The sequence below is a fragment of the Nicotiana tabacum genome, chromosome 1, assembly GCF_000715075.1.
Source record: "Nicotiana tabacum cultivar K326 chromosome 1, ASM71507v2, whole genome shotgun sequence".
NCBI classification, from domain to species: Eukaryota; Viridiplantae; Streptophyta; class Magnoliopsida; order Solanales; family Solanaceae; genus Nicotiana; species Nicotiana tabacum.
Genome location: NC_134080.1, coordinates 6992535 through 7136713, shown reverse-complemented (window position 1 = coordinate 7136713; position 144179 = coordinate 6992535). Strand labels below are relative to the sequence as shown.

At 39.3% G+C, this 144179-nt stretch overlaps 1 protein-coding gene across 1 annotated transcript; it reads right to left on the bottom strand.

Moving 5' to 3' along the window:
• Nucleotides 1–71086: 71086 nt before the first annotated feature.
• On the bottom strand, nucleotides 71087–104196 carry LOC107825442 (uncharacterized). Its single transcript, XM_075231858.1, is given in 14 exon segments — nucleotides 71087–71616; nucleotides 72508–72622; nucleotides 82343–82432; nucleotides 95221–95339; nucleotides 95457–95520; nucleotides 96647–96822; nucleotides 97991–98100; nucleotides 98192–98345; nucleotides 98425–98613; nucleotides 100153–100223; nucleotides 100372–100521; nucleotides 102531–102637; nucleotides 102639–102654; nucleotides 103719–104196. Coding segments are annotated over 14 exon segments (1884 nt in total). The 5' UTR covers nucleotides 104059–104196; the 3' UTR covers nucleotides 71087–71433.
• Between the last annotated feature and the right edge of the window lie 39983 nt (nucleotides 104197–144179).

The window sequence follows — 144179 nt, the reverse complement described above, 5'->3', positions numbered from 1 at the left end:
TGTGCATTTTTTTATTTTTTGTTTAATTAATGAAAAATACAAAATATGCTGCATTTGCATTTAGAATCTGATTGTGCATTCTTAAATTAATTAGTAATTTAGTATTTTATAAAAATGGAAAAATCACAAAAACATAACTTATTTTTGCATTTTTATTTTTTAGTTTCGAATTTTGGTGATTTTTTTTTAATTTGGTATTTAATTAGTTGTGGGAATTATTATTTTGGGTTAATTAATTTAATTTGGTAGCATAATTTGATTTAGAGAGGAATTTAGGTGTTATTTTAATTTTTCTTGAAAAAAAAAGAAGGGAAAAGAATTTTGGAAAATAAAAAGAAAAAGAGAAAATTTGATTTAAAGAGGATCAGATTTTTTTGGGCCAAAATTAATTCATTTTCCCCCAGCCCAATTAAAATTCCCGAATACCCGACCCATCTGAGCCCAAAAACCCACCCAATACCCGGTCTGGTCCACCCCTTTTAAAACCAAACGACGTCGTTTGGGGTTGATAGATCTGAACCGTTGATCTCCTTTCATCCAACGGACCGGAACTCCTCACCCTACCCATATATATATGTCCGAACAAGACCACCCCCCTTAGGACCCCCCCTATATCATCGTCTCGCATACCCTCAAAGACCCCAACCAAACGCCACCTCGAACCACCGTCCGCCGCCCGCCGAAAATCGCCCACGGCGGCGGCCAGCGGCCAATCACCCCCATTTTTACACCACTGCTACTCCCCCACCTCCTCATCCCAAATCCACACTCTTTCCTCTCGAATCCCACTAGAAAGCCTCAAATTTTAGAACCTTATCCCGCCGCCCTAATTCCCACCGCCATTAATGGCGGCGCCACCTCCGTTCGCCACCAAAATTACACCCCATGACCACCAAGTCTCCCTCATTCCAAATCCCTAACCATTCGCCTTCGAATCATCCTGGAGTCTCTCGAATTTCAGATCGAAGTTTAACCTGAAATCCCGGAATGAATTGATTGGCGAGGTTATTAAAGATTTGAGGTTGAGATCGACTTTAGTCGTATGCTTTCAGGTGAGAACACACGATTAAGGTTTATCTCGGCCAAAAATCAAGGTTTCTTTGAAGATTAATTCAAAACTGTGTTCGTCTGGCTTGACAGGTATTTCTAATATTTTTTCTATTCCATTTTTCTTATCTTCTTCTACTTTTCTTCTTTTTATTCCGTGTTCTCAAAGTCATCACTACATGTGTTTCTTTTTAAGTTAGGATTAATGGTTAGTTATTAGGTTCTTCAATTTTGTTTGAATTCGTTAGGTTAGTTTGTTTGATTGTTCCCTTTAGTCTTGGGTTGATTGAAGGCATTTGGTTCGAAAGGCTGATTGAAATCCTAATTACCTTTCATTTTTCTTCCTTCTTGTTTCTCCTTAATTTCTGACTTGGACCTGGCCCCAAAAGAAGGGGACTCGCCCGGGTTGTCGAAGGCCCATATCTGGTTCGTCTTGGGTCAGCATTGACCCATACCCATTGGGTTTAAAAGGAAATAACAGGGGCATGGGGGTTAGTTTGGGTATTTGGTTGAGGGAATCTCTCTGATAACAGAAATATAAAGTATCTAGTAGGGGTTTTAATTTGAAGTTCAGATTGTTAGTAGGATAGCTTGGTTAACAAGTCAAAATTTAGGGATCTCTAAGCTAAAAGCAAATTTGAAAAGGGTTAAAGGGTAAAAACTAAAATCTGAAAGGTTGCCCTATTTACTTGCCTATAAAAGCATGCTTTCTTGCATTGAAAGAGAGGAGATAAAAATTCTGAAAAATGACAAACGGCTGAAAACTCTGAAATTGCACTGATTTCCAGCCTTTTTCTTGATGAAAAACTAATCAAAATTCTGTTTCAGCTGGGATTTTTAATTTTTTCCCATTAGTTAGAATCTTTGAAAAACTTCACATCTTGCATCTGGTTTGGAGATGGCTTGATTTTGGGGTTTCAAAAGTTGGTTTTGAGCTGTGGTGGGGCTTATTGGTTTATTGATATTGCTGGGGGTTTTGCTTTTGCTGCTGCCTACTGTTTCCTCACCTCTTTTTCCCTTTCAAATTCCAGGTACATGTTCTTGGGACTCATACAATGTGATACTCAAATTGAAGATTGAAATGGAAATGGAATGTTGAAGTCTTTAAGTTACTGACTCATAACTTAGCTTTATTTCTTTTATATATGAATCTCTTCTGCTTCATGCTTCTCCTAGTTAAGTTCTCTCATGTATAGTCGACCATTCTATTAAATGTTACATGTTTACTTTAGGATTTAAATATGGTCCTATTTGAATATAGTTGATGCAGAATATTTTGGACCCTATGTAGTGTGTGCTTAATGAGTCAGAAGTTGGATCCTACATCCCCTTATGTATTTAAGTAAAAGGACTGTATTAGAGCTATATTTTTACTGTATGATTCATTTAAAATGTCGTGGCATATGTGTCATGTTTAAACAACATTCAGATTCACGAAATAGCTAATTGAATGGATTCTAGGTTGTGGTCAGTTTATTTTCCTTTACAAGTTACTTCTGGACATGTACTGTTAGCAATATTCAAAGCTTCTGGGTATACTAGTTATTGGTTAGTGATGAGACTTATCAATTCGTGTTTTACTTGTAATTGTGATTGTTTTGCTTTAGCACAGACTCGATATTGAGTCTAGGATCTTCAGCCTTGTTCTTTAAAGGTTTTGAACTCATTGAGCCTTGGATACTGAGGTCCTTGCAAAGAAAAGGCCTGTTGCTGCTACTTGGGCTTGCTTCTTGAGCCCAGTAGCTTGCTCGTTTGGTTCACTGGATGTTTCCCTTTATAAGCGGATTTGTTTAATACATGCAAAAAATTGAAATAGACATTTAGTTAGTCAATTTGTGTTGATGAGTTAAGGTTCAGAAATAATTGTTAGTCCGATCTTGCTCTGCTTATAATTTTGGGCGATTTGTAGCCAGCCGATTTGGGATTAAACGTCGACTTTGAGATTTAGGGCCTAATACTGGACTAGTTGACGAAAGTCAAGGCCAGCTGAGTTCGCCTGAGGTATGGCCTTGGACAGTCATCTCACTCAGGAAATTGGGCTCACGTTTGGGCCCAAATCTGAAGGCACCTGTGAATAGGATTTCGACTCAAAGTTTTTTTTTGTTAGAATTCTCAAGTTCATTTATCGCTTAAACTGATTAGTATTTAATTATGAGGTGAGCCATATTAAATAAAATGACAATTGTGTGGCCTTCGTTTTAATTAATGTTGTTTTGATCCTTAGAATTCGGGGCGCGCCATTTAGCAAATTTCACGGCCCCCGCAAAGTTGCAAACGCGTAGTTGCTTTAGGCGCGTCATTTAATAATATTACCTTCCTAAATTTGGGTGCACATTTATGTGCCCAAATCCAAATCTCAAGGATGTTAAAATATGTCAAAGACCACGGGTGCATTTATGTGACGTGGTTCAAGACGTGTTTTAATAACGTTGCAATCTTCTTAAAAATGAATAAAAGCAGTTAAGGTTGAAAATGCACATAGGTTTGAACATTTACTAAAATCAGATAATTAAGCCGAATATAACAATTGAGTGACCGTGCTAGAACCACGGAACTCGGGAATGCCTAACACCTTCTCCCGGGTTAACAAAATTCCTTACCCGGATTTCTGATTCGTGGACTGTGATACACAGTCAAATTTTTCCTCGATTCAGGATTTGGACCGGTGACTTGGGACACCATAAATCTCCCAAGTGGCGACTCTGAATCTTTAATAAAAATAATCCCGTTTCTATTGTCACTTTAAGTTGGAAAAAACTCCTTATATACACCTTTCTGGGGGTGTAAGTAAAAAAGGAGCTGTGACAGCTCTGGCGACTCTGCTGGGGATCGAACCCAGAATCTCTGGTTTAGGGTTCAGAATTCGAGCTTAGATGCATTGTTATATTTGGCTTTTTTTATTATCTGATTTTATTACATGTTTGAGCCTAATGTGCTAAATGTTGCTTTTTACCGCTTATATTATCTGAACTGTATATATAAACTGCTACGAAACCCCTCTCTTCTCTCTCCTAAGGAGTGCACACTGGTCGTGACTTCTTTCTATTAGTATCATATCCTAAATAGAACGTGGTTCAGATAAGTTGCAAAGCCGGATGATCTTTTGGTTACCGGTACTCAGCCCCCCTCGGCTCAAGTTGTCCGCTCGGGTAAGCCAGGTCTAGAACAGTATACCCAGGTTTTGAACCTAGAATAACTCAGCCTCATGCCGGATCCCTAGTAGGAACACTTGTTTGCATCATATGCATTTAACTTTGGGGACTCAACACAGGGGTTGGGTCCGTCTAGGACAGGTGTACCCAAAAAATAAAAGACCATCCTGATGCATCCTAATGTGCTACGTGTTGCAATCTTCAAGGGTAAAAGGGTCATTCAGTGGACCAATGATAGTTGAGGGCAGATGAAAAAAAAGAGAAAAAAAAGAGAGGGCGAAGTGTGAAAATAAAGCAAGCAGGGCCTAGTTATGTTTTGTTACACTTTTATTAAGAAAAAAAATGAAAAATCAAAAAGATTTTGCACTTTTTCATTGCTTTTCGAAAATCAAATCAGAAAAAAAAAGGAAAAATAAAATCCAAAAAAAAAGATGTTGTATGTTTCATCATTTTCAAGGAAAAGACAAAAAATATTTTTTCTCTAAAATTAGTTATTTTTGTTTTAATTCTCGCCCGTATCTAATCTGCCCGAACTACGCATACCTGATTCTCGTCTTTCGGGGCGTGATACGTAGGTAACCCACATAGGGTCCGGTCTTCCTAGTGAGTTTAGGTTATTGGCTTCGCGGGGTCTTAGCCAAATCTTGCATTGCTAGCCACTTTTAGCCACATAGGTTAATTTTAGAAAAATGGTCACAACCATGTCTTGCATGTGTCTAACAGGAAGGGTTACTGTCTCACATAACGTTCTAGGTCTTTAACTTATTTGGTTTTAACTTTCTCAGACAGGTGTGAATTTACTTACCGGAGTTTGAGCATGACAGAGCCCCAGGACCATCTAGCCAGGATCGCTCATTCAGGATTAGATTAAAAGAAGATTTTCTATTTTTTTTTATGTTTTGAGTCTGTTTTTCTTTTTATGTTGTCTTTTTACCTTCTAGTTTGTATAGTAATGTCAAGGTTTTTATTATTATTGTACTTTCTATTTTGCATCTGGAAAAAGTGTGTATAAATCAAAAATCCAAAAAACAAATTTGCGTTTTTATATTGCCGTTAGAAGTCTTATTTAGAATACTAATGCTAGGAATTGAAAAATAAAATTCATTTGAGGTGATTTTTCCTTTAGGCAATTAATATCTAGAACTTAAAATAAAAATTGTTTTTATATTTTCTTTACTATATTAGGACCAAAATTCAAAAAAAAAAGAATTTTCTTTTAGGACCTCTTTAAAAGTTTTCTTTAAGGTATTAATTCCAAAATCCAAAAAGATTTTTTTTTGAGGTTCTTCTTTGGGAAATTGATGAAAATGACTTGAAAAAAAAAATCTTTTTTTTACTAGAACTTTATGACAGTGTACATAGAAGGAAAAAAAATAACATACTTTTTCTTTGGTTTATTTTCAGAGTTTCTCCCTTAGGTAATTAAAAAAAAATTTGAAATCCAAAAATATTTTTTTATCTTGTTCATTTCCTGTTTCGAAATCTTTCCTCTATTTTTCTCTTTTAGGATTTTTCCTTAATAGAGTATTTGTTTCCAGAAAAAAGAATTCCATTAAGCTTGAGTTTAGAATAGGTTATAGAACATTAAGTCTAGAAAACTCAAAAAAGAAGAAGATTTGTTTCTTTTATTTCCCCTTTCTCAAAGTAGTCATTAAGGTAAAGAAAAAAAGAAAAAGAAAAGAAAAGAAAAAAGAGAATGTTAGTTTGTTTGCTTTATTATCAATCTTCCAGAACTACGCAAAGATCTGATTCATGCGGCGTCATGATACGTAGGCAACCTACATAGGGTTCGATCGAATTATTTTTTTATTATTAAAAGAAAAAAAAGAAAAAAGAAAAAGAAAAAAAAGAAGAGAAAGAAAGAAAAAGAAAAAAGGGTGAAATTATGGGACGTGAGAAATGAGAGGAAAGAAAAGAGTGATAATTAGAAAAAAAGAGGAAGGAAAATGGTCAAGAAGTGCTAGAAAGGAAAGAAAAGAGAAGATTGAAATGAACAAATTGGGATGATGCCAACTGACCGTTGTACCCTCGAAGTCATTTTAGAACCGATAACTGTGGCTAGGTACATTGCACATAAAGTGAGATTATCTTATGTTAAATGCCCTAACGCTAACGTGATGGCTTCGTTTTGCTAAGTCATAGCAGGAAGGTGGTTAGTTTGTGGCATTCGGGCGAGTCATCCATGCACGCTAGGTCAAACAACAAGACATCCATGACTAGTAAGAGAACGGACATAAGTGTTGTCGAATCGGAATTTGAGATGAAAGAAGAGGCCCGAAGGTTGAAACGCCAGATAATAGGGATGTACCAGGCTTGGATTAGTAGGCACCCTCTACCTTCATTCCCCACTAACTACCCTACCATCACTATCACAGATTCCCAATGCTGTTGATCTCTCCCCACAACATGTCCCAGGTTTTACCCCTTGCCACAACTACCCTGGCATCTTGTCCCAGCCTTTTCATGCTCCACCCGCCAATACAAGTGCTTCATTCACTACCCCCATTTTTGCAGCTCCTCCCCATGCCAACATCCCTCTATCTTCTAGTAAAACCTTGTTCCAAGTTCTTGATGCCCAAAACTACGGTGCAAAACCAACTTTCAAGACCTCGGATCCATATTGTCGCACTCCTCACTTCGGGCCTCCCATTGAAATTGAAAAACCCGCTAAGATTGTGGAGCAAGATGAAGTATCTAGAAAACGTGTGATATTTGCAAAAGGGTCTTCGAATGGTGTCAGGGCAAGTCGGAAAAAGCCAAAGCTGGTGGTACTAGGGATGCCAAGCAAGCCTGTTGTAGTTGTGAAAAGGTCTCCCATTACCCCTGTTGCTATTAAATTAGTGACTCAGTTGCCAGCGGTTGAGGCAAAGGATGTCCCGTGGAACTACAAACGAGCGACAATGACCCACAATGGAAAAGAAGTGGAGGAAGAATTTGTTGAGATCGGAGGACCGACGCATTCCGGAGGATGTCTTACCTCCAAAGAATTAAGGAAGGCCAAGCTCTTCAAGGATATCCAAATGCCATTGAAGGAACCAGTTACCGAGGAAGAGGCCGAAAAGTTCATGAGGAAGATGAAAGTGCAAGACTATTCCATTGTTGAACAATTAAGGAAAACTCCAGCTAATATTTCTCTGTTATCTTTGTTGACACGTTCGGATGAACACCACGGGGCCATAATGAAAATTCTGAATGAGGCACATGTTCCTAATAATATCATAGTAAATCAATTAGAAAAGATTTCTAGCAGGATCTTCGAAGCAAATAGGACCACTTTTGCAGACAATGAGCTTCCTATAGAGGGTACAGAACACAATCGAGCTCTTTGTATCACGGTAAAATGCGAAAACTATTTTGTCACCAGGGTGTTGGTTGATAATGGATTTAGTGCAAATATTTGCCCTCTGTCCATTCTGCAAAAGTTGAAGATTGGCACCGAAAGAATCCACATGAATAGTGTAGGTGTTCGAGGTTTTGATGGGAAAGGGAAAGGTTCTGCTGGAAATATAACGCTTGAATTGGTGATAGGGCCAGTTGGTTTCAGTATGGAATTTCAAGTGCTAGACGTGGTTTCCCCGTATAATTTGTTATTGGGTAGGCCTTGGATACATACGGCTAAGGCAGTGCCATCGTCGCTACATCAAGTGGTGAAATTTGAGTGGGACAAACAAGAAATAGTTGTGCGTGGAAAGGAGGATTTATCCCTTTATGAAGATTCATTTGTCCCATTTATTGAGGCCGGAGATGATAAAGGACCTTTAGCTTATCAAACTTCCGAAACGATGTCTGTCGAAAGGATTCCTGAAGGAAAATGCATTCCAAGGCCGAGGCTATCACCTTCGATCTACATGGTAGATAATGAGATGTTGAAGTATGGTTTTGTGCCGGGTAAAGGTCTGGGCGCATCTTTGCGAGGTATCATGCAGCCAGTATCTCTGCGTAAAAATCTGGGTACATTTGAATCTGGGGTTCAAGCCTACACGGGGTGATGTGAAGAAGGATACAAAGTTGGAAAAGAAAGCATGGCCGCTCTTTAGGCCTATCCCACACCTCTTCAGAACTTTTATCGAGCCAGGGGCAGTGAGGCGTCTGGTGTCAGCAATTCCAAAGCATGTGGTTGTCTTGGATGAGGAGTTGATTTGAGAGGGTCCGAAGGCTATTTGATGAAGTGAACACGGAAGAAATTGGGGAAGGTTTTGCTGATGAAGAAGTGCATTTCGTCGGGCCAAATGTGAAGCTTAGCAATTGGGAAGTCGCTCCTCTCCCTACTCGGAGAGAGTTTTGGTAGTTTTCTTTGTTTTCCTTTCTATTTGGGTCATTCCAGGGTTGTGACCCAGATTTTTACTTTTTTGCTTGTTTGATGAACAAACCTTGTTATCCTTTATATTCAATGAAATGCAATTTCCCTTTTTCATCACTCCTGATAGTTTTTATTTTCTTTTTGTACAACTCTTTTATGCTGGTCTCAGTGATATGACATGCATGCAAAATTCTCAGCCTGGTCTTAAGAAAGTTAGTTTAGTCATGAGGCAATGAAACAATTTTGAAGATGTAGGGACATTTGAGGGAAATAAGTGAAGGCATTCCATCATGCCGCATCGGGTTGAAGCTAAAGGCAAGTTTGCCCAATTCGACAGGGGTCGTTCGTGGTAATGAGAATGAGAGTGTTGTCCAATGGTGCTTTGTAGTTAACAGGTGTAGAAGGCAAATGTGTGGATATGATTATCAGGTCTGGTACAATCAATGATGTTACCAATATATTCCTTGGTTTGTTTAATTGTGTTGTTCGTATTTGGCATGTTTTGGAGATTGGAATGACGAAGGCATTTTGTTCTGCTATCTAAACACCTTACCCTTTGGTACCCCCTTTGAGCCTTATTTATTTTTTTTCATACCCCTCTTTTGGAATCGGTAGCAGAGATCAGAAACACAAGCATGAAAGATAAGTAAAGGAAAAAGAGAAGAGAAAATAATGAAAAGAGGAAGAAGAAAAGAAGAAAAAAAAGAAGAAGAAAAATGAAGAAAAGGAGAGAAAAAAGGCAACAAAAACAACAAAAAGAGAGGAAAAAGGTAAAGAAAAGAAAAGAGAAAAAAAAGAGAAAGAAAAGAATGAAAAGAGAAAGAAAAAAAAGAGAAGAAAAACAACAAAAAGAGAAAAAGAAAGCAAAAAGGAAAAAGAAAAGAAAGAGAAAAGAGAAAATCACAACAACAAAGTAATTTCTATGACATGAACTACGTTCGACCTGATTCCTTTTAAGGATACGTAGGTAGCCTCACGGTTCGATCTCATCAAAACAAAAATCCAAAAGTCCCTGAGCAAGAAACTGGGGCAGAAGTTATGGTTGTTGTGAGAAATCTGATTCCGAAAGTTGTAATTTTTAACCCATTTGAATTGTTTTGAGCCTTTTATACCCTTTCTTTCTAACCCTGTCCAAAAGCCCACGCTACGGTCCAAAGAAAGACCTTTTTATCAGTCTTCGAGAAATGCCAAGTCAAGCAGACAGAGGTGATTCATATTAGGGGCAACTCTCTGGGCCAAGCAGGAAAAATTAAAAAGGAGAGAGTCTTATTGGTGAAAACCCTCACAGGCATCGTAAGGCGATGAGAGCTGAGAAAAATAAAAAATGAGAGAGTCTTATTGGTGAAAACCTCACGGGCACCGTAAGCGACGAGAGCTGATAGAAATAAAAAATGAGAGAGTCTTATTTGTGAAAACCGTCACGGGCACCTTGAGGCGAAAGTAAGTTGAGAGATGAAAAATGAGGAAGGTCTGTTGGTGGAAAACCTTTCAAGGCACCGCAGGATGAACAAGGTCAAGGTTTGGGTGAAGAAGTCAAGTTATGGATACTCCGGGCAGCAAAGTATGGCAATTGAAAGTCGATTGGTTGGACAGACTGGCCTGATTAATCCGAAATGTATGTCATGATCATTGGTACCAGCTATTCCACTCAGATAAGTTTCTTCTCTTTCTCCCTTTTAGCAGTCATCTGGTTTTGGATTCTTCTTATCCTTAACTCGCAAAGTCATTGCATTTCATTTTTCTTTTGGGTTTTATTTCTCTAAGATGTTTCAATGTCGATTTTGTTTGAGCAAGAAAGAAAGGGTTTCAAAGCTCACTACCAACTTCCAAAATTGCGAAGCACAGTTTGGCCAGAACATACCAAAGACAACATGATGTAAAGCGGGATAAAAGAAGTCACCAGAAGTTTCATCGGTGAAATAATTTGGCAATTTCAGGGGAGATGCAAAGGTTCAAATAAAGGGGTTAGAGGTGTGAAACAACAGTATGGGTATAGAACACTCGGGTCATCAAAGGTCATGGGGTTTGAAAGTCAGACAGAAAGTCAAGCGGTGTCACACCTCCTTTTTACCTACACCCCGGAAAGGGTATAAGGGAGTTTTTTCCAACTTAAAGTGACAATTGAAACGGGATTCATTTATTATTAAAAATTCAGAGTCGCCACTTGGGATAATTTATGGTGTCCCAAGTCACCGGTTCAAATCCCGAATCGAGGAAAATATTGACTCTGTTTTACAGTCTGCGAACACAGAAATTCGGATAAGGAATTCTGTTAACCCGGGAGAAGGTGTTAGGCACTCCCGAGTTCCGTGGTTCTAGCACGGTCGCTTTGATCATACTTGGCTTGACTAAATTGTCTAATTACTGATTTTAGAACCTATGTGGATTTACTTTTTACCGCTTTTTAATTAAGATAATTATCTTGAAACGGGTCACGCGTACGTGTACCCATTTGTTTGGCGCGTCAAAAATCATGTCACGCGAACGTGTCCACAATTAATAATATTTTTTTATTATTAAGAGAATTTGGCTGAAGTTGCACGTACGCATAGTCCGGTTTTATTTTTAGAATCGTGATCACGTCACGCGAACGTGTACGCAATCACGATGGTTTATTAAGCGGGCCTAAAGCAACTGCGACCATTTATCATTTTTTATAACTAGGTCATAAGATTAACACGAGGGCCATGTATGATTAAGTTGTAGATGGCACATCTCAAAACTCTATAAACTAAAATTGATTAGTGGCTTATTTAAACAACTTTATAAAAAAAATTGATCAAAGTTGCGAGAACGCATACTCCGAATTGGTTTTTAGAATCGTAATTATGTCACGCGAACGTGTACACAATTACAATTGTATACTAATCTATATTAAGATAAGAACTCGAATTTAATCCCAATTCTACGTTACCTTATCTAAAATCTAAGTCCAATCCCTAAAATATATAAATAATTTCAATCACCAATGATAAGGTTTTTCCCAGTTCTCACGCCCAACCTCGTTCATGTAGCATGGGAGAGGGGCAAATCACACAAATGATATAGCAATTGGAATATGGTATTACAAAGGAATAAAGTGACAGAACAAACTATCAACATATTCTGGAAAATGCCAGACATAGAATTCAGTGTATGCTCATATGCAATTTCTACTATGGTGTTACAAGCAGAAGAAAGTTGAATCACATTCTTGGGGAGGTCAAATATGAGATCTTAGAGCTGTTACTCAAATTCCATTACATCACCTCAATTGGGATTTTTAGGAATAATAAATCATAGAAATGAGCAACAGGTTGGGAACATACACTAATCAAATCACAGTTTTGCCTTCTGATTTCAAAATTAAACCTTCATTGAAGCTTCCATCACATTCTCACATTCACTTTCATTCATGGGCTATTCAACTCAGATACACCCATTATCGGACCATGTTATTGTCCCGGCAAATGTTCACAGTATCGATCCTAAGCTGTACACGAGAAACTTAAACTTTAACGAGCTTCAATCGCTAGGAAGGGATTTAACATGGATTAAGTTCAGACCATAGGATTAAGCTTACAATCAAAGAGCATAAGACATGGATTTAGCTAATTATCATTTCAAATGAGGAACATCTCCCTTAATCAAACACTAGGTTGTCGCACAAATGCACATTTTAGGTTAAAAGAAACAAACAAGCGGACCTGGACAGCTGCACTTCCTCCTCAATTATATAACTTGAAACTTAAACTTTCTGGTCTAATAGAATTATCAACAAGCACACAGGATCAAGTAGAATTAGAAAAGATATTCAGACGACCAACGGATTAAAGCACAACACCTACTGCTGGAATATCACATGATCAGGAAGATACACAGTGCCTTAACAGCAACAATATGGCCTTAACATGGCTAAATGAAGGCTGACAAACTACTACAAACTGGAGCTCAGCTACAAATGAAAAGAAACAGCAACAAATAGCAGAAATCCAATTGAATCCACTTAGTAACCTAGGAATGCAGCAGACTTTGTTCTGAATCAATAAAACAGTTATGCTCCTTTTTGTTAGATTGTTCTGAATTGGAAATCAGTCCAGAACTCTACTATTTTTGTTTGTTTTAGAGTTTTTTTTGCTTTTTCACATCTGGTGTTGATTCTCAATCTAAGAATGAAGCAGAATCCCTGTTAATCAAGCCATCAGTAGCTAGAGCATAATGCACCTTATCAGCTGTCGGCATGCAACAAACAAAACACGAAATAGACAAATGAAATTAAGACCCACACTCATACAACTCAAAATAGAAGCTACTGGGCTATTCCTTTATACCAAAAGAGAAGCTGTTTAACTATACTAATGAGCTCATTTGAACAGAGACAAAACGAACCCTTGGTTTACTGGAAATCCATGTCAAAAACCAAAGAAGACTTCATGGAAGAAAACTGGCGAACCAAGTCAAGCACTAAAAGACAATACTACATTCATCACCATCATCACATAGGCAGAACAGAAGTACAAGAAGTAGAGAAATTGACGTTCATTTCAGATTCAAACCTCAACAACAAAGGACTCGCCAAACCCATTTCCGAACATGTAAAGTAAGGATCAACTTGACTCTACTTCATGCTTGAAGACAAAGCTTAATGCTAGTTCATATAAGAATAAGCAAAGCATTCAAGAGATGATTTTCGATCTTGTTTTTTAGGACTGTGATTCAACAAAAAAGATGTTCATGAGAAAATTGGACGAGCAATTACTGAACCTTCATACAATAAACTTTAACTAGAAATATGCTTTGTTTGAGCAATTATAAATTCTGAAAAGGACATCAAGAGCATTCTGAGAGCAATATGGAACCAAGAATCACGCTGGGACTCAGAACAAATTCACAATAAGCAAATCTAAACTAGAGACTGCTTTAAGGGCAAAGATGAACCAGGGCTCGATCAACATACAAATAGCCATTACATTATGCGATACCGAAAGCACATACCTTAATAGCAGTAAAACAACTAGAGAAACCCAGCAGGAGCTGAAATCAGTAAGCTGGAGCAAACAGCTATGCAAAGAACAGTGAATCAACCAGCAACGAAACCTCGAATCTGGAATTCGAGTGAGAAAACAGGAAAGACTTCGAACAAGGACACACAACCAAAATTCATGAATGGACCTCGAATCAGAACCAAAATTCCAAATCCAAACACCGACTCAAACTTAAACTTCAATCAAACTCCATTCTTGAGAACCAAAAATCAAAACAAATGTTGAAATCTTTTGGTGATTTTCTGATTTCTTCTGAAACAAAACTTGAGTAAAAATCAAACACAAGCTATTTTTTGTATTTTTTGTTTTTTTGAAATGCAATACCAATGTAAAAAATGCAAAGAAACCTAGAACTTTTCCTCCAAAAAATTCCCTTTCTCAGAAGAGAAAAGCTCACCTTATATAGACCCTCTTGATTTTTCTCGAACCTTCGACACCCCCCGAAAATCTCTACAAATCTCCTTCTATGAATAATTTTCGGGACAGATGGAGGACGGGGATTGATTTTCATCCATCCACGACCCCCATATATCTAGCCAATCGATCAGGAGCTAAACGATGCGCAAAAAATATCTAAAAGGAATCTTTTATTCGTCAGAAACCATTACATTGGTGACGAGGACAGAGGGGGAATGCGTGAGGTGAGATTTGGGATTCACTTGCCCGAATATGGACTGAATTTGGGGCTTGGTTCGAGTGAGAGCGATGGAGAAGAAGCACAGTATGCGTCGATTTGGGACTTAGGGCTCATCCGTTTCTTTTAGGTTTAATAGATTATTTGGGGAACGAGTCGGGTTGCAGGCGGGTTTGGGGCGTGGGTATGGCGTAATTGGGCTGGGGTGAGGGAGTTCATTTTGGGCTTGGACAAGTTAAAACAAGACAACCCACTTTCTAACTTTTCAATTCCCTTTTCTTATTTCAAAATAATTCTTTTCTTCTTCTTTTTTTTTTAAAAAAAATTAAATTAAAATCTAAATTAAATCCTAGAACCTAATTAACCTGAAAACCCCTAATTAGACCTAAATAAAGATTATCACAATTAATTAAAATAAAATTACTCAAAATCAAAATTCAAATTAAAGCGTGCAAATTAAACTATTTTTGTGATTTTTCAATTATTATAAAATAACTAATTTACTACTTAATTCAAAAATGCAAAGTTAAATCCTAAATGCAAATGCGATATATTTTGTATTTTTCGTTAATTAAACAAAAATAAAAATGCACAGACAAATGTAAACAATTAACAGAAAATGCCACAAAGTCCACAAAAATTGCAAATAATGAAACGAAAATATTTTGTTTTGAATTTATGGGAGTAATTCATGTAGGGTAAAAATCACGTGCTCACAGCTGCCCCTCTTTGCTCGGAAACACGAAGAGTTTTCGTGCAAAGATAAAGTGAGCGGATACGAGCGATTTTTGCCCGTTTGAATACTCCGTGGGAAGCATTTTTGAAAGATTTGACTGCACCTGCTTCCGAGGTTGCCTACATATCCTTGGCTAAAAAGGAATCAGGTCAGTGTAGTTCGGGAATTTTTGGTAGCTGGGACTACCATGAAGCTGTGATTTCACTGTTGCTGATGTTGTTGCTGCTGCTTACTGAACCCCCTTACTACACCATGTCAAAATAAAACAAGAAGTTAGACTAGACTATGATCTATGGATTACAAAAGTCCTATCTATATCTTCAAACTTGATCTTGTAGTTCTTGTTGCCTTGTTGTCCTCTATTCTCTCGGTGACATCCATTTGTTACCACCTTGAATTGTAAGTTGAGATGTTTTTCCCTTCTTCAGGCGGGTGCCTGACTGCTGAACTGATATGTCTTCCCATGCTCTCCAGGCGGGCTCCTGATCGCTGAACTTGAATGTATTCCCATGCTATCCAGGCGGGCTCCTGACTTCAAAACGTGAATGTATCCCCATGCTATCCAGGTGGGCTCCTGACTTCAAAACGTGAATGTATTCCCATGCTATCCAGGCGGGCTCCTGACTTCAAAATGTGAATGTATTCCCATGCTATTCAGGCGGACTCCTGACTTCAGCAAAATAGACAAAACAAGGAAAATTTTCTGCCCCAGTTTGGGTATGTGGGCCCATGTGTAAGTTTAAAACAAATCACATTACTGAATATCAATAAGAATTTTGAAAACCAAAACTTGAATTGTACTCCCTTGTTCTCCAGGCGGGCTCCTGATTGCTAAACTTGAAAGTATTCCCTGCTTTCCAGGCGGGCTCCTCACTTCAACTTGAAAGTACTCCCTGCTCTCCAGGCGGGCTCCTGACTTCAAAATAGACAAAACAAAGAATTTGAAAGCTAAAACTTAAATTTTACTCCCTTGTTCCCCAGGCGGGCTCCTGACTGCTACGCTTGAAAGTATTCCCTGCTCTCCAGGCGGGCTCCTGACTGCTGTATTTGAAAGTATTCCCTGCTCCCCAGGCGGGCTCCTGACTTCAACTTGAAATGTATTCCCTGCTCTCCAGGCGGGCTCCTGACTTTAGCAAAACAGATAAAACAAAGAAAATTTCCTGCCCCAGTTTGGTAGCAGGGCACATGGGTGAGTGTTAAACTAAATCATTCTACCAACTGTTACTAAGGATTTGAAAGCTAAGTCCTATTATCTAGGGAGGTCCTGACGATTAACAATTATAGATCTAAGCTGTATCTTCTAAAGGCATTACTTCCGCTAAGTCCTGTTATCTAAGAGGGTTTCAAACTACATCCTATTATCCAGGAAGGTCCTGAAAAACTCCTAATTGAATCCTATTTTAAACATGCAAACATTGAAACCAACTTATATTCCTTTGGGCTACATTTATGCTAAATTATGCTACTCATGATTGTTTTGAATTTTAACTAAGCCACATTTTCCAGGAGGGTCCTGAAAGTTTACGGTCAAACCTGATTAGTGCTTGCTTTTCCCTTATAGAGAGTTCCTCCGGAACAAACGAATTTTCCGCCACTGTTTTAATCAAAAAAAATTTGGTCAGTTTAAAATGGTGGTTAGCTAATGGCATTCTTGCTGAAGATCTTTCCGCTGCATTGTTTTGTTCTGAGTGGCTTCCCCGAACTGGCCCTGAACCGCTTTGACTTTCTGACTGACTTTCAAACCCCATGACCTTTGACGAGCCGAGTGTTCTATACCCATGCTGTTGTTTTACCTCTGACCTCTTTATCTGAACCTTTGCATCTCCCATGACATCACCAAACCATTCCACCGATAAAATTTCCGGTGATTCCTTGTACCCCCCTTTGCATCATGTTATCCTTAGTATGCTCTGACCATGCTATGCTTTGCAATTTGGAAGTGGTAGTGAGCTTTGAAATCCTTTTTCACTTGCTTTGGACAGGACTGACATTGAAACATCTTAGATAAATAAACCCAAAAGAAAATGAAATGCAATGACTTTGCGGGTTAAGGATAAGAAGAATCCAAAACCAGATGACTGCTACAAGGGAAAAAAGAAAAAGAAACTTTTCTGAGTGGAACAGCTGGTACCAATGATCATGACATGCATTTCAGATTAATCAGCCCAATCTGTCCAACCAATCAACTTTCAGTTGTCGTACTTTGTTGCCCCAGAATTTCCATAACCTGAGTTCTTCACCCAAATCCTGAACGTGTTCATGCTGCAGTGCCTTGAAAGGTTTTCACTAGCAGACCTCCTTCATTCGTTCATCTCTCAACTCACCTTCGCCTTACGGTTCCCGTGATGGTTTTCACCAATAAGACTCTCTCATTTTTATTTCTCTCAGTTCTCGTCGCCTTACGGTGCCCGCGAGGATTTTTACCAATAAGACTCTCTCATTTTTATTTCTTTTCCTTGCTTGAACTAGAGTGTTGCCCCTGACATGAATTACCTTTACCTGCATGACTTGGCATTTCTTGAAAACTGATCAGAAGGTCTTTATTTGGACCGTAATGTGGGCTTTTAGATGGGGTTAGAAAGAAAAGGTATAAAAGACTCAAAACAATTCAAATGGGTTAGAGTTACAACTTTCGGAATCAGGTTTCTCACAACAACCACAACTTCTGCCCCAGTTTCTTGCATGAGGATTTTTGGATTTTTGTTTTGACGAGACCGAACCGTGAGTCTGCCTACGTATCCTTAAAAGGAATCAGGTCGAACGTAGTTCATGTCGTAGAAATTACTTTGTTGTTGTAATTTTTCTTTTTCTCTTTCTTCTTTTTTTTCTCTTTTGCTTTTCTCTTTTTTTTCTTTTATCTCTTTTCTTCTTCTTTTTTTTCATTCTTTTCTTTCTCTTTCCTTTTCTTTCTCTTTTTCTTTTCTTCCTTTTCTTATCTTTCACGCTTGTGTTCCTGATATTCGCTACTGATTCCGAAGAGGGATATGAAAGAAAATAAATAAGACTCAAAAGGGGTGACGAGGGATAAAGTGTTTAGATAGTAGATCAAAACGCCTTCGTCATTTCAATCTTCAAAATATGTCAAATACAAACAAGTACAATCAATCACAATCATACATAGTATCTTTGACTGCATCAGAATTGATAGCCATTTCTACACATTTCCCTTCTACATCTGTCAAATATAACGCGTCATTGGACATCACTCTAGTTACAACAAATGGCCCCTGCCAGTTTGGGGCAATCTTTCCTTTTGCTTCAGCCTGATGAGCAAGATACGTCTCAACACTAACTGACCCACTTCGAACTTCCGCGGATGTACCTTCTTGTTATATGCTCTCGCCATTCTCTGTTGGTACAATTGGCTGTGACATACTGCTGCCAATCTCTTTTCATCAATCAGACTTAATTGCTCCAAGTGGGTTTTAACCAATTTCTACCTCATCAATTTCTGCCTTAGCGACAATCCGAAGGGATGGGATTTCAATTTCTACGGGTATTGCTGCCTCCGTGCCATACACCAACAAATAAGGAGTGGCCCTTACTAAAGTACGGACAGTAGTGCGATAACCCAGCAATGTAAACGCAGCTTTTCATGCCACTGCCTAGAACCTTCCACCATTTTTCGAAGTATCTTATTTATATTCTTGTTGGCCGCCTCGACTGCTCCATTTGCCTTAGGGCGGTAAGGGGTAGAATTGCGATGTGTAATCTTGAACTGCTGACATACCTCTTTCATCAGATGACTATTGAGACTAGCCCCATTGTCTGTAATGATCACCTTCGGTATCCCGAACCAGCAAATGATATTTGAGTGCACAAAATCAACCACCGCCTTCTTGGTTACCGACTTGAATGTTTTAGCCTCTACCCACTTGGTGAAATAATCGATGGCCACCAGAATAAACCTGTGCCTGTTGGACGCTGCTGGCTCGATTGGTCCAATGACATCCATTCCCCAAGCAACAAAGGGCCACGGTGCAGACATCATGTGTAATTCAGATGGTGGAGAATGAATCAAATCTCCGTGCACTTGGCATTGATGACATTTACGCACGAAACTGATACAATCTCGCTCAATAGTGAGCTAATAATAACCTGCTCGGAGAATCTTCTTTTCCAACACATACCCATTCATGTGCGGTCCACAGACTCCATAATGCACTTCAGTCATAATAGTTGTGGCCTGCCTAGCATCTATATATCTCAGCAATCCAAGGTCATGAGTCCTTTTGTATAGAACCCCTCCGCTGAAGAAAAATCCGCTTGCCAAACGACGAATCGTTCTCTTCTGATCACCTGTAGCTTGTACTGGATATACCCTCATCCGAATGTATTCCTTGATATCGTGGAACCACAGTTCTCTATCGAGTTCTTCTTCCACCATGTTACAATAGGCATGCTGATCACGGACCTGAATATGCAACGGGTCTACATAAGCCTTATCTGGATGATGTAGCATTGATGTCAGAGTAGCCAAAGCATCAACGACCTCATTATGAATCCTCGGAATATGCCTAAACTCTATTGATTGGAACCGTTGGCAAAGATCATGCAAACATAGTCTGTACGGTATGAGTTTCAAATCCCGTGTTTCTCATTCTCCCTGAATCTGGTGCACCAGAAGGTCCGAGTCACCCAAGACCAAGACTTCCTGGACACCCATATCCACATCTAACCTCAAACTCAGAATGCATGCCTCGTACTCAGCCATGTTGTTGGTACAGTAAAAACGAACCTGAGCCGTGATAGGGTAGTGTTGCCCTATTTTAGAAATAAGTACCGCTCCTATCCCCACGCCCTTCATGTTTGCAGCCCCATCAAAGAAAAGTTTTCATCCCGGCTTCTCAACTTGTTCCAACTCATCAATGTGCATCACTTCTTCATCGGGAAAATAAGTTTTCAAAGGTTCATAATCTTCACCAACCGGATTCTCGGCCAAATGGTCCGCCAAGGCCTGTGCTTTCATTGCAGCTCGAGTCACGTAGACAATGTCAAACTCTGTGAGCAGGATCTGCCACTTTGCAAGCCTCTCTGTGGGCATAGGCTTCTGAAAGATATACTTCAATGGATCCAAACGAGATATGAGGTAAGTAGTATAGGATGACAAATAATGTTTCAACTTCTGTGCCACCCAATTTAGGGCACAACACGGCCTTTCAAGGTAAGTATACTTAACCTCGTAATATGTAAATTTCTTGCTGAGGTAATAGATGGCCTGCTCCTTCCTGCCAGTGATATCATGTTGCCCCAATACACAACCGAATGAATTGTCCAAAACCGTCAAATATAGAATCAAAGGTTGCCCTGGTTCTGGCGGGACCAACACGGGTGGATTTGACAAATACCCCTTTATCTTATCAAACGCCTCCTGACATTCATCTGTCCACTTGACTGCAACGTCCTTTTTAACAGTTTGAAGATTGGCTCACAAGTTGTCGTGAGCTGAGCGATGAACCTACTGATATAATTCAATCTCCCCAACAAACTCATCACCTCGGTCTTGTTCCTCGGAGGTGGCAATTCTTGGATGGCCTTGATTTTCGATGGGTCCAGTTCAATACCCCGGCGGCTGACTACGAACCCAACAACTTTACCGACGGCACCCCAAAAGCGCACTTTGCAGGGTTGAGCTTAAGATTGCACCTGCAAAGCCTTTAGAAGAACTTCCTCAGATCCCTGACATGGTCAGACTGCTTTCTAGACTTTACGATCACATCATCCACGTACACCTCGATTTCCCGATGTATCATATCATGGAATATCATTGTCATTGCCATCATGTAGGTTGCCCCAGCATTTTTCAAGCCAAATGGCATGACCAGATAGCAGTACGTACCCTACGGTGTGATGAATGCCGTCTTTTCTGCATCTTCCTCGTCCATTAAGATCTGATGATAACCCGCATAACAATCCATAAAAGAACCAATCTCATGTTTGGCAGAATTGTCAATCAATATATGGATGTTTGGCAGGGGAAATTGTCTTTTGGACTCGCCTTGTTGAGATCCCGATAGTCAACACACACCCTGGTCTTGCCATCCTTCTTTGGCACCGGCACGACGTTGGCTAACCAGGTGGGATACCGCATGACCCGAATGACTTTCGCATCGAACTGCTTGGTGACCTCTTCTTTGATCTTTACACTCATATCCGTTTTGAACTTTCTCAACTTCTGTTTGACAGGAGGGAATGCTGGGTCAGTGGGCAATTTCTGAACCACTAAATCAGTGCTTAGGCCCGGCATATCATCATACGACCATGCAAAAATATCTTTGTATTCGAACAGTGCTTTGATTATCTCCTTCCTGAGTTGCGGTTCCAGATGGACACTTATTTTAGTTTCACGGACATTATCTTGGTCCCCTAGATTAACTGCTTCTGTATCGTTCAAGTTAGGTTTGGGCTTTTCCTCAAAATGACTTAATTCCTTACTAATTTCTTCATAGGCCTCATCATCATCAAATTCCAACTTGTCATCACACTCAATTTCTTGTATTATTATTTCAGAGTTAGATTGGCTTTTAAAACTGGGCTGAAGATTCCTCGTGCATGTCATGTCATCGATATCAGCATAAAAAGAACTGTACAAAAGAAGAAAACAAAATATTATTAGAAATGAAGGAAAAGGAACAATTGCATTTCATTGAATTTAAAGATAACAGGGTTTTAACACATCCAACTAGACAGAACATAACATCTGAATTACAGACCCTAGAATAATCCAGACAACTAAAAGAAAATCAAAACCCACTACCAAGACTCCCTCCGGATAGGAAGAGGAGTAGCTTCCCAGTTAACGTCCAATTCTTCCATTTCTTTCGATGGGTCGACAGTACTTGTCTCCGGTTCCTGGTTGGCCATATTCAGCCTGTCTTTCGAACGGGTGTTGTATGAGTGAGTTGCCAGAATGCCAATCAACTAACCACCTGCCTGTACTCAATGCATCAACAACAACCTTGTTAGTGGTTAGGTCTTTAACAAATTGGTAACCGCACATTTGGGGAATGAATGCACCTAAGCAGTTAACCGTTTCTATTATGCATTTGATCGGCTGATTGCGTCATCCCGGCTTTTCCATTTACAACTTTCTTTCTTTTTCTCTTCTTTTTCATTCTGGCCTTTGCTTTTCTTTGTTTTTATCCTCTCATTTCCCTCTTGTTTTGTCATTGCTTCTTTCTCTTATTTTCCCTCTTTTCTTTTCTTTTCTTTCTCTCTCTTGTTTTCCTCTCTCTTTTTCTTCTCTTCTTCTTCTCTTTTTTTTCTTTTGGTTATGGTCGAATCCTATGGAGATTGCCTACGAATCTTAACCCCACATGAATCAAACCGAGCGTAGTTCTGGCAGATCGAGAATAGAGCAAACAAACTAATGTTCTCTTTTTCATTTTCTTTTTACCTTAGTGACTACTCTAATGAGAAAAGAAAAAATAAAAGAAGCAAATCCCTCTTTTTTTCTAGACTTAATGTTCTATAACCTATTCTAAACTCAAGCTTAACAGATTTTTTTCCCTTTTTTTTTCTTTTTGAAACAAATACTCTATTAAGGAAAAATCCTAGAAGAAAGAAAGATATTTTTTTGACTCTTTTTTTTTGAAATTTCATTTAATATCCCTGAAGAAAAACTTCGTAATGAGAAATGAAAAAGACAAAAATTGTTTTCGGATTTTAATTTTTAATTACCTAAAGGAGAAATTTTAAAAATAAACAGAAGATAAGGTATCTTATTTCTTCTATGTGCAATGTCCTAAATCTAGTAAGAATAAAAGAAATTTTTTTCTATGACCTCAAAATAAAATCTTTTTTTTTTTGGATTTTTGGAATTAGTATCTTAGAGAAAACCTTTAAAGAGGTACTAAAAACAAAAATTCTCTTTTTTTAGTCCTAATATACTAAGGGAATATAAAAATAAATTTTTATTTTAAGTTATAGATATTAATTGCCCAAAGGAAAAACCACATCAAACAATTTTTCAATTTCTAGGAGTAGTATTCCTAAAGAAAATTCTAACGGAAATATAAAAATGCAAAATATCCCTTTTTTTTGGATTTTTGATTTATAACACATCTTTTTCCAATACAAAATAAGAAATACCAAAAACAAAAGACCCAACATTACTGTACAAAACTAGAAGGTAAAAGACGACATAAAAAACCACAGACTCAAAACATAATAACTATAAAAAATCTCCTTAAGCAAACTCCTGATTGGATGGTCCTAAGACGTCTGTCATGCCCAAATTCCGGTAAGTAGATCCACACCTGTATGAGAAAACTGAAACCAACACTACGTGAGACAATATCATTCCTTACTAGACACATGTCAGACATGATTGAAGCTATTTCTGCAAAATTAACTTATGCGACTAAAAGTGGATAAAATGCAAGATTTGGCTAAGACCCCGCGAAGCCAAGAACCTAAGACTTACTAGGAAGACTGGACCCTACGTGGGTTGCCTACGTATCACGCCCCGAAAGACGAGAATCAGGTATGCGTAGTTCGAGCAGATTGGATACGGGCAAGAAATAAAAAACAACTAATTTAGAGAAAATATTTTTTTTCTTTTTTTTTTTGAAAAGTGATGAAACATGTAAACTCATTTTGGATTTTCTTTTCCCTTTTTTTTTGATTTTAGAACAATGATGAAAAAGTGCAAAATCCTTTTTTTTTTGAATTTTCAAGCTCTTTTTTTTTCTTAACAAAAATGTGACAGAAAATATAATTGGGCCCTACTCGCTTTATCCTCACACTTTAGCCTCTCTCTTTTTTTCTCTTTTTTTTTATTTTTTTTGTCAATTCGCCCTCAATTATCATTGGTCCGCCAAATGACCCTTTTACCCTTATTTTGGGTACACCTGTCCTAGACGGACCCAACCCCTGTGTTGAGTCCCCAAAGTCGAATGCACGTGATGCAAGCAAACATTCCTGTTAGGGATCCAACATGAAGCTATGTTTTTCTAGGTTTAAATCCTGGGGTTTTGTTCTAGACTTGGGTACCCGAGCGGACAATTGGGGCCGAAGAGGGGGCGACGTACCGGGAGCACTGAAGTCTACCCGGCCTTGTCGCTTGCCCAAACTCGTTCTATTTGCTATAATTTCTACAGAAAAAGCAGGTCACGCGAACGTGTGCACCATTTTCAGAAGACTCAGAGGGGTAGCGTAAGAAGACAGTTATATACAATTCAAATAATATCAAAGCAGTAAATAGGCAGCAATTAGCACAAAAGGTTCACAAAATACAGTAATATCAACAATAAATAAAGCCAAGCAAAATCATATTAACAAGCTCGAATTCTTGAACCCTGAACCAGAGATTCTGGGTTCTTGTCCCCAGTAGAGTCGCCAGAGCTGTCACACCTCCTTTTTACCTACCCCGGGAAGGGATATAAGGGAGTTTTTCCAACTAAAGGACAATCGAAACGGGATTTATTTATTTAAAGATTCAGAGTCGCCACCTGGGATAATTATGGTGTCCCAAGTCACCGGTTGAATCCCGAATCGAGGAAAACTTGACTCTGTATACAGTCTGCGAACATAAAAATCCGGGTAAGGAATTCTGTTAACCCGGGAGAAGATGTTAGGCATTTCCGAGTTCCGTAGTTCTAGCACGGTCGCTTTGATCATACTTGGCTTGACTAAATTATCTAATTACTGATTTTAGAACCTATGTGCATTTACTTTTCACCGCTTTTTAATTAAGAAAATTATCTTGAAACGGGCCATGCGTACGTGTACCCATTTTTTTGGCGCGTCAAAAATCATGTCATGCGAACGTGTCCACAATTAATAACGTTTTTTATTATTAAGAGAATTTGGTTGAAGTTGCGCGAACGCATAGTCCGGTTTTATTTTTAGAATCGTGATCACATCACGCGAACGTGTATGCAATCACGATGGTATATTAAACGGGCCTAAAGCAACTGCGAGCATTTGTCATTTTTTATAACTAGGTCATAAGATTAACACGAAGGCCATGTATGATTAAGTTGTAAATGGCACACCTCAAAACTCTATAAACTAAAATTGATTAGTGGCTTATTTAAACAACTTTATAAAAAAAAATTGATCAAAGTTGCGCGAACGCATACTCCGAATTGGTTTTTAGAATCGTAATTATGTCACGCGAACGTGTACACAATTACAATTGTATAATAATCTATATTAAGATAAGAACTAGAATTTAACCCCAATTCTACTTTACCTAATCCAAAATCCAAGTCCAATCCCTAAAATATATAAATAATTTCAATCACCAATGATAAGGTTTTTCCCAGTTCTCACGCCCAACCTCGTTCATGCAGCATGGGAGAGGGGCAAATCACACAAATGATATAGCAATTAGAATATGGTATTACAAAGGAATAAAGTGACAGAACAAACTATCAACATATTCTGGAAAATGCCAGACATAGAATTCAGTGTATGCTCAAATGCAATTTCTACTATGGTGTTACAAGCAGAAGAAAGTTGAATCACATTCTTAGGGAGGTCAAATATGAGATCTTAGAGCTGTTACTCAAATTCCATAACATCACCTCAATTGGGATTTTTAGGAATAATAAATCATAGAAATGAGCAACAGGTTGGGCACATACACTAATCAAATCACAGTTTTGCCTTCTGATTTCAAAATTACACCTTCATTGAAGCTTCCATCACATTCTCACATTCACTTTCATTCATGGGTTATTCAACTCAGATACACCCATTATCGGACTATGTTATTGTCCAGGCAAATGTTCACAGTATTGATCCTAAGTTGTACGCGAGGAACTTAAACTTTAACGAGCTTCAATCGCTAGGAAGGGATTTAACATAGATTAAGTTCAGACCGCAGGATTAAGCTTACAATCAAAAAGCATAAGACATGGATTTAGCTAATTATCATTTCAAATGAGGAACATCTCCCTTAATCAAACACTAGGTTGTCACACAAATGCACAATTTAGGTTAAAAGAAACAAACAAGCGGACCTGGACAGTTGGACTTCCTCTTCAATTATATAACTTGAAACTTAAACTTTCAGGTCTAATAGAATTATCAACAGGCACATAGGATCAAGCAAAATCAGAAAGGATATTCAGACGACCAATGGATTAAAGCACAACACCTACTGCTGGAATATCACATGATCAGGAAGATACACAGTGCCTTAATAGCAACAATATGGCCTTAACATGGCCAAATAAAGGCTGACAAACTGCTACAAACTGGAGCTCAGCTACAAATGAAAAGAAAAAGCAACAAATAGCAGAAATCCAATTGAATCCACTTAGTAACCCAGGAATGCAACAGACTTTGTTTTGAATCAATAAAACAGTTATGCTCCTTTTTGTTAGATTGTTCTGAATTGGAAATCAGTCCAGAACTCTACTGTTTTTGTTTGTTTTAGAGTTTTGTTTTGCTTTTTCACATCTGGTGTCGATTCTCAGTCTAAGAATGAACTAGAATCCCTATTAATCAAGCCATCAGTAGCTAGAGCATAATGCACCTTATCAACTATCGGCACGCAACAAACAAAACACGAAACATACAAATGAACTTAAGACCCACACTCATACAACTCAAAACAGAAGCTACTGGGCTATTCCTTTATACCAAAAGAGAAGTTGTTTAACTATACTAATGAGCTCGTTTGAACAGAGACAAAATGAACCCTTGGTTTACTGGAAATCCATGTCAAAAACCAAAGAAGACTTCATGGAAGGAAACTGGCGAACCAAGTCAAGCACCAAAAGCCAATACCACATTCATCACCATCATCACATAGGCATAACAGAAGTACAAGAAGTAGAGAAATTGACGTTCATTTCAGATTCAAACCTCAAAAACAAAGGACTCGCCAAACCCATTTCCGAACATGTAAAGTAAGGATCAACTTGACTCTACTTCATGTTTGAAGACAAAGCTTAATGCTAGTTCATATAAGAATAAGCAAAGCATTCAAGAGATAATTTTCGATCTTGTTTTTTAGGACTGTGATTTAACAAAAACGAAGTTCGTGAGAAAATTGGACGAGCAGTTACTGAACCTTCATACAATAAACTTTAACTAGAAATATGCTTTGTTTGAGCAATTATAAATTCTGAAAAGGACATAAAGAGCATTCTGAGAGCAATATGGAACCAAGAATCACGCTGGGACTCAATTGAACAAATTCACAATAAGCAAATTTAAACTAGAGACTGCTTTAAGGGCAAAGATAAAGCAGGGCTCGATCAACATCCAAATAGCCATTACATTATGCGAGACCGAAAGAACATACCTTAATAGCAGTAAAACAACTAGAGAAACCCAACAGGAGCTGAAATCAGTAAGCTGGAGCAAACAGCTATGCAAAGAACAGTGAATCAACCAGCAACGAAACCTCGAATCTGGAATCCGAGTGAGAAAACAGGAAAGACTTCGAACAAGGACACACAACCAAAATTCATGAATGGACCTCGAATCAGAACCGAAATTCCAAATCCAAACACCGACTCAAACTTAAACTTCAATCAAACTCCATTCTTGAGAACCAAAAATCAAAACAAATGTTAAAATCTTTTGGTGATTTTCTAATTTCTTTTGAAACAAAACTTGAGTAAAAATCAAACACAAGCTATTTTTTGTATTTTTTGTTTATCTGAAATGCAATTCCAATGTAAAAAATGCAAAGAAACCTAGAACTTTTCCTCCAAAAAATTTTCTTTCTCAGAAGAGAAAAGCTCACCTTATATAGACCCTCTTGATTTTTCTCAAACCTTCGACACCCTCCTAAAATCACTGCAAATCACTTTCTATGAACGATTTTTAGGATAGATGGAGGGAGGGGATTGATTTTCATCCATCCACGACTCCCATATATCCAGCCAATCGACCAGGAGCTAAACGACGCGCAAAAAATATCTGAAAGGAATATTCTATTCGTCAGAAACCATTACATTGGTTACGAGGAGAGAGGGGGAACGCGTGAGGTGAGATTTGAGATTCACTCGCCCGAATTTGGACTGAATTTGGAGCTTGGTTCGAGCGAGAGCGCTGGATAAGAAGCACAATACGCGTCGATTTGGGACTTTGGGCTCATCCATTTCTTTTAGGTTTAATAGATTATTTGGGGAACGGGTCGGGTTGCAGGCGGGTTGGCAGGCGGGTTTGGGGCGTGGGTCTGGCGTAATTGGGCTGGGGTGAGGGAGTTCATTTTGGGCTTGGACAAGTTAAAACAAGACAGCCCACTTTCTAACTTTTCAATTCCCTTTTCTTTTTTCAAAATAATTCTTTTCTTCTTTTTTTTTTTTTAAAAATTAAATTAAAATCTAAATTAAATTCTAGAACCTAATTAACCTAAAAACCCTAATTAGACCTAAATAAAGATTATCACAATTAATTAAAAGTAAATTAAAAGAAAATTACTCAAAATCAAAGTACAAATTAAAGCGTGCAAATTAAACTATTTTTGTGATTTTTCAATTCTTATAAAATAACTAATTTACTACTTAATTCAAAAATGCAAAGTTAAATCCTAAATGCAAATGCGACATATTTTTGTATTTCCGGTTAATTAAACAAAAATAAAAATGCACAGACAAATGCAAATAATTAACAGAAAATGCCACAAACTCCACAAAAATTGCAAGTAATGAAACAAAATTATTTTGTTTTGAATTTATGGGAGTGATTCATGTAGGGCAAAAGTCACGTGCTCACAAGCGGTTCAGGGCCAGTTCGGGAAAGCAGGTCAAAACGAAACATGGCCGCGGAGAGACCTTCAGCAAGAATGCCATCAACTAACCACCATTTTAAACTGACAAGATTTTCCTTTGATTGAAACAGGGGCAGAAAATTTCGTTTGTTTCGGAGGAACTCTCCGTAAGGGAAGAGCAAGCACTAATCAGGTTTGACCGTAAATTCTCAGGACTTTCCTGGAAAATGTGGCTTAGTTAAAATTCAAAACAATCATGAATAGCATAGAGGAAGGTAAGTTGGTTTCAAGGTTTGCATGTTTAAGATAGGATTCAATTAGGAGTTTTCAGGACCCCCCTGAATAATGGGACCTAGTTTTAAGATTTCCATTAGATCACAAGATGTATCGTAAATTCTGTCGTATGGTAGTATAATTCAATCGTAAAAGTGTCATTTTTTAGGACAAGACTTTATTTTGAGTTTCAGGACCTTCCAGGATAATAGGATGTAGTTTAAGACCCTTTTAGATAACAGGACTTAGCGGAAGTAATACTTTTAGAAGACACAGCTTAGATCTATAATTGTCGTTTAATTAAGAATTGTCAGGACCTCTCTGGATATAGGACTTAGCTTTCAGATTCTTAATAATAGTTGGTAGACTGATTCAATTTAACACTCACCTATGTGCCCAGCTACCAAACTGGGGCAGAAAATTTCCTTTGTTTTGTCTATTTTGTAGCAATCAGGAGCCCGCCTGGAGAACAATGGAATACATTTCAAGTCAGCAGTCAGGAGCCCGCCTGGAGAGTAGGGAATACATTTCAAGTCAGCAGTCAGGAGCCCGCCTGAAGAGCAGGGAATACATTTCAAGTCAGCAATCAGGAGCCCGCCTGGAGAACAATGGAGTATAACTCAAATTTTAACTTTCAAGTTCTTATTGATATTTGGTAATGTGGTCCGTTTTACACTTACATATGTGCCCAGATACCCAAACTGGGGCAGGAAAATTTTTTTTTGACTATTTTGTTGAAGTTAGGAGCCCGCCTGGAGAGCAGAGAATACATTTCAAGTTTAGCAGTTAGGAGCCCGTCTGGAGAGCAGGGAATACATTTCAAGTCAGCAGTCAGGAGCCCGCATGAAGAGCAGGGAATACATTCAAGCTTAGTAGTCAGGAGCCCACCTGGAGAGCAGGAAATACATTCAAGTTTACCAGTCAGGAGCCCACCTGAAGAGAAGGGAATACATTTCAAGTCAGCAGTCAGGAGCCCACCTGAAGAACAGGGAATACATTCAAGTTTAGCAGTCAGGAGCCCGTCTGGAGAGCAGGGAATACATTTCAAGTCAGCAATCAGGAGCCCGCCTGGAGAGTAGGGAATACATTTCAAGTCAGCAGTCAGGAGCCGCCTGGAGAGCAAGGAATACATTTCAAGTCAGCAGTCAGGAGCCCGTCTAAAGAGCAGGGAATACATTTCAAGTCGGCAATCAGGAGCCCGCCTGGAGAACAAGGGAATATAACTCAAGTTTTAGCTTTCAAGTTCTTATTGATATTTGGTAATGTGGTCCGTTTTACACTTACATATGTGCCCAGATATCCAAACTGGGGCAGGAAAATTTTCTTTGTTTTTGTCTATTTTGTTGAAGTCAGGAGCCCGCCTGGAGAGCAGGGAATACATTTCAAGTTTAGCAGTCAGGAGCCCGCCTGGAGAGCAGGGAATACATTTCAAGTCAGCAGTCAGGAACCCACCTGGAGAGCAGGGAATACATTTCAAGTCAGCAGTCAGAAGCCCGCCTGAAGAGCAGGGAATACATTCAAGCTTAGCAGTCAGAAGCCCGCCTGGAGAGGAGGGAATACATTCAAGTTTAGCAGTCAGGAGCCCGCCTAGAGAGCAGGCAATACATTTCAAGTCAGCAGTTAGGAGCCCACCTGAAGAGCAGGGAATACATTCAAGTTTAGCAGTCAGAAGCCCGCCTGGAGAGCAGGGAATGCATTCAAGTTTAGCAGTCAGGAGCCCGCTTGGAGAGCAAGGAATACATTTCAAGTCAGGAGCCCGCCTGGAGAGCAGGGAATACATTCAAGTTTAGCACTCAGGAGCCCGCCTGGAGAGCAGGGAATACATTTCAAGTCAGCAGTCAGGAGCCCGCCTCAAGAGCAAGGAATACATTTCAAGTCAGCAATCAGGAGCCCGCTTGGAGAACAAGGGAGTATAACTCAAGTTTTAGCTTTCAAGTTCTTATTGATATTTGGTAATGTGGTCCGTTTTACACTTACATATGTGCCCAGATACCCAAGTTGGGACAGGAAAATTTTCTTTGTTTTTGTCTATTTTGTTGAAGTTAGGAGCCCGCCTAGAGAGCAGGGAATACATTTCAAGTTTAGCAGTTAGGAGCCCGCCTGGAGAGCAGGGAATACATTTCAAGTCAGCAGTCAGGAGCCTGCCTGAAGAGAAGGGAATACATTCAAGCTTAGCAGTCAGGAGCCCACCTGGAGAGCAGGAAATACATTCAAGTTTAGCAGTCAGGAGCCCGCCTGGAGAACAGGGAATACATTCAAGTTTAGCAGTCAGGAGCCCGCCTGGAGAGCAGGGAATACATTTCAAGTCAGCAGTCAGGAGCCCACCTGGAGAGCAGGGAATACATTTCAAGTCAGCAGTCAGGAGCCGCCTGGAGAGCAAGGAATACATTTCAAGTCAGCAGTCAGGAGCCCGCCTGAAGAGCGGGGAATACATTTCAAGTCGGCAATTAGGAGCCCGCCTGGAGAACAAAGGAGTATAACTCAAGTTTTAGCTTTCAAGTTCTTATTGATATTTGGTAATGTGGTCCGTTTTACACTTACATATGTGCCCAGATATCCAAACTGGGGCAGGAAAATTTTCTTTGTTTTTGTCTATTTTGTTGAAGTCAGGATCCCGCCTGGAGAGCAGGGAATACATTTCAAGTTTAGCATTTAGGAGCCCGTCTGGAGAGCAGGGAATACATTTCAAGTCAGCAGTCAGGAGCCCGCCTGAAGAGCAGGGAATACATTCAAGCTTAGCAGTTAGGAGCCCGCCTGGAGAGCAGGGAATACATTCAAGTTAACAGTCAGGAGACCGCCAAGAGAGAAGGAAATACATTTCAAGTCAGCAGTCAGGAGCCCACCTGAAGAGCAGGGAATGCATTCAAGTTTAGCAGTCAGGAGTCCGCCTGGAGAGCAAGGAATACATTTCAAGTCAGGAGCCCGCCTGGAGAGCAGGGAATACATTCAAGTTTAGCACTCAGGAGCCCGCCTAGAGAGCAGGGAATACATTTCAAAGTTAGAAGTCAGGAGCCCGCCTGGAAAGCAGGGAATACATTCAAGTTTAGAAGTCAGGAGCCCGCCTGGAGAGCAGGGAATACATTCAAGTTTAGCAGTCAGGAGCCCGCCTGGAGAGCAAGGAATACATTTCAAGTCAGTAGTCAGGAGCCCACCTGAAGAGCAGGGAATACGTTAAAGTTTAGCAGTTAGGAGCCCGCCTGGAGAGCAAGGAATACATTTCAAGTCAGGAGCCCGCCTGGAGAGCAGGGAATACATTCAAGTTTAGCACTCAGGAGCCCGCTTGGAGAGCAGGGAATACATTTCAAGTCAGCAATCAGGAGCTCGCCTGAAGAGCAGGGAATACATTTCAAGTCAGCAATCAGGAGCCCGCCTGGAGAACAAGGGAGTATAACTCAAGTTTTAGCTTTCAAGTTCTTATTGATATTTGGAAATGTGGTCCGTTTTACACTTACATATGTGCCCAGATACCCAAACTGGGGCAGGAAAATTTTATTTGTTTTTGTCTATTTTGTTGAAGTCAGGAGCCCGCCTGGAGATCAGGGAATACATTTCAAGTTTAGCAGTTAGGAGCCCACCTGGAGAGCAGGGAATACATTTCAAGTCAGCAGTAAGGAGCCCGCCTGAAGAGCAGGGAATACATTCAAGCTTAGCAGTCAGGAGCCCGCCTGGAGAGCAGGGAATACATTTCAAGTCAGCAGTCAGGAGCCCGCCTAAAGAGCAGGGAATACATTCAATTTTAGCAGTCAGGAGCCCGCCTGGAGAGCAGGGAATACATTTCAAGTCAGCAGTCAGGAGCCCGCCTGGAGAGCAGGGAATACATTTCAAGTCAGCAGTCAGGAGTCGCCTGGAGAGGAAGCAATACATTTCATGTCAGCAGTCAGGAGCCCGCATGAAGAGCAGGGAATACATTTCAAGTAGGCAATCAGGAGCCCGCCTGGAGAACAAGGGAGTATAACTCAAGTTTTAGCTTTCAAGTTCTCATTGATATTTGGTAATATGGTCCGTTTTAAACTTACATATGTGCCCAGATATCCAGGCTGGGGCAGGAAAATTTTCTTTGTTTTTGTCTATTTTGTTGAAGTCAGGAGCCCGCCTGGAGAGCAGGGAATACATTTCAAGTCAGCAATCAGGAGCCCGGCTGAAGAGCAGGGAATACATTCAAGCTTAGCAGTCAGGAGCCCGCCTGGAGATCAGGGAATACATTTCAAGTTTAGCAGTCAGGAGCCCGCCTGGAGAGCAGGGAATACATTTCAAGTCAGCAATCAGGAGCCCGCCTGAAGAGCACGGATACCCAAATGGGGCCAGAAAATTTTCTTTGTTTTGTATATTTTGTTGAAGTCAGGAGCCCGCCTGGAGAGCAGGGAATACATTCAAATTTAGCAGTCAGGAGCCCGCCTGGAGAGCAGGGAATACATTCAAGTTTAGCAGTCAGGAGCCCACCTGGAGAGCAAGGAATACATTTCAAGTCAGCAGTCAGGAGTCCGCCTGGAGAGCAGGGAATACATTTCAAGTTAGCAGTCAGGGGGCCCCGTCTGGAGAATAGGGTCAGTTTCAGCAGTCAGGAGCCCACCTGAAGAGCAGGGAATACATTCAAGTTTAGCAGTCAGTAGCCCGCCTGGAGAGAAAGGAATACATTTCAAGTCAGGAGCCCGCCTGGAGAGCAGGGAATACATTCAAGTTTAGCACTCAGGAGCCCGCCTGGAGAGCAGAGAATACATTTCAAATTAGCAGTCAGGAGCCCGCCTGATGAGCAGGGAATATATTTCAAGTCAGCAATCAGGAGCCCGCCTGGAGAACAAGGGAGTATAACTCAAGTTTTACTTTCAAGTTCTTATTGATATTTGGTAATGTGGTCCATTTTACACTTACATATGTGCCTAGATACCCAAACTGGGGCAGGAAAATTTTCTTTGTTTTTGTCTATTTTGTTGAAGTCAGGAGCCCGCCTGGAGAGCAAGGAATACATTCACAAGTTAGCAGTCAGGAGCCCGCCTGGAGAGCATGGGAATACGCTTCAAGTTTAGCAGTAAGGAGCCCGCCTGGAAAGCATGAGAATCATTTCAAGTTCAGCAATCAGGAGCCCGCCTGGAAAGCAGGGAATACATTCAAGTTTAGCAGTCAAGCGTCCACCTGGAGAAAAGAAAAACATCTCAAAGTGTAGTTGGCAGTCAGGCATCCACCTGGAGAAAAGGAAAACATCTCAGATTACAATTCAAGGCGGCAACAAAGGGCTTCCACTGTGAGAATACAAGTCAACAAGGCAACAAGAACCACAAGAGCAAGTTTGAAGATATATATAGGATTTTGTAATGCATAGATCATAGTCTAGTCTAGCTTCTTTTTATTTTATCATGATGTAATAAGGAGATGTAGTAAGCAGTAGCAGCAGTAGCAGCAGTAGCAGCAACAGTGAAATTACAGCTTCATGGTAGTCCCAGCTACCAAAACTTTCCGAACTACACTGACCTGATTCCTTTATAGCCAAGGATATGTAGGCAACCTCGGAAGCAGGGTGCTGTCAAATCTTTCAAAAATGCTTCCCACGGAGTATTGAAACGGGCAAAAATCGCTCGTATCCGCTCACTTTATCTTTGCACGAAAACTCTTCGTGTTTCCGAGCAAAGAGGGGAAGCTATGAGCACGTGATTTTTGCCCTATATGAATTACTCCCATAAATTCAAAACAAAATAACTTCTTTTCATTATTTGCAATTTTTGTGGATTTTGTGGCATTTTCTGATAATTGTTTGCATTTGTCTGTGTATTTTTTTATTATTTGTTTAATTAATGAAAAATACAAAATATGCTGCATTTGCATTTAGAATCTGATTTTGCATTCTTGAATTAATTAGTAATTTAGTATTTTATAAAAATGGAAAAATTACAAAAAATAACTTATTTTTGCATATTTAATTTTTAGTTTCGATTTTTGGTGGTTTTTCTTTAATTTGGTATTTAATTAGTTGTGGGAATTATTAGTTAGGGTTAATTAATTTAATTTGGTAGCATAATTTGATTTAGAGAGGAATTTAGGTGTTATTTTAATTTTTCTTGAAAAAAAAGAAGGGAAAAGAATTTTGGAAAATAAAAAGAAAAAGAGAAAATTTGATTTAAAGAGGATCAGATTTTTTTGGGCCAAAATTAATTCATTTTCCCCATTCCAATTAAAATTCCCAAATACCCACCCCATCTGAGGCCAAAAACCCACCCAATACCCGGTCTGGTCCACCCCTTTTAAAACCACACGACGTCGTTTGGGGTTAACAGATCTGAACCGTTGATCTCCTTTCATCTAACAGACCGGAACTCCTCACCCTAACCATATATATATGTCCGAACAAGACCACCCCCCTCAGCCCCCCCCCCCCATATCATCGTCTCTCATACCCTCAGAGACCCCAACCAAACGCCACCTCGAACCACCGTCCGCCGGAAATCGCCCACGGCGGCGGCCAGCGGCCAATCACCCCCATTTTTACACCACTACTCCTCCCCCACCTCCTCATCCCAAATCCACACTCCATTCCTTTCGAATCCCACTAGAAAGCCTCAAATTAGAACCCTAGCCTGCCGCCCTAATTCCCACCGCCATTAATGGCGGCGCCACCTCCGATCGCCACCAAATTTACACCCCATAACCACCAAGTCCCCCTCATTCCAAATTCCTAACCATTCGCCTTTGAATCATCCTGGAGTCTCTCGAATTTCAGATCGAAGTTTAACCTGAAATCATGAAAGGAGTTGATTGGCGAGGTTATTAAAGATTTGAGGTTGAGATCGACTTTAGTCGTGTGCTTTCAGGAGAGAACACACGATTAAGGTCTATCTCGGCCAAAAATCAAGGTTTCTTTGAAGATTAATTCAAAACTGTGTTCGCCTGGCTTGACAGGTATTTCTAATATTTTTCTATTTCATTTTTCTTATCTTCTTCTATTTTTCTTCTTTTTCTTCTGTGTTCTCAAAGTCATCACTGCATGTGTTTCTTTTTAAGTTAGGATTAATGGTTAGTTATTAGGTTCTTCAGTTTTGTTTGAATTCATTAGGTTAGTTTGTTTGATTGTTCCCTTTAGTCTTGGGTTGATTGAAGGCATTTGGTTCGAAAGGCTAATTGAAATCCTAATTACCTTTCATTTTTCTGCCTTCTCGTTTCTCCTGAACTTCTGACTTGGACCTGGGCCCAAAAGAAGGGGACTCGCCCGGGTTGTCGATGTCCCATATCTGGTTCGCCTTGGGTCAGCATTGACCCATACCCATTGGGTTTAAAAGGAAATAACAGGCTCATGGGGGTTAGTTTGGGTATTTGGTTGAGGGAATCTCTCTAATAACAGAAATAGGAAGCTTCTAGTAGGGGTTTTAATTTGAAGTTCAGATTGTTAGTAGGATAGCTTGGTTAACAAGTCAAAATTTTAAGGATCTCTAAGCTAAAAGCAAATTTGAAAAGGGGTTAAAGGATAAAAACTAAAATCTGAAAGGTTGCCCTATTTGCTTGCCTATAAATTCATGCTTTCTTGCATTGAAAGAGAGGAGAAAAGAGGGGATAAAAATTCTGTAAAAAGACAAACGGCTGAAAACTCTGAAATTGCACTGATTTCCAACCTTTTCCTTGATGAAAAACTGATCAAAATTCTGTTTTAGCTGAGATTTTTAGTTTTTTCCCATTAGTTAGAATCTTTGAAAAACTTCACATCTTGCATCTGGTTTGGAGATGGCTTGATTTTGGGGTTTCAAAAGTTGGTTTTGAGCTGTGGTGGGGCTTATTGGTTTATTGATATTGCTGGGGTTTTTGCTTTTGCTGCTGCCTACTGTTTTCTCACCTCTTTTTCCCTTTCAAATTCCAGGTACATGTTCTTGATACTCATACAATGTGATACTCACATTGAAGATTGAAATGGAAATGGAATGTTGAAGTTTAAACTTTAAGTTACTGACTCATAGCTTAGCTTTATTTCTTTTATATATGAATCTCTTCTGCTTCATGCTTCTCCTAGTTAAGTTCTCTCATGTATAGTCGACCATGCTATTAAATGTTACATGTTTACTTTAGGATTTAAATATGGTCTTGTTTGAATATAGTTGATGCAGAACATTTTGGACCTTATGTAGTGTGTGCTAAATGAGTCAGAAGTTGGATCCTACATCCCCTTATGTATTCAAGTAAAAGGACTGTATTAGAGCTATCTTTTTGCTGTATGATTCATTTAAAATGTCGTGGCATATGTGTCATGTTTAAACAACATTCAGATTCATGAAATAGTTAATTGAATGGGTTCTAGGTTGTGGTCAGTTTTCTTTTCCTTTACAAGTTACTTCTGGACATGTATTGTTAGCAATATTCAAAACTTCTGGGTACACTAGTTATTGGTTAGTGATGAGACTTATCAATTCGTGTTTTATTTGTAATTGTGATTGTTTTGATTTAGCATAGACTCGATATTGAGTCTGGGATCTTCAGCCTTGTTCTTTAAAGGTTTTGAGCTCATTGAGCCTTGGATACTGAGGTCCTTGCAAAGAAAAGGCCTGCTGCCGCTACTTGGGCTTGCTTCTTGAGCCTAGTAGCTTGCTCGTTTGGTTCACTGGATGTTTCCCTTTATAAGCGAATTTGTTTAATACTTGCAAAAAATAGAAATAGACATTTAGTTAGTCAATTTGTGTTGATGAGTTAAGGTTCAAAAATAATTGTTAGTTCGATCTCGCTCTACTTATAATTTTGGGTGATTTGTAGCCAGCCGATTTGAGCTTAAACATCGACTCTGAGATTTAGGGCCTGATACTGGCCCAGTTGATGAAAGTCAAGGCCAGCTGAGTCCACCTGGGGTATGGCTTGGACAGTCATCTCACTCAGGAAATTGGGCTCACGTTTGGGCCCAAATCTGAAGGCACCTGTGAATAGGATTTCGACCCAAAGTTTTTTTTAGTTAGAATTCTCAAGTTCATTTATTGCTTAAACTGATTAGTATTTAATTATGAGGTGAGCCATATCAAATAAAATGACAATTGCGTGAACCTCGTTTTAATTAACGTTGTTTTGATCCTTAGAATTCAAGGTGTGCCATTTAGCAAATTTCACGGCCCCCGCAAAGTTTCAAATGCGTAGTTGCTTTAGGTGCGTCATTTAATAATATTACCTTCCTAAATTCGGGTGCACATTTATGTGACCCAAATCCAAATCTCAACGATGTTAAAATATGTCAAAGACCACGGGTGCATTTATGTGACGTGGTTCAAGACGTGTTTTAATAACGTTGCAATCTTCCTAAAATGAATAAAAGCGGTTAAGGTTGAAAATGTACATAGGTTTGAACATGTACTAAAATCAGATAATTAAGCCGAATATAACAGTTGAGCGACCATGCTAGAACCATGGAACTCGGGAATGCCTAACACCTTCTCCCGGGTTAACAGAATTCCTTACCTGGATTTCTGATTCGTGGACTATGATATAGAGTCAACTTTTTCCTCGATTCGGGATTTGGACCGGTGACTTGAGACACCATAAATCTCCCAAGTGGCGACTCTGAATCTTTAATTGCAATAATCCAGTTTCGATTGTCCTTTAATTGGAAAAACTCCTTATATACACCCTTCCGGGGGTGTAAGTAAAAAGGAGGTATGACACTAGCTGCTCATAATGATTTTTTACCCACTCTGCATCATCGAGCTCAGCTTCCTGTATGATCCTTAGGGAGGGAATTTCTACCTCAGCGGGAATGACTACTTATGTACCATAAACCAGCAAATAGAGGGTTGCCCCAGTTGATGTGCGGACTGTGGTGCGGTACTCCAGAAGAGCAAATGATAACTTCTCGCGCCACTGTTTATGCTTCTCTATCATTTTCCTCAATATCTTCTTGATATTCTTATTGGAGGCTTCTACTGCTCCGTTCATCCGGGGATTGTAGGCTATAGAATTCTTGTGTCTGATTCTGAAAGTGTCACACATGGCTTTCATCAAGTCACTGTTAAGGTTGGAGTCATTGTCGGTAATGATTGACTCTGGAATCTCGAATCGAAAACAATGCGGTCGCGGACAAAGTCTGCCACGACCTTCTTAGTTACTACTCTATAAGATGTTGCTTCAACCCATTTGGTAAAATAGTCAATTGCTACCAAGATAAACTTGTGCCCTTTTGATGCGGCAGGTTCGATTGGTCCGATAACATCCATTCCCCAGGCGGCGAATGGCCACGGTGGGCTTGTTGCATTAAGCTCATTTGAAGGTACCTTTATAATGTTTGCATGTATCTGGCAGCGGTGGCATTTTCGGACATATTGGATGCAGTCCGTCTCCATAGTCATCCAAAAGTAATCGGCTCGGAGTATCTTCTTTGCTAATACAAAGCCGTTAATATGCGAGCCGCAGGTCCTCTAATAGCTTAGATGCTTCTTTCGCGTCGACACACCTTTGTAATCCCAAGTCAGGAGTCCTCCTATATAGGATTCCTTTGCTGTGAAAGAAATTATTGGATAACCTCCGAAGTGTGCGCTTCTGGGTAGGATTTGCAAGTTCCGGGTATTCTCCTTTCGCCAAGTATTCCTTGATATCATGAAACCAAGTCTTTCCATCTGCTTTTTCTTCAACCTGAGCACAATAGGATGGCTGATCATGGACCTTTACCGGAATAGGATCAATGAAGTTTTTATCTGGATGTTGTATCATAGAGGACAGGGTCGCCAATGCATCGGCGAACTCATTCTGGACTCTGGGAACATATTGGAATTCCGTCTAGGTGAACCTCTTTCTCAATTCCTGTACATAGTGCAGATACGGGAGTATCTTGGAGTTCTTGGTTGCCTATTCTTCCCGGACCTGATGTATAAGTAGGTATGAATCTCCGATCACTAGCACCTCTTGAATGTTCATGTCAATGGCCATTTTGAGCCCTAGGATGCAGGCTTCATACTCGGCCATGTTGTTGGTGCAGGGAAACCTGAGCTTGGCGAACACCGGATAATGCTGAACGGTTTCTAATACTAGGACTGCTCTTATGCCAACTCCTTTGAAATTTGCTGCTCCGTTAAAAAACATTCTCCAACCGTCATAGGATTCCGCAATGTCTTATCCTATGAACGATACCTCTTCATCAGGAAAATACATTTTTAGGGGTTCGTATTCTCTGTCCACGGGGTTTTCAGCAAGGTGATCTGCTAGTGCATGTCCCTTGATTACCTTCTGAGTGACATAAACAATGTCAAATTCGCTTAACAGGATTTGCCACTTGGCTAGCTTGCCAGTGGGCATGGGCTTCTGGAAGATGTACTTTAAAGGATCCATCCTTGATATGAGATATGTAGTATAGGCACAGAAGTAGTGCCTCAGCTTCTGAGCTACCCAAGTCAAAGCATAGCAAGTGCGCTCTAACAGAGAATACCGGGCCTCATACGGGGTGAACTTCTTACTGAGGTAATAAATGGCCTGCTCCTTCCTCCTCGTTTCATCATGCTGCCCTAGAACACAACTGAATGCTCCATCCAATACTGCAAGGTAGAGTAATAAGGGTCTACCTGGCTCAGGTGGAACTAAGACTGGTGGTGTTGCCAAGTATTCTTTGATTCTGTCGAAAGCTCTTTGGCAATCATCAGTCCATTTGGTAGCGGTGTCCTTCTTCAGCATCTTAAAGATCGGCTCACAGATAATTGTAGATTGTACTATGAACCGGTTAACGTAGTTACGTCTCCCCAAGAAACTCACCACGTCCTTCTTGTTCTTTGGCGGTGGCAATTCTTGAATAGCTTTGACCTTTGATGGATCCAGTTCTATTCCTCGGCGACTCACAATAAACCCAAGTAGTTTTCCGGCAGGAACCCCAAATACACACTTCACGGGATTTAGTTTCAGGTTGTACCTCCGTAATATGTTGAAGAACTTCCTCAAATCTTTCATGTGGTCAGTGTCTTTCTTGTACTTGATAATAACATCATCTACGTACACCTCTATCTCCTTGTGTATCATATCGTGGAAGATGGTAGTCATGGCCCTCATGTAGGTGGCCCCTGCATTCTTCAGGCCGAATGGCATCATCTTGTAATAGTACATTCCCCATGGCATAATGAAAGTCATTTTCTCAGCATCTTCTTCATCCATCCAGATCTGATGATACCCAGCGAAACAATCCACAAGTGACTGCAATTCATGCTTGGCGCAATTGTCGATAAAGATGTGTATGTTTGGCAAAGGGAAGTCGTCTTTCAGACTGGCCCGGTAGAGATCCTGGTAGTCGACACGAGCTCTGATCTTCCCGTCCTTCTTTGGTATTGGCACAATGTTGGCTAACCATGTTGGGTATTCTACTACGCTGAGAACCTTGTTTTTGACTTGCTTAGTGACTTCTTCCTTGATTTTCAGACTCATGTCAGGCTTAAACTTTCTGAGCTTTTGCTTTATCGGCAGATATGTTGGATCGGTTGGCAGTTTGTGAGCCACAATAGATGTACTCAGACCAGTCATGTCATCATATGACCAAGTGAATATGCCTTCATATTCCCTTAGAAATTCTGTATATTCCTTCTTTTTTGATGACGATAAGTGGACATTGATTCTCGTTTCTTTGACGTTCTCTGCATCTCTCGGGTTAACAATCTCGGTCTCGTCCAGGTTGGACTTAGGTCTGTTCTCAAAATTCTCAACTTCCTTAACAACCTCTTCTGGTATTTCATCTTTCTCTGCATTTGTGTCTGTTTATTGCGTTGTCTCGTTGCACGTCACAGTCATCAGTTCATCCAGATAGGTAATAATAATGTTGTATAAGTAAAGTAACGAGAGAAAACAATAGTAATAAGTGTTGATTCATAAGAAAAATCAAAATGCTTTGATAAATTGCATAATTGTTTTAAACATTGGAGATCTTGTTTTAGCCTTGCTACCCCGAGGATCGTCGGGCTCTGGTTGTCCTGATGGTCCAATTATTAAGGCGGGCCCCTCGGCTTACGGCCTGTATGGAAGGGCCTTCCTCCCCCTCCTCCTTGAGAACAACACAACAATCCATGTCATTATCCTCTAAGAACAAGTTTTTCACAGCTTCCAGTGCTCCCTCTTCTTCTGGCCCATAGATAACATCGGCCGGTTGGAAAGTTTGCTCCAAATGCGGTATTGGCTGCTCCAGCGGATAATAAGGACTACGCCATGGTGGCGACCAGTTGTTGAATTCCTCCCAAGTGTACTCATATCCCAGACCGAAGGTGGTGCCATGTATCTTGAGTTTTATGGGCTTAGTGATTCCTTGGAGGTTTTTACCGAGCCCTTTGCCAGGTTCGTACCCACACCAATTCAGTATACTCTCGATCTTGTTATCCCACCATTTGTCTTTGTCAATAGCATTCACCCTTTCGATGTGATGGTAAGTTTCTCCTCCTAGCTTCCTTCTTCCTTTGATTGACGGAATGGTCTGGCGACTGTATATAGGATTGCATTTGTCGCCGTGAATGACTACCTCTTGATGCTTCCATTCGAATTTCACTGCCTGATGCAGTGTCGATGCCACAGCCCCAGCAGTATGAATCCATAGTCATCCCAGCAACAGATTGTAAGATGTCGGTACGTCTATAACTTGGAAGTCAACATCGAACCAAGTTGGCCCCATTTGCAACTGTATATAACTTTGATTAACGGAATGGTCTGGCGACTGTATATAGGATTGCATTTGTCGCCGTGAATGATTACCTCTTGATGGTTCTATTCGCTCAGCACTTGCAATAGAGCATTCTTCTGTGCCTCATAATTTTGTAGCAAAGCAAGTATAGAGATCTGCACCAGTGTTTTGTTCAACTGGTCGATGACCGAGTATCCCTTGGCTTGTATCTTTCTCCAAAGATCATCTAGACCTGTCTCAATGATGGGTGACCGATTGGAGGCATGCTTGCTTGACTCAGCTAGGTATTCCAGGGTATAGTCTACTAGTCCTCGTCATACCCTGTGCAGCAATAGTCTCCTCGAATCCAACCTTGCTTCTCCTCCTTGCCTCAGCTGTGTAGTCCCATGGTATAGCCTTGGTATGGAATGGCGTCATGGCCGACATTGCCACAGGGATCGGTATGGCTATCTTCACTCCGAACAGAGCATGTTCCTTGGGTGGTGAAACTGCAACTTTGAATGGTACAGGTGCATTTGCTGGAGACACGAATTCAATCTCAATTGGTGCTGGTGTCTTTGCAGGTGATGTTGTTTTAAACTCAAGTGGCACGGACATATTTACCTTGGTGTTCCCCGCGGGTTGAATCTGGACCACGATAGGATTAAGAGTAACTACTGGCTTCTTTGGGTCATCACCTTTTGTGATCAATCCGATAGACCCCTCGAGATCCCAATCATCCTCTATTTCAATCATGTAAATGTCTCCACCCTTATGATCTGGCATAGGGTTATTGCAGACATTCGGAACGGGTCCCTTTGCCACAATAATTTTGTTGTCAATCAGAGCCTGGATCTTGTCCTTCAGAGAACGACATTCGTCGATGGTGTGCCCCTTCATGTTAGAATGGTATACATAGGATTTGTTTAGGTTAACCCACTGAGAAGGGTTCTCAGGAGTTGCAGCAGGGATAGGGGTGACATAACCAACGGCTTTGAGTCTCACGTACAACTGGTCAATAGGTTCAGCAATGGCTATATATTGTTTAGGAGGTCTGCGGTCAAAATTTGGTCGAGGTCTAGGGAAGTTTTGGCGTGCAAGAGGTGATTGATAGTGGGATGGTTGAGTATTGTAGGTTTGGTAAATATGTGCGGGTTGGGAGTATCTGGGTGAAGTAGGCTGATATGTGGGAGGTGGAGGTGATTGATAAGTGGGTGATGGGGTTTGGTAAGAGGGTGAGGGTGCTTATTAGTTTGGAATAGGCTGGTATGTGAGTGGAGGCATTAGATAGGCTTGGTATTTGATAGGGGATTTGGTTCTCTATGCAACCATTACGGCACCTACGTCCCTTTTCTTGGATGCACCACCAGACTGTAAGGCCTTATTGGTAGCTTGCAAGGCCTTAAAGTTTGTAACCGTACCACTTTTGATGCCTTCTTCGATCCTTTTTCCCACCTTGATAATGTCAGAAAATTTATGGTTCTCAATCAACATCAGCCTTTCATAATACTGCTGGTCCTAAGCCCGGACGAAAAACTTGTTCATTTGTTCTTCCTCTAAAGCAGGTTTGACCTTAGCAGTTTCTGATCTCCAGCGAGTAGCATACTCGCGGAATGTTTTCATGGGCTTCTTCTTCAGGTTCTGAATGTAGAACACATCTGGTGCATTTTTTGTGTTGAACCTGAACCTGTCTATAAAGTCAGACGCCATACTTACCCAGTTCGACCATTTCTTCGGGTCTTGGATAATGTACCAAGATAGAGCATCGCCTTTCAGGCTTCTCATGAAAAGTTTCATGCGGATCCTCTCGTCTTTCCCTACTCCGACCAGCTTGTCGTAGTATGTTCTCAAGTGGACTCTCGTATCCCCTGCACCATCAAACATCTCGAACTTAGGAGGTTTGTACCCCTCGGGTTGTATGCAGAGATCTTCGTAGTTCAGTCCTTCAATCCCCTTACTTCCTTCGACGCCCTGAATTTGGCTAGTCAATTTCTTGAGTTCTTCTGCGGGGTTCCTAATGAGCGAGTCTTTATCATCAGACTCGGGTGTGCTTAAGATGGGTTGGGTGGAGTGTGGCATAGTCTCCACATAGATAGGGTTGTTACGATGGGTGTGGAAGTGGTCATTTGTGGAGTTCAAGAGTATGAGCAGTGGAGTGTTGTTTAAAGTATGGCAGGTGTTGCAGTGGTGGTGAGGAGCGGGATGGTTTTGTTGTTTTGGGATATTTTGTGGAGGTGCGGGATTTTAAGCATTTGGGAAGTTGATATCTGGAGTGGTGAGGGAATATGACAGATTTGCCAGATTCCGAACCTGATCAAGTTCTTCTTGGAACTTCAGCAACTTTTGTTCCAGTTGGGATGCATTTTCTTTGGAAACCTGAGTACCATGGGCATGAGTGACCTCTACCCGTTCAGTTGAGTTTTTCTTTCTGGCATTGTTCACATCTTCCATATTTCCTTTGTTCTTGTTTTTGATTGGACTAAGAGGAGGAGTGGGTGAAGGGCCCCTAGATCTCGTTGAATAAGATGATGTTGCCAGAGTGCACGAACTAACCTTTGGGAGGGGAATAATAAAAAACGAAAACAAAAATAAAAACAAAAACAAAAAGGTAACCCAGTTAGTGAGGATTATAAGAAAATGTTGCGATATTTAAACACATAGAATAAGAATGTAAATCGTGTCCTAATTTGGGGACCTTTTTGTGTCCGAGGTAGGTCTAGCGATAAATTGATTTGGAGAACTTAAAATGCTAAATGCCTCATTTCATTGATAAGAAGTAGACGAATCCCAAATCGACACTAAATAATAGGAAATAAAATGTCACTAGTGGCCATCGGCCTTATTACATTTCATAAAGCAAAAGAAAACTCCTATTTATTTGGTCCTAGAAGGACCTTCCTCAGGTTGAATGCTCCCGTTGATCAAATCCTCCAGCTCGCGTAGGTTCACCAGTAGAAATGCCTTTGCCATGTGTTCTCCTTAATTTCCTTCAACATTCTGGCAGTCGGTGACTCTATTCCTCACTTTTCCTTCCAATTCCAGCAGACTGTATTCTAGATATTCCAACTTTTAGCTAGCTTTGGCGGCCCTCTCTTTCTACTCATTGATTTGGTCATTTGATGGAAGACTCCTCCACCAGTCTAGCAAGAGTGGGGGTATGCTATCCATATCGAAGTTGGGGACCTCGTTCTTTATTTTCTGCAAAACAAAAGGGTTAAGACCCTACCCCCACTAGACTCGACTATTTAACATCAACAATTAGCATGAAAGCATTTAGTTCTCCAAATAAATGCACAGAACATGGTAGCGTCCGTTTGGGTTTTAGGGAAACCTAGGGGACTTTGGACAAGGCTATCTTAAAGAGTCATTATGCATACAACATAATTGACTCGGCTAGGTTTGACCATGATACATGCACAGTTAAACAGAGTAAGGTTTCTATGGGGTTTTAGACTGGTACCCTTGAGCGGACAACTCAAGGGGGAAAGGCACGGAACCGTCGACTACACCGTTGATAGACTGGTTTTATTGCAAATATGCCTTTTCTGGATTTAGGGGGTGATAATATCGGAAGAGCGCAACCACTCATTATAAGCGTTGCTATGGTATTTTTTTGTCACGAGTGGAATATGGTGTCGAGCATGATTATGCAACAATTAAAGCAGGTTGTCATGTATTTGCATGTTAGGAAATCAGTAAATACAATAGTTTTTCATAACTTAAAGCGGTAGTAAAGGAAGCAGTAAAGGAAAGTAATAAAGGAAAGAAACAAAAAGACAAGTCAGTTTTGCAATCGAAAAGAAAATTGAATGTTTGAAAGAAATAAACAGATAATTGCGCATAAAGAAACAAAAATTCTCAATAATGTTCTGAAATGGTAAAAGCCTAAAAATCCCCAGCAGATTCGCCATGCTATCGCGCCCCCTTTTTGTCATGAAAATCGGGTTCATGACATTTGGGAGAACAACTCATTCCTTTTGGGAATTGGGTTTGATTTGAACAGTCGCCGCCTAATGATTAGGGTGCATTAGGACACCAAGAGGGTTTGATTTGAGTAACCAAAGATTGGGTAAGGGCTTGAAATTATTCCAAAAGAAAGGTGTTAGGAACCCCTCAAAATCCACTAGTGTGGTTCCCGGCCAGACAATTATTGTGAGTTTAGGGTACAATTAACATATAGACAAATAAAGCTCAAATAGGAGAGGATTTCACATATAAAGGTTTGAAAAATAAACAAAGTTTAAAAGAGCAATTTGAGGAAGCGGATTCTAGAATGAAAATGTTAAAGAAATAAGAATAAAGGAAAGGGGGGTCCTAGGTTTACTAAAAATATGGATAACCCCACACAACGTCCGGTAATCACTACTCAATGAGGGGCTACACGTAATGTTATCGTGTGGTCATCATATCCATATCTACCCTTCCCACCCCGTTAAGGTATTTAAAGCGCGGGTTGATCTCATTTACTTACTGCATGCTATTACCCGTCCCAATTCTATCAGTCCCGAAGGCATTTAGGACTACTAATCCTAAAAAGGAGGGATATTGGGCTTATTTGTAGTTTCAAAAGTTAAAAACAAACTCTAAGGCGACATACAAAACACGTATTGCAAGTTGGGGGAAAGCACATAACAAGAAGAGGCTCAGATATACCTCCTTGAACAAAGAAGCACGTAATCAGCACGACTTACACATACTGTTTAGGTCTAATTATTATAGATGAAGAAGGACGGTTACTGAGGCAGTTTTAGTTTATTACATAACTCAGATAAGAAGTCCGAGTCAGGCCTGCCTGCTAGTTGTAATAATTAACAGAAACAAATTCAGCTTATAATTTTACTCTAAGGCTTGCCTAAGCTTTGGACAAGGATCCTATAAGCATAATATCTACTAGATTCAGATTCGATTAGGAATTCCTATAGGCATGCTTTCTATGCGTTGCTGCTTTTAAACCTTATAGACATAGTGTAAAAATACAGAAGCCTTATAGACATAGTATCTAAATGCATAGGACTGGTTTTAAACCTAGAAACATGGTATCTAGCTCGCAGAATTTGTTTAAGACCTATGAGCATGGTATCTAGGTGTAATTGAATATGCAGAATTGACAATCCTATAGGCATGATTTCTATATGAGGTTGAATATGCAGAATTCAGAATGGACCTATAGGCATGATTTCTATATGAGGTTGAATATGCAGAATTTAGAATGGACATATAGGCATGATTCCTATATGCATTTTGAATATGAAGAATTCAGAATACCTATAGGCATGGTTTCTATATGCATTTTGAATATGCAGAATTGACAATCCTATAGGCATAGTTTCTATATGAAATTGAATATGTAGAATTCAGAATGGACCTATAGGCATGATTCCTATATGCATTTTGAACATGCAGAATTCAGAACACCTATAGGCATGGTTTCTACCCTTTGCATACACGTTTACCCACTCTTTTTCAATATCCAGCCCCAAGCGTTTATTACAAATTATTACAACCCAGAATAAATAAAATTACATCAAAAAAATACGAATAGAAGTACAACTAGAGGAAGCCTGATTCTGACTTCCTCACAGAGTTATGAAGTAAACCAATTCCAAGACCATTGATCCAAAGTCTTTCTCAAATCTGAGTGTGCCAAAGTTCCCTAAGAGCCTCAATGGGACTCCGGGCAATGCTCACACCCAAATAGTTTTATCAAAATGGGGATAAGTGCAGTGTGGAAGGGCCAGCCCTCAAGTGTCCAAGTTCATAGAGAGCTCAAAGGGGTCCCAAGGCAAGGCTCGTAAGAGGGGGACAGAACTTAAGGACTAAGAAAGTGTGCAAGTGAAGAACAGAATTCTAAAAGGGGGAAATGAGAGAGAAGCATATACAAATAAGTACACAAAAAAAGGGTTCAGGGGAATAGGGAGATTGTAAAGAGCCTATTGCCTAGGCAAGGGCAAGCTTCAGGCATGCTCAGCAATGGAGGATGCTAGCATACCATAAGCCTGCCAGAACACACACACTATTAGAGGCTAGGATCCTAGGGGATCAAGCTTGATTCATGGACAATAATTTGCAGTATTGCCATGCCTCAAACCATAGCATGAACACATAGGGGTAGGGGTTTGAGATTCATAATAGAACAGGCAGAAAGAAATTACAGCATGCTAAAGTAAGTGCATTGAACTATACATAAGTAGTAGGCAGACATGCAAGTAAAGGTAGTAAATAAACACATTGTTGTGATTGCTGAAAATCTTAATCAGAACATACCAGTTTAAAGAAAGCAAATAGAGAAAAAGCAGGCAGCAGAACTTGCAAACAGGCCACAGTACAAGTAATAAGAGAGAATACTTTTGAGTGTAAGTGTGAGTTCAGAAAAGCTACGAGTGCTGGTGTGTCCTTGTGTCAATGAAAGAGTCAAGTATTTATAGTGTAAAAACATGTAGAAAATAAGGTAGGATTGTAGTTCAGAAATAATTAAGGAAATATGTGTCAATTAAAATCAAATCAGTATCAAAGACTTTCTTTAATTAAGGAATTAAATCAAATGGTAGCATGCAAGTGCTAAATAAAGGAAGAAATCATATAGGGCTGAATATGACCAATAAGGAAATATTTCTAGCATAGTACAAGTACACAGTAGGTAATAGAGGCTAGGTTCATCGGACTCTAATCAAGAAAGGACTGTAAGAATCACATACCAATGTAATCAAGGTGAGGGGATCAAATAGACTTAAGTAGAAAAGGTAGGGGTCGAAGGTTCGAAGGAAAGTATTCAAATAAATCCAAGAAGCAGGGAAATCGGAAAGAATCAATTACAACAGTGCGATCAGAGTTACACAAAGAGATTTGAAATCAGTCCATAATCAAAGGTTATTTTGAGAGGGAAATTTAGCATATAAAGGAGTGCATAACATTAGGCATGCAAGGCTGAACTCATGACAAAGAGAGACAGTCACATAGGTCCATTTCACCAACTTAGTAATAGAGAAAGGGGAGGGTATCAGAATCATGCAAAAGGTCAAGTAGAAAGCTTTTCTGAAAACTGTAATCCAGTTCCAATGAGAGCAGGAAATCAGAATCACATAAAGCACAAAAGTTGAAACAAAGATTTCGAAACTTAGTCGAGCAACAAATGAAGCAACTTCAGAAACCAAAATAGGTCCAAAGAGATTAGGGTTTCGAAACCAAATAAGTTCAGAGATGAGGAACCAACAAATCACGTAGCAAATAGCCTCAAAACTCGGATGAACCCCTAAATTCTAGGGTTTTACAATTAATCGAGTATAGAGACGAAAACAAGTAAATCAGGCAGAAATACTCACGAAATAAGTTCAAAAATCCCAAAAGCGAACTAAGACTCTTAGCATGCATTTTCCAGTAGAAGAAACTCATGAGAAGCATAGTAAAAGAACCAAATAATAAACATAGTAAAAGAACACATAAAGAAACACAATAGAAGAAACTCATAAGAAACATAGTAGAAGAACCACATAAGAAACACATAAGGAAACCAGTAGAAGAAACTCATGAGAAACACAGTAGAACATGTTTAAAGATCAGAAAAACCCTAAATCGGAAAAGATAAAGGCTTTAAAAGCAGAGTTTTTGAAAGAAACTTTTGAGAAAACGTTTGCAAGCTTAGAGTAAGCACAGATCTACAACGAATCTAAAAGAATCAGAAGAACTCGACAGTTAGGGTTTCAGAAGAAACCCAGAGAGTGAAAAAGGCTTGGAAAACATCGATCTAAGCAAGAGAAGTCAATATCAGGCTCGAACAACCATGGTTGGCCGGAGCAAGATTGGAGACAGCCATGGAACTCGAATCGAACAACGTTTGTGCCCAGCTTCTTCATGATTAGGCCTTGAAACTTTAGTAACCAGGCGTGTAGGAGTTATAAGAGGCCGGTATAGGACTTCAATGGCCTTGGAAGCCATGGATTCCGGTGGTTTTAGGGTGGAAGTGGAGAGAGGTGGCTAGGGTTCGAGAAGCTTTGAGAGAGAATTGAGAGAAGGGGCGAGGGATTCAAGGGTGGCTACATAAGCAAATGACATAGGGTTTGGGGGGTAGGTCGGGTTAAAAAGGAAGGGGTGAATATGAGCCGTTCATCTAAGTGATCAACGGCTGGGATTAAAAGGGGGATCCGGGCGAGTTATTAAAAAGGGTCGTGAGTTGGGTAGATTTAGGAATTGGGCTAGGTAATTGAATTTGAAATTGGGTTTAATTGGGTGCAAAATCTGGCTAAAATTGAAATGTAAATGGGCTAACATTTAAATAGCCATTTTTCCTTTATTTTTTTTATAAAAAATAGTAAAATAATTTTTAGAAATAAATTAAAGGTACTAAAATGATTAATAATACGTAATTATCAACTTAAAAATATTGGAGTCAATTTTATAATTATAAAAATAATTAAATCTTAAAATAGGCTAATATCGCAATTATACGCAATTTAGCTTTAAAAATACTAAATAAATTTGTAAAAATATACAAAACTTATGGCAGCTATATTTTAATATAAATATGAGAATCCAATAAGTGAATCACCCAAAATGATAATTTTGGAGATAATTATTGGGTTTTTCTTGATAAAATAGGGCAATAAATAGATTTAAAAATCTTTAAAAATTAAGAGAAAAATAATAAAATCTTGGGACATACTTATATATGCATATACATGCTATTTTAAAAGTATTTTGCATATTAAAATATACGGGAAAAAATTAGGTATCAACAGCTCGTATGATAGCAAAGTTCTTTAAGATACAAAGTGTTTTTGATATAACTAGAATGCTTCTTTAAATAGTTGATACATGCATACATGTTTTGCCATCGGGGCTCGACAATTCTATATGGACACGGTTCATTTGACCGTTTGGCCCATTACAAAGTTTTCCTATCGAGGCCCTTTTAGGTGTGAAGTATCGTTCTCAAAAGTATAACCTCCAAGGGTGATGCCCCCCTAGTGTTCGAGGTTGATTGAAAAGAAGCCTTGAATACTTATTGAATGTTCCTTAGGTAGCATATAGGTGTTTCCTCGTTAAAAACCTTGCCGGTAAAACCCATTTGGGATAAAACCCAATCTAAGAAAAAAAGAGTGCAATGCATGCTTTCAAACCCAATGTCTTCGAGTTGAAAGGTGCCTCGATATCTTCAACTGAACATCTACAAGGAGTTAGTTTTAAATACAAACAGAAAAGGGGAGAAGGTCATACCTCAGCAGTAATATTGTTTAAGCAACGACACCTTCCAATTGTTTGGTAGTTGCTCGCCTTTCATTGTGCTAAGTTTCTAGGATCCTTTCCCTACGAATCCGAGGACACGGTATGATCCTTCCCAATTGGGACCTAGTTTCCCTTCGTTTGGGTCTCGAGTATTAAGAGTGATTTTTCTCAGGACTAAGTCCCCGACTCTAAAATATTGAAGATTCTACCTTCTGTTGTAATACCTTTCGATCCTTTGTTTTTGCGCGGGCATTCAAATTAACGTGGCCTCTCGTTTTTTATCTAGTAGTTCGAAGGAAGTGTTTATAGCTTCGCGATTTGAGTCCTCGGTGGAATGCCTAAACTTGACATTAGGTTCCCCGACCTCGACTAGGATCAATGCTTTAGACCTGTATACTAAAGAAAACGGGGTCTCCCTCGTGCTGGACTTTGATGTCATTCGATATGCCCACAGTACTTCAGGCAATACTTCTCTCCACTTCCCCTTTGTATCATCTAACCTTTTCTTCAAGTTTTGAATGATGGTTTTGTTTGTGGACTCGGCCTGATCATTTGCGCTTGGGTTGTAAGGTGCTGATAGGATCCTTTTGATTTTATGGTCCTCGAGAAATTTTGTTACTTTGCTACCGATGAATTGTTTCCCATTATCACATGTTATTTCGGCGGGCATCCCGAACCAACATATGATGTGGTCCCATATGTTGTCGATGACTTCTTTTTCTCTTATCTTCTCGAAGGCATGCGCTTCAACCCACTTTGAGTAGTCACTCATAAACAAAATAAATTCAGCTTTACTTGGGGCCGTTGGTAGGGGGCCGACGATGTCCATCCCTCATTTCATGAATGTCCATAAGGATACGATCGAATGGAGTTGTTCACTGGGTTGATGGATCATCGGTGCAAATCTTTGGCATTTATCACACTTTCTGATGAACTTCTTGGTATCCTTTTCCATGTTGTCCCAATAATACCCCGCTCTGATCACCTTGCGCACCAGAGAGTCTACACCAGGATGGTTCCCACAAGTACCCTTGTGGATTTCTCACAGTACGTAATCAGTATCCTCGGGTCCCAAGCATACTACTAGTGGTCCATCGAAGGTTCTTCTATACACCATTCTGTTTTCGTCGAGTGAGAATCGAGCTGCTTTGGCTCGAAGTGTTCTTGATTTTTTTGGGTCTCCGGGGAGCTTTCCATGTTTCAAGTAGTCGATGCACTTATTCCTCCAATCCTATGTTAGACTTGCTAAATTAATCTCTGCATGGCCTTCTTCGACCACCGACTTCGATAATTGGACGACAGTCCCCGGGATAATATCATCTTCTTCAACTAATGACCCCAAGTTCGCAAGTGCATCGGCTTCGCTATTCTGTTCTTGAGGTATATGGTCCAGTGTCCATTCCCTGAAGAGGTGCAATGTCATTTGAAGTTTGTCCAAATACCTCTACATTTGATCATCTCGAACGTCGAAGCTTCTGTTTACTTGATTTTACTACCAAAAAGGAGCCATATTTTGCCTCGATCACCTCTGCTCCAAGGCCCTTGGCTAGTTCAAGACCTGCAATTATGGCCTCATACTCGGCCTCACTGTTAGTCAATTTAGAAGTTTTGATATATTGCCTAATGACACTACCCATAGGCTGTTTTAAAACGATGCCGAGCCCGGACCCTTTCACATTCGAGGCACCATCTGTGAAGAGGGTCCATAACCCCGACGACGTACCATGTTCTTAACAAAAGTTCCTTTTCTACTTCGGGCACGAGGGCAAGCGCGAAATCGGCCACAAAGTCCGCCAAAATTTGAGACTTGATAGCTGTTCGAGGCTGATATTCGATATCATATCCTCCAAATTCGATGGCCCATTTGGCCAACCTACCCAATAATTTGGGTTTATACAAGACATTTTGAAGTGGGTACGTGGTGAGCACACATATACGATGGCATTAAAAATAAGGCTTTAGTTTCCTAAATGTGCTTATTAATGCAAGAGCTAACTTTTCCAATTGGGGGTACCTGGTTTCAGCATCTCTTAAGGTCCGACTCACATAATAGATAGGGAATTGCATACCTTGCTCTTTCCGAACCAACACTCCACTTACCGCCACCTCAGACATGGCTAGATACAAGTAGAGTGTTTCATCTTCCTTTGGAGTATGGAGCAGGGGTGGGCTCGAGAGATACCGTTTTAATTCTTCCAAGGCTTGTTGGCATTCCGGAGTCCATACGAAGTTGTTCTTCTTCTTGAGTAGGGAAAAGAAATTATGGCTCCGATTTGATGACCTCGAGATAAATCGGCCTAGGGCAGCTATCCTCCCGATTAGCCGTTGTACGGCTTTCACATTGTTCACATGGTGATCTCCTCGATGGCTTTGATTTTATCGGGGTTGATCTCAATCCCCCTGTTCAATACAATGAAGCCCAAGAACTTTCCCCGAGCCGACTCTAAAAATGCATTTCTTGGGGTTGAGCTTCGTGTTATACTTTCTTAGGATATCGAACGTCGCCTGCAAATGGGTCAAATGGTCCTCTGCGCGCAGGGACTTAACTAGCATGTCATCAATATAAACTTCCATAGACTTACCTATTTTATGCTCGAACATCTTATTAACTACGCGTTGATACGTGACTCTTACATTCTTTAGCCCGGAAGGAATTAAATTATATCAATATGTACCATACTTCGTGATGAATGAAGTCTTTTCCTGGTCCTCCAGGTTCATTTGAATCTGATTGTACTCGAGTAGGCATCGAGAAAGGTAAGGATCTCGTGGCCAGCTGTAGCATCGATCAATCGGTCGATGTTGGGCAGTGGGAAAGAATCTTTGGTGCATGCTTTGTTCAAATCCTTGTAGTCTACACACATTCTATGTTTTTTTCCTTTTTTAGGGACTTCTACTGCGCTAGCTAGCCATTCAGGATATTTTACTTCCCTAATGGATCCTATCTTGAGAAGTTTGGTTACCCCTTCTTTGATGAATGCATGTTTTACCTCAGACTGAGGTCTCCTCTTTTGCTTCACCAGTTTAAATCTAGGATCGAAACTTAATCGATGGGTAGTTATCTCCGGTGGGATTCCTATCATGTCTAAGTGGGACAAGTCAAAACAATCAATGTTATTGATACGAAATTGAATGAGTTTTTTCGTGAGTTCGAGGGTTAACCCCGTCCCCAGGTATACCTTTCATTCTGGAAGATACTTGATCAATATGGCCTGCTCGAGTTCCTCGACTATGGACTTCGTCGCATCCAATTCTTTGGGGGCAATGAAGGCTCGGGGGGTGAGAAAATCTTCTTTTTCGTCCTCAACAACCTGTTCATCGGACACTTGCCCCTCGGGCTCAACCGAGAACACGGACTGTGATTACTATTTGGCCACCTATTCATCCTTCGGCTTTTTTGATGTGGATGATGTCGATACCGGTGTCAAGTCGTGCACTGCAAACATCTCCTTAGTTGCATACTGCTCTCCAAATACTGTTTTCACGCTATCCTTTGTTGGGAACTTCATCACCTGATGGAGGGTCGATGGCACCACCCTCATGCAATGGATCCACGGCTTTCCAAGCAAAGCATTATACCTCATGTCACCTTCGACGACATGAAATTTTATGTCTTGTATGGTTCTGATCACGTTGACTGGGAGGATGATTTCTCCCTTTGTTGTTTCACTTTCCATGTTAAAGCCATTCAAGATTCGAGATGCCGGTATGATTTGATCGAGCAACCCGAGTTGCTCCACGACCTTTGACTGGATTATATTTATCGAACTACCTACATCCATGAGAACACGTTTAACTTGAACTTTATTTAAAAGGATAGAAATTATCAGTGCACCGTTGTGAGGCTGAGATACGGCTTTGATGTCTTCCTCGCTGAATGTGAGGGTGTCCTCGGGCATGTAATCCCGAGTCCGTTTCTCCCTTCGAATGGATACTTTGGTACGCTTGAATATAGGTCCTTGTGGGACGTCGACTCCACCGATGATCATGTGAAGGACATGTTGAGGTTCCTCAGGTTCATTCTTCCTGCCCGCATCTCTTTCCCTGAAGTGATTCTCAGCTTGATCACTTAGGAATTCTCGAAGGTAGCCCTCATTGAATAACCTAGTCACTTATTCCCTTAACTGTCTGTAATTTTTGGTCATGTGCCCATGAGTACCGTGATATTTTCACATCAAGTTGGGGTTCTTCTGAGAAGGATCGGTCTGTATAGGCTTGGGCCATCTAGTATCTCTAATTTTGCCAATGGCTGAGACGATCCCTGAGGTATCGACGCTTAAGTTGTACTCCGATAATTTGGGCGCCTCTGCCGGTCCAGAGTGCATATCAAACCTGGTTTTGCTCATGAGTCCCCGAGAACTTTTACCTCGATCTGCTCTTTGATCATTCTAAGGTATTTTATGCTTTGACACGTTCCTTCAATCCTCGACATATGGCTGATATCTTTCCTTATTCGACCTCGACCCCCTGTTTGCATTTCCTGACTCCCTTACTAGTAACTTGCTTGGATAAAATGAGCCCGAGGGGGATCCCAACTGGTCATCCTCGACCCTAATTTTTGATTGGTAACTTTTATGCACATCTACCCAAGTCACAACAGGATACTCGACCAAGTTCTGCTTCAGCTGCTTCGAAGTTATCGAACTTCGCTTATTTAGCCCCTGAGTAAAGGCTTGCACGGCCCAGTCATCGGAGACCAGTGGTAACTCCATTCGTTCTGATTGGAAACGGGATACAAACTCCCTCAGCATCTCATTCTCCCTTTGCTTTATTTTGAATACATCGGACTTCCTCGTTGCAACTTTTATTGCACCAGCATGTGCCTTCACAAATGAGTCTGCCAACATGGCAAACGAATCGGTAGAGTTCGGGGGTAGGTTATGGTACCAAATCATGGCACCTTTAGACAGAGTTCCCCTAAACTTTTTCAGTAAAACAGATTCAATCTCATCGTCTTCCAAATCATTCCTCTTTATGCCACAAGTGTATATGGTGATGTGCTCGTTGGGATTAGTGGTTCTATTATATTTCGGGATATCTGGCATCTGAAACTTCTTTGGGGTGGGCTTCAGAGCCGCACTCTGGGGGAATGGCTTTTGCACGAACTTCTTTGAGTCTAGTCCTTTCAAAATTAGAGGTGCTCCCAGTATTTGATCGACCCTTGAATTATATGTTTCCACCTTTTTGTCATTTTCTTCAATTTTCTTTTCTCCGGTCTCAATCCTTTTGGCGAGCTCTTCGAGCATTTTCAGAATCGTGGGGTCAATCCCCGAGCCACTTTCATCGGGCCTCTTTAGCGTTGGTTCAACATGCCGTGTGTTCACTGGTTCAACTATGTTTGGAGTTCTATTCTGACTCTGAAGTTGAGCGATTGCGACTTGTTGGGCTTGCAACATCTCGAATATCACTTGGAGGCTAACTCCTCCCTCTTCCATTCCTCGTGTTCTTTGGACGTCGGGCCGGGCTTCCTTGTGTGCATTCCTTACGGGGTATGTGCTTGTGTCCGTGTTTAGAGCGTTGTGCGAACTGATATCAACTGGCTCCATATTTGGCACTCCCTCAGGGTTTATGGGTGGTACACCGACCCCTATACCGTTGTTTTCTCCAAGACCTTCATCCTCGTGAATAGGTGCATTCTGTGTGCTAGACATGTTTAATCAAAGAATCTTTGACAAGAAAAATTGTGAAGAATACCGTGTGTTATCAGAAAACTAGCACTAAAATAATCACTATTATCTTTAACCCCACGGTGGGTCAAAAAATGGGAGTAACAGTTAAATATGATTTGTGGTTTTAAAGATATGTGATTTATTCTAATACTAGTAAATATACAAGCAATATTAGGTTTAAGTAAGAAGAATTGATGAACCAAACCAGTGTTGTTAAAGCAATAAGGACCTCGAGCTCGATTTTCTTAGGGCCCTCGAGGTGAGCTAAGAGCAATGAAATATGAACAACAAAGTAAAAGCAATAAAGCTGAAGAACACTTGCTGAGCACGGTAAACAAGAAAAGCAGGGTAGAACATTCTATTGCAGTGAATAATATGTCTTTTACAAATGATTAGGGTCTCCTTTACATAGGAGGAGAAAAACCCCAATATAGTACATTCCTAATTGTGATAAAGAATTCTATTGGTATAGGTGTATACCAACATAGTACGGACCTGTACCATTTCGTACAAATCTTATCCTTTAATTTATGCCCTAATCCATGTGTCCTTGAGAAATTCACGCTCTTTATTGAGTGTCCTCGAGATTGTACTGCCCTCGATGTAGGTCGTGTGAGGCCTTCGATCTGCTTCCTCGAGGTGTGTGTCCTTCATCCGGGTCCGACCCCTACTTCGAGTCTCCCGGATTCGGACTCATATCCCAATTTAAGACTTCAAAATCGGGCTCCTTTCTTTTTATACTGGTAATAATTATGTCCGAAAACATTAAAATTTTCCTTGAAAAATAGGACACAAATGCCATAAGTGGTTCCACATGCATGCCACCAAATACATATACACAAGAGAGGTTGGCAATTTTATTGGTCAGGCCAATTAACCAACTCTCATTTTTTTTAAACCTCTCCCAAATTAGGAGGATCTATAGTGTTTCCACACTTTCACTCCATAGTGACTCGAACCCAGGACCTAACGGTCGTAGGTGGAGGTGTACTCCTCTCAAATCTCCCTATTCTCATGATCTCCACTCTTGACTGATTGTCTAGCAATATTTGTAAGAGTCTATATATATATATATGTGTGTGTGTGTGTGTGTGTGTGTGTGTGTGTGTGTGTGTGCAGGTTTAATTATTTTTGTAACTAAGAAAAAGGAAGCACCATTCTCCAAAAATTTGGATTAACTGTTCATATGATATTATACGATTTTAAAAATGAAATTGCACATTCATAGTGGACGAACATATATATAATCCTCAATATCCTGGCTATTCACAGAAGCAGATAATTAATTATTTTTTGCCGAAACTAATCAAATAAAGGCATTTACCTTTTTGGCCGGTCCGGTTAGGGATGACGAGTGATTCAAACCCTCGATATCAATAAAAAAATCAGAAATAGCCAGATTTACAATTGATAATTAAAAAATAGTCATAGTTTCAAAAGTAATCGAAATTTAACTACTTTTTTACGTAAAAATAAAATTCGAACAAAAATACCATTAAAAATTCAGAAAGGTTCCAGCATAATATGTTGTAGTTTGAATTTTTTACGTATGAGATTCTGGCATAATATGCTGGAATTTTATAATGTGCTGTAGCTCCAACATAATATGCTAGAAGTTTACATGCAGGAGCTCCATAATCCAGTATATATATTATGCTGGAACTTTTCGTGTTTCAGCAAAATAGTGACTATAGGTTTGAACGAACTCAATAGCTTTTGTTTAAACTATAAATATATTAGAAAATTTATTAAATATATATATATATATATTAATTTTTAATTGTGAACTTAGTAACTAACCCAGTAACTCAATAGCGTTCGATGACATATTCAAAATCCATAAATTTTAAACCATGACTCTGGTCTCTGACTTTACTAAATTATATTTAATTGATTGATGAGCAGGAAAAGCAAGGAGAGTCAAGTATGCAAGGTTATAGTGGTGCAAGTAGCAGTTCATTTTCCTTGAGCAGAAGGAATAATAATATTCAAAGTCCTCCTCCTTCACCAGCTCCAGCTTTCAAATTAAGAAACAAGATGAACCAATCTGCTAAAACTGAGGCACATCCAAATGCTCTCAAAAACATCAAGAATTATCCCATTTTGTTAGCCTCCATTACTGAGGCTACAAAGCATTATGAAGACAACAGATTAAGCCTCAATTGTAGGGCTATCTCCACCATTGACTTCAGAAATCATCATGATCTTGATGACAAGATCTCTAAGCTATTCAGCTTAGAACATAACTAATTAGAAAAAGTTGCTATATTATTGTTTACTCGTGTATTTGGTTTAGACATGAAGAAGTAGTGGCAGTTGTCTCCATGTGACAAGGGCCTGAGCCATGGAATCAGCGCCGCTGATAGCTTGCATAAGGATAGAGAACTTACATCAATACCCATTTATAGCTTGTTTGGATGGTCATTACCTATTGTATTGTATCGTATTGTTACTTTAAATATAGTATTTCTTTTGGTTGTTACTCAGATTTTATTATATCGTTTTGTTATATCCATCGTTATGTAACAAAGAAAAGTGACACTTTATGTAACGACCAATTTGGTGTGGTCGCATCATTACCATATATTTTTCTCTCAGCGGGCTCTTCCTTATTATTAAATAATCATATTTGACCTTTTAACCTATCTTTTTATGCGAAATACATAAACGGCCCGTTTAAGTTGTCCCCTGTGAGAATGCACGGGAGAAAATATGATTGATATTATTCTCATATGTTTAACATGATACAACGAGCCCTATATATATACACATAACATGTCCTATTCCTAATACATTTGGGATTAGGGTTACATAACTATTCTAACACTCCCCCTCAAGCTGGTGCATATAAATCATATGTACCGAGCTTGTTACATATGTAGTTAATACGAGGACCAGTGAGAGACTTGGTGAAAATATCTGCAAGCTGATCATTCGACTTCACAAACTTTGTAGCAATATCTCTCGAGAGTATCTTTTCTCTGACAAAGTGACAGTCAATCTCAATGTGTGTAGTTCTCTCATGGAACACTGGATTTGACGCAATATGAAGAGCAGCTTGATTATCACACACAAGTCCCATCTGACTAATCTCACCAAATTTTAACTCCTTGAGCAACTGTTTGATCCAAATTAGCTCACATGTCGCCATAGCCATTGCTCGATATTCTGTTTCTGCACTAGACCGAGCAACCACATTTTGTTTCTTGCTCTTCCAAGATACCAAATTTCCTCCTACTAAGACACAATATCTAGAAGTAGAACGTCTATCAGAAGGTGATCTTGCCCAATCAGCAACTGAGTATCCAACGATCTGCTCATGGCCTCGATCCTCAAACAATAAATATCTGCCTGGAGCTGATTTTATATACCGAAGAATGCGAACAACTGCATCCCAATGACTATCACACGGAGAATCCATAAACTGACTCACAACACTCACAGGAAAGGAAATGTCAGGTCTTGTCATTGTAAGGTAATTTAATTTACCAATCAACCGCATATATCTTGCAGAATCGCTAAGAGGCACTCCCCGTCCTGGCAGAAGTTTAGAATTTGGATCCATCGAAGTGTCAACAAGTCTATAACCTGTCATTCCTGTCTCCTCAAGAATATCTAAGGCATACTTTCTTTGTGAGATCACAATACCTGAGCTAGACTAAGCGACCTCAATACTCAGAAAATACTTTAGTTTGCCCAGATCCTTAGTCTGAAAGTGTTGAAAGAGATGTTGCTTCAATTAAGTAATATCATCCTGCTCATTGCTGGTAATAACAATGTCGTCAACATAGACCACCAAATAAATACAGAGACTCGAAGCAGAATGCCAATAGAATACAGAGTGATCAGCTTCACTCTGAATCATGCCAAATTCTTGGATAACTGTGCTGAACTTATCAAACCATGCTCGAGGAGACTGCTTTAGACCATAAAGTGATCGGCGCAAGCGACATACAAAGCCACGAGACTCCCCCTAAGCAACAAACCCAGGTGGTTGCTCTATATAAACTTCATCCTCAAGGTCACCATGTAAAAAAGCATTCTTAATGTACAGCTGATAGAGGGGCCAATGGCGAACAACATCCATGGATAAAAAAAGGCGGACTGATGCTATCTTAGCCACGGGAGACAAGGTATCCCTATAATCGAGCCCAAATATCTGAGTATATCCCTTGGAAACAAGACAAGCCTTAAGACGATCAACCTTACCATCCGGACCAACCTTGATTGCATACACCCAATGACAACCGACAGTAGATTTACCTGAAGGAAGAGGGACGAGCTCCCAAGTACCACTCGTATGTAAAGCAAACATCTCGTCAATCATAGCATGTCGCCATCCTGGATGAGACAATGCTTCACCTGTAGACTTAGGGATGGAAACAAAGGACAAATAAGATAGAAAATCATAATAGGGTGATGACAAACTATGATAACTTAAACCGACATAATGGGGATTAGGATTAAGGGTGGTCCGTATACCTTTTTGAAGTGCAATCGGTGTACTAGGAAGAGACAAGTCCGCAGTAGGAGGGTCAGGTGCAGGACGTGAATCGGCTGGGCCTGATGCTGTGTGCAGACGATGATGATATGTCAAGAGTGGTGTTCCTGTGGCAGGGAGTCTAGGAGGAGCCACACTAGACTCCCCAACGGTTGGAATGGGTAAGACTTCTGTAGCGGAAGGTGAAGGAGGAGCTATAGTAGACTCAGGTAAGACTTCTATGGCGGAAGGTGAAGGAGGAGCTATAGTAGACTCCTTAAAGGTCGGTATAGATAAGACCTCAGATATATCAAGGTGGTTAGAATGGTCAGAAGAGGTAAAGAAAGGTTTAGACTCAAAAAATGTGACGTCAGAGGACATAAAGTACCTACGAAGATCAGGTGAGTAACAACGATATCCCTTCTGAACACGAGAATAACCAAGGAAGACACACTTGAGAGCACAATGAGCTAACTTATCTTTCCTAGGGGCTAAGTTATGAACGAAACAAGTTCTCCCAAAAACACGAGGGGAATAGAGTATAAGGGTAATTGGGGAAACAATACTGCATACAGTATCTGATTCTGGATGGGAGGGGAAGGCATCTGATTAACTAAATAACAAGCTGTGAGAACTGCATCACCCTAAAAGCGCAACAGAATATGAGATTCAATGAGAAGTGTGTGAGCAGTCTCAATAATGTGCATATTCTTTCTCTCTACAACCCCATTTTGCTGAGGGGTATAAGGACAAGAGGTCTGATGAATAATTTCTTGAGAAGTCATAAACTGCTGAAACTGAGAGGATAAATATTCTAAGGCATTATCAATGCGAAAAGTGCGAATGGAAACACCAAATTGATTTTTAATTTCAGAACAAAAATTCTGGAATATAGAAAACAACTCAAAACGATCTTTCATTAAGAAAATCCAAGTACATCTTGAATGATTATCAATGAAACTAACAAAATAACGAAATCCCAAGGTTGAACTAAATCTAATAGGACCCCATATATCAGAATGAACTAAAGAAAAAACAGACTCTGCATGACTCTCATTACTACGAGGAAAGGAGGCTCGGGTATATTTCCCGAGCTGACATGACTCACACTCTAATGTAGATAAACTAGACAAACTAGGCACCATATTCTGAAGCTTGAACAAGCTTGGATGTCCTAAATATCTGTGAATTAGGTCCAGGGGATCTGTAACTAGACATGCCTTAGAGGAATTGAGTGAGTTAAGGTAGTAAAGGCCTTCTGATTTAAGTCTTGTTCCAATCGCCTGTCCCGTACTGCGGTCCTGCATAATAAAAGAATTATCAATAAAATATATACCACAATGGAGGGCATGAGTCAGATGACTAACAGATGCAAGATTAAAAGGATAGCCAGAGACATAAAGAACGGAATCTAGAGTGACAAAGGGTAGGGGATTCGTTTGTCCACCACCTTTTGCTTTAGTTTGAGACCCATTGGCTAAAGTAACAGTGGGAAGAGACTGTAAATACACAATATTTGACAAAAGTGATTTAGTACCAGAGATATGATCAGAAGCGGCTGAGTCCACAACCTATTGTCCAAGAATACTAGACTGGGAAACACAAGCAAAAGAATTACCAGCAACAGAAGTATCCGTCTGAGCAACAAAGGCTACTTGTAGAGATGTCTGCTTACTTGCTTGATATTGAAGGTACTCATTATACTCCCCTTCAGATAAAGAAAATCCTTGGTTACATGTAGTCTCGATTTGAGCAACATAAGCATTTTTGGGTGGGCAACCATGTAAGGAATAGCACATGTCACGAGTGTGTCCAAGTTTATGACAATAAGAGCACTTGGGTCTAGATCTTCCGAAACGACCTCCTCCTCGTCTATTCTCCAGAGTATTAGATGCCCAATTGTCCACTGTCTGGGATGCGAGAACAGATGAGTCAAGTGTCTGTGATGAGATCACTGGGTGACTTGGTGCTGCAGCAAAGCGAAGTAATCAAGAGAATAATTCATCAACTGGGGGGACAGTCGGACTAGCCAAAATCTGATCGCATACTGAGTCAAGATCATTAGGAAGCCCAGAAAGAGTAAGAACTAGAAACATCTTTTGTCGCTGCTCTTGCTGCTTTACAACACTCGCAGAAACTGGCATCAACTTCTCAAATTCCTCTATGACTGCATGTACTTGTCTCTAGTAAGTAGACATATCTAATGCATGTTTCTTTAAATTTGTCATCCGCGATATCACATCATAGAAACGAGATATGTCATTAGGGTATAAAGTGCGAGCCTTTTCCCAAACCAAATAACATGTCTGGAATGAACGAAACAAGGGCATCAACTTGGAATCAATAGATCGCCACAGAATACTACATTATTGAGCATCGATCTTCTCCCAAAGTGCTTTGGCCTTTGCATCTCCTTCACTAGACTTCGTGATTAGATGATCTTGAACACCTTGACCTTTATACCACAACTCAATAGACGAAGCCCAAGCTAAGTAGTTTGAACTTCCCATTAAAGATTCTGAGGTAATCATAACACCGGAACTACCAGAACCCTGATTTTTAGACCCCGAAGGCATCGACTCCCAAAGACATCATTGGATTGAAGTGATGTCTATAAAATTATCACCAAATAATAGAAAGAAACAACTAAAAACTCACTGAAACAGATGAAGGAAACACTGTTTTTGCCAGAAAATTACTGTAGCTGCCGGAAAAAATCAGTATAGTCGCCGGAAAAACTCAAAGTGGTCGGAATCAAACGAAAATAGTATGGGTAGGGTCGGAATTGGTACACGAACCAACTGTTCTGAAGAAAGTTTTTCAAAAAATAGTCAGAGGGTTCTGCATGCGCCGGCGCGTAAGCTCACGCGCATGAGCTTCTGGTGGCGCGTGGAGCTTCTGTTGGCGGAGATTTTTCTGGGGTTTGGTCGCCAGACAGTGGTGACTCTTGTGGTAGTGTTGGATTTTGCACAACACTGACAGAGATGACGCAAACACAAATAGCCTTGAAAAAGTCGCCGAAAAAAGGCTTTCGATGACTGATTTCTCTTCCCGGAATCGCTGGAATTTGTGCACAGTGATAAATCTCTCACAATTGCTTTGATACCATGTGAGAATGTACGGGAGAAAATATAATTGATATTATTCTCTTATGTTTAATATGATACAATGAGCCCTATATATATACATAATATGTCCTACTCCTAATACATATGGGATTAGGGTTACATAATTATTCTAACATCCCCAACGATCAAACAAATACCTCAACTGACCACTTTACCATTTAGATACTTCAAAAGGCTACAAAGTGTGTCAAGTAAATTCATGTTGCTTATGTGGCATATGCGTGTTTGCTACCAACATTTTGGGCGCGTGAAGTCATTTTACAAGCTCAGCATAAGCTCAAATAGCAGTTTCCATGGGGACAGATCTGTAACAATGGTTGCTCGAGCAATATCTTCAATTTGCACAACTTCAACATTAACACAAAAAGTAAGTCAATCCAAACTAACACCTGATTAGAGTATAGTAATGCCTTCTGGTTAACAGATTGAATCTGGAACGAAGTCTTTGAAACACTTAAATTCTGAAAATATGAGTTCGTGTTTCATCGTTCTTCAACGCCCAACATTGTGGAAGAAGCTAGGTTGTTTTGATCTGAAAATTGGCGAGGTCGAATTGATTAAATGTTCGAAATCTTTGTCGAAAGCTTCTTTGTGAAGCGGAATCTACATATTAAGGTCGATTGCAGCTGATTCGATAGGCTTTGGTTCGGAGTTTTCGAAGTTTGTTCGAAGAAGATGGTGACCGGAGAAGACGAAATTTTTGGGTCTATTCGAATAAGATGGGTTTGTTCGAATTTTTTGGGTATGTTCGAAGTGTGCTCGATGAAGTCTGTTCGACCACTGATGCTAGGTTTGTTCGGAGTCTGTTGAAGAAGACGAAATTTCTGAAATTGAGTTTGAAGAATCATAGCCTACACATCATCCCTACTCCTCAAAGTGTAACCAATTCCAGTTGCTTTTAATATTTTGGGATTGATTTGAGAAAATGCCATTGGGGGCGCAGATGGGGAAGCAAGAAGATGGTTTGGGGGGGGAGGTTGGCTTGCAAAAGTTTTCCTTTTTTTCTTTAAATATATTTTTTTATAATTATATATGTCAAATATTTATTACAAATTACATGTGTCATTTTTTAATTGGTTCATTGAATACATCACTAGCAAGTGTTACTCACGCATATGTTTTGCTGGGCTCAGGAGTTTACTTGACACAATTAATAGCCTCTTGAAGTGTCTAAATGGTAAAAGGGTCAGTTGAAGTGTTTGCCTGGTCGTTGGGGACAACTTAAAGGGGCCGTTTATGTATTTCGTCATCTTTTTATATAATTAAAAAAAATCTACCCTGCTCGATTTTCTTTTTGTAATATTATAAGTTTATTGTTCAGATTGCTGGTGCGCGATATCATAAAACGATTGGAAACGACACAATCTATCCAAATATTGTATTCATCAAAATAACACAGTGTAATATACTATAATATAATACATAACAATTCGATACATTATAAAACAATATGTAACAACATCCAAACAAGTTGTTAGGATGCGACCCTTTTTCCGCTTTAAACGAACGCTGGATATTTTGTACACCGGGCTTCCTTTTTTGTTATTTTTGGATTAGACGTGTTATAATTGTCTATGTATTACTATAATTACTTGATGAAATAAAGAGTACAATTATGCAAAGATTTTCTTCCATACCTATATTATTTAGTAGTGATATTTTTTCTTTAATATGCTTATACAGGTTTTGGTACAACTAAGCATATGAAGGGACTGGTGGGATTGCTTAATGTTTTTTTGCTTATTGAGTGATTCATTAGATATTTGGTTTAATAATGGCTAGGATAAGTAGTACCGACATGATAAGATTTTCTTTTCTTGTTTACGAAAGAGTGAACCCGTGGAAAAAGGTTGTCCCACTTCTCATACTTTGAGCAAAGGGAAAGAAAAGGGGGAAAATAAGAGGTAAATAATTGGAAACATCAATTGAAAAAAGAATAGACCCACCCAACGCGTGATAAAAAGTAACTTTTTGAGGTGCTTGTTTATTGAACAAGGATTTAATAAGTAATATATACTATATTATTAATCCAAAAAAATCATTGTATATTAATATTATAATTTAATCTTTAATGGTAATAATTATCATTTTATCAATTTACCAATTAACGAACACAATAGTGTTCTGACACGTTAACTTAATTTGAAAACAAAAAAAAAACTTAAATAAAATTCAACTAATGTCATATGCTCAAAAAAAATAGTGGGGTTTTGGATCTGAAGCAAAAGCAATAATGGACCCCTTTCATGTTATCACTTCGCTAAACTTAGTTTCTTAATTTCGCAATCAGTGTATATATATATAATTTAAAAGAGAAATGGTTCTGTAAAAAGAACCAAAAGATTGAACCCAAGATCTTAAATCCGCCTCTGCCCGTAACAATTTCATCTTGATGGGAATGAGAAACAACTTCATTCAACTTAACCAAAAAAAAGTACAAAACAACATATAATTATGTACAATAATCACTTCTCATATATAACCTTGAAAGACCATTTTCTACATGGCAATATCAACAAGAACTAGATATTCAAGAAGAAAAAAGAAAATAGGGAAATCAAGTACAACCCCATGTAACAAAAAGATGCTTAATTTTCCTCTTAATCACACCACTAATCAAAATAATTATCGGAAAATTTGCTCTTAATCCACTTGAAACTGTTCCTCAAAGATGTTTTAAGCTTACCTTCCATAGAATACATGTTATAACTAGCTATCCTTCTCTTCCTCTTCCCCTCCGGATTTTCGCCCGGTCCGTTAAAACTATAAGACTTTGTTCGATCCTCGAAATCAAATCTTGCTTCTGTATAAGATGCAGAATGATAAGGGAAAGATTTGCTCTTCTCCATTATCAAGAAAATAGAGAGCTCAATAGGGTTGTTAATTAGTAGAAGAAGGAAGTGTATATATAAAATGGACAAGAAAATGAAAATATATGGTTTTAGTGTACGTTAGTGCGTTATGTGCATGGGCCCTGAAAGTGACTTGGATTTATAATATTTACTAGATTTCTTTTTTTTAATATTTTTTCACAATTTGATTTTTCAAATATCAAGAAAGAATTAACTTCTTTTTTTAAAGTTGTCCTAGGAGTAAAGAGCCAAGGAGTATTTGTTGTATTTTCAATGAACAAATTAAGGTTAATATAGTCAATTATATTTACATTGTTAATTAATGTCAAAAGGTGAATTTCTTAATGTGTATAAAAACAGTCAAGGACCAAAGGGAGTATTTGGTGAATGTAGGGGTATTTGGTTGTTTTTGGGATATGATGGGAAAAGTGGCCACTTTGAGAAATTTAGGCTTATTTTGGTACAAAGACTATAAAAAAGCATATCAAGTGGTGGTTGAGCCAATCTTGGGTAGTGCCCATAAGCTTATTAAATAATCTGTTTTATTCCTAATCTTGTTTTTTAATTTCAAATTTATCACAACTTTATGAAGTGAAGGAGCTTTTTGTTTATCTTTTGAACGTACTTAAAGTTAGAATTGTTATATTCCAAGAACGAAAACAAGTTAAAGTTGGAAGTTATTCTGTATAGAAAGTGTATGAAAATCAAGTTAGAGGTGGCCAACGACATTAGAACTTACAGAACTTGTTAAATATACATTACAAGGCGAGTTGATCGAAATCTTACACATTTTTTATGGAAAAAAAATGGTTTCATTTCTTTTAGAAGAATTTTTAGGGGTAGGTACATCCAATAAACAAAATGAAAAATATTTCCATATCACAAAGAAATCCAGTAAAGTCTACCAAAAAAAAAAAACAAGATCTACTAAACTAAGACGATAATTCCTGTTTGTTGTGATGTCAAAATAATTATTATAATAAAGAAAAGCGTCTCACGCAAATTAAAAACCAGACAAACTCGATAAATGTAGAGTATTCCTCGTTTTCCTCTTTTATTCTTTTTCTCTTTCATTTTTTCCTTTTGGTTTTCCTTTCTTTCTTTTGTTTTTTATTAAACACGGGAGTGGTTGAGGGGTGGGAATGTCATTAGAGGTGGAATAAAGATTTGGACTTTAAATGTTCGTGATTATAATTATTTTAAGTTAATAAATTTTAAATTAATAATTTATACATATTTAATGAATTTATTAAAACAAATACAAGATTTAAATAAAAGTTACTGGGTTCGATCGAATCCATCACTTGGCAAAATGGACGCGTTGAACTCCACTTACTTAACATCATAGGTATTGTGGGCCCTGTGTCACGAGACTTTGACATGGAAAATGGGCCCAAATGAGGCCCAGTGGATTTTCAAGGAGACAAAAATAGCAGTAAGTGGGCATTCCTCTTTTAAGATGGCTAAAAATTGGTGTTCCTGCATTTACTAGTGGACCTTCCTTGTTCCCTGCTTGTTTGTACCTCACACTAAACACTTCATTTTGGTGCCATCATTTTATACATAAAAGGTTCTATTAGTTTCTTTCACTTTTTCCAATATCAATACTATGATTTTATTACTAGCAAAGTTTATATATTTATATATATATATATATATATATATATATATATATCCATTTTTTATTTTAAATCTTGGATTCAAACTTTAAGAATTAACAAAAAAACTTTAATAGGAAGTATTTTTCACTTAACAGGCCTTGAGTGACACAAATTCCTATAAGTCAAATTAGCGGATACCAAATGCATAATTAAACCAAAAAAGTGATATTATGCCTGTTGAAAAATTAGTGATATCTTAAAAGGTAATGTCATCTTGGTTTGGAAAATCTTTTTTCTTTGAAGTATTATTTACATCTACTTATTATTTAGCAAATTCTTTTACATTTAATAAAGTCAAATTAGTCGTTACTAGCCATTATCTAGCCGTTAACTAACCGTTGGAGCAACACCTATATAAACATGGTATTTGAATAGCTTAAGACACACTTTCTAATATAACTTTCTAAATCATGTTTTCCTCCTATATGTTGGGTTTCTTTCTTGGTTTTTCTGCTAGTTTTGTTCCCAGTTTAATAACTGGAAGAGCTTGTTGAATTCTAGGGATATGCCTAATTTTATTCATTATTGTGTGGGCAAAATATCTTTAAAGACGGTTTCCTTGACACGCCTCAAGCTAACTTCTATTCTTCCTAACCAATTTTTACAACAATGCCTTACCTCTAACATTTACAATCCTATCTAGATCTTTTTCCTTTAGTTTTCGTCTTTTCTATTTATCGATTGTTAAGAAGATGTAAAGATTCAACTTAAAGAATTAAACCCAATTATGAAAATTTGAACATTGGAATACTTGTTAGGGGCAAATAAAAATCATGATTGAGATCCAAGATTAGCAAATATCGATTCTTCTGCCAGCAAGGCGTCTAGTATTCTCCCCCACATGTGCTATTGTTAGTGACGATCTCGATGTAAATATTTTGACAATCTGCTAATCCAATACTTCCAGATAGATGATTCGTTTAGTGTGGCGCATCTAAATCTTGATGCGAATAGATATAGATTTTTCAACTGCTTCTAATATATAATTTCATACTTTAATACCTAAATTGTAAGAATTATAAATCATACTCAATCCTAAAAATATTTACCGGTGTTTGCAAACCTGTATTCAGAAGGCAAACTGTTTCACTACCAAATAAAATAGTCACCCTTTATAGATTGTTTATGGAAAGCATAAATAAATATGTGCAAAAACTCTCAACTACAACAATTTATCATTTCTCCCCCCCCCCCCCCTTTTTTTGGTTGAGGGGTGTAGGTTGGGGTAGGATAAGGGAATTATATTTGAACAAGCTTTATTTATAAACCAACCACTGTCACAACAAATCAGAAGGAGTGAGGATGTCTAATTATGAAAAAACAAAATCTTAGAGTCAAGCACTAGCTTTGATGGCAGTGTAGGTTATCTGTTGCTCTAGGAAAGATTTATCAGATTTGTGGTCTCAAAACTGCTGCGTTATACTGATTAGGTACACCAAAAACAATGATTAAGGGGAATAAACATCACAAATAATCTTAACAAACTTCTAGCCGACTAAGCAAATAGCAGCATTTAAATTTAATCAACTACAATACGTATGTATATTTTCACACCTTACCTGTACCTTGTGGAGGTAGAGAGACTGTTTCCGATAAACCCTCGGCTCGAGAAAAAAAGTAGTGAAGAAGCCATATGGAAAAAATTAATCAACTAAATCAAAAATAAACATTTTTGCTAAATGCTGAGACTCCTTTCAGAATATAGAACAATTAACTAGAATAGCTAAGCTATCATTTCAATGCAGTTAACACCATCTCTTTACCTACTATTACGGCAACCAAAATTCAAAAAGGATTATATACAATTAATATACTAATTCTCTTTTTAGAAAGGGAATTCTTAGATGAGATTTGCTCCAACCAGTAGCCCATTTGCTCCAATATTGGTGGGCATGATTACCTTGGCAACCTGTGCTTGTGGGCTAGATAGGTTAAACAGTGAATTAGTCCAGATGCACGCAATATAGCCGTCACAATCGATAACCCTCAACAAAGAAAAAAGAAAAGAAAAAAAGATTATTCAGCAGAGTGCTGGCTGAAGAAATCAGCTCCACTCTCAATGTCATCTGTCTTGATGCTTCCACATTGAGCCATCAATATTCTGTATACTCTCCTAGAACAGATCTCTCCCAATTTTCTATCATCACCCAACATGTTTTCGACTTTCAAATCTTTCAGCAGAAATTCTTTCTCATGTACCTGAAATTTTCAAGAGAAAATATGTCAGGAACTCACGTTACTCCCAACATTTAAATGTTCAATATTATCAAAGTTCTTGTTTAAATGGATCTTTTGAAGGGCACCTTAACAATATCCTCATTGCTCAAGAATGAATTACATTTACCAAACAATACCAGCTCCACAATGTAATTTGTCCACTAGTTTTTTTTTGATAAGGTGTAATTTGTCTGATGGTAAGAGGGGTTGCTCTGATGGTAAGCAACCTCCACTTCCAACCAAGAGGTTGTGAGTTCGAGTCTCCCCAAGAGCAAGGTGGGAAGTTCTTGGAGGGAAGGATGCCGGGGGTCTATTTGGAAACAGCCTCTCTACCCCAGGGTAGGGGTAAGGTCTGCGTACACACTACCCTCCCCAGACCCCACTAAGTGGGATTATACTGGGTTGTTGTTGTTGTTTGTTGTTGTCCACTAGTAAATTGACCTTTCTTAAGCATATAACCCTCTAGATGAACGGAATGTATGATGATTAGATGCAGTTTTGATGTTTTCACTCTCTTTAGAAAGGTCAATTTACCAGATGAACTGAATGTATGATAATCAAATGCAGTTTTGATGTTTTCACTCTCTGTAGAGAGGTCGTCATTATTTGTGACATCTCCAAAAGCAGATATCTGATTTAAAGTTAACAACGCTGTGAAAAGAGTAGGGATGTTTATCCCCTTCATACTAAATAATTGACTACAAAACCTACTTGAAATCCCTGATATCATTAGTTTAAGAAATAAGAACTACGTACTAACACAAATGTAAAGACAACTAAACCCAATATCTAGGGTAAAAGTTTAATTAATCAGCATTGAAGCCTGGATATATCATAATATCCAAGGGGAATGAAGGAAATTTTATCGCCTACCGATTTACTTGGATCCATGTAAACATGCAAAAGAGATTTCATTGTGGGATATTTCTTCCATATGGCAATGGCAAATCGAGGTTGAACCTTTGGAATAGCCACCAATGCTTTCAACCTGCATGAGAGGACAGTTCATCAAATAATAATGTAGCACCCAAAACTAATGTAGCATCAAAGACACCAAAATGGGTAAAGTGGTAGTGTAGAAAGGTAAGCCATGATGGTTTAAGGGATGGTAGTTTTCTTTTACCCACTAACATAGAATTAACAATTTTGAAACTTCAGCCCAAAAGGAAGCACCAAAGTACACTAGAAACTAGCCAAGACAAAACTAGCTAAACTGTGATCAACTCTGTGTCCTTTGGAGTCGAATGCAGCAGAGAAGACGGGATAAAGTATCAACAGTAAAGGATAAATATCTCTCTGAGCATACAGGACTGGTGATAGAATAAGTACATAGAAAAAGAGAAAAAATGCGACTTAAAACTCAAAGATAGAGAAATAACTCAAATTTGCAGAATTTGACAAAACTAACTTGGAACACGTTCCCTGCATATAAGTATGATCTTGCTTTGCTTTGATAAGCCCTAAAAGATGACTGCAAGAGCTTAGCAACATGAAGAATACATTCAATTAGAAGGTTTCCCTGGGCAATATTGAGGGCCTAGCACAAGTTTTCAATTGCAAGGTCGGGGCACTTCCTACAATTTTTCTTGGTTTACCACTAAGAGCATCTACAGGGACCAAACTGTTTGGGACCTGGTAATTGAAAGGGTATAAAAGAGGCTAGCAGGTTCGGCAAAAAGGTACTTATCCAGAAGAGGAAGGAAGTATTGATTAGAAGTGCAAAATCGAGTATCCCCATATAATTCGGGTCCTTGTTACACGCTCCAGTTAGTGTTACAAGGAAGTTTGGAAAAGATGTAGAGAGATTTTCTATGAGATGGTTCAAATGGGGAAAGTTTCACTTGGTAAATTGGGAGACTGTCACCACACCAAAGTGTTGGGGTGGAATTGGATTAAAGATCAAACGTTTTTAACAAGGCATTACTGAGAAATTGGTTATAGAGATTCGGAATAGAGGAGAATGCTTTTTGAAAGGAGGTGATTGCGGAGAAGTATGGGGTTTTCGAAGATGGTTGGAGAACAACAAATGTACCACTTAATGTGTGCGGGCTATAGAGAAATATATTCAAGGGTTGGGGAGAGCTTAATGGAAACATATCATTCAGAGTGGGTAATGAGAGTAGGGTAAGTTTTTTGGAATATAAGTGGTGCGGGGACAACATTTTGTTAATCACATTTCCAAACATGTATGGAATCTCATGCCAAAAGGAAATGCCAATCAATCGGGTGTATTGGGATTTGAGTTTTAGGAGGAACTTACAAAATTGGGAGGTCGCAGAATTTTAAAATTCGGTCAAGTTGCTTCACAAAGAGCTTCTGACTAGGGAAAGGTGCGTTTTTTCTAAGGGTAGCTCCAGGCCCGGGACTGGCCCAAGACCACGGACCATGTGGGCTTCTAGGCCTAAACCGATTAGAAATGGGACCGTGGGGGTGGGCCGATCTTCTGGGCCGGTCCTTCACAAAAAGACCGCAAGATCGGGACCGGACCGGTCCTTGGAGGGCCTAAACGGTCCCAACGGTCAGAAATTTACAAAAAAAATCTGCCCGTTTGGGCATTTAAAAACTAGTCGTTTGGTCTGCCAAAATAGCTGTTGGCTATTTATAAAATAGCCATTTAACCCCCCACCCCCCAAATTTTGTTTTAACCCCAAACTTTTTATAATTACACTTTTCCCTATTTTCAACTATAAATACCCCCTCATTCTTTCATTTTTCTCACAAAATCATCAATCTCTCTCTAATTTTCTTCTATAATTGCTATTATTGCTTACTTTATTATTATAATTTGTGAAAAAATTGCGAAGTTGGTGAATTGAAGTCTTCAACGATAATCAATTTTCAACAAGTTGTTCGTCTATTCGGTAAACTCGTTCCAACTCTTAATTTTTAATATTATGTTTTGTTTGTTTTATTTTCTATTATTTGATTAATTAAGATGACTTCCTTAAAAAAACTTTTTGGTAAAAATAAGGAAAAATCCAAAAGTGGCGAATCTAGTGGCCAATTTGTTCCTCCTCCACTTCCCCCGGCTCCCCGACTCAAACCTCATACTCGTCTGTCTCGTCCTACACCTGCTATTCTTGATAGCAATAATAGTTTATTACAATTTACTGAGAGTCAATTTTGCAATAATGTTGGCGCTGGTGAATAATTAGACCATGAATTAATGAATGCTCTTTATTCTAATCCAACTATTGATGAAAATGATGAGGAAATAGATTTTGATGAAACTCAACTGGATGACGATACACCCCACTAGTCCTGCTCCTGAAGTTAATGTAACTAATGATAATCCAAATGATGCCCTGTCTGATACTCCTGTTACTGCCCCTATTTTTTTTTAGACAACGTACCAAACGGACAGAAACATCTATTGTTTGGCCATTTTTTACTCAACTAATTCCACAAAATAAGGCTAAGTGTAAAACTTGTGGCAATGAGTTAGCTTTTAAATATTTTGGAGAGGGAGGGGAGGGGGACGGGAACTTTGGCTAGACACATATTGATACACCCTCAAGATAAAGTCAAATATCTTCGTATGAAAGCTTTGGCCGAGGGGACAAGTGTACCTAAACCTAGGCAGGTTGACTCTAGTACCGGGTCAAATCAATTTCAACCGGGAATTAATACTGTTACCGGTGGTATTTTATATTATGATCCAAAAAAAGATCGGGAAGAATTGGCAAAAATGGTTACTGTTATGTGCTTACCCTATAGTTTTCCTTGTGACACTCACTTTGTGCATTATATTAGAAAAAATTTTAATCCTACTTATAGAGGTTTTCCTCGCACAACCGTAAAGAGCGATATTTATAAATATAAACATGAATATGAACAATATTTGCGCTATTTACCCTCCCCAAACCCCACTTGTAGGATTATACTGGGTTGTTGTTGTTGTTGTTGTTGTATTTACTCATATAAATTGTCGTGTTGCTATTACAACTGATATTGGTAGAAGTGATAATGACTGTGATTACCTTACTGTTACCGGTCATTAGATTGATGAGGATTGGATAATGCAAAAGCGCATTATTGCTTATTGCTAGCATAGTTACAGATATTTGTAGATATTTTGGTATTAGTGATAAAATCATGTCGGTTTCAATAGATAATGCTACTAGTAACACAAATGATGTAGCCTTGTTTACCACTACACTAAGTCTTGCATTTAGTAACATTTTTCATGTTAGATCTATTTGTCATATTTACTATTTAATTGTGGGTGATGATATGAGAATTTTAAATATTGAAATTGAAAAGGTTAAAATGACTCTTAACTGGCTTTTTATTCAAACTGTAGAAGTAGACTTAGAGACTATTTTAAAAGATGCGATGAATTTGGCCTAAGAGAAAGAAAGGTTCCTAAACCTTGTCCAACTAGATGGAATTACATGTATGAAAGTTTAGTGTTGCATATGAATATAGAAACCTCATAAACTCAACGTTTAATGCCCATGTAAGTGATGATGATGAGCCCCTTACAAATGCGGATTGGGATAACGTTAAAATGCTTGTAGATTTTTTAGAAAAAGTTCATATTGCTACAAATGAATTTTCTAGGCAATATTATCCTACTATTTCTAACCGTTTAGTTTATATTGCAGAACTTGCAAATTTGTTTGCTCATTTTTCAGAGGGTGCGGAAATTTATAAAATTGCTATTGATTCTATGAGAAAAAAGTTTAAAAAATATTTTTTCCCTATTCCCCTATTTATAGTGTTGCTGTCTTGTTAAATCCTACTACGAAATTAGCAGGTCCTCATTTTTGGTATGAAACTGTTTATAATGGTTTAGCACTTGAAGATGAGGAGTTGTCTAAACTTCCGGAAGCAATAGCCTCAATTAGAATAAATGCCTAAGCTATTTATAATGCTTATCAAGTTGCATTAGATCATGTTAGACCAAATGTTCCAACTCCTTCTGGTTCTCAATCATCTAAAAGAACTGCGGGAGTAAGAGCACTTAGTGCTTGGGCGGGGTTCGGGGGTTCTCAAGGTTCTACTACTAATAATTTTTCACAACTAAATGAGCTTGAAGTTTATTTGTCACAGGGATATGAGAAAGTGAATCTCTACGGCTCCTTTAATATTATTTTTTTTTTGGCAATCTACTAGGCAAGCGCCTAGGGCTAGTTTTTTATTAATAGAAAAAGGAATAGTTTTTTATTAATAGAAAAAGGAACAGTACAACAATTCGGAGAAGTACAAATAAGGGGGACAATAGCACCCGTATTGTTACCCATATGCCTTGGCTATATAATCACTCCTCTGCGCCTCACATTGCCTTATGATTGTAGCCTCATGTAAAGGATTTATGGTGTAGCTGCCGGTAAAGTCTCACGAGGGCATATAATCTCATAGTCATGTGGATATTTTTCCGAAGGCATAGGACCAAGGCAACACAAACCGGGCTAAAACTTACCTTACTAATCCTATTGAGGCAAAGAAAAACCTCATCTTCTAGCAAGCATGTAAAAAATAGGAACTTGAAAGTACCAAGTACTTTATGATCGCCATAGAGTTTATAACACATTCTATGACGCTATTACAAGTGATGATGCTTTGAAAATGATAAACTAAAACAATGTAGAAATTAGAATCTTGCCCCTCATTTATCAAACTTGTGAGTTCTTCAATTTGAACTTCCTTAAAATCCTCTTTAACTGTCTTCAAATAATCTTCAAAATTCTTCATTTCTTCTCGGATCTATTGGACCTCGTAGATGTGGAGGTTGCAACCCCTTTTTGCTTTGCAACTCTCATTGGGAGTTGCCTGAGTGTTATTTCTTGAGTCACCTTCTTTTTTTCACTATGCTTAGGAGAGAAATCTCCAATTGTAGCCACCTCTTCCAAACAAGATTCAATCAATTCATCTTCTTTTGCTTCGTCGGAGATGGCAACAGGTAAGTTGGCCTCAAGTTTTTGATTAGCTTCTTCTTGTATAACCATCCACAATGGTTCATGCCTCTTCAATCTCTTTGCACTACATGGTTCATGTCTCTTTGCCACTGAAAATTTCAGCTTCTGTGCAGTCGTTTTTGAGCCAGATGAAAATGCACTTCTGTGAGGTTTTGGACCGCCCAAAGCATCCAATAATGCACGGTCATGGTCTGAGATCAAAGCCTTGTTTGAAATGTCACCTGACTGTTTAAAACTCTCCAAGTCTACTGCTGCGATTTTCTGAAGTTGTTGCTGCTCAGATGGAAGAAGCATTTCAGCCTGATCTGCCCAGCTGCCTGGGGATTTTGGCTGCCTATTATTTGATGTTGCATCTCGATCAACCAGCTGCTTTCCCATCCTAACATTATTGGAAGCACTATAATAATGCTGTTTGTCACGCCCTGCATAGAGTTCATTCTCCTTCACGCCTGCTGAATTTTTCATGATCTGGTGCCCTGGTGGAATAGAATCCTAGTCGACGTCCTCAAAGAACTGCTCACAATGCACAGCAGCTGCTACAATCTGCTTCTGCTGCACCTTCTTCTTCTTCTTCCCTGTTGTTGTCGTTGAGGTTGAGGTTGTTGTATTGAACTGGTGTGCATTGGTTGGAGTTGTATTGTTCTTATTGATTGTCGGATAACTGTCCATCGACTCAACGTCCAAACTGAAAACTGGAGCAATTGGTTTTTGTTGTTGCTGTCCATCTTTTGGTGCTTGCATGACTGACCTTTGATTGTTTTCAATTAGCTGTTGATGTCTTGTAGTTGGTGTTGCTTCATGTCGTTCATTCACAGAAATTGCAGCACGATTGTTAACCTGCTGCTGCTGCGCAAACTGCTTTGGTACTACTTTGTGGTGCTGTTTTCCTGCTTTATTGACGTTCACTTCAGAAGCTGCCCAGACTTGAGTATCACAATCAGTAGAGATATCATCTGCAATCCCCCTGTTCTCCTCTTCATTTCCCTCAGATTGTTCAGCCCATCTCAAGAGCTGCCCAGACTCACCTTGAAATTCACCAAACAACTCCACTGATTGTGATGGTACTTCAAACACTGAGGTGTTTAGAGTAACCAAAGGTTGTTTTACCATAGTGGTATTCAACATCATTGCATTTTGAGCTTCCTTGATAATTTCTTCTATGTGCGGGCTGGAAAATTGCAGCGTAGGTGCATTGGAGGTTTGAGCTTTATTTCCCATTTGTTCAGCTACAAACGGACCATGTCCTTTGATGCATGAGCTGACAGAAGAATATTGTTCTTTACAAGGGCTGGAGTTGAAGAACTGTTTTGATCCATGTTTTCTGCAAAATGACTTGCCACCAGTTGCAAATTCTGTCCAGATTTCGTCCCACCATCTTCATTGGCATTGTCAATTGCAGCAAATTGATTTGAAAATAACTGCTCAACCTTGTGCATCTTGTTCTTGTTGGGAGTGTTATTTTTGCTGGTTGACTGATTGACAGTTGTCCAAACTTTATCTGTTGCCTGACCATTTGGTATTTTTTGTACTTGCACCAAATTGGTAAACCCTTCATTTTTTTTTCATCTCATCTTGCTTTACAGTAGTCCTCACCTGCGAATGACTAACACCATCCATAGGCTGCCCAGCTTCAATTGGTATAGCAGCAGCTGTAGTCAGATTATCAACAATTTGCCCAGGTCCCTGTGTATCAACCACCACACACAAGTGTCCATCTGTTGGTGTTGCTGTATCTTCAAAAATACCAGCATCAGTGTTCCTAATCACTTCACAATTTGAATCAGCTACATTAGTTATACTCATGACCCCTTCACGATTCAAAACCAAAGCAGAAGTAGTGGCTTCTCCAGGTACTGTTCCATTGCAATTCACATGAAATGCTGTCTCACCTACTGATATCCCTTGCTGCTTATCAATTATTGAGGTCTCACCTACAGTTATACCATAATCTGCTCGATGCATTACTTTCTCAAAGTTCACTTTTGTATTAGCTACATCCAGTCCTGTTCCTTTAACAGCTTGTTGCATTTTTTTAGCATCCAACAATTGCCTAAGATCACCTTGAAACTTCTCTACAGATGTTTGATCACCACGATCCTCGACTGCCCTGTTCCCTACAGATTCTTGATTCTTGGACACAATCAAGCGACATGTATGCTCATTATGACCTTGACGTCTACAACATGTACAATATAAAGGTAAGTTGTCATACACGATCTCTTGGGCTGCTTCTATTATTTTTCCAGTACTTTCATCCACATATTGCAAAGTTGCTCTCTTTGGATGCTTGGCTAAAAGATCAAGGATAATTTTGCTATGTTGCTCGGACTCTCCAAAAGTGTGGCCGCATCCGTGTCGGATCCTCCAAAAATGCACTAAATTTGGAGGATCCGACATGCACCCAACAATACTTTTGAATAGTCCGAGTAACAGTAATTTTGACCCTAGCAGTGCTAGGTCTCGTTTTGGACTGCGTTGCCTTATCTACAGCAATGGGCTGCCCAGCAGCAGCTGCTATCGACAACAAAGCTTTTCTTGCAAAGAGTTCAGGCGACAAGTTTGGCAAAGAAATCCAAACTGCTGCCATAGATGTTTCTTCTCTAGGATTAAATCCAACAGTCCATGGAAAAATTCGAAACTGATGTTCTTCTCCATTATAAGGTAAATAATTTACAGATCTAGATAATGACATAACGAAATCTTCATACTGATCAAAACGCAACAACATTTGCCTACGCGCAAGTTGTCCTACCAAACAATTACCTTTAATAAGAAGTTGCTTGGGCAGTAGCCTTCTCCACACATTCAGATCTGGAGTATCTTGACTAATTTTCACGACAATAGCCTGATGTAATCCTTCTTCCATGGCAAATTCTGCTCGTTCCTCCATTGTGAACTGTATCGTTGGAGTTCCATGAACAATCTCGATTGGTTTAAGCTTTGTTTTTGTTAAATTTTGAGTAGTATGACTGGGAACTAGTTTTGTAGCATAAGAATTAGGAGTTGTAATTGGCTCTCCCACAGCCATAGGCTGGGGAGAGCTGATAGCGTTCATCAACACCTGCTCAAACGTCCATGAACAAGACAGTTTCAGCTGTCTTTGTTTGAAAATTCGCGGTACTGTTCACTGCTACAGTAACTGACGCACCAATTTGCAGATTTGTAGCAATTGGCTATAGATTTGAGAATGAAACTAATTGGGAATTGTTCCTTTAATATTTTGGAATGGTGGAAGAACAAAGAAAAATACTTTCCGGTTCTTTCAAGGATGGCCCGAGATATTTTAACTATTCAAGCTTCAACAGTGGCATCGGAGAGCACTTTTAGTCAAGCAAGACTTCAACTCGGTGATTATAGAGCGTCTATGAGGGAGAGCTTGGAAAAATCAGTACTTTTCAGAGATTGGATCCGTTCGGAAAGAAGAAATTTTAGACTTGCTGAATCACAACCAGAGGTAGACGAAGCTTATGAAGAAATGCTAGCTGAACTTGCGGAGGATTCTGCTTCGCCCAGAAGCGGTGATGACCAAGCTTCTTTTCTGCCACCACCAACGGAAATTCCTCCGGACCTTAATGGATTTATGAAGTTTGTAAGAGATACCATGTAACTTGTATGAACAAATATTAGTATGTACTATGTAACTTGTATTTTGGCACATCTTGATTAGCTTCTTTTCCTTTCTTAATAGTGGTATTAGCACCTTGTTGTGCTCATTCCAAAGGGGGGAGGAAGACTAAGAAAGATATTGCCATGTTTTTAATTGCTATAATAAAATTATAATGCATTGCTTTGAATATCTCTTTACAATATTTGTCTTTAAATTTGAATTAAAAAATTTAGGTCACAATTTTATATTATAATTTACAAGGAATTGCCTTAGATATTTTTATTACCATCTTTTTTTCTCTAACTTCTATAAAAAATTTAAAAAAAAGTATCCATGGGACCCACTTAGGCCCGGAACCGGCCCACTTAGCCCGGGACCATTAGTTCGTGGGCCCGGTCCCAGTCCGGTTCCTACAAAAAGCCCACCAGGACCGGGACCACGAGGCCCATTTAAATTGGGACCGGCCCAGGACCGGGACCGTGAGAACCGGCCCACACGCCACCCTTAGTTTTTTCACTTGGCTAGCTGTGAGGGCGGTGATCTTGACAGCAGAGAATATGAGGAAGAGGAAGATTAATTGTGTCAGTTAGTGCTTCATGCACAAAAACTCAAGAGAAATGCAAGTCATCTCACTTTACATTGTCAGATCGCGTCCTATTTGTGGTGGGAAACCCTGAGAAAGTTCGAACTCCGGTGAGTTATGCCAAGCATGATGAAAGAAGACGGAAGAGAAGAAGCAGGCAATGAGATATGGCTTCTCTAGCGTCTATGTGGATCGTATGGAGAGAGACAAATAGGAGAGCTTTTGACGGAGTAGAAAAGGATTTTGCACACTTGAAGGTTAGAGTCTTATTCCTCATTTCTATGCTCCTATATGCATAGAAGATTGAGTGTCTTTTGAAGAAAAACACATCTTTTTGTAAGATTTTCTACGTTTTAATATAATTCTTGTATGTGGGTGTGTTTTTTGCCCTCTTTTAATAAAATTTATTACTTTATCAAAAAATATAAAGAAGTTTCTTGGTAAGAGAAAAATTTAAGCCAAAATCGTAATCACAAATTTGAGCCAAAATAGTAATCACAACCTCGGGAGTACGTTATCAGCTTTTGACCATCACATGTGTTTATGGGCATTGGGAAATTCCAAACTTAGAAAATCAAAAACAGACCAAGCACTTACCAGGGGCTCTTTTTTATCATGTCCTTGTCAACGCAACTCTTGGGAATAAGAGAACCATTTGCATTAACAGAAAGTCTTGTTAACTTGTTTCTGTAGAACAAAAGATCATGAACTTCTTAGCACTGAACATCTTAGACATACAAAACGGTAGAATGAAACATTAACATATCTTTCAAAGCATCACATTCTTATTTGAACAAGATCAGAAAAGACATAAAAACAACTTTTTCCCCATTCAACAAAGTATAGGACTTTCTATGACCACATTCCACTAATGGTGGAGGTCTCTAGTAGGGCTGACTATGGGGGGCGGTATTACCCGTAACCGATCTGGTCCACACCGTTACAGGTCCGTCCTGGTCCGACCGGGAGGGGTAGGGGTAAGAGATTAGGGCTAAGGGGAAGGGGAAGGGGAGTGGGAGGGAACCGGATAAAGTACCCTTAGAACTGGTCCAGTTGGTAACGAACCAGTACATTAACGCTTTTATTTTTTTAAATCTAGCCGCTTTTTGATCGTTAGCCAACGGTTATTTTTTTAAAAATAGCTGTTGGCAATAGCCAAAAATGGACATTTTTGCCTCTCTACCCGCTAACACCCATCGGAAACAGCTTCTCTGCCCTTCCAGGGTAAGGGTAAGGTTGCTTACATCTTACCCTCCCAGACCCACTTGTGGAAAATCACTAGGTTTATTATTGTTGTTGTTACCCGCCAACACCCTCTACCCCATAAATTATGTTTTTAACCTCTAAGTTTGTTAAATTACACTTAAGCCCTATTTTAAAACTATAAATACCTCATTTCATTCTTTCATTTTCACACAAAACTCTCCTATCTCTCTAATTCTCTATCTCTCTCTCTAATTGCAATTAATGTTCTAGCACTCTATTCTTTTGCTATAATTTTTCAAGCATCAACATCAATTATACGGCAGTGTATTTTTCCTTAGCACTACACTACTAGTCGGAGTGATTTTCTTCCATCCACATCAATTATAAGTCGACATTTACATTGGCGTTTAGTGCACTCGTTCCAACTTTTATTAATTTTCACATTTATTTTTGTTATACCTGTGTTACTATTTGTTGTTATTTTAATTATTTAGTATTACAAATGGCTCCTAAACTGGTAAAAAAGATATATAATAAATTGACAAAGGGTATTGCTAGTTCTAGTAATCCTAATCCTATTGATGACTTCACTCACGTAGATGAAACACCTTTCTATCATGATGTTAGTATTAATTATCAATTACTAGATCACGAATCACTACAAGAACAATATGTTGATCATGAAAATTTGAGGATGAAGGAGAAGAGAATGATAACTTATAGATGAAACACCCACTAGCCAGGTTCCGACAGCTCCAACTCAAAGTCAATCTCAGTTTGGAGTTGATGTTCCATTACCTCCCACTAGACAACCAGTTGAACGTAAAAATGATCAATTTTTTGACAATGATTTACGCAGGATAAGGTTAATGAAAAAGCTATGTGTAAAATTTGTCAACAACGGTTATCTTTGAAAAATAAATCTGATCATGGCGGGACGGGGAATTTAAAGAAGCATATGAAAATTCATCACAAAGTTGTTTGGCTTGTAGAGAGTGGGTCCCCATTCTGAAACAAATCCATCCCAATCCGAGCATGGTTCTCATACTATACAACCACAAATCAACCATATGACGGGAGGTCTTCTCCTTATGACCCAAAAAAGGACTGGAAAAATATAGCAAAAATGGTTGTTGTAGGGGATTTGCCTTTTACTTTTCCATCATCTGATTGGTTTATTCATTACATACAAGAAACATATAATCATGTTTTTCATGGTTTTCCTCGAGCAACTGTTGAAATGATGTTTTTAAATTTCAACATGAATATCAAAAATATTTACGGTATTTATTTTTCCACTTAGACGGTAAAGTTTCTATCATTTCAGACATAGGGCGTAGTGTCAATGGTTATGGTTACTTAACAGTTATATGCCATTGGATAGATAACAACTGAGCTATACAAAAATGTATTATTGGTTATAGATTGTTGATGGCCGACACACTGGCATTTTTATTTCTAAACAAATTTAAAAAAATTATGATTTTTATGGACTTTCTAACAAAATTATTCTATTACTTTAGATAATGCTTCTAGTAACAATTCAGCTATATGAGTTTTGAAAACTAGATTAGCTCCACCTTGTTCCGAAATTATTCCATATTAGATGTACATGTCATATTTATAATTTAGTTGTTCAAGATGGACTTCTTTTGTTTGGCACTACTCTTGACAAAATCCGGTTTGCAGTTGGCTATATTTTCCGCTCTCAAATATCTGCTAGATATAGAAAATTTAAGATACATTGTGGTGCTTGCAAATTACCCTTTAGAAAAATTCCTAAAGAAGTTCCAACTAGATGGAATTCAGTATATGATATGTTGTCTATTGCTTACAGATATTGATTGTCGATTACCAACATGTTTAATGCACATGTTTCTTTTGTTCAAGATATGATAATAGATGATGATTAGGATACCGCTTTTCATCTTATTCAATTTTTGGAGAAAAAAAAAATATGTGCTACTAAAGAATTTTCTGGAGTATATTATCTAACTATTTATAGCATGTTAATTTATATAGTTGGAATTTCAATGTTATTTTATGAATATAAATTAAAAAAAGAATATAAAGGTGTTCAAATAACAACAACAAACCCAGTATGATCCCAACAGGTGAGGTTTGGAGAGGGTAGTCTGTACGCAGACCTTACCCCTACCTAATACAGGTAGAGAGGTTGTTTCCAATAGACCCTCGGCTCAGGAAGGGTAAGAAGAAGAGGAAAGCAAGGAAGGAAGAAAGAAGGAAGCGAAAAGAAAAAGGGAGAGATAAATGATAAGTAGTACCAAATAATAGCAACAGGGAATACAATACCTGAGATGAACAAAACCACATAACGTAAAAATTTAAGAATATGAAGGGACATGCATGCTACTAAGACAATCGGTGAACAACTAAAAACTACACACTAACCTTCTACCTTAATCCTCGACCTCCACACCCTCCTCTCAAGGGTCATGTCCTCAGTGAGCTGAAGCAGCGTCATGTCCTATTTAATCACCTCCCCAGTACTTCTTAAGTCTTGGCGGCACATTCTTATCACATAAAACACCGGAAGCGAGCCTCCACTTCATCCATCCCGCTTCGATGCGATGTACGACATCTTCATCAATCTCCCCATTACCCTGGATAAGAGACCCGAGATACTTAAAACTCGCTCTCTTGGGGATAACTTGAGCATTAAGTATTACCTCTACGTCTGCTTCATGGGTCCCGTCATTAAATCTGCACTTCAAGTATTTTGTCTTGGCTCTACTCAATTTGAAACCTTTAGACTCCAAGGTCTGTCTCCAAACCTCCAACCTCGCGTTAACTCGGCTTCGCGTCTCGTCAATCAGCACTATATCATCGGCAAATAGCATGCATCAAGGCACCTCCCGTTGGATGTGTCGCGATAGTACATCCATCGCCAAGGCAAATAAAAATGGGCTAAGAGCCGATCCCTGGTGCAACCCCATCATCACAGGGAAATGCTCCGAGTCACCACCCACAGTCCTCACCCGAGTCTTAGCATCATCATACATATCCTTAATCACCCTAATGTACGCCGCTGCTAGGCTCTAAACACCTCCACAGGACCTTCCTCAGGACTTTATTGTACGCTTTCTCAAGGTCAATAAACACCATATGCAAGTCCTTCTTCCTCTCCCTGTACTGCTCCACTAATCTCCTTAACAGATGAATCGCTTCCGTAGTCGAACGCCCTGGCATGAATCCAAACTGATTCTCGGAAATAGACACGCACCTCCTCACCCTGGCCTCCACCACCCTCTCCCAAACCTTTATAGTGTGACTCAACAGCTTGATACCCCTATAATTGTTGCAATTTTGGATATCACCCTTGTTCTTGTAAAGCGGAACCATCGTACTCCACCTCCATTCTTCGAGCATCTTTTTCGTCTTAAAAATAACATTAAACAGCCTAGTGAGCCACTCCAAACCTGCTCGCCCCACGCTCTTCCAGAATTCCACCGGGATTTCGTCTGGCCCCGTCGCTCTGCCCCTACACATCTTACGCATCGCCCCTTCCACCTCCTCTACTGTAATCCGCCTATAGTACCCAAAATCCCTCCGACTCTCGGAGTGCTCCAACTCACCCAGCACAATGCATCTATCCCCCTCCTCGTTCAACAGTTTATGGAAGTATGTCTGCCATCTTCTCCTAATAAGTGCCTCGTCCATCAATACTTTGTCATCCTCGTCCTTGATGCACTTGACTTGGTCTAAGTCGCGGGCTTTCTTCTCCCTCACATTGGCCAACCGGTACAACTTCTTGTCCTCGCCTTTGCTCCCGAGCTCCCCGTACAAACGAGCAAACGCCGCGTTCTTAGCCGTCGTAACTGCTAACTTCGCCTCTTTTTTTGCCTTTCTGTAACACTCCCGATAAGTCCTTTTTTCCTCCTCGTTTGTACTCCCCACTAGCTTCAAATAAGCAGCTTTCTTAGCTTCCACTTTACCTTGAACCTCTTCATTCCACCACCAGTCCCCTTTATGACCCCAGGAGAGCCCTTCGTTACCTCTAAGACCTCTCTAGCAGCTACCCTAATTCAATTCGCAGTTGTGAACCACATACTAGACGCGTCCCCCCTACTCATCCAGGCCCTCGTAGCCAACAACTTATCCCCCAACTCCTGAGCTTTGTCCTTGGTCAGGTTACCCCACTTGATCTTAGGTTGCTTACACACCACCCTCTTCCTCCTACTCCTCTTGATCTCCAGGTCCATAACTAGGAGCCTATGTAGGGTCGTGAGGTGCTCACTTGGGATGACCTTGCAGCACTAATGTTAGGTTAGAAACCCGTATTTTAGCCATAGTATTACATGCCAATGACTGCATTTTTTACGTGCGTTTGAGTTCAAATGATAGTGAATTGCACTTAGTACGTGTTTTATGCTTTGCAGGAAGTGATCCTGAGTTCAAAAGTTAATTTGGAGCTAAATTGATCAATTTAGAGCTTTGAAGTCTGAGTAAAAGCCCAATACATTAAGTCGGGATCGTGTTCGGAGGTCGTGTACAAAGTCCGGATGTTAAAAGAGGACGAAATAAGTTCACTCTGAGAAAATTACACTGCCACGCCGCAAGGCGCGGCGCAACAGTGTAAAATGCTGCCTGATGCGAAAAGTTGAGGTTGCTGATAAAATACACTAACGCGCCGCATTCCTAGTTCGCGCAAGAAAGGTTTTTTTAGTCTGAGCCCAACCCTACTTGGTATAAATACATGTAAAAACGCTATTTTGAGGAGGTTGGACATACTTTTGACATATTTTAGACCTAAGGAGGCAGAGACACAATAGAAGCAAGGCGGGGAATTCTTCTACGAGTTTTTCCTTCCTCTTCCTATTTTCATTGTTGGTTATGACTTTTAGTATTGTAGTTTTACATACTATTATGAATAGCTAATTTGTTATCTAGGGTTTTGATGGAATCTTTTGTAGGATAAATTCTTGTTATATTTTTATATAATTGAGTCGTAGTATAATCTCATTTTTGTTCAACTACATTCTTGTTGTAGTTAATTGATAGGATCCTCAATTAGTTGTGCCTATTTAGTATGCATAACTCGGGAGAGAGTGCATATTTAGGTAGTTGTTGAACAACAACACTCCTAGAGTATATGAGGGATCAATAACTGAGGGTTTAAAGGCGGGATTAGGGATAACGAAGCCTTGGGTGCGATCTGAAGTGAGCTGTATTAAAAGCCAGCTAGCGTAGCTCGGGAGAGTGCGTCTAGTAAATTGTCGTGATTACTCGGGAGAGATTTACGGTAATAAAAGTGCTCATGATCGGTAGAGAATACTTAGGCGAAATTATAGAAGACATAGCGGGAAGGATTCCGATAATTGGGGAAATATAACTCTAGACCTCCTTAATCTTGTCTCTAACCCTTAGTATCTTTAGTTGTTAATTTACTATTTTAATTTGTTAGTTAATTAGTTAAACACAAAAATCTAAATATCTATAAGTTAGGAATTGTTCAAGTTTGTCTTCTTGGTGATAGTGAACATATGTAGCTAAACCTTAGTTCTCTGTGGGATTCGACTCCGGACTTGTAAACCGGATTATATTTGCAACAACCGCTTAGTCCTTTTTATAAGGCATAGTTGGGCGTGATCATGCACAAACCTTTATCGCATTTCCTGCAGAGAAGATAATCAATCTGAGTCTTGCCTATTGAATTCTGGAAAGTGACCAGGTGTTCTTCCCTCTTCGAAAAACTCGAGTTAGCTATAACCAAATCAAAAGCTCTAGCAAAATCCAACAGTGAATTCCCTCCCTCATTCCTATCCCCAAAACCGAACCCGCCATGCACATCATCATAACCTCTAGCACTAGCCCCAATATGGCCATTGAAATCTTCGCCAATGAACAGTTTCTCTATGTGCGGAATACTACGCACCATCTCGTCCAAATCCTCCCAGAATTGCTTTTTGACCTCTTGGTCCAAACCTACCTGAGGAGCGTATGCACTAATCACGTTTACAGTAAACCCACCAACTACCAGCTTGATACTCATCAACCTATCATTTACCCTCCTAACCTCGACCACGAGCTCCCTGAGGTCCCTGTCAACTAAAATACCTACCCCATTCTTACCCCCAGTGCTTCCTGAGTACTATAGTTTAAACCCTCCTACATCTCGCGCCCTAGTACCCTTCCATCTAGTCTCTTGAACACACGCTATGTTGATTTTCCTCTTCTGAAGAATCTTACCTAACTCTATAGACTTCCCCGTCAACGTCCCAACGTTCCAAGACCTAACTCTCAGCCTAGAGGCTTTCTTACCCCCCTTCCCACCCCTGGACCCCACCCCAGCCCCATCCGAGGACATGACCTCACTCTCACATCGTTCACTACCGCCACTATAAGCAAAAGGTATTAGGTAAACACTACCACTAAGAACAAGTAGCGGGAACAAAGGACTACAAGCTACGAACCCGAGAGCTAAAAACAACTCAAAGGCACTACTACGAGAACAGTAACACGAGCAGGCACTAGAACAATGAAGCTACCACGTCTAAGAAACTACACCTATGCAAACACAGAATTAAAATGGATAGATGAAACCTTAAGCTTAAAACACTAATAGATAAGATAGAAAAAGCAATCAATGAAAAAATAAAATAAAGTAACGGGAACTATAATCTCAACTAAAGGTCAGACAAACAGGTGAGAAATAAAACAAGAATAAAATACAATACAAGAAAATAGGTGTAGAAATACAATACAATAGCTAAAGGGGCTATAATCTACAACTAAAGGTCACAACGAAAATATGCAATAAAGATCCAAAATAAAAGATTCAAAAGAAAGATGTTAACAGGTAGATAACAGTATAAACAAGTAGGCAAAGCTATCATTAATGCAATTAATTTGACAATACTAGGGCAAATACTAATTAAAGATTCAAGAACAAACTATTAGAATATCAAAACAATAGAGGAACAATAGAACCTGGATAGCAAACGAACAAGGGGAAGCAATAATGGCGGCTTTAGAGAGAACTCGAATTGAAATCTTCCCAATTGATGTTTTGACCGAGGAATCAAGAATGAAATGTTGATCGTCCCGAAATCAGCAACCGTACGTAATCGGATTGATTCAACAAAAAATGAGACTGAAACCCGATGTATTGAAGACGATCGAAGAATTCCCGGCGACGATCACCAAGACTTTACGCGGCAGAGTTTGCACTTAAAGTTCACCGGAGTTTGAACTGAAGTTCAAAGATTGTAACAAGAAAGCAGATCTTTTCAACAATTGTGTTCTTGCAAAGATAATATCTCGATACGAGAAGTAAATTAGGGTTCCGACGAAGCACGAAACTCGTATATAGAAATTGAATTCTTGAAATTTGTAAAAAAAATTACACAATCCTAATTAACCAAGGAGAAAACAAGAATAAAAGAAAGGGAAAATGATGCAAATTGTGAGGATGAAGGAGAAATCGGGAAATGAGAGTACAGTAGTGAAGGGAATATTCCGGTGGCAATTGAAGCGGTTGACGACGGCGGAGAGTTGTACACAGAGAGAAAAAATAAAGATGAATATCTAGTTATACTCAAGGTGTTCAAATAATGGTTGAAAAATTTTAAAAGTATTTTTCCTATTCTTGGTATTTACATCGTTGTATTACACCCTCAAATCAAAATTGTTGGTGCACATAAACTTATTGAAACGATTTACATGACTTAGAAATTGAAGCAACACAAAAATCATCTCTTGCTACTTGTTTGCTCAGCGTTCAACCAAATACTAAAGTTGAAGATAAGGTAAATTGTATTAAACAAAAGGAGAGAACTCCCGTATACAGGAAGTATACCAAAAAGTAAAAAGAATTTACATCAGAACATGATTCTCTACAAAAGACACTTAATCTTCTATACAAGTAGGGGCTATATGAGTGCACCAAAAAGCGATCAAAGATAAAAGACTACTCTTAAGATGTGAAAAAGAAGACTCAATCTCCTCAAAAGCTCTCCTATTTCTCTCCCTCCAAACTATCCACATGAGAGCTAACGGGGCGAACTTCCACGCCTTTTGCTTTCTTCTTCTACGAAAACCAACCCAGCTATATAGCACTTCCTTTACAATGCTTGTCATCACCCATTGAACACCAAAAAGGTTCAGGATCGCCCATATAGCAGTATCAATAAATCTTGGTGCTCCGCAATCTCCCAATCTTGCATGTTCCTTCTAAATGAGAGGTCTCATACTACCCCCTACATGCTCCTTACGAATCTGTTGAGGCATCATTTCCTTCTAGTTTGAAACTCTGAAGACGTGGGGGAAGGAGACCCTCAGAGTATCCTCTCCACACCACCTATGATTCCAAAAGCTGATTCTCCTTCCATCTCTCACCCTGTAAGAGATGTTGCCACTGAAGGATTCTCAATTCTTCATGATGCTCCTCCACATGTCACACCCGAAAGGTGTTGTGGTTGCCTTGGTCCTCCAACACCCTCCCGTGAAATCGTATTTTTCTACTATGACCTCCCTCCATAGAGCATGCTCTTCTACCCCGAATATCCACAGCCATTTCCCCAACAAAGCTCTATTGAATACCCTAAGATCTTTTACTCCAAGTTCACCCCACTTCTTTGGGGAAATGACTGTCTGCCAATTCACTAGATGATACTTTCTAGTTCCATCCGTTGCATCCCATAGAAAATTCCTTTAAAGCCGCTCCAGTTTTTTTGTGATGCTCACAGGTGCTTGCAACAGGGACAAGTAATAGGTGGGCATACTCCATAAAGTGTTTTTAATGAGCACTTCCTTTCCGCTTTTTGACAAGTACCGTTTCTGCTAGCCTGCTAATCTTTTTTCAACCCTTTCGATCACTGGATTTCAAACCGTAGTATCCTTATGCGTAGCGCCCAATGGGAGACCCAGGTAAGTGGTAAGTAGTGGGAAGGGAGCCCACCTTACATCTGAGAACATAAGACAAAGCATCAATGTTAGCAACCTCACCCACCGGGAAAATCTCACACTTGCCGAGGTTGATTTTGAGACCTGATACTATCTGAAACCACTGCAGGACCTGCTTCAGGTAGGTCAATTGATCCATATCGGCATCACAGAAAACCAAGGTGTCATCCGCAAAAAGCAAATGAGAGACTCTTCAGGCACTGGGCACCTCGATCGAAGCTGAGAATCCTCTCAAGAAACCTCCGCCCGCCGCTCGATCCATAATTTTACTCAAAGCATCCATCACTAGAATGAATAGCATGGGGGATAGGGGGGTCTCCTTACCTGAGCACGGGCTACCGTTTTATTCAGAGATTAGATTAAAGCGAGAGAAGAAACTTTGCCTTTTCAGAAATAATTCAAGAAGATGACAATATCTATAATATAATACTATTTACCGGAGACGGCAGGGGCGCAGAAGAACAAATGTTACCAATTCAAAGCGAAAAACCACGAAAAGTTATTGAAAAATTACGTAAATCGTTCAAAAGAAATATGTAATTTTATTTTTTACAAGTATTGAAATACAAATAAATACTTGTAACTGGTATTAGAAATATAATGTCACACTGCATTAAATAAAATAAAAGACACTTCATAGCCTTGAATTTTTTCCATCCCTTAAAGTTTATGTGTATTTAAATATAGCAATTTTTTATATTTTAGTTTAAAAATACCCCTAATTACCCTTACAGTCCCCTTAAGTATCCCCCCCCCCCCCCCCACCTCCCACCTCCCTCCTCCGCATGACTGGTAGTGGTAGCGGTATGGTACCCCCAAAAAATCCCCTTACCATGTACCCTTAATTCCCCTTAGCCTCAGTCCCCTTAAGGAACCCCCTTCCCCCGGTACCGCCCCCTTACCCAATCCCTTTAAGTACATAGAACCCTCTTCGGGAGATGAACCAGGACTTGATAGCCTTCCATTATAAACTTCAAAAGTATTTTGCTTTGAAAAACTCCTTCAGTTATCGGCCACCCTTTACTCCTCAATAACATACTCCAAAATTTTTAACTTGAATACAAGTTTCTTTGACAAATCATTAATCTGTTAGAGAATATTGATTGTCGTGTCACCTAAAAACCTGGCATGTTAGCACTAACTTAATTATCCCAAACACTTTGTGTAATATGTACATCACAGATGCATTTGGGGCTAAACTTCTGTAGCTAAATTGTAGTTTCAATGACACAAAGCCAATCATAAGGAAGCACAGGTGTTGGAACTTGGAACACTTCTTGAAGGTCAATGTTAACTTGTATTTTTTATGCAATTATTTAACATACTATCTTCAACATCAGGGTAACCATATATACAAGCAAAATTTCTCCACCATATTGACATTTAGACTAATTTTCTTAAATATTATTAATTATTAAGTATTAAACATTGATTATAGCACTTTGACATATAAATTAGTTATTAAACACCATAATAAACTTGGAGGAAACTAGTTATCCTATAGGATATTACTATTGTGAAGATACAGTCGAAAGCAATACCAAACCCTGACTCTACCTTGTGATAACTATTAAGACTCTTTGAGCACGAGTTGAATTCTTTCAATATAAGAACAGTCTCAGCCCAAAGTACGAAGATTAGAGAAAATAATGACTCTAATGCAGGTCACTGGTCTAGATTAATCTATTAAAACTAGCGAATACAAAAAAAAAACATGAAATCCAGTTCCCAGATTATGAAGCATTAAGCTAAGGTGTCACTTGATTCAAGTATTTTCTATGCAAGGATTATCATAAAGGGATAGTTATAGGGCAGCCTGGTGCACAAAGCATCCCGCGTTCACGCAGGGTCCGAGGAAGGGTCGCACCCCAAGGGAGTGTGATGTAGGCAGTCTGCCTTGATGCAAGCATCAGTAGCTGATTCCACGGCTCGAACCCGTGACATATCGGTCCCACGGAGACAACTTGACAATTGCTCCCAGACTCCAATAAAGGGAGAGTTATACCATAATAACGAAAGAATTGTTATTCAGTGAATAATAATGTAGGGATTATTATACGATGAATAATAGTACAAGAATAGTCATGTAGGGATTGCCTACTTTAACAGCATTTTGTATTTACATAATATTATTTTTGTTCACATTTTACATCCCCTGGAACAATATATAGATGTTTGCATAAGTTATATTAGGACTAATAATTTAATACCAAAAAGAAAAGGTTGCATTAGCTATTGCAGAGTTGTATACCGAAAATCAAATGTATTAATAGTTATGTAGTGATTATATATAAAATGTAGCGTTTTATGTTGCAAAGCGAATGTTGTATTAGTTATACGTAAAATTATGTCGAGTTTATATTTCCTTATGAAGCCAACTATATGGCTATAGCGGCATTCTTTCTTCCTGGTTTAGGTTTGCTCACTTGCATGTCTTATGAATGTGAAATAGTCTATAACCATAATCTAATGAGTCAAGTCAAATACTGAATACTACTCCCTCTGTTTCAAATTAGATAACACACTTTACTTATTAGTCTGTTCCAAAAAGAATGACATATATCTACACTGGAAATAATTTAACTTTAAACTCTTCATTTTACCCTTTTTACCCTTAATGAGAAGCTTTTATAACCACACAAATGTCATGGCCCCACAAAGCTTTTACCCCTTAAGCTTTTAAGACCACAAGTTTCAAAAAATAAAAAATTCTTAAACTCCGTGCCGAGTCAAACTACCTCGTCTAAATTGAAACGGAGGGAGTACTAGATATTTGGCTGAACGGTGTTCAACTGCAACTCAACCAGAAACCAATTCCATAAATTAAGTTTCTCAATTTTTATCTTTTTTGAAAGCACTTAAGCAGAAACCAGTTCTGTCTAATGTAACTAAAAGCATGATAGTGCAGCTCTTTTCACCCTTTTTCTTTTGTGGGACTCGTAGCAGGGCTTCTAATCTGGGATTTAGCTCCTCTTGTTGCAGCTCAGTGTCTCATTTCCACAATGTTTACTTAAGTAGAGGTGAACAAGGAGACTCCCTGTACCACCTGCCCACCCACCCAAAAAGAAATGAAAAAATATGAGCAGAACACTTTCCTTCCGAGAACAACATACTAAAGAAGAGGTTGGTCTTTCCTAATTAGTAAAAGTATAGTAGACAAAAGATAGTACTACAAGGACTCACAAATTCACATTTCAGTTTGGTATTTCACTCTAAACTAGCCCAAATTTTATGGTCAAATTACTAACAAGCCTAACAAATTGATATTATATAGATGTTCGCATATATTGGATCCACTGCATTGTCCAAGAATTCAAGTTCACTGAGATATGACTTTGACATACCTAAACTGACAAGAAGCTAAGCTGTAAGTCAGCCCAGCTACATGTTCAGCTAATTCAGCTTCGTCAACACAATGTCTTGAATGCACCTTAACGAAATTAATTGTTAACTTGGACAGAACCTGCCCAAAAAGAAAAGGAGGAACTCAACACCCAAGGAATACCACCAGAATTTCAAGCTTACATGAATCAGACAATTAAAAATTTCCAGTAATTACTAGAACAAGTGTTGCAACAACCTCCTCTATAGGTGGCCGTTTCCAACCAATATGATTGGCAGGGTCCTTGTATTGACCTTGTTCCCTATCATCAATAGCAGTAACAATTATCAGTCATTAAACAAGTATCCCAGTTTGTCACAGATGATTATGGATGATAGATATGAAATTCCTTCATAGTAGCTCTTAAGCATACAACAACAAACCCAGTGTAACCCCACAAGTGGGGTTTGGAGAGGGTAGTGTGTACGCAGCCTTACCCCTACCTTGAGAAGGTAGAGAGGTTGTTTCCGGTAGACCCTCGGCTCAAGAAATAGTAGCTCTTGAACATGATAAGTTGAAATGCATGATGGCAGATGATCAAAATTTCACTAAAAGCATTAGCATATGAAAAGGTTACACTACAGTTCAAATGACTACTTCATCTCAGCACTTTCAAACTGAATCAAAGCTTTAGATGCTCGTTGAATTAGGTGAATTACGTGTGCCTCTCTAAAAGCTTCAGCTATTAGAGAGGAAAAAGACACGTTTATTTACTTACATTAGGTCCGCACACTCACCCTCACATGCGAGCTTGAATCTTTTCTTGAACCAGACACATGAAAATTCTATTTGATAATGGGTGATACTCGAAACCAAGACCTTTGTCTGCTGCAATACCATGTTGAGTTGTGTGACCACCTCTCTAAAAATTAAAATTGGACACATTAATTTGCTTATATGAGGTCTGCGACGAAATTATTCGAACCATGGATCGTACCATTGTGGTACCTTTTGCAGGAATACATTTGGTAGTACCTTTAACCACTGCCTCAATGTGCATCAAATGGAGCATGTTCAAGAAACATTAATCTAGCAAGCATGCCTTCTCTAAGTCATCCAAAATGATTGGTTGCATGCATCAGGTGAACTATGAGACATCTCCAAAGATGTTGATGCACATTTTTATGTAGGAGTTTATTGCACGTTCAGCTATATTTCAGGTATTATTTTAGTTCAGACACTTAAGATACAAATATAAAGAACTTGCGGCAAAAAGAAAAGCAGATTTTTCAACGTTTGTGCAGGGCTTTATCTCTCTGTCTCGTCTCTTCTCTTCTCTTTGTTAGCAAATTGTTTGCCTCTTAGAACACAAGTCTGAACCAAGGAAAACTAACAAGCTTAGAATTGAAAAAGAGTTGGAATAAAGGACAAAAACAAGTATTGTCAACCTTTTGTTGATGTATGCCATAAGCTTGTTTGTGAGGTAACAGACTGTATGAAGAGGATAAAGGCGCTGAACACGGGAAATATGACTCATCAATGATTCGCTATTCACGAGGTCGCAAAACTCCTCGGCCTCACATATGATTAATATATATGGAACTTTGATAACTTCTGATGAAATCTGCGCAGAGTAAGAGTCTAATGACATCAAAAAATTGCAAAGGCTAGAATTAGATAGAAACAATGCAAAAACTTTGAAACTGTAGCAGCAGAAGCATACAATTGCCATCATACACGACAGATGGAAAGCTCAAAAGAATGAAATAAGAGACTAGCAAGACAAACTAAGCTCTTTCTAACCCCAATGGACATCCGACGTTATTCTTGGGATGTAAGTGTTACTCTCTTCGTTTAGATTCAAAAAAGTTGGGGGGGTGAAGAAATGAGTATAGTGGGCCGAAACACACAAATGTGAATGTGATGAAACATTAAACAAAGGGGAATTTGTGGGAGGGAGAGCATCTGCAGCAACTCTTAAGGAGAAACAGAAGAAAGAAAAAGGAGAATTGGGAGAAAACTGTAGGCTGGCCAGCAAATTGGTGCCACCAAAACCCTCCAGCCGCATTAATTCCACAAGCTGTAATAGGATATCAACACCCATTTGGACTTGAGCCACAGCCACAAAGCTTCAAAATAACAAGGTATTTCATCTTATTTGACATACACACACACAAATGCACACACATCTCTATAGGGGTTTGAGTTAAATTGTAATGTTGGACACAAACATACATGCGCATATATATAAAAGGTTTGGTTAAATTGCAACCAAGAGGTTGTGAGTTTGAGTCTCCCCAAGAGCAAGGTGGGAAGTTCTTGGAGGGAAGGATGCCGGGGGTCTATTTGGAAACAGCCTCTCTACCCCAGAGTAGGGGTAAGGTCTGCGTACACGCTACCCTCCCCAGACCCCACTAAGTGGGATTATACTGGGTTGTTGTTGTTGTTGTTGTTGGTTAAATTGCAATATTAAAACTTGGGTATTATGAGATTTGAGTTGAATTGATGGAGTTTGGTCTCTACAGGAGTGTGTAACCTTAAACATGAAATTTTATTACCAGATAAGGAAAAAGAAATTTGCTTTTGCAAAGATAATCATCATTCAAATGGATATCACATAATTATGTACATATTTGAGCACCAAATACAGTCAGTTGTGAAACTATTATTATTCTACTAAAGCTAAATGTGTACAAAAGTTAAATATTTGACACGTTAAAAAGCAATTATAAAAAGGTGCTTCGAGATGACAGGCTAACTGAAATCTGCCAAGATTCTGAAGAATAAATTACCTTTGATATTTCCTCCGGAACACTTATTGACCACACAATAGACTTTTCAATTGGATTTGATGAAACTCGGAAGGAAAGACCTTTTTCCGCAAGCCTTGATAGCAAATGACCTGACTTGACAACATAACCATGTAAGACAGTTGTAATGCATAATAATGGACAAAGGAGAAAGGGAGAAACAAACAGAAAAACAAAATCTACCTCCGATCGAGCCTAGTTCCACAACTTTGGTGTCAATGTGAGCTACAATAGACTTATGGGCAAACTTTCCCTTTTCCCACTTTTCCTTTTCCTTTTCTCGCTTTTTTATCTCTGCAGCTTCAGCCTTCTGGGCCGCCTTTTGCAATTTCTCTCGCTATATAATGAACACTAGATTATATGCCATAACTAATTAACCTCGTCTAAATAAATAGGTTTTTGTTGGGAAGACTTACCTCTTTCTGCTGCTTCTTTTCTTCATTTAGGCGAAGACGTTCCTCCTTTGACATCCTCGTTTTCCCTGTCACTCCATCTACACTGCTTGTGTTACTTTTCTTGCCTTTGCCGTTGCCTTTACCTCTCGGTCTTGAGATGTCATCGTTTAACTCCAAAATATCACTTTCGTCGTCAGGATGACCATGGTCCTGAAAGCAAACTAGACCGTCAAAATTTACGTAGAGACCAGGCCTTTCGAGAATTTAAAAGAAATTCTAGATAAAAATACAAACATATGTTAAGAACGATGCTTTTGAGCGCATCCTTCAAGCATATCTCTGGATTGAATTATGATCTCAAGATGCGTTCTCCATTTGGCAGAATATGCACCCTATAGTCCTGGATATGAATTTGCTCTTCAGGGTGCATAGATCTCTAATATTAGATTGAAACTCTTCTGTTCTTCTGATCACTTTTAAAAAAAGAAAAGAAACCCTCAGAAGTAACTTTTGAACCTTTTGGATATTTGCAGTATACAGGTAGCTGTATTTAAATGAAATGAGTGGTTCACGAACAAAACTAACTCTCCTAAGTGAAGCTTAACTAGGGGGAAAAAAACCTGTTCATGAAGGACTTCTTCCATATTTTATTCTCTGGAAAAAATAGCACTTAGGCTTTCTGTTTTCCACCTCAGGTCCTCCATGCTCAACAGCCCTAAACCTCCCCCTCATTTTCTTCCTCAATCTCTCCCTCTCACCTCTTTCTCGCAGTTACTCTGTTTCCCTCTCAGTCAGCGCCGTTTTACTGGTGCAGCAAAATTATTGTACTCCAAGGCTTTAGGTATTGCGTCCCTTCGACGTGTCCAATGTAAGAAAGCTTTACCTATTCTCTCTCTCTCGCTCGCTCCCCCACCCCCTCCCTCCCTCCCTCTCTCTCTCCCTCTCTCTTTCTCTCTCCAGTTCAATCTAACCTTCTCGTTGCTGATGTTGTCAACCGACTACTCTTTCCTTCCACAGACTCTTTTCATTTTTGAAATCCCATTTTATTCAATTAAAACTTTATTTTAGTCCGACAAAATGAGATTTGACAGCACAATAAAAAGTAAATTTGACTGAAATTTGGAGGAACTTCGCATTAGAGTTAAAACAGTAAAATCTGTTCTTAATTAAGAATGAGCCCAAACTTTAACTTGAGAAACGATAGAAAAGCAGTTTACGCTCTGGCAATAAGCAAATAGAGCTGAAATTGAATATCCACAACTATGTCTCGCTCCCTTATTCATGTTCCAATTTACAGGCAGTATATGGTTCCCACACACACACACACCCAAAATATTCCTAGGCCTGAAGCAAATTATGGGGTATCTTTATTAGCTTATAAAGTTGAACAAATGTCCAATCAACTTAATTTCCAGTGATATATTTAGTAGTTAGAGTACCAGAAGCCCTTTAAAGTTAATCGAGCATGTGCTTTTCTTTTTATTCTCTTCTTCCTTCGTGCTACCCACGCAAAAATCTTACAATCTTCTTTGAATGATGCACGTTCCAAGGAATGGTCCAACCATAATTCAATCTCCCATTGAAAGCTGGCCTTTCATTTTGAGGGGCACACATGGACAAAATGCGGGGAGCTGCAGAAGGGGGATGTTTTTATTCATATTAAGAAGAACAAGGGAATGAAAAATTATTGCTATGCAGAAAAAGCAAATACTGAAAGAAAAACAATAAACTTTAACCAGGGAAACACACCAGAGAAGGACCAGCTTCAATCAAATATCGATGAGAAACATCAACTGCCGTTCGCATAAAATTGTCATTACCTGTTCGTCAGTTTTTCGTCTCAGTTGTATACCATGAATGTTAATTCCAGCATGGAAAAATTACTTCTTTATTTTCTTATTGAAGTGACGATAAGATGCAAAGACATCTGTTGTCACTTAGCCAGCAGATTAGAAAACAGTAGCTTACCATTTGTGGACTTAAAAGGTCTGGAGCTCAATTCTGTCTCCTTTACAATTGCCTTAGTGGAACAAACTTTCTCCTCCTCATTCCAGGAAACAAGCTTGCCACTATCCTCAGATTCATTATCAGACTCCAAACAAATTAGTCCATCAATACCTGAAGAAAAGCTTACATCTCAGAAGAGCCGCACATTCAAGTCAAAGAACTGCATAAGAAAAAACCTTTCATAAAGGCAAATCTATAAAATATATCTTTTCAAACAAAATCTACCAAAATAGTGGTGCAAGCCCTTCTGAGTTATATCAGTCCACCTGTGCAAGGAAAGGTATGGACAAAACCCTGAGGCATAAGAGAATCCTCTGAGGATTGACATTTCTTTTGTTAAGTGTTACTCCCAGAAAATAGGATACCCAATTAGACCAGCAAATGAGAAGAATTCTACAAGTATATGAGAGCTAGGTTGTCGTTTTCCTAACTGTTTCATATAAACTTAATCCATATGCCAATGTGCCCATTTTAGTAAAAACTAAATATGTATTAAGACCAAAATATCCCCTTAATCGTCCTGTTCTTGCACTGGAGGAAAATACATATGAGGTATACACCTGACTAGCTCAAACCATTATGCCTGACCTCGACTCAAGGCACACGCAGAATCTGCCTTGGTGCACAATAACTGAATAGCAACACAACTCATAGGAGCAGTCATTGTGATGCAGCACGAAGAGCAAACCGAACTTCCACTCGTCCATTTATGAAGAAGAATTACAGAAGTCTGCTACTATTAGTTAACATGATATGTGTCCAAAGGAAACAGGTAAACACACTGGGCAAAGAGGTTTGACTCTTTAAGGACAGATTGTGACTGGAATGTGGCACATTTAATTTAAGTCACATTCTGGTGGCAGACCAGAGATACTGTAAATGCATTTCATGTTCTTTTTTTAATATAAGGTAAGTAATTTTATTAATCAATGGGATAAAAACTCCCGTATACAAGAGGTATACCAAAAAGTAGAGGATCTGCAACAAAGCATGACTCTCTATGAAAGATACTCGATCATCTATACAAATTGGAATCTCAAGGATGCACCAAAAAGCAATCAAAGAAAAAAAGCTATTCCTCAAATGTACAAGATCATTTTCATTCCCCTCGAATGCTTTCCTATTTCTTTCCTTCCATATAACCCACATGAGAGCTAGCGGAGCAACCTTCCAAGCCCTATGTCTTTTGATCCTACTTCTGACAGCCTTCTGAGCAACACATTTCTGACAGTACCTGGAATTACCCACTGTGTACCAAAGCAGTTCAGGACCATCCTCCAGAGACCCAAGGCCACCTTGCAATGTATCAGAAGGCGATCAACTACTTCGCCCGAGCATTTGCACCATTTCATGTTCTTTATACAGTTAACTAGTAAAGTTGGAGAAGCAATGTTCCAGAAGGGCCAGGAAATGCTCATTTATATAATAATATGAAAGCTTAAGCCCCAACTTGCCCTTGTAGGCTCCTACTGCCTAGAAGGAAAAGCAACTATAATGCCCATGATACATCAACTAACGCCTAATGGTCAAGCTTCTGGATCGAACGATGATGACAAAACCATCACTATAAAATAATGGAGTAACAGTTATCATCAAATAAAGAATATAAATCAGGAAACTGAGGATGACTGATGTTATAACGTTAACTAATGACAGAAGGACCAAATGATTTAACTGGGATACTAACATAAATTAACTGTTACGTATTACACCTTCTCCAAATTATCATGGAGTATAATTCATTTCCTATGCATTTTAGAGTTTTTGCACAGTTGACCTGCACACAAATCTCTCGTAAAGAACTATATATGAACTCTCCCAATTTTTTTCCCTGACCTTTTCCATATTTCTCTGCATAATACAGCTCCTTTGCTGTAGCTCTTCTGTCGCTTGTAATTTTTGCTATTTCTCAATTTAAATTGCTGGGATTTAGACCATCTCTGACTTTTGCTATGGGAATTAATTATCTTCTTCATAGAAGAAAAGATTTGGTGTCAGATGTTTGCCTCTTGGACACTAATCTAAAACCCAAGAAAAGAAGTCCCTTCATAGTGGTAAATCAGATGTGACAATACTCGGCATTCAATAATAACTTTGAATTAGGCCAATTGAAAGCTTACCGCCATCGTTTTGGTGGTCTAAATTTGACGAAGAGCGATTCTGTGAAACAGTAATAGCTTTAGTACATCTGACTATTGGGACACTATATTTTAAAAGCTCCGACGCATGGGGTCAAATCAAAACCTGCAGGAGAGACTATTTTCATCAACACTTGTTTCCCTTCTTCCTTTTTTTCTTTTTTGAAAAAAGGAAGTCTACTATTGAATGCATAAATTCCCAAGCTTCGGATAAATAAGACTCAAAGACACAAATTGCAACAGAAATCTCAGTGATAGAGAAAATCTACAACCAAGCCTTCAGCAATCATTCCGAACCACCCAAAATAAACAAAGGAATGTAGAAGTTGGCATGTAGGTTAACAGAGTACAGCAACAACAACAACAAAAAAAAAAACAGTGTAATCCCACAAGTGGGGTCTGGAGAGGTAGATAGTACGCAGACCTTACCCCTACAGTGCATGTAGAGAGAGGTTAACAGAGTACAGCATTAGCAGAAATTCAGAATACTTTTCAAGATAACAACCTAAGTCTCCAAAGAGCCATATACAAGAATTAATTAAATTCAGTGACAAGTGTCCGGTATCCTAGAATTTCACATTAATTAATAACCACAAAAGACCCAAAAACCAATAATTTGTCTAATAAGGGATTCACGGTCAACTAAACTTCAAGTGAAATACGGTTCATAATTATAACCAATTCAAAATGGTTTCATAGTGATCACTCAATATGCAAAAGTGCATAACGTATTCAGGGGTGGTGCTACCCTTGTCCAAGGTGAGTCAATTTAGACCCTTTCCTGTGAAATTTAGACTGTGTAGATAGGTAATTCTCTTATATATATATACACACACACACTACACGTTGAATCCCCTTGCTTTCTTGGTGTGTTTACTTCTTTATATTTTTTGAAATTGAACACATCACAAAAAGAACACAAATTAAACTAAATATCACATGGAATATTACCAAATCCAAAATTGCAGATATTCACATTGTTTTCTAAATAATCACTTAGAGACCAAAAACAAATAAAAGCTTATTTTCAAACCAAAGTGTCCAACATTGTGGTATTTCAGGATAATTGCTTCAATAACAGCTTAAATATCCAATAATTCATAATTCAAGCAACTCAAATTCAAATGAAAAACCGTCAAAAAGTAAAAGAAAAGGAAATATCGAACTCACCGAAAGACTTAGGGTTCAAAATTGAAGAGGAACCAAATGAGCATTTAACAAATGAGACATCGGGTTTGGAAAAATCAGATAATGGGGTATCAGCGACAAATGAAGGAGTGGACTTTGAGGGTTCAAATCGTGTCGGATCATCGTCATCGTCGATGATGAGGACTGGGGGCTTCAATTTAGTATTCGACTCCTCAATTTTTTGCTTCTTCTTGGACGGAATTGCCAGTGGCGTCGATAGATCAACGGTGTCGTTTTGGTTGACGGAGAAATAATCGGCGCTGTTGACAGCGTCGTCGTCGTCGTCGTCGGACAGAATGTCCACGGCGATCGGCTGAGACATTTTGAGAAGTTAAAGATGCTTCTTTTTCGAAAGCGTCGTTCAGTATTAGGGCGGGAAAGGGAAGGGAAATCGTATAAGAGAAGGCAAATGGATGTGTTTATGGATGAATTATTCTAATTTTATTTCCAGATAGAAAATATTTTTTTTTTCCTGAAACGACGAAATAAATATTATAATTAAGTAGTTGCATTATATATACATGGTGCCTCCGTTGTGGCAAAACACTTGAGTCACGAGTCTTGCTTAATCATATTACAAAAACTATTAGCAGGCGTTTGGACATAGATTTAGTTGAAACTTGAAAAATTAATTTTTGAAGTAGTTTTGAAAAATAATTTTGGAAGTTGAAACTATATTTGGACATGCATTTTATTTGAAAAAATTTAAAATTTTGTGAGTGGGAGAACAAGTTTCACCCAAAATCTACCCTAAACTAGATTTTGGGAACTTGAAAAATAATTTCAGAAATTTTTTAAAAATAGATCATTAATCTATGAACAAACAATGTTTTCAAAAAAGATTTGAAAGAACGTTGCCAAAATGTATGGCCAAACGGGGCCTTAGTGTTCACAAGCTCGGCTAGATTGTTTAGAATATTGGAAGATACTAGCTTAGTAATAGTTGTCCCAGCTTTATCTTCCTAGAGCAGCTTCCAACAAACATTTGGTAGGTGGAGCATTATTGATAGGGGGTATTGCTTGGTTGTTTTGACCCTTCTTTTGCCAAAAAGTGCGCGAGTCTATTCCCTTCACATAAATTGTGTCTGATCATTGGGTTCTCCAGCTACTTCAGTAGCAATCTGCACTCATTAACAAGGTTAGAGTAGTGAGAACAGTTATTATAGGAAAGTAATTGTGGTATTTCAGTAGCATCAGTTTCAATTTCTAAGTTATTAAAATTGTTATTTTTTTCTAGAAGAAGACCATTTTTTAGCGCAATGAGTTCCATGTATATAGGGGTGTAGCCATAAGCGGGCCATTTATAGCCCAAGATCCAATTACTGGATTTATCCCTAAATATTCCAGCGATTCCTCCTTTGTTATAGCAGCTTGTGAAATAGGACCGTTCAAAACCGAACCGAAACTGTTAACCGAATCTAATCGATGGCTTATTGGTTTAATGGTATCGGATTATCGGGGTAATGGATGGGGAACAGATTGAGATTTTATAACTAACGGCTTAATGGTTTGGGGGCGGATTACTCGATTTTCTTATCGGGTAAACCGTTAATCCGTTAAGAATTTTTATATTTACACTTTTACCCCTATGTATATAAAGTACTATTAAAACCCTAAATGGCTAAATCCCTAATTTATATTTCTTAATTCTCAATTGATTACTGAACTAATGTGTTTTTCTGGTTTTACAAATTCAGTTAATATATATATATATGATAGTGCGTAGTCTTGGTATTGATGAAATGGGATGTATGTGTAATTGAGAGTGCCCATAATGTGCATGTGTTATGCATTCTATTAAAAGATTAATTAATTTAAAAATATTGAGAAAAATAGAGAAAAGAAATAAAAGATGTGCATCCCTGAAACATCCAAAACATAAAGAAACTAAACAAGGAATGGACAAAATTGATACAACGCTTTCACAAAGGATCTGAGACAAGTACAAAAGCAATTAATAGAAAGCAGATGTGCTAAAAAATAAATTACACCAGCAATTACTTACTCCATAACCAAAGTGAAAATGACCATTCCGTATTGTATGTTATGAAATTTGACACCTCAAAAGAGAACATGCATGAGCAGCATCAAATAACTTCTTCAAATTTAATTAGTTGCTCTCATAAAGTTACTATCTCCACCGTAGTTTAAAGTATCTTATGTTTGTCGTCTCTTTATTTAATAATCCCTTTGATCAAGAAGCTAATTTTGTTATATGAAAAAGGTAAATCTTGCATGTATTTGGGGTGTGTAAACTATAAAGTGAATGTCATGTGAGAATATAAGGACGAAAGAAATATGTGTTGGTTAATATGTGTATGGCAGTATGTGTAGTCTTAGTATTGATTGAATGATTGTTCAAATTTTTTTATTTGGTTTAGCCGATAAGCCGCCCGATAACCGCCCGATAATTATTAATCCAATACCAATCCGCTCGTTGTCTTATTGGATGGCTAGCAGAATACTACATTTATAATCCAATAACTATTAAACCGAACCGTTAAGTGTAATTATCTGCCCCATCCGCCCGATAAGCACCCCTACTGTGAAAGACCCGCCAATGTTGAGTTTTAGGTTAGTTGACAATGGAGCCCCATTTAACTGTAATTGGTGAAGTGTTTATGTTATTGGTAGGAGATAAAGCGGTGTATTTGTATTCCATACAACAGATCGTCACAAGGTTTAGGGCAAGAAGCTTGCAGAGGTTATTGAAATGGTTATTATTTCTATTAAGCCATAGGTGTCAGATGGCAAAAGGGAAGAATTCACTCCAAGTGACGTTTAGGTGGTCCACATTAATGGTCCACTCTTTGAGCTTCATAAGCCAATGATCTGAGTTGAAATTCGGAGTTTGGTTTTGTGGGCTTACTTCCTCCCCAAAGCCATTGACTATCGGGCATTCGAAGAGAATGTGAGTTAGAGACTCGTTAGCTCCTTTACAAATTGAGCATATAGGGTCGATATTTAAGCCTATGTGATGTAGAAAAGCATTTGTGGGAAGCCGATTATGGGAGCATTGCCATAAGAAGAATTTTATTTTGTTAAGAGTATTTAACTTCCGGATCCACTGAAATTTGTAGTTAATGTTGCTTTGTGAGGAGATGAGTTTATAGGTTGTTTTGGTGGTAAATGAGTCATTTGACGTGAGAGCCCAAATAGGGATATCTTTTGCATCATATAATTTTGATATCTTACTAGAAAGGGTTTTTTGGGTGATGTGAAGAGGGAGATGAAAGGACAGTTTAGATAAATCCCATTGATTATTTTCCCACAAATCTTTGATTTTTAGGATGGAGTCTTGTTGGGTTAGAGGTCCTTGGACAAGAGAGCTGAGTGGTGGGAGATTGAGAATCCAAGCTGATGACCAACAATTAATATTTTCTGGTCCAATTATCCAGGAAAGGCCCTTTGAGCAGTACTTCCATCCCGTTAGGATGTTAGACCAGATGAAGGAATGGAATGTGGGGTTCCTTTTATGACTATATTTACTTATTATAGTAGTGACACATATAGAAGTAGGATTGGTGAAGATGCGCCAAGACATACTGGAGAGTAGAGCTAGGTTTTTGTCTTTTTCTTTTTTATACCTAGACCCCCGTCTCGCTTAGACTGAGTAACAATATCCCAATTAACATAGTGAATTTTCTTTCTGGTTGTTGTAGTACCCCATATGAAGTCATGCTGGATCTTGTCAATTTTTTTAAGGATGAAAGAGGGGAGAAGGATATATTGCATGGAGTGGTTTAGAATGGAATTGAGAGTGTATTTGGCTAATGTAGTTCTACCAGCAATGGATAGAAAGTTTGTTTTCCATCCGGCTAATCTGGAATTCATGTTGTCAATAATGTACTGGAGGTTAGTAGCTTTTGGTTTATGCGGGAAGATTGAGAATCCTAGGTATTTTCCAAAGCTATGACTACTATTAATATTGAGAATATTGGCAAGACGGTTTCAGGTAAAAGAATCGCAGCTTTTTTAGAAGATTATTTTGGATTTACTAAAGTTGATTTTTTGACCCGAAAGTTGGCTAACGAATGCGAACAATGGTTTATGGTCTGGAATGTTTTAACATTTGCATTTGCTGCTAGTGTGAGATTGTTTGCATAAAAGAGGTGAGAGGGAGGTGGCCCTGATTGACTCAGTTGAATGGGGTCCCATTGGCCAATGTTGACCTGGTGGCAAATGTATTTGGAAAGAAGTTCCATACATAGTATGAATAGGTAAGGCGATATTGGATCTCCTTGTCTAATACCTCTTGTTGGGTTAAAAAACTCTGTACTAGAGCCATTTACTAGTATTGCAATTCTGGAAGTGCTGACATGGCTCATGATGAGATTGGTTATACGTGGAGGGAACTTGAAGAAAAGAAGGGCTCGATAGATTAAGGACCATTCTAGTCTATCGAAAGCTTTCTCAAGGTCAATTTTTAAAAGCAGCTTACCCCGTTGGCCCTTCAATTTTTGGAAATGGTTCATGATTTCTTGAATAATGATGGCATTGTCACTGATGCGTCTTCCTTTTAGGAAGCTAGATTGGTAGGGGCTGATAAGCTTATCCAGAAAAGGTTTCACCCGATTGGTAATGATTTTAGTGATTACCTTGTAAATGGTATTATATAGACCTATAGGTCCAAAGTTATTGAGGTTATTAGCATTTGAAAATTTAGGAATTAGGCAAATGAGGGTTGAGCTTAGGTTTTCAGGAATAGTAAGGGTGTTGAAAACTTCATGACAGTAGGATATGACCGAGTCTTTAACAAGGTGCCAATATTTTTGATAGAAAAAGGGGTGGATGCCATCTGGGCTAGGTGCTTTAAGTGGTTCAAATGAAAAAATGGCACACACAATTTCATAGTTTTGTAGAGGGCAATCTAATGAAGTAAGGTCAATGTTATCAAAACTAGTAGGGGAGTCGAAAATATTTTTCCGAGGAGTGATTATGTGTTCGGAGGTGAAAGCGTTTTGGAAATGGGTGAAGGTATGGTTTAGAATTTGTTACGGATCATTATCCACGAACCCTCACTGTTTTTAAAAAACGCAATATTGTTAGTGCGTCATCGGTTGACAATGCTAATATGAAAGAATTTATTATTGGTGTCACCGTCATTAATCCAATTAACGCGAGAACGTATTTTACAGTAATCTTCCTCAATTCGGAGAAGGTTATTGTATTCGTTAATGAGGTCTTTTCTAAGAGTTGTAGGAATGTGCTAGTGGGGTAGCGCGGGAATGCTTGAATTCCATTAATTTTGGCTAGAATTTGCCGTTTCTTTTTATGGGTATCTCCAAAAGTAACTTTAGCCCATTCAGAAGCAAGAAGCCGAAAGGTATTAGTAGCTTCCATTAAGGGTTTTCTATGCCAGTTGTTTTTAACTAAATTTTCAAAACTATGATAGTGGCACCAGAAGGTTTCAAGCCTAAAGTCTTGTTACCCTGCCGAGGGATTCTCCTGGTAACATTTATAAGGAGGGGTGTATGGCCCGAATGGGTTCTAGGTAAGTGGGTTACAGATACGTCAGGATATTGTTCTACCCATTGGTCATTAGCTAAGAATCTGTTAAGTCTTTCTAAGATTAAACCATTAGTTCTAACCCTACAGTTTGTCCAAGTGTACTTTTCTACTTTGTAATCAAGGTCCATTAGTCGACATTGGTTGACACAAGACCAAAAGTTAGAAACACGGTTATTGTTGATGGGTCTACCGTCCCACTTGTCTCCATGGGACAAGACTTCGTTAAAGTCACCTATAGTAGCCATGGTCCAGAATAGTTGGAGGCAATGGACCGGAGGTTATCCCACAGGGTATTACGACTATTAATAGTAGTGCTGACGTAAATAATGCTAAGAAGCCAAGGGGTGTGATAAGGGTGTACTTGAAGCATGACGTGTATCTCCTGGTGTGCTTTGCTGATAAGATTAACATTGACAAGGTTTCCAAACCAAATGATGACAATGCCTCCAGCAAGTCCAATAACAGGGGCTTCAAGCATGTCAGTAAAGTGAAAGATATCTCTAAGCTCTACATGGTTAGCTATTTTTGTTTCCAGTAGGGCAACCATGCAAGGGTTGTGCATGTGGAGGGGCTCTCAAAATTTTCTCCTGAAGTCATCGTTATTAGCACCACATATTTTCCAGACAACTAAACTGATAGGGCTATTCACGTGAGCTAGATTGGTGGGGGTTGTTGATCCTCTTGTAGTAACTGGGTGTGTATTCTCAGATGGACTCAAAACTACTATAAAATTCCATGTTGCTTCTAGGATAAGAGGTCGTGTTATTATGGAGCATTTGTAGAGGGCTACTGGACATTTGAATACGTATTTCTTGTCCTCCATCTCCTGAAAGAGCATGAGAGATGCTTCTCTGATGCTTGAAATTTCGGTGAACGATCCCCTACGATGAAGAACTATTATTTCCTCTATTAACTCGTCTTCCATCTCTAGTTCCTCTTGTTCTTGCTCATTAGGAGGGTGTGGTTGTTGGTGATGGATATTGAGTGGAATTAGTTGATGTTGTGGGATCAGTTGCCATGGGAAAAAGATGGGGTTGTTCGTTACTTGCTCCTCGGGCATGAAGTATGGAGTTGGTAGATTAGGTTCATGTTGTTGAGTGGGTTGAAGTGGCGTGAGAGGTTCCACTAGGCTTGCATGTTGTTGAACAGTACTGGAGCCATGGCGGGGGCTAGAGGATCTAGCACGTTGGCCATCCATATATGGTTGATATAGTTCTCCATGGCAAGGGTCATTCCTTCGGAGATAAGTTGGGCTAGGAAGTTCAGATTTTGAAGAACAATCCATACTTCCTGGCTGTTGATGGTCATGGGGAAGGAGGTCGCATGTCCCCAAAGGCCTTGTTCGATTCAAGACATTGGGTCTTGGTTCGAAGGGAGTGGTGGTGATACATAAGTAGGTGGGTGGAATGGTATTTGCAGCAAGAAGTTAGGTGGATTTTCCATTAGAAACCGTTGGGAGATTTTCAGTAGTGTCAGAGTCGTTTATGGAGTTGTGGGGAGTGGAGTTTGTTGATATAGAGGAGGAGGAAGTATTGCTTGAGTAAGTGTTTAGAGGTAATGACTGAATATCTTTTGTTGAAGATTGTATTTGCATGTAGTTTGAGGTACCCTTGGGGAGAATGATTAAAGGTGATTGGTTTTTTAAGGTTTGGTGACACTTGGCCAGTGGGTTCGCCAAGTGTATGTCTAGGTTGTGGGTTGTTTGTAGATTTGGGTGATTAATTGGATTGTAGTAGTATTTAGCATAGGTGTCAATGGGTTAGGGTTGAGTGTGTTGTATGGTTTTTCTATGCCACTTGGCAAAACCAGATTGGCTTGTGTGTTCTTTGGAGATAGGGACTACCTAGAGGGTAACAAAGAGGTGGTTTTGAGGGAATGATTTTCACTGAGATTATCCGTTAGGTATTTAGAGTTGTAGGAATTATGTCTTCCTCCATTAAAGAGGAGAATTTATTAGAGATATGAATGCTATTAAACTCTTCCTTTATGGGAGCATGCTTTATGATTGTGGACATGTGAGTTAAGGCTTTTGGGTTTTCAAAACCTTGAGAAGAGGAGGTGGTAGTGTAATTAATTAAATGAGGCTCTGAAGACAATGAGACAACATTAAAATTAGATTTTTTTGATTTGTAAAAAAAAATTCGAGTGGTAAGGTGCTACCTAATGCTACATTAAATTTTTTTACATCTATAATTTGAAATTGGGGGGCATCACGGCTTTGTTCTTCTTGTACTGAGTGAAGCTTCTCTGTCTTGTAGTATTTGTTGGAGTTTCTTCTCTTCATGAAGGAGACAGTGTGCCACTTATCTTTTGTTAGAGGTTGTTCGTCGTATGGCTTTTGAATTTCCACGGCTACTGGGCTTTTTGGGATATATGGGCAGGAGGTGTTGGTGTGTCCTAGCCGGCTATATTGTTTGTATAAAAATATTTCCCCTTTGTATGATAGTTGTTGGAGATGAGACCCAATTAAAATAATAGGTTGAACCAAATTTTTCAATGGAATCTCCACGCATAGTCTTGCATAGCGGCCTCTTAGTGTTGCACTAGTGCATGCATCCACCTTTAGCAACTTTCCAATAGAATTTTCAATTTTATTTAGTATTACTCCATCGTAAAATTAGTTGTGATAGGCGTACCTATACGACTGTGTGGATATATTTTTCTTTTACTGCTACAAAGTTTGGTTGCCATTGTTTAACCGATAGGTAGTAACCACTAATGAACCAAGGAACATTTTGTTGGGCTTGGACATTATTTTCTTCCTTGGTGAATGTTATCACAAAGTAGTCATGGCCTAGGTCGATCAGGGGGAATGAATTTGTGGGTTTCCATAGTTTGATGATTTTCTCCTTTAGATATTTGTATTGTATACGCATCCCTATTAGTTTAATAATTAGGGAATGTTTCCATGGAGAGTACATACGGTTTCGATCTTCATTGGTTAATTGGATGTGTTTTATGCCTTTTGTGTTCAGTGTAGTTAAATCTTCTGAAGAGATCTCTTCTTCTTCCATAGGTTGGGTTTAGCATGAGGGTGAGGAATCAACTGGGTTGACGTTATTTTTGAGGTATATTGTCCCAGAATCTGCCATCATCTTGTAAGCTAGGAGTTTGTCTTTGAATAAAAGTATTTGATCTTGATCTTCTACACCAACGTATTTACGTATTCACTAGTTATATCGGGGGGTCTTGGAGGGATGAAATTTCCCAGAGTCTTGGTTTTGTATGAGCTCTTACATGAAGGTTTGAAGGTGGTATTGCTGTCAAGAGAGAGAAAAGTTGACGTCTTACATAGAAAATATTTCTTACTACGAGAAATTATATTTTAACTATTTTGCCGTGTTTAGTTTGGTGTACAAAAAATTAAGTAACATGTAACAGTAATATAAGATAAAATATAGTATAATATATGAATAATGTTCTGACAATGGTTTTTGGCAAGTGTTTGGATATTTTTCAACAAACATAATTCTCAAGGGCTTAATACTAAAAAGAATGTTCATAATGTAAAATAATGCTTCAGAAATTATTTGTTGTCATACATAAAATATGCTAATTGAACTTGCATTAATAAGGTGGAATTTCAAATAAGTTGACATTTTCATGCTAGCAAGTTAGGGAGTGTTTTATCTCCTAATATGAGATTTTTTTTTTGTGAATCGAGATTTAATCAAGCATTAATATGGGTAACGGACATGCAGAGATATATCTATGTGTTGGAGCATGGGGCACGTAAACCTATGGTCCTCCCTCTATACCATGCATAATAATATTATATTTCTTCAGAAAATATTTAAATATACATGTGTACACTAAAGCTCAAATAGTCTTATGGTTCAATAATTAATTAGTGCATATTTACAAGTGAAGTTAGGGGTTCATTTCTCAATTTGTACTTTGTAAGCATGTCTAGTGACCCCTTTTGTATTAAAACAATTAATCAAGTATTGTTTTCTATTTGGTTTATTCATTCAAAATCCCCAAATATAATACATTGAAATCCTTGCATCCCTTTGTCATCACAAAATTTATATAATTAAAATTAATAACAACGGATGATGTGGTTGAATGATCTCAATTATATATATATACACACGTGTAGGGGAGAGGGTATGGGTGGGTGTTAAAAATCACTAAATATATATATATATATATGGGGGGAGGGTTGGGGGTGTTAAAAATCACTAAACTTACATGATTTTTTTAAAATTTTATCCTATAAATTCTAAATGGTAATGAATTTATGATAAAAATCTAAAGGTTGAACCCGTCAAATATAAATTTCAGATTTACCTTTTTGTAATAGTGCACCCATTGGAATCTTGGATCCGCCTCTGCAGACATCTTATGAAAAACCAAAAAAAATAAAGATTTTTATGCTTGCTGATGTTTGACTATAATTCAATATTTTATGACATTACTTGTCTTATTTGAGGATTTAATGGTAGATTATGTGACGTTTGAGCTTAATTGAATTGGTTTTATGTGTAGGAACTTTTAAACGCGAAGTAGAAAGAAAGTTTCACAAAATGGCATTGAGATGTGAAGGAAGAGCATGAAAGAAAAATTGGCACAAAACACGAAAAGGACGATGCCCCATACGCACTTCATCTAGGGCGCCAACCCTGCCATGCCCCATGATGCCTCGCGAGGCGCCGAATGACACCTAGTGAGGGAAAGGTAGCACCCCAGACGCTGCTTCGTACTGACAGCCCCGTGTCCTAGAAGAATTAGTTTCCTTATTGATTTTGGACTTGGACACTCCGACTTTTACCCGCAAAAACCCTCTAAACTCGTTTTGGATGGATTGGATATATTTTGGAGGCGAGAAGGGCTAATACAACTGGAGTTCGAAATCATCACATCATTCACCCATTTCTCTAGTATTTGTAGTTATGATTCAACATATTTTTGTGATTGTCCATACGGTTATGAGTGGCTAGAACCCTTCTTGTTTTGGGTTATGGGTAGTTCTTGATTGTTGATATATAAACCGTTGTTGAGATTGCTTGATTATATCATATTGATTTGTTTATCCAATATTGTTCTAAATTATTTTACTGCATAGCTAACAATAGAATACTAGCTACGAATTTATAGTTGGACTCAACAGTGGAAACTTATATTGCATATAGTATTGAATATAGCAAGATTTGAATCCGGACATCAGAGAATAAATTCGCAATTAGGATAGATATATGCTAATTGCATTATTTGGTTATTTTTTAGGAGTTACTCATGCGTTATATTTAATTTTGATTGTATAGACATATGGTACTAGAATTGCTTGAATATACAAGTGAGGCATCCAAAGAGCATTGTGAGCAAAATAAACTCTGTTAATCAGCAAATCAGATAGATTAAGCATTTACAACTGAAAAACTCAACGAGATAGGTACTAATCCCATAACCCTGGAATATCCCATTTCATTGAGTTACTCCTAAGTTATTCGTGTGCTCTACTTGAATCATTGTTTCTTTGCGTAATTGTTAATTTTATAGATCTTAGTTAAGTAAAATCACAATCATCCTCTGGAAAATGACTTGAACAATTAATTCGTAACTAGTGTAGTTTAGTCGATACTTAATCATAAGTCATCGTGGGAATAATACTTTCTTATCACTTTATTACTTGTCAATTATATATACTTATATGTGCATTTGGACTCGCAAATTTAAGTTGAATATTTCTAAATCTCTTTGCTCTTGAAAGATGAAAATGATAAAAAAAAAAAGTCTACAAGTTGAGAGATCACGAGACTATCAAAATACAAAAGGTCTCAACGTGCCTAATCCATGGTTTCAACTAACGACCTTATGTTATGTAATATCAACATACTAATATTCCTTCATAGACTTCCATCATGTAAGAGATGATTCGATTTCTAGTTTTAGTAATTTGATCCCTTTTCTCTCTCCTATGAGAAATAAAAGATTGTTTACGCTTAAAATCGGATAACAATTAAACTTATAAGTGGTTTTAAAGATACGTAATTTCACCTAATACTAGTTGATAAATATGATGATTAATAGTAGAAATAAACAACAAAGTAAAGCAAACTAGTATTGAAATGCAATTCAGCCCTCGAGCTAGGTCGTCCTCGAACTGAGTGAGTGAGAGTATAATTATGAAATAAACTGATGAACAAGAGAGTATGAGAGAAAAGAGTATTGTATTGCTTTGATATACGTTAATGTAAGATGATTACAAATGGTTAAGACCCTTTTTATATAGTAGAGGAATCCTATTTATGGTATAATTCTAATTACAGAAGGAAATCCCATGATTAGCTAAATAACCGCCCTTGATTTGATCTGTTCCGAGATTTTCGCCATTATCCCCGACCAGTCACAAATATCTTACCTTTTTGTTATTATGCTATCTTCGATTTTGTTTGATGTCTATTCCGTTTGATATCGATTATTACTGGTCTCGATCTCGTTAGGCGTCTTGAACCCCGAACTGGGTACCTTATCCTCGTATATCGATCTGTCAAGCCATGGGACTGATCCTCGATCCATCCTCCTAGTCCTGGTTAATTACTAAAATCGGGTGGGCCCGATTTTAACCATATACAGATAGTCCCCTCGTTTTTTGAAATGTAATGATAAGAAACCAATTAAGTTTTCGGACCGGGTCTTGATTTACCGTGACGTAAGCATTGTGACTCAAGTGGTAGAGGTGAGCGAAATGTCCCATCGGTTCAATTTCCCAGGCATTTAAGGCGCGTCAGTTGTTGGTCGGCCACTAACAACTTTGAACTGTCTCCGTGAAATCCATAAATAGGCCTCTTTTTCACTTTTTCAAACTTTACTTTTAATCTCTTCTGCTCTAATTTTCAAAGATCTTTGCATTTCTCAAGTTCTTCTTCTGCAAATCTTGAAGTCTCATCGCTAGCCTCTTCTTAAAACGCCAGATATCCTAATCCCTATTATTTCTCGTTCTCAAAAATGGCTAAGACCTCTAAAATTGTCCCTCACAAAGAAACTGCCTCTTCATCTAAATCCGTCGCCGCAGCGACGGAACATCCCCTTGCAGACTTCGTTCCGATGAAGTGTGCCACTGTTGCTGATTTCAAGGTGGAGAACACTCCCTCGACGTCGGGCCGATGTGAACCCATGTCGAGGTACATGTGTGCGATTACCGAACGTCTCCTCGAGAAGGTGAAAGAGGAGTGCAACTAAGTAGGCAAGGACGTAGTAGTCCTAGACCCAAAGAATCCATCACTACTTACAAGGAGGGGTATCTGAGTGTATATACCTACCCTTTCACAATAAGTCCCTTAGACCCTATCATCATTGCCTTTTGCAAGAGGTAAGATGTCACTTTGGTCCAAATCCACCTATAGTTTTGGAGGATCATGATCCTCCTCCGATTCTTTGTAAGCAAGATCGAGGGGCATCCTTTTACCCTCGATTACCTCATGTGCCTCTAAGGCCCCCGACTTTATCGAGAAGGCATGATCAAATTTTATTGACGAGCCACCAAACCCTCATTCTCAAGCATATACCAGACCCGAGACCGAGGTTGGATGGGCAAGTTTGTCCGAATAAAGACTTCGGATCTAATCCCCGCTGAAGATATGTCGTTCCCTGAAAAAAGGAACATGAAACGTAAGTATTTCTTGGCCTTTTGAACATCTATTATTGCCATTCTGATTTCTTGTTTTCCCTTCATCTAAGTTTTTTGCATTGCAACCAAGGCCGTTGTGCTGGAAGTGATCCCCGATCTGAGGCAATGGGTCGAGGGATTGGTGTCTAGAAAAAACTTATTCTGAGCGTGCTTGGATGGAGTTGTCAAGGGGCTGATGGGAGGCTCGTAACCATGGTAATCTTTTTTCCTTAGCAACGTTTCCATTCATACTTTGTTATTATACTTACTCATCTTTTCCATTTTGTAGGCCTCGGGAAGGACGTGCTAATGAGGGCCCCCTTTACTGAAGAAGAGGCACTCATTTCCCTGTCTACCCCGAAGCAGGGCAAATAAAGGAATAGAAAGGAGGCTCCGAGTTCCCCAACCGGGAAAAAAAAAGGCCGACCTAAAGGCCCCGTAAGCCTAAGGGGGATGTTATCTATATAACTCTAGAGTCCACCCACCAGCTATTGGATGAGACCAAAGACGAAAATGAAGAAGAAGAAAACTCCGAATTGGTACCTCGTGTGCGAGTTGGCACCGAGGTTTAAAGAACCATTGGACAGGCGGGAGCTGAAGCTGCTTCGCCCGACCTAATGAGCCCGATCCGGAAAGAGTTGAAGATGCCTCACCTCGAGGTGGGGAGGCCATCGAGGAGGCGGTCGAGGCTGGAGTAGAAACCGAGCACGAGGCTCCCCGGAATGAAGATGATATCTCCAAAGACCCACTTGAGGAAATAGTGATCGGGGACTCCTCCCCATTCCCTTCAGTTTCAGATTCGATGATACATGATGCTCAGGCTGCAGAGACTTGTCACGGAGAAGGGGCCACAAAGAGGAAGATTTTTTTCGTGGCTATTTTGCTGATATGGAAGATGTCACCAGTTTGGATGATTTGGACGTACCAAGGAAGAGTTCGAATGAGGCTTCCTCAAGCTATACACTGACCAACCAATTCCCGACTCCCAGCATCGACCCCGATCGTAATCGGCCTCTTATTATCTCGATCCGAGAAGATACTCAAGTTTTCTCCGCCCCCGTAGGGGTGGCGAGCTATCTTCGGTGCTTGGTCACCGAAGAGGATCAAGCAAAATGGACGCAGTGGACATTGCTTATTTATTCAACAAGGCCCAACATGCTTTGAATCGGGTAAGTTCAAGGGCCGCTATATTTTTATGGCTTTGAATTGTAGGCATCTCTAACACTTTCTTTCTTTCTCGTAGGCTTCAGTGCTGCATCATGAGGCCTTTCTCCGGATTCGAGAGGAACACAAGGTCGAAGTCCAGAATCTCAGTGAGAAATGCAATACTTACAAGATTCTCTGTGAGAAGCTTCAGGTAGACCTGGTGGAGGCTCGAAATATGCATAAAGAGATGGCCGAGCAGGTATTCTGAGTTCTTCATAATAGTGAGGAGGAGTTGGAGATAACAACTAACAATCCCATTTTGTAGGTTCGACAGAGGCTCGGACAGATCAAGGGCCTCCAAGGGCAAATAGATAAAGTGTGAGCCGAAGCCGAACATTTCAAAGGATGTATGAATATTTTGGCTGCACAAAAGGAGACCGTTCAAGTAGAGCTAGATTCCGCCAAGTCACAGCTTCGATATGCAAGGGACAATTCCTCAGTCCAAGCGAAGAAGGCCGAGGAGCTCGAGTCTAATTTAGCCAATCTGGCCAAGGAGCTCGAGGTTGCCAGATTTAAAGTGGCCGCGACCAATAGTAAGGCCCAGGCTACTGCGTATCGATAAAAAGCCGATGCCGAAGACACCCTCGAGCAGGCCAGGGGCATGGTTGATCATTCGAAGTGGCAAGCTCGAAGGGAGGTTTTCGAGGGGGTCCATGCTCAAAGTGTCGACATATCTGCTGAACTCGAGATCGCCAAGGCTGAGGAAGCAAAGGCTCGGAAGTTAGAATTTCCCGATGAGGATTTTGAGGATGTAAGCGGATCCTGTGGAGAAGACTCTGAGGGCGAAGAAGCTGCTCCCGAAGAAGACTAGGCCTTTAGGATTAGTAGTGTTTCTTTTAAGGTTGTTTTGGCCTTTGTAAAGAGTTCGGGCCATGCCGCCCTCGTAAATGATTTTTGATCTATAAAAGATCTTTTCTTTCCCTTTCAGTCTTGTTTTTCTTTATTTTATTTATGCCTTATGAAATTGCATTCTTAGGTTCGAGGTTTAGGCAATTTGGACTGAAATCGAACTAGTGTCGAGTGAGTACTTGCTCAAACTCGAAGTAGGGTAACCCTTAGATTTTTATTAAGTGAGGATGATTCCTCGAACTCAAAACAAAAGATGGCCCTTAGGCTTTTGTATTAGGCCGATGTGGCCTTTGTAAAAAAGGACTGGCTTTTTCCCCTTTTCAGCTTAAAAAGTATATTGTTAGTTGTACAAAATTTTGTTATGCTTTAGCATGAAATAAGGAATTGTTCGAGGGTTCAAACAATTTTGTACCCTTTAGGGTTCTCGAGGCTTGATATTATTGAAGCCCTTTGTGATTTTGCCGAGGGTATCCTTTTTAACCAGTTTTTGATAATATTTGAAAGCCTGTTTTATTACGGGATTCAGACGTCTCCGAACCGTGTTAATTTGGTCGTAGCCTTTTTATTTGGGACTTGCCTTTTAGGCCAATTTTCCCATTTCACTTAGATCTTGCCCGAAGTATCTGTCCCTGAGTGGGATGGTCGTGGCCTATAAAAAATTGAGGGTCATCTTTAAGGTCTTATGATCTCGAAGTTTTAATAATTCGATCTCGTTTCTTTTTTGGACGGCAGTCCTCGAGCGTGGGGTCAGTTGTTCTAACTTCCATTATGATCGGCCCTTAAGCCTGTTTACATAATAGATCAAGTATGAAATTGTAAAAAAATTTCTAAGGCATGAGATATCGGCAAGGAAAAATACTTCTTTCAATAGATGATTATACATACGTACATGTTTGATGTTAGGGCTCGAGTAACTTATACGGGCACAGTTCATTCAACCATTTGGCCCTTATAAATTTACCTATCGAGACCCCGTTGTTACGAAGTAATTTCCTTGCAACAAAGTTGACATTCGAGGGTAATGACCCCCAATATTCGAGGTTGATTGTAAAAAAGCCTCAGATACTGTTGAATTGTTCTAAGTTAGCACGATCAATGGTTGCCTCAATAAAAACCTCGCCGAAAACCCCAGTGTCACGACCCCAGTTCGCCCTCCGTGAACATGTCGTGACGGCACCTCGTCCCTACGACTAGGTAAGCCTAACAATTCGGAATATAAACCAAATTGGAGACGAAATAATTAAAACGGAACTAGTAAAATAGATCGGTGTTTAAGGTGCTGCCTGGCACATACAATAACAACTCTCGAACTAACAAAAATTCCGAAAACCCGGAATCTGACAAATCACAAGCTAAGGGATACATAAGAGGCTCTGACTCAAAAATGTCTATACAAGGAGAAATACTGAAAGAAACTATACTTATTACAGAAAGCTGGAAAGGGACTCCTCGGTCTGCGGATGTAGCAAATATACCTCGAAGTCTCTACCAATACGCCTCCTTCCAAGGCTGACAGAACTGAGTGGGGGTACATGTATCTGCACAACAAAAATATGCAGAAGAGTAGCATGAGCACACCACGACGGTCAGTAAGTATCAAGATTAACCTCGGTGGAGTAGTGACGAGGAACAGTCGAGACACCTACCAGTCAATAAGCAGTTTAATCATAGGAATAACGGAAATGATATAATAATATGTAATGACAGCACGAAATAACCCATAATGCCACAATTCAAAATAAGGGAAGGGAACAACAAGTAACAACAAGAAAATAATAAATGACGATGCATCATGACGGCAATCACAATCCAAATCCTAAGGTCACAACACCGCAAGGGAAAAACAAGTCCATAACTCATATCCTACAATGATGTTCACATAAGGTCTTATTCACTCTTTCCACAACTTCACCAAGTCTCGGACAACCCACAACTCACAAAACCCAACATCTGAAATCTAACACTTGGCCTCATATGTCCCATCAGTCTCTCAGTCATGCTGACCACTAACCGGCTAACTATGACCACTCTCACATATAAAATGGATAAACGAAGGCATACCTCCCTCCTTAGCAAAAATATGAGTAATTTACCTCTAACGGGAGTGTTCAACTACGTGTATGCTTGTGCAAGTGTTCTAACAAGAATTCTGACAACTAGTAACATGAATGGGAGAATGGACCGCACGTACGATGTTTCCTCACAACTTCCGAGCGATAAATCTCATACAGGTAAGCAACCCACAATCACAATAATAACGAAATAGGAATGCCTCCACAGGTCGTCACAATTCATTACAATCAACCCCTGACATAGCCCACCTTATTCCGCCACGTGTGCAATGATAATATAATAAGTACCGCCTTATTTCGCCACACGTGCATCACAATGTTCCCACCTTATTCCACTATATGCGCAACCCACACATAAGCATATAACATATCCCGCCTTATTACACCGCATGTGCAAAACATCAGTAATAACAATAGCACGACAAAGACCTCGTGCATCACAGTACCAATAACTACACGGCAGAAACCTCGTGCATCACAGTATCAACAACCGTACGGCAGAAACCTCGTGCATCACAGTCTCAAGTATAGCACAATAAATGACAATATATACAGGAACAAAGCAAGGGAATCAACTCAGGTATTTCCTTCACCAAAAGACGGTACAACTAACTTCCAAGGAATAACCGTAATAGAGAAATACTAAGCACAATAAGAACAACTCAACAAGGAAGAAATAATACGAAACAACGGTTCCATAATACTCAGATCAACAACAAGGAAATTAACATGAAACGCATAATTACAATTAAGGGAAATGTTACCTAAACACATGATATCTAACTTCTTTCCAATTAAGACCAATTAATTGCACGAGAGATAGAAATAATGTTTTCCAAATAAATACAAGCAGTTAGGAATGATAATGTGACTATAGAAGGGTAAATAAATTCCAAGTAAGACATGTAGAGGCGAAACTAACAACATAGAACTCAATCGTATTAAGAACAACCTCATATTAGGTGATTTCAAGGGTCTAAGAACCTAAAGGGGACAATTTTCCACAAATAAATCCTAGCACGCACTCGTCACCTCGCGTACAAGGAATAAAATTAACAAAGAAGACTCAAATCCTAAGGGGAAGTCCCCCACACAAGGTTAGGCAAGATACTTACCTTGAACCGGCTAAAATCAACTAGCAACTGCGTTCTTGCCACGAGTACTCGACTCCAAAAGGCCCAAATCTATTCAATTCAATCACACATTGTAAATAACATCTCAAGCAACTGATTCTACTATTTAATTCAAAGCTAAAGCGCGAAATTAGGTAAAATGACCAAAAATCCCGTCAGGCCAATGCCTCAGAACCGGATGAATTTAATATTTTCAGAACCCTCGTACTCTCACGAGTCTAACCATATATAAATCTCTCAAATCGGAGGTCAAACACCCCCTCAAAACTCAATAATTCGGTCTATGAAGTTCTACCCATTTTTCATTCAAAATCTGAGATTGAAGGATGAAATTAAGAGGAGATTCATGGAAATTGGTCTAAGTCGAGTGAGGATTACTTACCCAAGTTGCCCAGGTGAAAATCCCTCCAAATATCGCCAAGACCCGAGCTCTAGAAGTCAAAATGTGATAAAATGGTGAAACCCTCGAATTTGGGATTAAATCTGTCTGCCTAGACATTTTGTTCTATGTGATCGCAAGAGAAGGAATGCGATCGCATAGAGTAAAATTGGAAGGCCAGGAAAAAAAAGCCTATGCGAACGCATATGGGGTCATGCGATCGCAGAAGAGGAGGGAACATAACTATACGATCGCGAACAAGGCCATGCGATCGCATAGAAGGAATTAGAACCCCTCTGGAATACACTATGCGATCGCGGAGGTGATGATGCGATCGCATAGAAGGAATTGATGCTGCCAAAACTTTGTGCTATGCGATCGCGAGACAAGCAATGCGATCACATAGAAGGAAATGCCAGATAGCAGAACAACAGTTCAAAAGGGAGGAAAAAGGATCTGTAGCCCATCCGAAACACACCCGAGGCCCCCGGGACCCCGTCTAATTACACACACAAGTCATATAACCTAACACGGACTGGCTCGAAGTTCCAAATCACATAACACAACATCAAAACGACAAATCAAACCAAAAATCAAGCTTAAGAACTTCCAAATCTTCAAATGACGAATCTCATGCCGAAACCTATCAATTCAACTCGGAATGACGCAAAATTTTGCAGACAAGTCCCAAATAACATAACGGAGCTGCTCCAACACTCGAAATCTCATTCCCACCCCGATATCCCAAAAGTCAACTGTGAGTCAAACTTCTTCATTTTCCAACTTCAACTTTTGCCGAATTGCCTCAATTCACTCTACGGACCTCCAAATCTGAATCCGGACGCGCGCCTAAGTCCAAAATCACCATACGAAGCTATTGAGATCATCCATGACCCATTCCGGAGTTGTTTACCCAAAAGTCCAATTCTGGTCAACTTTTCACAGTTCTAACTTCCAAAACAAGGTATTTTCTCTAAATTTGACTCTAAACCATCCGAAGGACGAATTCCACCATGCACGCAAGTAGATACTCATAATATGAAGCTGTTCCAGACCTTATGCCGCTGAACGGAGCTTAATTTATCAAAACGACTGGTCGGGTCGTTACATCCAGTTGGGACAAAATCGATCTAAGGGAAAAAGAGTACAACGCGTGCTTTCAGACCTAAAGACATCGTGCTGAAAGATCCATCGTCGTTCTTAATCGAACACCTGCAATTGGTTAGTTCAAAATATAAATGAAAATGGAGAGGGTCGTACCTTAGCAGTAGTATCGCTTTAGGAGTGATATGTTCTAATTGTTTGGTAGTTGCTCGCCGCTCATCGTGCTGAGCTTGTAGGATCCCTTTCCGATAATATCGAGGACCTGATATGGTCCTTCCCAATTCAAACCCAGTTTTCCTTCATTTGGGTTTCGAGTGTTGAGGGTGACCTTTCTTAGCACCAAGTCCCTTATTTTAAATTGTCGAAGATTGGTTCTTCGGTTGTAGTACCTTTCGATCCGCTGTTTTTGTGTGGGCAATCAAACGAGGGCAGCCTCACATCTTTTATCCAACAATTCTAGGCTCGTGTTCATAGCCTCGTTATTTGATTCGTTTGTCATATATCGAAACCTGAGGTTAGGTTCCCCGACCTTGACCGGGATAAGAGCTTCAGCACCATAGACCAAAGAGAACGGTTTTGCCCCCGTACTGGATTTCGTCGTCGTATGGTACACCCAAGGAACCTCGGGCAATATCTCTCTCCATTTCCCCTTAGCATCGGTCAATCTTTTCGTAAGATTTTGAATGATGGTTTTGTTGGTTGATTCGGCTTGTCTGTTCCTGATGAGATGGTATGGCATTAATAGAATCCTTTTAATCTTGTGATCCTCGAGAAATTTTGTCACTTTGCTGCCGATGAATTGCTTTCTGTTGTCACACATGATCTCGGAACGCATCCCGAATTGGCATATAATGTGGTCCCAAATGAAGTCTATGACTTCTTTTTCTCTGACTTTCTCGAAAGCCTGTGCTTCAATCCATTTAAAAAAATAGTGAGTCATAAATAAAATAAACTAAGCTTTACCTGGGGCCGATGGTAGAGGGCCGACGATGTCCATTCCCCATTTCATGAATGGCCATGGGGATAAGACCAAATGGAGCTACTCCTCGAGCTAGTGAATTATCGGCGCATACCTTTGACATCTATCGCATTTCCAATGAACCCTTTTGTATCCTTTTCCATATCAGCCCAATTGTAACTTGCTCTAATGACTTTGTGAACTAGTGATTCGGCACCAGAGTGGTTCCCATAAGTGCCTTCGTGAATTTACCACAGGACGTAGTCGGTGTCTCTTGGTCCCAAACATATCGCCAATGGCCCATCGAACGTCCTCCTGAATAAAGTTCCATCCTCGGCCAAAGTGAACCGTGCTGCCTTGGTGCGTAGAGTTCTTGACTCCTTTGGATCTGATGGGAGTTTCCCATTCTTTAGGTATTCAATGTACTTGTTCCTCCAATCCCAAGTCAAACTCGTAGAGTTTATTTCAGTATGGCCTTCTTTGATTACTGATCTCAAAAGTTATACCACAGTCAATGAGTTAAGTTCATCATCTTCGACCGAAGACCCCAAGTTTGCTAGGGCATCAGCCTCGCTGTTTTGTTCCCAAGGTATGTGTTGTAAGGTCCACTCTTTAAATCGATGTAAAGTTACATGTAGCTTGTCCAAGTACCTCTGCATCCGATCTTCTCGGACTTCAAAAGTCCTATTGACTTGGTTTACTACAAGTAGGGAATCACATTTGGTCTGGTTGACCTCTGCTACCAAACGTTTAGCCAGCTCGAGACCTGCAATCATGGCCTTATACTCAGCCTCATTGTTAGTTAACTTAGAAGTTTTGATAGATTGTCTAATTATGTTACCCGAATGTGGCTTCAAAACGATGCCCAACATGGACCCTTTCACGTTAGAAGCATCGTCCGTGAAGAGTGTCCACACCCCCGATGATGTACCCGACTTTAATAACAGTTCCTTTTCGACCTCGGGTACGAGGGTTGGCGTAAAGTCAGCCACAAAGTCCGCTAAGATTTGGGACTTGATGGCTATTTGGGGTTGATACTCAATATCGTACCCGCTGAGTTCCATGGCCCATTTGGGCAATCGCCCCGAAAGTTCGAGTTTATGCAAAATATTTCAAAGGGGATAAGTTGTTACAACACATATGGGATGAAATGGAAAATTCGATTTTAATTTCCTAGAGGCTCTTATTAAAGCAAGCGCTAATTTTTCTAAGTGGGGGTCTCGGCCTCACCTAAGGTCCGACTAACATAATAAATAGGGAATTGCATACCTTGCTCTTCTCGAACTAGGACCACACTTACCACTATTTCTGAAACCGCCAAGTATAAGTAGAGTTGCTCGTACGCTTTCGGCGTGTGAAGCAGTTGAGGGCTTAACAAGTATTGTTTTAGTTATTCTAAGGCTTGTTAGCATTCTGGGGTCCATGCAAAATCGCTCTTCTTCTTAAGTAGTGAGAAGAACCGGTGACTTCTATTTGAGGACCTCGATATGAATCGCCCTAGGGCGGCTATGCGCCCGGTCAGCCTCTGCATAACCTTCACATTATCCACGACTTTGATATCCTTGATAGATTTGATTTTATTGGGGTTGATCTCGATCCCTAGATTGGACACCATGAAACCGAGAAACTTGACTGAGCCGACCCCGAATGCACACTTTTCTGGGTTGAGTTTCATGTTGTACCTCCTTAGTATATTGAAAGTCTCCTGCAAATGTTTCAAATGGTCCTTTGCTCGCAAGAACTTAACTAGCATGTTATCAGTATAAACTTCCATAAATTTCCCTATTTGTTCTTCGAACATTCGATTTACTAGGCGTTGATAAGTTGCACCAGCATTTTTTAGTTCGAACGGAATTATGTTATAACAATAGGTGTTGTATTAGTGATAAAGGAACGGCATTAAGAAAACTGAGAATCTCATGGCCGGCCGTGGCATCGATCATGCGATCGATGTTCGGCAAAGGAAAAGAATCCTTAGGGCAGACCTTATTCAAGTCCTTATAGTCTATGCACATTCTAAGTTTATTTCCGTTCTTAGGTACTACCACTACGTTTGCTAACCATTCAGGGTATTTTACTTCCCGAATGGACCCTATCTTGAGAAGTTTGGTTACCTCGTCCTTGATAAATGTATGCTTAACCTCGGACTTGGGTCTTCTCTTTTTCTTTACTGGACGGAACTTCAGGTCCAAACTTAATCGATGGGTAGTGTTCTTGATAACAACACGATAGGGGATTCAAGAATTACTAAAGAAAATCATGAAACGTGTGGAAGCTAAAAGAAAATAAAAAAAATGAAAAAGGACGAAAAATTAAAGATAGATTGAATTCAAGAAAAAGTTTTCTTGAATTCAAGAAGTCTATTCTTGAATTTGAATCCTAACAACAACAATAGTTAACAAAGAACTAATCGCCTTTGGTAGAGAATTAAAAACAAGAGATAGATTGTGAAACCCGACCCTTTAGAATAACAAGAACAACAATAAGCCTAAACTTATCACCTTTCTTGAATACCTAGAAATGATATGAGATTTCAAAAAGAGTTTAATCTTACCACCTTAAGTTGAGTCTTGAAGGTTGAAGAATAAATCCAAGAGTAGCCACACACAAGAGTGCAAGAAAAATCTCACAATTTTTATTGAGGGATAATGCATAAAATCCTCCCCGACCTATGACCATATAACCAACTACACACCTTTTCTTTTCAGGGGTCCTATTACCTCCCTGAACCTTTTTTAAGTAATATTATTTACCCCTTCAAAAGCAACAACCAGATGCGTGCAAGGTGGTGAAATACATGCGCCTAAAATGTGTATTTCTTACTTAAAAACTTTTTTTCACCGTTTTCTCCTTCTTCCTTATTTTCCTATTTGCAGGCCTTCATTACCATATCCGTCCAAAAGGCAAAAACCTCATTTAATGGGTTTTATATAATAATTGTTTGATATTGTCAGATCTGGCCGGAGAACGAAACTCCGACGAAGACACTTGCTCCAACGAAACTCCAGTGAACGAAACCGTTTTGATTGTTTGTAGGTTCTTATTGAATCATGCTCGTTGCTCCCTGTAGTTGTAGCTCTATTTCTATTATTAAACATATCTGCTTTTGATTTCTGGGTTGATTTTGCGTTGTATTGGATTTTTGCTCCGGCATTTCACCGTTGAAATGATGTCCCCCTTGTTCGTACGAGAAGAGGTTTAGAAGCGAAGGAGACTAAGTAATTTGATGTAATTAATTCTGTAATGTCCAATCAAAAGATGGCACTTGTACTTGTTAATCAATTTTAAAATTATTTTTGTAACTTCCACTTGCCTTTAAGAGAGTGTGCACACTCTCTATGTCACGTCAGCACTTAAGGTGGTGTTTATTATACTCTAAAATAATTCAGGGGGGGTAATAGGATCCCGGAAAAGAAAAGGTGTGTAGTTGGTAATATGGTCATAGGTCGGGGAGGATTTTATGCATTATCCCTTTTATTGATAATAATCTGAATAATTTAAGTCTAAAAATAAAGAAGATATCCCTTATATAGGTAGGAGGGGGTCACAAAATTAAGGCTAAAAAAATAAGGAAATAAAGTCTTAAACTACTTTGGACAACAAGTCCAACTACCTTAGGAAAAGAAAAATACTAGGAAGCAAAAATCAAGTCATTCTTGGAAAGTTATTTCAAAAATCTTAAGAAAAGGAAACGTAACCTTAACTAACTAGGAAAGCAATAAATATAGTCCTAAAATATATGGGAATAAGTCTCAAACCAATCTTGGATAAAATCTTGGAAATTTTGAAAATCTTGAAAATCTTGAAGGAAATTTGCAAGCAACTTTGCAACTTGCACTCAACAACTAGCAAGCCTATTTTACCATTCTTGGACATCAAGCAAGTCCTTTTTATGCTATTAAAAATGTAGTTTTATGTAGTACTTCATGGGATGCAAGTTTAGACACATTTTAGATGCCAAATTGTCCAACAATGGCCTGATTTGGACTTTCTTCAGAGGATGTTTCTTGGGATCTAATCCACCTCTTTTTGGACATGAATTTGGGCCATAAAATAATTATAACACCTAGATAACTCATATACTTTATCCTTAAGCTTTTCCTCTCAACTAACAACTTCTTTGATCGCTCATGAAGTCTAATGACCTTGTTTAGCAGCTTTTTAGCTTGAGATCTTGTTAAAGACCCTCTTTGAGATTCCAAAGCTTCATACTTGTACTTGAATAGATTTGAGCTTCCTAGGATTCTATCAATTCTCCGGTGGGATCCCTATCATATCGAGATGAGACCAAGCAAAACAATCTATGTTATCTAAAAGGAATTGATAAGTTTTTTCCTGAGCTCGGTAGTTAACCCCGTGCCCAGGTATACCTTTCGATCGGGCAAGTGCTCGATCAGTATGATTTGTTCTAGCTCTTCAACCGTTGAATTTGTTGCGTCAGAATCATCGGGGATTATGAAGGTTCGAGGTATCATATAATCATCATCCTCAAAAATTTCCTGCTCTTCCGACCGGGCCAAGGCTGGTGACTGTGGTTGCTATTTGACTTCCTGCTTTCCCTTTGAATTCGATCCTTTGCTGACAAAAGTGTTGACACCAATATCACTTCATCGATTGTGAATATCTCCTTGGTGGTGGGCTGCTCTCCGTATACTATTTTGATTCCCTCAGATGTCGAGAACTTCAGAACTTGTTGAAGGGTCGAGGGTACTGCCCTCATGTTATGGATCCAGGGCCTTTTGAGCAAGGCGTTGTATCTCATATCTCCCCCGATTACATGGAACTTAGTCTCCTATATGGTCCCCGCCACGTTTACTAGCAAAATAATCTCACCTTTGGTGGTCTCGCTTGCCATGTTGAAGCCGTTAAGTACCCGGGCTGCGGGCATAATTTGATCTTGTAGACCGAGTTGTTCTATGGCCCTTGATCGAATAATGTTGGCCGAGCTACCTGGATCAATCAACACATGTTTAACTTGAATTTCATTCATAAGGATAGATATTACTAGTGCGTCATTGTGAGTTTGTTCGATCCCTTCTGTATCATCGTCGTTGAAAGACAAGGTCTCTTCAGGTAAGTAGTCTCGAGTCCCTTTTTCTCTTGTGATTGTCACCTTGGTGCATTTGAATATTGGTCCTTGGGGAACATCGACCCCTCCAACGATCATGTGAATCACGTTCTATGGCTTTTCTTGTTCGTTTTATCTGTTTGAATCTCTGTTTTTGAAATGGTTCTTAGCCTGATTACTTAAGAATTCTCGAAGGTGCCCTTCGTTGAACAATCAGGCAACTTCTTCTCTTAGTTGTCTGCAATCTTCTGTTTTATGGCCATAGGTGCCATGATACTTGCATATTTGGTTTAGGTTTCTCTGGGCCGGATTGGTCTGCATAGGTCGAGGCCACCTGGTATCTTTGATACGTCCAATGGCTAATACTATGGAGGAAGCACCTACGCTGAAGTTATATTCTGACAATCGAGATGCTTCTTTGGACTTGGTATCCCTATCAAAACCACTCTTGCTCATGATCCATCAGGATCTCTAACCCCGATCATTCCTTCTATCATTTTGAATGGGGTTGTTTCCAGACCCACTATTTCTCCGATCTCTCATGTATGGCTAATATTGGTCTGTTCAATCGTGGTTCCCGGTCGACATCCCTTTTAACTCTATCCACGGGCCGGTTGGGGTAAATCAAACTAATTGGAGCCCCCAATTGATTGTCTTCAACCCTAATTTTCGACTGATATCGATTATGTATATCAGACCAAGTGACGGCTGGATATTCGATCAAATTCTACTTTAGTTATTGCGAAGCTATGGAACTCCGTTCGTTGAGACCTTGAGTGAAGGCTTAAATAGCCTAATCGTCGGTGACCAATGGCAAATCCATTCGTATCATTTGAATTCGAGATACGAATTCCTTGAGCATATCATTGTCTTTTTGCCTTACCTTGAATAGGTCCGACTTTCTAGTTGCAACCTTAATGGCTCAAGCGTGCACCTTCATGAAAGAATCTACAAGCATATCAAATGAATCAATAGAATTAGGTGGTAAATTATGGTACCATATTATGGCACCCTTTGATAGAGTCTCTCCGAATTTCTTCAGCAACATGGATTCGTCATCTCCCAATTCATTTCCCTTAATGGCGAACGTATATGAGGTGACATGTTTGTTTGGATCTGTTGTCCCATTATACTTCAGAATTTCAAGCATACGAAACCTTTTTGGGATTGGCTTCAGAGCTGCACTCGGGGGGAAAGGTTTTTGGACAAACTTTTTGGAATCAAGTCCTTTCAATATTGGTGGTGCCCCCAGGATTTGGTCGACCCTAGAGTTATAAGTTTCCACCTTCTTATTATTTTCTTCGATCTTCTTTTTCCTGTCTCGATTCGCTTCGTCAGTTCCTCGAGCATTTTTACAATAGCGGGATTAGTCTCCCATTCTCCTTTGTTTGATCTCTTTGGCACCGATTCGGCTCTATAAACAACTTCTTGTGATGGCTCGAGCTCGATCCTGCTTGGTGCACGATTTTGATTTTGGAGTTGTGCTATTGTATCTTGCCGAGTCTGCAATATCTTGAATATCATTCGAAGGTTGATTCCGCCTTCTTCACCGCTTTGTGTGTTCTAATCGGATGTTCGAGCATCTATGCAGACGTTATTCTCAGGGTCGACACCCAAATTCCCATTAATGGCAATATGGGAGCAGACGTCGATTGGGTCCAAGGCCGGAGCTCCATCGGGGTTTACTGGAGGTACTCCGTTTCCTGGGGCGGCTATGTTTTCATTCTTGCATGAAGACCAAGGTCGTTGTCTGTGTGTGTAGGTGCTACTTGGGAGTTTGACATGGTGATCCTGAAATCAAAGACACTTCAAAGAACAAGCGTAAAATAACGTATGTTACGAAAATTGTACCAGGCAATCACTATTATCCTTAGCCCCACGGTGGGTGCCAAACTGTTTATCCTTAAAATCGGATAACAATTAAACTTATAGGTGGTTTTAATGATACGTAATTTCACCTAGTATCAGTTGATAAATATGATGATTAATAGTAGAAATAAACAACAACGTAAAGCAAATCAGTATTGAAATGCAATTCAGCCCTCGAGTTAAGTCGCCTTCGAACTGAGTGAGTGAGAGTATAGTTATGAAATAAACTGATGAACAAGAGAGTATGAGAAAAAAGGGTCTTGTATTGCTTTGATATACGTGAATGTAAGATGATTACAAATGGTTAAGACCCTCCTTATATAGTAGAGGAATCCTATTTATGGTATAATTCCAATTACACAAGGAAATCCCATAATTAGCTAAACAACCACCCTTAATTTGATCTGTTCCGAGATTTTTGCCATTATCCCCAACCTGTCACGGATATCTAGCCTTTCCGTTATTATGCTATCTTCGGTTTTGTTCGATGTTTATCCCGTTCGACCTCGATTATTACTGGTCTCGATCTAGTTAGGCCTCTCAAACCCCGAACTCGGTACCTTATCCTCGTATCTCGATTTGTCAAGCCATGAGACTGATCCTCGATCCATCCTCCTAGTCCTGGTTAATTAGTAAAATCAGGTAGGTCCGGTTTTAACCGTATACAAAGATAAATTAGAAAAACTCGTTAGTGAATTTTGTGTGGAATAATTGCACATTCGTGCTCTTGGATAGTACATTGCCATGCTATGCTAGTGATATATTTAATCTTTATTTGACCGCGAGATCGAATTGGATCAAAACTTCTATATCGCAACTCGCACCACCTTAAAATGATTGAATACTTCATTTAATATTAACACAAGTGTTTACCTCGAAAATACGAGTAACAATTAAAGTAGATTTGTGGTTTTAAAGATACGTGATTTAGTTCAATACCAATTAATAAAAAAAATATGAAGAATAGATGAAGGAAATAAGTAAGACCAAACTAGTAGATACATTCTCGACCTCGAGTCCAAGTGACCTCGAGATTGATCAAGAACAATAAAGCAAGAATTATAAAGCTAAAGGACAATTGTGATGAACAATGAATGAAACGTAGAGAATTTATTCTTTGCCAATGATTAGATGGATCTTTACAAATTATTGGGGTCCCCTTTATATAAGAGGGGAACCCTAAAATAAGGTACATTTCCATTTACAGTAAAGAATCTTATTGGGACATCTGTCTAATCGCCTGGTACGAATTGGTACTAATTCTTACAAATCTATTCCGGGAATTACGCCACAATCTTGGGGACGTGGCAGGAATCTTGTCCTTCTGTAACAAACTCATAACGACACTATCTCGGAGTCAGTTGTACTTGGCTCCGATGCTCCTCGAACACTTAGGCCCTCGAGCCTTCGAGCCTGAGCTTGGTCTATATCGAACTTTTGCCCTCGATGCGACCTCTCTAGCTTGAAAAATCGGAGGCATATGATTTTGATCGTATACAGATAGTCCCCGCATTTCTTAGAATAAAATGATAAGAAATGATTTGATTCTCGACCCTTCGATGCCTCGATCATGATGCCAATCTCATGACGTCATCGACTAAAGTGACTGAAAGGTCGCGTCTGCACAGTTTTCCAAGGTCATTAATTGGAGGCAACTAACAATCGACTATTTGGCTTCCCCAAAACGCTAAAACGCTCAAGCGGCCTCTATAAATAAGCCAGTTTCATAATTTTTGCAAACATTACTTTTCAAATCATTCTTAGAATCTCTTTGGCTCCTTCAACTTTTTGAGTTCACCCTCTTCTTAATTTGCTCTTACTACAACATCTACTCTTTCTCCTCTTTTGAATTTCTCAACAACAATGGCTAAAACATCTAAGACCGTTCCGCAGAAAGAGAAAGCTTCTTCATCATCGAGGCCGGTCAGAGGTAGAACAGTGGTGCCACCTCATATCGAGGAGTGCACTCTCTGGGCATGCGAGATAACTTCAGCTTTTAAAATCGATAAACCTGCGTCGACACCAGGACTGTGTGAGCCAATGTCTCGATATATCTACTTGATCACTAAAGATGAACTCAAGCAGGTGAAAAAGGATTGCAATTGGGAGAATAAGGATGTTGTGATCCCCTCCCCCGAAGAGGATATTACCACCCATAAGGTAGGATACTTAAGCATGTATACCTACCCTTTCACATTGGGTCCTATAGATCCATTATTAGGCCCCGTAGACCCAGTCATTCTTGATTTTTGCCCACAATACCAGGTGACGCCTAGCCAGATCTACCCTTCTTTCTGGCACATCATCAACTCGATCAAACGTTTCTCGGGCCTGGTCGAGGGGATGCCTTTTACTCTTGACCACTTGATTAGGCTGAATAACCCTCGCCTTTTTCGGGGTGGTCTGATAAAGCTGCAGCACCGATCCGCAAAATCTCTTTTCTCTAGCATCGATAAGGACAAGGACCGAGGATGGATGAGCCGGTTTATTCGAATCAGGACCTCCGATATTGATTCCTGCTTTAGAGGATGTTATTCCCCTAGGAATGGAACATGAAACATAAGTACAGACTTATCGATGATGAATTAATATTTTGCTTCCCCTACTTCTTCCTCGATCTCATCCTTTACTCGATCTAATCCCTTTTTGATGATGCATCTGTTCCTTGGTTTCCTGATGCGGTCCCGGACCTTGTAGGTTGGATCCCGCAACTGGCCTCCACTTCTACATACGCGGAACGCAATTGGCGTGACATGGCCAAGGGCCGATGGAAGGCTAAAAACCATGGTGAGTTTTCTTGTTCACACACTTAGGTTTCTTGGTGACATACTCACTTTATCCTTATGCAGGCCTCGGAGACGCCGTTGCTATGCGGCCGCCCTTGCCCGGTACAGAAGAAATCCCAAAGTCTGTGAAGGAAAAGAAAAGGAAAAGGGGGTCACCTGCAAGTTCTCCGAAGCCGAAAAAAGAAAGGCTCGAAAGCCTAAGGCCGATACCGTGGCCCTATCTCCAGAAATGACCCAACGTCTTCGGGATGAGGATAAAGAGGGAGAAGATGACGACTGCCTATTGGTAGCTCGAAAAAAAAGGAAGCTCAGACGCTCTGAAGGCTGCTGAACCGATGGTGGCAGATGTGGTTCAATCTCGAGTTAAAGAACTTTCAGAGGGAGCTCGAGCAAAGTCCCCGAGCCATTAGGTGGGAAAAGTACACCTCGTCCTGAGGAACATTTGGTGGGCGAGCTCAAAGAACCTAATTCCGAGCCCCTTCAAAAAGAGGATAATATCCCAAGTGAACCACTTGGGGTAATCAACATAGACGACTCGCCGCAGGGCCCGGTGTTCTCGGAAGGGCAATTCTGAGATGCCCAGACCATGTGGACTCCTGATGTAGGAATGACCCATGAAGGGAGCGACATTTTTCGGGAGTGTCTTGCTGGGATCGAAGATGGTCACGATCTTGACGCCTCGTTTATTTTTTATGAGGCCGAAAGGCTTCTCAAACAAGTAAGTTTTTGTCTTCATAATTATACTTTGAGTTTAATTCTCATCTTTCTAAGTCTAACTCTTTTTCTTTGTGAGAAGGCTTGTCACGACCCAAACCGATGGGTCGCGACGGGCACTCAGTACCTTACTCAACCGAGCACCAACGTAACGTATCTTTCTTATTACATCATCATATACACGTGACATACGAGCCTAGTAGGCCAACATAATCATTTATAAACTCAAAACATAAGCCGACAAGGCCGTACAATCTTTAACATACACGACATATATCTACAAGCCTCTAAGAATACATAAATGTCATAATGGTCGGGATAGAGTCCCGCCATACTAAACAATACACGTCTAAATCATACTAACCAAACAAGCAACTCCGAAGCAAATGGAGCGCACCAACATCTTCTGCTGAGGTGATAGCCTACTTGGAGGGCTCTCGACCTGTCTATCGGGACCTGCGGGCATGAAACGCAGCGTCCCCAGGCAAAAGGGACGTTAGTACGAATAATGTACCGAGTATGTAAGGCACGTAAATAAATACATAAGAGACATGGAAGACATGTAGAGTACATGACTCAACCTGTAAGTCTGAATAACTTTGTAAATCATAAATTACTTTTAGCGTTATGCATATGTGTATGAATGTCATGTCGTGCATAGGTACATGTTTCAAATATCATCAGCCTCTGAGGGCATCCCATCATATCATATCGGCCACTGTGGGCAAAATCATCATCGTATACCAGCTGATCAGGTGGTGGTGCGTATATAACACCATAACCTTTCCCATATCCCATATACATATATATACATACATATATACGCGTATATAATGCCATATAACGCCTTTTGAATACATACATATATATGTGTATATAATGCCATTTGAATACATACCCATATACGCGTATATAATGCCGTTTGAATCATATTTCAGCCACTGTGGGCAACATCATCATCATATACCAGCTGATCAGGTGGTGGTGCGTATATAACGCCGTAACCTTTTCCCATATCCCATATACATGTATTTACATATATACACGTATATAACGCCATCTGGTAATGGGTCAATGCGCATGAATGCAATTCATGAAAAGTACGTCAATAAAATCATTCGGAATGTCATAAGACCATTTTGCCTCTTGAGCAATATCATAAAGTAACATCTTTTTAACTTTCGTATATTTCTGAGACCCATGAACAGATGATAAAATATTATGACACATGGAAATTAAAGAACATAGATATTTATATTACTTCTATGAGTAGAGTCACTTGTGGAATTTGTGCATTTGCACGTTTCGTTCATATCGTATGAATCATGCCAAAAGAAAGAAGGATAGCCTTAACATACCTTTGTCGTTTCACTCAATGACAACAATGAACTCAGTCCATTCAACACCTTAATCTTAATAAATGAAGAATTAGATCCTTAGCTTGCTCACACCACAAGAAAATTCACTTCTTAGTTCTTTGAAGAAGGAGAAGAAGATGAGCTAGAGTGAATTCTTCCTAGGCTTGTGCAAGTAAAACATCCCCCGAAAATGAGGATTTGCAAGATGATTAACTTATATAAAGGGGTTGGCCGTAATGTTTCTTAGAGAGGAGCTCTTGAATGACAAAGTCACCTTATCACTATTTGTATAAGATGGTGGATAAAACTTACCTAGAAATGAGTTCCTTAACTTTGGATAATTGATACTATTGATAAGTATGAATTTGTATGGACAAAATAGCTTGGACGGTGGATGAGGCAAATCTTGTCTTTACTTGGTAATAGAAACTTTTACAAGACTATATATATACATGAACATCTTGAACCTATCTCTAATAATTATTGAATATATTTAATGATAGTAATATGAGTTGTGCATAAAAACATGTACATATATGTCATATAATAAATCATAACAAATTCTAATTAACTCTCTAAATTACACAACTTCTATTCTTCAGTATATAATAATTAGCCAACTCCTACAATTTACTTTCACTCGGTATATCCTTGTATATACTAACAAGGATCCAAATTCACGAGGTAAATTATACTATAACTTTACGAATGACCGTAAACCTCCGAGTTCATACGGATCAAATACAACACCATTCAACGTAATACTACAGGACGTGATATCTCACTTCCGGGCTTTCATTAATTTATTTATGACGTATTTTCATGTACGAAAATATGGGGTATAACATCATTCCTCCTTTTGGAATATTCGTCCTCGAATGTTGACTGAGGCGCTTATCATTCTCATATCCCATAACTCTTGCGAATACTTTAGTAGTCCTTTTGCCATTTAGGCAACTGTCCTGTGAATAAGTCCAAAGGCCAGGGGCATTCCCCCCTATAGGCCTCTTTCCCATGCCATGACTTGTGATCGAATTCCTTTTAATATCGTAACAGTTGCTACTTTCCATCATGCAACTTCTATGATACTGACCTTGTAAGTGTGCCTATGCGACTCTCCTTTCCTTTTCCTCCAGTTTTTAGCCAATCCTGAAGTTCTTCGGTCCCCCCCTTTTTTTTGTCAAACTTACGAATATTGCTATATCTTATTCTATAGATGTGGTTATCCATTCGTATGACTTTACTACATCTACATAGGTCATACTATACCATAATTCTTATCTCGACTTCTTGTTACTAAGGTCTGCTACCAAATCCTAGGTTACTTTTGTTGCCTATCCTTTAGGTATAAATCCCAGTCCTTCAATGCTCCTTCATTATCGTTCGTCTTAAGAATGGCGGCCTAATCCCATCTCATACTTTGTGACTTTTGTCCATCCATTGTTGATTCCCCTCAATATTAATCTACAATATACCACTGATAACTTGAAACTTCTTACGTCATACCTTGCCACTAGGGCTTACGTTCCATCGAGGAATATTTGAAGTGATTTTCCTGATCCACTTAGGGGTGATACTATACTTCAATGACCGTATTTTATAGCATCCCAATGTGATTCACTTATGTAGGTATTTTAATCTCGTAAGAAATCCTCTTCAAATCATTACTCACTCGAGGGCCTAAACGTCATCCTTTATCCATCAAAATTACACCCTCATTGTACTATCAGGGCATCATTCTATCTTTTCTAAATGCTACTAGTCTTAGACTCCTTTGAATTCATTTAGGCTATACTGAGCTTTCTATAACTTAGAGAAACCATGGGTTTCAATCCCGAGGACTTATCCGTTCTCGTCACCCTTTCACTTGCCTTTCCATATCTTTACTCATGTTTCGTTGAAACTTTGTTGCTCTATTATACTTTAGCTTGGGACCTATACATGTCTATTTATTCTATCCGCGGCCTTCCTTTAACTTGCTTGCACCATAGATTTCTTTATGTTGTTCTGGAGAATCAAGCGAGACATCACATCGTCTCTAACTATCATTTACTCTCATAATCGGGCTTTTCGATACCTAGACCATAGGCTGGAAGTTTTGCTACTAACGCCACTGCTATCATTCCTGGATATTGAATCCCCACGCTTATAGACTTCTATTCGAAGTATGGATTATTCACGATCTTGCCTTTGAGTATCTCGTACGTTGTTCACTTTTACCTTACTTACCTTAACATTTCGCATCGTATCTTCTATCTCTTTCATGACCTTCCCTCCATATAGGTATAATTCACATCCATAATTTGAAGCTTTATTATAATACTCGCACCTCTGGTACATACACAATCCGGTGGAAGCTTCGTACTGACTTCTTATGAGGCTAGTACTTTTTCTAACTAGCTTCCTTGTAGAGCCATTATAGATTATGGTTGTTGTGTTATTTCTCTTGAACGTCTGATATTGAGAGTGATCCTGGAATTTTCTTAATCACGATTTCTACAATTTCTGGGTCCAATAATCGGATTCCCGATTTACTTCATTGATGTAACTCTTTAGTTTCCTCCTTCTTCTAATCGGCCTTTATGTTGTCTTAAGTTATATTCCAATCTGCGGCTCATGGTATTAGTTATTACTTTAGCCTTTCGTGGGCGTTATGGAATATCCTTGATAGAATTTTCTAATAATTCAATCCTTTGTCTATGCCCTGGGCTTAATTCTTTCTTTTAACTTATACCGGAGTCTTCTATGGTTGTATGATTGTCAACAAATATGCTGCTTGGATAATGTTCCAAAATCTTGAGTGTGTCCATAACATATTAACTCTGGATCATTGATCAAATAATTCTTTCGTTCCGTCTTAGCTTTCTTTCAACGTAAGCTATTACTTTTCCCGGTTTTTCTGCCCCCTTGTTGCGTCCATACTTATCTTATCTTAGTGCCTACACTTGCCAGAGTTTTCATATAACTCATATGGTCTCAAATATTACTTTTAATTCTTACTCCCCGTTCATTAGCCACGGTAGGTGCCATTTTCCTTTGGAATGCTTACAATGTTGTTACGAGATTGTTGTTACACGACCATTTCCTCTTTAGGTCGTTGTGCTTGGGTTGAAACCTTCTTCCTTATCTCCTTAACTAGTCTTTCGTTATAGTATTTAGGTAGAACCGTTGACTTTTGTAAAGCTGTGAGCTTATTACGGACCTTTTTTTTATGTCCTTACTTGCCTATAATCTTCTGTAGTTGCTTACTTCCATGTCCTTGTGCTTGTATGGTTGCTTCTGAACTGATATTTTGATTGCCTTCCCCGTGGCACTTTCTTTTATCCCTGTAACACTCATACGGTACCTTTAACTACCTCGTCTCTTGTTTGAATATATCTCAAGTATTATAATGATATTCTCCGAGGCAGAATTCTCCATGTTGGGTTCTACTATGTTTATCTTACATAATCTGATGACTCGTCTGTAACCTCTTGTTTAGCCATAACTGAGATCTCCCTAACCAATTACTAACTATTCGTTCGCCCATTCTCATATTAATATTCCTCGTAATCTTTATTGGGTTATTTACTTTGTTTTAACTTATGTCTCGCACTGGCTCCTAATTTATTAATAACAGCTTTGGCAGGAACCTTTACTTCCTCTTCTTGACGTTGTGCTTGCACAATATTCTTGAATCGTAGCGTATCTGTAAGATTTGGATAAGTGTCATCTCATTCCTCTTTCATTTATCGCATTCTTCCTTTACCATTCCATAGTCACTAGAACCACTTAATTCTGACTTAATGCTACATTACTCCATATTCCCCCTTTTAGGGGTATACTAAAAGCTGAAGCCATGAGGATCTACCGATAGATGTTTTTCCTCTTTATCTTTGGCATCATTTTTCAACATCAATGATTCTTACTCGCCTCGCGGCAATCCTTCTATACCAAGGATGACAAATTCCCTTACTCGCGAGGGTGACACTTAGCGTAACTAGAACATACAGTCTCTTAAGCTTAACTTTGCTCACATTACTTGCTCTGGGGAATCGTCTCCCTGAATGACCATTCTCCGAATTCATCATGAATCTCCTTCTGTGGTCCAATCTATTACCGCCGGAACAAAATCTAAAATTACCATGATGCTGAGTACTTTCCAATCATTAGATCCCTAATTCATATTTAATTTATCTTGTTTACGAGCTCATACTGATTTCTATTACTCTGGGGATTAACTCTCCCCTCTGGTAGTCGCGTTGGAGTCACGAACTTATTTCTCGAAATGAGGATATGACTGTATGGCCTATACTCTTTTGTTGTCCTAAGGCCTATCACCTCTCGCCTCTTCCTTCACTTGACTATAGATTTTGTAATATTATCATCTTTTGATCTACCGTTGTCATCCATGTACCACATCTTACTCATAATGCTTCATTAACTCTTTTCTTATTTTCTCTAACATTTATGCCTATCACTTTATTCTGAAAACTTGAACAAGGCATTCTTTTGCTTTTAGCTTCCCTTTGCTCCACCTTTGTGCGTAAGAAATTTAGTTATCCCTGGTACAAAAGGTTACTATAAGGTGATTAAGGTTCATTGATAATTGTAAGCACGTGATTTTTGCTTCGCGAAAGTTACTCCAAAAAGAAAAAGAAAATCAAAAATATATGTTAAAATGGTGTGTTAATTGTTATAGGTGTTAACCAATATGTGTGTAAGTTTATTTTAATTTTTACAATTTTTAGGAATTGTTAGTTTAATTTGTTGATTTGGAAAAAAAGAAAGGGAAAATCGGATTGGGCCCCAAAATGAGGCCCAAAGCCAAGGCAAGACCCAGTCCAAACCAGGCCTGCCCAGGCACGTCCCCAAAACGACGCCGCATAGGGCGTTCGATCTGAGCCATCCGTCCAGGCCAATCCAACGGCTCAGGACCTCTTTCAGCAACCCGTTTTCAAACCCGACCCAATAACCGTTCTAACCCAACCCCTCACTTAAACCAAATGACCCCGTTTAACTATCAAACGACCCCGTCTCATTTCTCACCATCAGATCCAAGCCGTTGAGATCATCTGATCTGACGGCTCAGATCCAATCCCCTACTCCGTATATAAGCCTTCTCTTACACCCCACGCCCCCTATCCGAACCCCACCCTTCACTCGTCCCCTTCCCTAAGCTCTGAAACCCCAAACCCTAACGCCGCCCTAGTTCCCCTTTCACCAGAACCCGGCGGCATGAACGCCGATGACCACCCCCTTCACACCCCTGAAGCATCCAACCACCCTGAACACGAATCCACTAACCATGAGCCTCGAATCACCTCCTATCGTCTTGAATCTGGATTTGAAGATTCGAGACAAAGCTCGATCTATACCAAACCTCACCATCTTTGTATCAGACACTCCCATGACCCTCCTCGTGACCAAACCAAACTCGGTTTGGTCCGAATCTACCCATAACTCCTAAAAAACCAGATCTAAAAATCCAGACCTTAGAACACATGCACTTGGGGAATCCGGCCGGTCTTGAAAGGGGTTTGGGGTTTAATGGATCTTGACCAAGGTGTTCTCATGTGAGAACACCCTGGTTAAAATTTATTCAACCTCAAATGGTCAAAGCTAAGTCGGACTTGGGTCATTTCGGTTTAAACTTCCCCAGTAAGTGTCCTCTCTCCTTTTTAGTTTTGGTTAAGTTTATCAGCATGATTTGTTGTTGTGAGTATTTGTTATTGTCTGTTACTTTTTCTGTTTTCTTCCATCTCTAGCAAAGACCTTTTATTTGGTCGATTGATTTTCTATGTGTGTGTTCTGAATGTATCCTATGATAAGCATGTCCGATTAGGATAGTCGTTGCATGAATAACTTATATAGGTTCCTAGTGATTGACCAAGTTGTCCGAAGCCCTTTAGGTCCCTATATGTGTTTGTTTATTTGACCGACTGATTATTACCTGTTATAATTAGTATAGTCGACTCGATAAATATTGTCGATTAGTTCTCTATAATTGATGGATCAAATAAGCTAATAATTTCACGTGACTAATTAAACCTTGTCACTGACTGAATGCCCCAGCATTGTCTGAAATGAGTTTGTTTGCATTGCAAAAATGACTGAAAAGGTTCAGTCCAGGGCAGTCCTGAAATTGAACTTTCAGAAGTTCAAAAATGCCCTGATGCTGCAATAGGCAGGGCAGTGATAATCAAGGGTTAACAAGGGTATTCTGGGGTGTTGAAAAGGACAGAAAAGATTAGTTTAAATGAACTGACAAGTGAGGTACTAATTAAGATTAAACTAATGCCAATGGGGAACAAGACATAAGAGCATGGGAGTTTAAAATGAATACTAAAATGAACCCATAACTCTTGATTAAAGAAAAATCAGGCGTGGGGAACAAAGGGGGCTGGCATCAAAAGATGCTTAAGGATGGGTTTAATAGGTATGGGTAGACTGCAAGTTGCAGGATCAAGGCAGCTTGACTGCACTGGGTTATTAGCTTATAAATAAGCTGTTTCAGAACATAAAAAAGGGCTGGAATTTTTAGTCTTGGGGCTGGAACTTTTAGTCTGGAGAGAGGTCTACTGAGTTGAAAGAAAACTGAAAACATAAGGTAGTTTCCAGTAAACATTGTAACCAAACACTGTCTGAAAGTGGTATAAGAGTTCATATTGGTCAAGCTGCCTTGGCCAAGTTCTGTTGTTTGCATTGACTGAGCTGTTTGTGGTTGTTGAACTGTTGGTGTTGCTGCATTGAATACTCTGTTACTGCTGTTGTTTCATCACTCTTTCATGGGATTGCTCATTTGGTGCTCGACTATTTGCTGGTTTTCTTTGTTCTGGGAAATATTGTTGGTTGTCGTGGGCTGTGGAAAACACTTGGATTGTTGATTTGTTGCTGTGTATCTGCTGTTGCTGTGTATCTGCTGTTGCTGTGTTTACTGCATACTGCCCAGCTGATCATTCCTTTCTTCTTTGTCCTCTATACCAGGTACACAACCAATGCACTGTCAAAAAATGTAATTGGGAAATTAGAGCATGAATACAAATGATAGTCCTGAAGAATGTCTTTTATACATAGATTGTTACATTAAATATTCTTGTAATGTGTAATAGTTTGCATTCTTGTTTAGATACTGAAGGTAGCCTGTGTGCCCAGTAGATGTCAATATGTGGTGATTGAATGCTAGTTTGTATATGTAGGTTGATAGATAAAAGGGTCTCCAATGCAGTAGGTTGTATCTTAGGTTTATATGGTTAGCATGTCCTTGAATACATAGAACTATCCATGTTAGTTAATTTCATGTCCTTTTGATAAACTGTGTCCTTACAATTGGCAAACCATTGCCTTAAAATAAACAGCGCAAGTCTGCACTTCTCAACCTCATGAAGGTCGAGCCCGAATCAAACGAACCCAGCAGCCTTTCATCAGAAAGGCATTGGCCCAGGTCCAGCTGATACTGTGTGGGCTGGGTTTGGGCCCACGATGCTCGATTAGCTGCCCCTGGGCATGGCCATGTTTTCCTATTCCGCAAAGGCACTCGGAATTCCGTTATAATAACCTGCAAGCATGTAATTGAATAGGGTCATTTTTATTCTCAACTAGTAGAGACAAATGCGACAAGAAACGTAGTTGCTATAGGATATCCTTTTAAAATAAAGACGAGATGAGCTTCGACAAACAAAAATGCACAAGATGCGGGGCCCTCGTTAAACGTATATTATCGAAGCATTTAGTTTCCAGGACGGGTCGTTTAGCAAATCTCACAACCCTCCTAAAATAACAATACGTTAGACTCTTTAGGACGCGCCTTAATAAATCTTACCTTCTTAAACTCGGGTGCACATT